General features: G+C 32.7%; 8 protein-coding genes, 1 long non-coding RNA gene and 1 pseudogene across 9 annotated transcripts; 2 read left to right on the forward strand and 8 right to left on the reverse strand.

The window, feature by feature from the left end:
- Nucleotides 1-20491: 20491 nt before the first annotated feature.
- LOC133200545 (perlucin-like protein) lies at nucleotides 20492-25492 on the reverse strand. Its single transcript, XM_061336328.1, has 4 exons — nucleotides 25456-25492; nucleotides 24275-24375; nucleotides 22291-22381; nucleotides 20492-20745 (listed from the first exon to the last, which is right to left on the reverse strand). Exons 1-4 carry the CDS (start codon nucleotides 25490-25492, stop codon nucleotides 20492-20494), a joined length of 483 nt encoding a protein of 160 aa, XP_061192312.1.
- Nucleotides 25493-46397: 20905 nt separating this feature from the next.
- Nucleotides 46398-49254, forward strand: LOC133200585 (uncharacterized). The gene is made up of 3 exons (XR_009722963.1): nucleotides 46398-46502; nucleotides 48293-48375; nucleotides 49030-49254. It is a non-coding gene; the product is annotated as an uncharacterized LOC133200585 (long non-coding RNA).
- Nucleotides 49255-72464: 23210 nt separating this feature from the next.
- LOC133200582 (sushi, von Willebrand factor type A, EGF and pentraxin domain-containing protein 1-like) lies at nucleotides 72465-79686 on the forward strand. The gene is made up of 7 exons (XM_061336372.1): nucleotides 72465-72560; nucleotides 73899-74148; nucleotides 74389-74460; nucleotides 74809-74976; nucleotides 77405-77563; nucleotides 78900-79058; nucleotides 79288-79686. Exons 1-7 carry the CDS (start codon nucleotides 72465-72467, stop codon nucleotides 79572-79574), a joined length of 1191 nt encoding a protein of 396 aa, XP_061192356.1. The 3' UTR covers nucleotides 79575-79686.
- Nucleotides 79687-81200: 1514 nt separating this feature from the next.
- On the reverse strand, nucleotides 81201-84395 carry LOC133200584 (hepatic lectin-like). Its single transcript, XM_061336373.1, has 4 exons — nucleotides 84291-84395; nucleotides 83563-83653; nucleotides 82995-83223; nucleotides 81201-81269 (listed from the first exon to the last, which is right to left on the reverse strand). The coding sequence occupies exons 2-4, from the start codon at nucleotides 83636-83638 to the stop codon at nucleotides 81215-81217; spliced, it is 360 nt and encodes a 119-aa protein (XP_061192357.1). The 5' UTR covers nucleotides 83639-83653; nucleotides 84291-84395; the 3' UTR covers nucleotides 81201-81214.
- A 2787-nt stretch (nucleotides 84396-87182) lies between these two features.
- LOC133200546 (perlucin-like protein) lies at nucleotides 87183-90146 on the reverse strand. The gene is made up of 4 exons (XM_061336329.1): nucleotides 90116-90146; nucleotides 89229-89329; nucleotides 87950-88040; nucleotides 87183-87415 (listed from the first exon to the last, which is right to left on the reverse strand). The coding sequence occupies exons 1-4, from the start codon at nucleotides 90144-90146 to the stop codon at nucleotides 87183-87185; spliced, it is 456 nt and encodes a 151-aa protein (XP_061192313.1).
- A 1101-nt stretch (nucleotides 90147-91247) lies between these two features.
- On the reverse strand, nucleotides 91248-92570 carry LOC133200654 (perlucin-like protein). The gene is made up of 5 exons (XM_061336429.1): nucleotides 92519-92570; nucleotides 92217-92317; nucleotides 91894-91984; nucleotides 91478-91730; nucleotides 91248-91314 (listed from the first exon to the last, which is right to left on the reverse strand). Exons 1-5 carry the CDS (start codon nucleotides 92556-92558, stop codon nucleotides 91281-91283), a joined length of 519 nt encoding a protein of 172 aa, XP_061192413.1. The 5' UTR covers nucleotides 92559-92570; the 3' UTR covers nucleotides 91248-91280.
- Nucleotides 92571-95662: 3092 nt separating this feature from the next.
- Nucleotides 95663-96448, reverse strand: LOC133200547 (uncharacterized). The gene is made up of 2 exons (XM_061336331.1): nucleotides 96343-96448; nucleotides 95663-95968 (listed from the first exon to the last, which is right to left on the reverse strand). Exons 1-2 carry the CDS (start codon nucleotides 96403-96405, stop codon nucleotides 95663-95665), a joined length of 369 nt encoding a protein of 122 aa, XP_061192315.1. The 5' UTR covers nucleotides 96406-96448.
- An 8476-nt stretch (nucleotides 96449-104924) lies between these two features.
- Nucleotides 104925-107064, reverse strand: LOC133200655 (uncharacterized). Its single transcript, XM_061336430.1, has 3 exons — nucleotides 106959-107064; nucleotides 105791-106160; nucleotides 104925-105384 (listed from the first exon to the last, which is right to left on the reverse strand). The coding sequence occupies exons 1-3, from the start codon at nucleotides 107038-107040 to the stop codon at nucleotides 104934-104936; spliced, it is 903 nt and encodes a 300-aa protein (XP_061192414.1). The 5' UTR covers nucleotides 107041-107064; the 3' UTR covers nucleotides 104925-104933.
- Nucleotides 107065-110849: 3785 nt separating this feature from the next.
- LOC133200548 (uncharacterized) lies at nucleotides 110850-113120 on the reverse strand. Its single transcript, XM_061336332.1, has 3 exons — nucleotides 113039-113120; nucleotides 111880-112249; nucleotides 110850-111315 (listed from the first exon to the last, which is right to left on the reverse strand). The coding sequence occupies exons 1-3, from the start codon at nucleotides 113118-113120 to the stop codon at nucleotides 110850-110852; spliced, it is 918 nt and encodes a 305-aa protein (XP_061192316.1).
- A 5381-nt stretch (nucleotides 113121-118501) lies between these two features.
- Nucleotides 118502-120847, reverse strand: LOC133200549 (uncharacterized; annotated as a pseudogene).
- Nucleotides 120848-121244: the final 397 nt, after the last annotated feature.

A 121244-nucleotide genomic window follows, 5' to 3' on the forward strand; every position in this document is an offset into this window, starting at 1 on the left:
AAGTGATATGAAGAAAAAGGGGCTGGCCCCTCAAAATAGGGACTAAGGGCCGGAAGTCTTTGAACAATAATTCTTTAACGATCAATATTTTGTAATGCATTACAGAAGCAAAAAATGTTTATCTCAACAATTTACAACTATATATTATGATATTCACATCATATGTTACATCATTAGGGGCCATAAGGGGCCAGAATGCTAAATCTTTGACGCTTTATATCTCAAAATACTTCTTTTGCGAATATCTCAGAAACGAAAAAGAATTTCTGACTAGATGTTGAACAAAAAGTGTAAAAAATCATGAGTGTTTTAAGGTGATATCAAGGAAAAGGGTCTGACCCATTAAATAAGGGGCCGAGAGGGGCCGAAAGTATACAATCAATAACTCTTTAATGATCAATATTTTGTAATATATTACTGAAGCGAAATAGTTCTTCTTCACACACTTTATCTAAATAACACGATGTTGATATCATATGTTACGCAATGAAGGGTCTTTAGAGGGCCAGATTGCATAATCTTTGGCGCAATATGTCTCGAAAAGGAAGAATATTTTGATAAACAGTATTGAACAAAAGACGTTCAAAATAATATTCTGAACAATATGCACTCTTTGAATTTTTGCTAGACGTCCCCATTTAGGACTTGAAGGGCCGGCCCTTAATATTTCTTTTGCATATATCCCGAAAACAAAAAAGAATTTCTGAATAGTTGTTGAACAAAACGTGTTCAAAATCATGCGAGCTTTAAGATGATATTAAGAAAAAGGGGCTGACCTCTCACATTAGGGACCAAGAAGGGCCAAAAGTCTTTAATCTATAACCCTTTCATGATCAACATTTTGTTAAACATTATTAAAGCAAAATTGTTCGTCTTAACAATTTATTTATATCATTATATTTGAACGAAAATCTCAGTCAAATTCTAATCTCATCTTATCAAAAATCGGACGGAAGACCCACTCGTTGCTCGCAACGAGATCTCATCTAGTTATTATTATTATTCTTTTTTATTCTTATTTCTTCTCCGGTACTTTTTGTTCCGCGAGTGTTCTCGGAAACTGCTCATCCAATTGAGTTAAAACCTTTTTAGGGTTAATAGGTATGTTGTGTAGATGTGCGGAACGAAGGTCATTTTGCGCGCACATGCATGCACGTGCGGGCGCGTGCAATGAGTGAAATGACTGACATAATTTATATAGCCGTAACTTTTACATTTTTTTATGAAATGCTTTGAAACTCATAACATAAGTATATATTAGTAGAGTAAACAAGATGAAATGGTTGAATTAGCATGAACTCACGCGCATGCACGTGCGCTTCGCTCTGATTGGCTGAACCAAAAGTCTCAATATCTTCCTTGTTTTTGGACAAAATACTTTGAAATTTAAAACATAGTCATACATTAGAAGGTTCTACAATAAAGTATATAAGAATTATCATGAAAACACGCGCATGCGCGTGTGCTGCAATCTGATTGGCTTAAACTTTAAATGGCTATATCTCTCTTGGTTCTCAACAAAACAGGATGAAATTTAGAATATAAATAGGTATAATGGAATCCTATATTATGCTACTATCAAAATTGAATGCAAGACCATGCATGCGCGTGCGCGCACGTGCAATGCGAAAAATGACCAATATAATTGATATAGCCGTAACTTCTATACTTTTTTATGAAATGCTTTGATACTTACACTATAGAGAGATACTAAGAGTGTAGAAAAGATGATATGGTCAACATGCACATGCATGCACGTGCGCGCGAGTGCAATGCTAAAATGACCTATAAATTTGATATAGCTGCAACTTTTATACTTTTGATGAAATGCTTCAATACTTATAATATAAAGAGATATTAATGGTGTAGACACGATAGTTTGGTCACATGTACATGCATGCACGTGCGCGCGCGTGCAATGCTAAAATAACCTATACACTTATATAACCGTAACTATGATACTTTTCGATGAAGTGATTTAATATTCATTATATAGAAATATATTAATAGTGTAGACAAGATGATATGATCAACACGCACATGCATGCACGCGCGTGCATGCAATGCTAAAATGAGCTATATACTTGATTTAGCTGTAACAGTTATAATATTTTATGAAATGCTTTGATACTCATTATATTAAGATATATTGATAATATAGACAAAATGGCGTGGTCATCCTGCACTTGCATGCACTTGCGCACGCATGAAATTCTAAAATGACTCATATACCTGATATAGCCATAACTTAAAACATTTTTTGATGAAATGTTTTGACACTCAGAATATAAAGATGTATTAATAGTATAGACAAGATGACATGGTCAGCATGCACAAACATGCACGTGCGCGCTCGTGTAATGCGTAAAACAACCAATGTACTTGATTGCCTTATTTAATGAAACTTACTGGAAATAAGACACCAAAAGGAGGTTGGGGAGCGTTTGGGGAACATCTGTAACGGTCCCCGTTACAATTATAACTAGTTATTATTAGGTCTTCCGTTTTCAACGGAAGACCTATAGTGATTCTACTGTTTCTTATTATTATTAGTATTATTATTATTCATTTTTATTTTTCTGACCTTTTCAAATCGCGATATCTCAAAAACTACTCATTCATTTTCAGCCAAATTTTCAGGAGTGATTTGTTATCTCATGCCATTTTGAAATATTGAAAAAGTTTGGAAAAATTTACTTCCGGTCGGGAATTATTACGATTTTTCACTTTTTACACTAAAAATCTAGTCCATGAATGTTCTCAGAAACTGTTAAAGGTAGGAGTCTGAAACTTTCAGGTATGATAGAATTTGGTTTGTAGATGTGTGATGGAAACATTTCGTGTGTCGTCGTAACTTCCGGTCGTCACAGGAAGTGATTTAAAAAGGGTAATTTTTTGAACTTTTTTGTTTTTCAATATTTTTTTATGATGTTGATAGGCTTAATAAAGAGTCTTACAAGAATGCTAAATATGTAGTTTGTTTAAAAATTGATTAACCCATACTCTGAATATTTACCATTTTTCAATTTTAAGAGACGGTGTTTGATAGTGTAATGGTTAGCATGTTGAATTTTCTAGTGGGCGATCTGGATTCAATCCAAAGAATTTCCGAATTTTTTCTCACTTTTTGGGGCTCAAATATAAGATTTTATCTTAAGGGGGGGGGGGGGGGGCTATGTCTTTAGACGTCAGAGCAGCAGTGTTTGACGGCACAATATCAGCGTGTCTTTTTACTCCCTCATAAAGAGTTTGCAGTTTAATTTTGCACTAATTAATGTGCATAGATGCAATTGTGATATGACAAAATGAGGAAAACATGTTGGTGCAAATGTATATGTAGCTAGATACCTATGCAATTGTATCATAAATTGGAGAGTTGCCGAATTGTATTTTGAAAGTAGAATTTGTTACTTTCTCATGTTGATTGAATAACATATATAGCAATTTCAAATGAGAGAAAAATAAACTTCAATGATATTTTTCTTTGATTTTAGTAGGGCAATATTCCTTTATAGATGCAAGTTACAGAACATAATAGGTATCAGATTCCTTGAGCGTCATATGGCGAGACGTGTTTTGTTGCGAAACATTCCAGTCTTTTCATTAATGTGTTACTAATTGGAATAATCCACTTTGGGGGTAAAGAGGAAAATAAAATGTGTAAGAAAACTTAGTGCTGCCTTTATGTTACTTGCCCGTATACGATATGTAATATGTACAGTGTGATAAATATACATTCTTAGACTCGAAAATCAGGCTACAGCAACATATTTTTAAAAATTTCATTGAAGCTATCACGTACTCTTATTCAATTGAAGACACATTCCAAAGAAAAGGCGCGATGATTTACTCGTGACGTTTGGCGCGAAATAATGTATCTTGACCCGCCTTTCACAAATGGTCTGATGCAGTAGTGTAGAAGTACAGAAAAAGATTACACGGACATGTCTGAATTTGGAATTGCATAGAATAGAAAGTTGAATGCATAAAGAATAAAGGAAGTAAACACAATAGTTTTTTTTTTAGTTTTTATCAGTAACAGATTATTTTCTCTGCTATCAGTTATTGTTAAAACTCAAGTAACAAATCCGATGTAAATCTACTAGTACTTGCACAAAATTTAGCTGGCAAGTTTTCATCCTATAATTCCACACTATAAGAAATAAAGATTAACCTGCCTGACACTCGTTACTTCAGGGAATGAGTGCAAGGTAAACATTGATGATGGCTGGTACATTGCACTAGTGTAGTGGTATCAATATTAAAGAACAAGGTCCACTTAGGGCCTTTTTTGGCCCTGTGAATTTCAGAAAAACTGAAACTTCTTTGACAATGCATTAAATATCATTTAGACCTTTGATGACTGCGTATCTATCAAAATGACGTAATTTTCTGGCTAGCCAATGCATTATGACGTCATGAAATGCGACATTTTCCTCATATCGTGAAAAATTCTACAAAACAAACCAATTTTTAAAGCTAATTTTTCGATATTTAATATAGAGCGTAACCTCTGATCTTAAATATGCAACTATAAAATGATAGAACTTTTTCTGAGGATTACAAAACCTGTTTTATTATTTAGATCAGAGGATGCAATCATATTATTTCTCTTCTTTCTTTTTTAAGCTAAAACTTGCATCACTTGATTGCATCTCTTTCGCTGTTTTGAAATATGTTAGATTCCACCGGAAATAAAACGTCAACTTCCGGTCTATTGCTCGGCAACAGTAAACGATTGAAGTCTGAAACTTTCAGGACTGATAGTCAGTGATCAGTTTATTTGAATCGTGACAAAATCTTGTATCGCCGTTACTTCCGGTCGTGACAGAAAGTAATGCAAATAAGGGAATGGTTAATGGTTAGCACGTTGGATTTTCAGGCTGACGACCAGGGTTAAATCTCCAGAGTGTCTGAATTTCTTTTATCACTTCTTCAGTTTGAGTTTTCTTTTTTTCAGAATCGGACGGAAGACCTCTCATTGCTCGCAATGAGTTTCTAGTTAGGGTCTTCCGTCTCCAACGGAAGACCCTTCTATTATTCTATTGTTTCTTTTTCACTATTATTATTATTATTTTTTTCTGTCCAAATTTTGTGCAGACGATTTCTCAGAGATGGTTGGATGGATTCACTTGAAATTTTCAGAGATGATGTATCATGATGTAAACCTAATACATTTTTTTTAATTTTTGGAAATTCACTTCCGGTCGGAAGTTATCGCCCTTTAATCGAATTTTTAGTGATCATTTTGTCTACACAAAAACTCAAAAATGACAAAAGCTAGAGTGCTGAAATTTTCAGTGATAATAGAGGACATGTTCTAGTTGTGTACCTCAGTTTTCAAATTTTCTGGAAGTGCCTAGTATGGAAGCTCGGTAGGGGTCAAAATTTAGGACATGAATCAGGAGTGAATTTTCGAGACATTTTTTATCATATCTTCACAACTATGAATATTTTCTTAAAACATATTGAACAGAAATTGTGTAGAATAATAAGATCTTTTTTATGATATCAAGAAAAAAGGGCTGACTCATCACATTAGGGGCCAAGAGGGGTCAAAAGTCTTAAATCCATAACTCTTAAACGATCAATATTTTGATATACATTACTAAAGCAAAAATGTTTACCTGAACAATCTATAACTATATATTATGATAAAAATCTCATATGTTACATAATTAGGGGCCATAAGGGGCCAGAATGCTAAATCTTTGACGCTTTGTATCTCGAAAGTGGGAAATATTTTGATAAGCAATATTAAACAAAAGATGTTCAAAATAAAGTGCTTAACAATATGCAACCTTTCAATATTTGCTAAGCGTCCCCATTAAGGAGTTGAAGGGCCGGCCCCTAAATATTTCTTTTGCATATATCTCGGAAACGAAAAAAAAAAATTCTGAATAGTTGCTGAACAAAATGTGTTCAAAATCAAAATAGCTTTAATGTGATATCAAGAAAAAGGGGCTGGCCCCTCAAAATCATGGACGATTGGGGCCGAAAGTCTTTCATCAATAACTCTTTAACGATCAATATTTTGTAAAATATTGCTGCAGCAAAAATGTTTATCTGAGGAAACTACAACTATATATATTATAATATTCACATCATATGTTACATAGTTAGGGGTCGTGAGGGGCCGAAATACTAAATCTTTGACGCTTTTTATTTCGAAAGTGGGAAATATTTTGATAAGCAATATTGAATAAAAGATGTTCACAATAATGTTCTGAACAATATGTAACCTTTCAATATTTGCTAAACGTCTCCATTAAGGAGTTGAAGGGCCGGCCCCTAAATATTTCTTTTGCATATATCTCGGAAACGAAAAAGAATTTCTCAATAGTTGTTGAACAAAAAGTGTTCAGAATCATGAGAGCTTTAAGGTGATATCAAGAAAAAGGGGCTGGTCCCTCAAAATAAGGACCGATAGGGGCCAAACGTCTCTCATCAATAACTCTTAAACGATCAATATTTTGTAATACATTACTAAGGAAAAATAGATCATCTTCACACTCCTTAACTATGTAACATGTTGTTGGCATCATATGTTATGTTATAAGGGGATATTAGGGGCCAGAATGCTAAATCTTTGACGCTTTATATCTCGAAAGTGGGAAATATTTTGATAAGCAATATTGAATGAAAGATGTTCACAATAATGTTCTGAACAATATGTTACCTTTCAATTTTTGCTAAACGTTCCCATTAAGGAGTTAAAGGGCCGGCCCCTATTATTTCTTTTGCAGATATCTCGGAAACGAAAAAGAATTTCTGAATAGTTGTTGACCAAAAAGTGTAGTGGGGGCCAAGACGGGCCGAAAGTCTTTAATCTATAATCTATAATGATGAATATTTTGTTATAGATTACTGAAGCAAAATTGGTCGTCTTAACAATTTATTTATATCATTATATTTGAAGGAAAGTCTCAGTCAAATTCTTATCACATCTTATCAAAATCGGACGGAAGACCCACTCGTTGCTCGCAACGAGATCGCATCTAGTTATTATTATTATTCTTTTTTTTCTACTTTCTTCTCCGGTACTTTTTTGTCCGGGAGTGTTCTCATAGAACCACTCATCCGATTGACATGAAACCTTTTTAGGGTTAATAGGCATGTTGTGTAGGTGTTCGGAACGAAGGTCATTTTGCGCGCACATGCATGCACGTGCGCGCGCGTGCGATGAGTGAAATGACTGATATACTTGATGAAGCCGTAACTTTTATATTTCTTGATGAATTGCTTTGAAACTCAAAGTATAAAGATATATTAGTAGTCTGGAGAAGATAACATGGTCAAATTAGCGTGAACTCACGCGAATGCACGTGCGCTCTTCTGTGATTGGCTGATACAAAAATCTCAATAATTTCCTTGTTTTTTGACAAAATACTTTGAAATTTAGAATATAAGTATATATTATAAGATGCTACAACATGTTATATATGAATTTTCTTGAAAACACGCGCATGCAGGTGTGCTGCAATCTGATTGGTTGAAACTTTAAATGTCTATAACTCCCTTGGTTTTCAACAAAACAGAATGAAATTTACGACATGGATAGGCACATAGAGCTCCCACATTATGATCCTATCAAAATTGAATGCAAAGCCATACATACGCGTATGCTGAATTCTGATTGGCTAATACTTAAAGGGTTACATCTCTCTTATTTTTCAATGAGATTCTTTAATATTTAACACAAATGTATGTATTGTGAGACACTATAAGAAAATTAATGTGAAAAATGTAGAAAACATGTGCAAGCACATGCGCCGAAATTTGATTGGCTAATACCCATATGGCTATATCGGAGAAGTTTCCAATGAGATACCCTTAAAAATAAAGTGTCCATCTATATTACTAAAGTATTGTCTAATTTATTGAAGCTTGTAGGGAATGGGGCATCATAAGGGATTGGGGGGCCGTTTGGGGAACATCTGTAACGGTTCCCGTTACAATTAGCACTAGTTACATTCTGCGTTGATCTCGATGCAAAATGTAATAACGCTAAATGTTATATCCCAGTTTATTACATTTTGCGTTGTTATTACATATGGCGTTGTAACAGTGCGCCTCTTTATTTGAGCAAATTGGAATTGCTATCACCCCAGTTTTTATTTTAGCAGTTTTGGCTGAATTGTAGGCATATATAAGTTCGGTGGACTGTTTTACAATGTGAATTATGAAAGTGTCTATAAAAAACACAACCACCGGCATGTTATTGCCTTAATTATGGTATAGTTATATAATAAAGCTTAATCGTATTTAATTTAAAATTAAGTTACTTAAAGTATTTTTTTAGAAATGAACCAGTGTTTTTATTGTTCATTTAAAAATCATTTTCAATGTCTGTTTTCGGAACATCAATTGTTTATTCTTTTCTGGAAATTGACAATTTTAAGAATGAAAGTTTTTAAAAAAAAAAGTAAAGCACATTATTTTTTTACACATTGAACTGTAATAACTACTCAAAAATGATTACATAGAAAGTTCAAATTCATAAAAGATCAATTTCTGATATGCCCCCATCTGACACCTGTGATACCCTAAAACCCCATTCCGATGGCTGCAAATGGGTGTATTAAACCTATATAAGAATGCTTTATTACTCTAAATATAGAGCTTTGGTCTGGGGAAGGCATAACAGTATGTTGTATATGTACTTGTCTATTGTCCGTTTAAAATACAGCCCCAGGATGCTGCATAACATGTATTTATATATATAAATAAATTTATGCGATCTAAATGCCTTGAAGATTGTGTTATTTTATTTATCACAATGTTGTGTGAATTCATGGGTCTTGTGGGTTTTTTTTCGGGTTTTATATCTAAGCGTTAATTTTGTGTTGATTGCAGTCCGGAGGACAGCACTGCTCTAAAAATATGTTAAAATTTTGGTGTATGGGATTGAGGTTGGAGGAATTATTTAGAATTAAAGGTTAACTATACATTAAAAACAGTTATACATTAGAATGTTTTTTTCCTTTATAAATTACGAGATACACAATATATGTACTTTTATGAAGTACATCTTTAAACATGTATATGTTTTTCATATGTAATGTACAAATTTGCTTATCATTTACTATTGACAAAACGACATGTCCCTGTCTAAGAACATTAAATTTTACTTGTCGCATGAAAACGTACGTTACACAGTTTGTGTTTTGTATTAATTATGTCAAATATATTTTTGATAATAGGTGATACATGTGTCTGATTCTAATGAATATTTTATGCAGCCAATAGGTACTTGACGAAATGATAAGGCAAAATAAAAAAATATGTGTGGTTCCGGTTACCCGACCGTCCCTATTTTATACCCTCGAATTTAAACTTTTTTTTTGGCAATTTTCATATTTTTTCCAGAATTTTCCCCAATTTCCATCAATGGCTCCGGTTTAAGTTTTAGTTTCAGCAATGATGGCCCCCTTGCACAACATAGTGCAAGTGTTTATTAGTGTTGAATCCAAAGCAAGCTAGCATGTAGGTGTCCCCTACCAATATTGACTAGTATATTATCACACCACATCTAAATGTCATTTGCAAAGTAGTGATAAGTATTATTTAGAAAAATTAAGAAAATCGTTTTGTTAAAAAAAAAAAAATCCCTACCTACCTACCCTAATTTTTTTGGAGGTGTAACCGGAACCACACATATTTTTTTGTTTGGCCTAAGTTTAAAACGGTATCGTTTTTGTTCGATTTTCATCTGATTAGAAGCTTTCCGTATATCTTCAATATAGTCTCGATCATTCAGACGCATGCCTTTGTCCAGAATTCGAAGAGGTTTGAAGATCAAGACTTCTTTCCATTGTTATCGAAAGAATTTGGCCCCACTTATATTTAGTACATCTTGCATAAATATTTGGTCGGTCATTTTCCACACTTAACTCATGAGTGATTTTGAAGTCTAAAGGTTAAGTGATTGTCTATGGATGTATAAAGTAGTAATAGTAATTTCTTAGTTATACATTTAAAGTTGCATAATGAGTCAAAACCATGTGTTTCTTTTAAGAAAATTGTATCACAAAACAAAAGATTTCTGTGAAATATAAATATAACGAAGTTTTGACAACTCACTTGCACTGTAAAGCAAGAAAAAAAAAGCGAAATATAAGTGCCGGAAAAACAAATGTTGTATCTATCGCTTTGTTTTTGTCGTCAATGTCAACAATGTCAAGGTCACGCGTCCTTTATTTTTAGCGTGAAACTTGTAAACAACATTGAATTGGGGCAAGTAGAAGTAAGGAATAAGTTATGATAATCTTTTTTGAAGATTGTATCAAAATTCTCAGTCATCCGACATTTATATCTATGGAATTGAAACCCATGGTAAATTCTTCAACTTTTCAGCGCATGCGTACAATAAAGAGGAAGAAGTGAAGCAATATTTTTGTGATGGGTTATACAAAGATTTTTTTACTTTTATTTTTCTCCATTAAATTAGATTTTTTAGGTTCTGAAACCTGTAATTTTCTGAAACCTAATATCTTCAAGAACTGAACAGAATTTGCGTGTGTCATGCAAAAATTCTACTGTTGTCAATTTTCCCGTTTGTCCGTCACAGTGTCACTTTAAATACAGGACTATGAAATCAATAGCATTCAATCTGGGAAATCAATTCGCTTGCTTAATGGGTGTTGATAGATTAAACTCTAGGACTATATATGAAAAAAAAGACAATTCATTTAAGATTTATTTTCAAAAAAAAATTAAAAAAAAATGATGGCGTTGGTACCTTGCATAAAGACTTAACTTAAGAATATGGGAATTACAGGCACGTCTAAGTAAACCAAAATCATTTTACTTTATTTATTCCCCAGGCGACAATTAATGGCAACTTCAATGTTTTCTTGCTTTATATTGATATATATATATATACCAAACACGCAACGAACGAACGTATCTCGAAGATATAAACCGTATAGCTAGTATATGAATAATATCAGTCGCTTAATATTTATTTTGATATTATAAATGAACAAATAACATTGTTCAGACAGTTTAATCACTAGTACTTATGCATTACTTTATTAATTTACTTCCAAGTTAGAAATGAACGACCAATCTACATAACTGCTGTTGTACAAGTGCGTGCGCTCACAGACACGCATGGATGTTTCTGAATTCTTGTATACCATTACATGAACATATAATGGAAAACAAAGATTAAGGAGTAAAAAAAATTTTATTCTGCATATTTTCCTTTAAATTAGATGTTACATATTGAGGAATTTGTCAATGCATAAGAGCATTTTCTTGTCTAATTCAGCATTTTGGGGAAGCCTTTCTAGATAGTTTTCATAGCACATCCTAGCTAGTTCAGATAAGGACCTTTGGTGGCAGAGGATAGTTTTTTTAATGCCAGACATGTGCCGAAGGGGTACACATATACATGCTATCCATAAAAACATGTACATGGGAACAGTTTTCCAGGGGCTAATTAATTACACTTCATATGCCCATGGCTCACAAATCATGTCAACAAATTACATGACTTGTAATCTGTTTATTAGAGTGCACATGTACCAAAAATGCACCTTGGGACTCCCCAAATTTTGGCTTGTTTTTCCAAGATTTGGGCCTCAGTCGCACCCATAAAACCCACGCCAAGGTCCGAGCGAGCAGGATAAAACACCCAGTAGTTTGTAAATCAATGCATGTCCTAATGAAAATTCACCAATTGATATGGGGCCATTCACCTTCCCTCTGAGATACACACCTTCTTCTAAGACCTACTGCTTTTCAGCTGAATTTCCTCTGCAACCGACCACCTGTCTTAGTTTCGCATTTACAACCTTTACAACTCAGTATATGATAAGCGTCATATTGACACCTACATGTTGCGCATCATTTTTCTTTCAGCAAGCACTCTGCTACACTGCAAATGTGTTCCATTATTATTTTAAACATTTTTATACATAAAATATCACATCAAACAGGCGATATCTCAGTTTTTAAAAAGAAATTTGAACGGGTCTTTAGTACGAAACTATCCCCTGCCAACCTTTTCTTCTTCAGATGTTGTTGCTCGATCTCGGGATCTGCATCTGCGTCAGATACTGGTATTGCTCGTTTTCTATCTGGTTGATAGCTTGTTGATGCGGGATTTTCGGTTGAAGTTGCGGTATCCTTAGCAGATGTACTTATTTTAAGTATTTTAAGAATTATAAATAGTATTTATTTTAGGTTTGAGAACTGGTTGGGGTGGGATTGTGCAGGTTCTGTAGAATATACGTCAGTTGGATACGGAAAGGGGGGGGGGGGGGCTTTAATTCAGGCGCTTGTTCTCTAGAGTATTTGTTCAATGAATTATTATATCCATGTATTTTATTCTCAGCTGATATTATCTATACTAATTTTTGAATTTTATAGCCCCTTTTATAGTTTTAATCTGTATTAGTTTAAAAGATCGTCACAGCTATCGTCTGTACCTTCTTCTATCTGTCAGAGAGTGACAAATTTTCGTTAAAGCGCTTTTCTGATGCTCTCAATGTCCACAATGCACATTAATTCTGGATTTTCAATTTTGACGCTGCTGACCTTCATCAGTTTATAAACAGTCGGACTTGATCCGTCATTCTTCTCTTCAGTTTTTCGAATGGTCCATCCATGTATAAATTCCTTGTATTTTCCGGCAGAAAATTAATGTTACTTCTAATATCCGCAAGGATTAGAAATCAGTTGCACTTATGAATAAGAAAACTCCTAAATATCATAAGCACTCCTCGACGGAAAAATTCTACGTGGCTGCATTTACTCATATTTTAAAACTCTTCGTGAAAATGGCTATCTCGATGCTAAGGTGTTCGATTTATATTAATGAAAAATCACTGGAGCTAACCGTGAGTGTAACAAATAGGGCCAGATGAAGAGGAAAAAATATATGCTCGTGAGTAATGTTTTTTTTTTTTTATTAATTTAGTCACACATGGGTTTTTAAAGAATAAAAAACCCAATGAATTTATTAATTGAAAAGTTGTACGTAAAGGGAATGTTCTTTTAATAATTAAGGAGTAAACAAAGGATGCATCAAATATATTTATGGGATTTCAGAAAACTGATAAAATTTTTAATTCTAGTCAATATGAAGTTTTCTATTACAAAAATATTCTCTTTTATACATGTGATTCGTCGGTACGTTTCGTCAGTTACACAGGTAACCACAAAGTAAATAAGTTTACCGTTCGTGAAACAAAGATCCGTTCGTTAAGTGTTTGGTGTTCTCTAATAGTTGAATATATTGTTGCTTATCGTTTTGTTGCATAAGCTGTTCATTTCTCCGTAACTTTTCTATTCTTATTCATTTCAGTATAAAGTTTTTATTATTATTATTTTTTATTCCTGTAATACAAACTTTAAAAAATAAATAAATAAAAAAATAAAATAAAAATAACAATTGTGTCATGTTTTTAGAAGAAAAATACATGAATTTAACGGAGAGTAAATTTCAAGATTCAACAATAACGTCCTATAAAGAGACCAAAAAAATTGTATAGATGAGGTTGATTGCAAAAGTGTAGAATTTCGAACATAGAATTTTTACAATTTTTAAATGTTTCAGTGGTTGTATATTGTCATCACTTACAACCAAAATAAATAGAAATAATATATATCAATCCATGCAACCATTTTTTTGTATTATCTATATTTAAATAATTGTGCATTTATATATAACTTTATTATATTATATAATGTACACGGTTATAAGTATTTAGGAAATTATGTTACATTATTGGCATGTATGTTATATCGCTGGATGCATCCACATTTTACATGAACGGGAGATATCTCTAGTTGCGCCATGTTTTCCTATCTCAATCTGTGTTAATAGTTACTTTCCTTTGTTTACATTTTTCTCGGCAATTTTACTTATGATTACTGCAGTGGCTATTATTTTTTACCACTTGTAATACATCATGATAAATTTGGTATGATGTGTTTTCGTGTTTTATTAAGAGTATCTTGTATTTACATTATTATTTCCCATTTTATGTTCTTTTAGTACATCGTCACGGCAATGTTGTTCGTTGGTCATCAACCTTTTTCTCTGGTTGTCATTTATCGCCATGTCATTGCGTGTAACACCCTCAACATTAATTGATCATCATTTTGACCCATTTAAGAGTTGTTTTCTACTTGACCAGAACAAACTCAAAGACGTGTTTTTATATATATGTACTGAATAAGAATTTTGTTGACAAATCACATATTGTTTTAGATTTAATTTCTTTATAAAGAAATATGTGTTCAAATGAAGTGAAAGTTAAATGACTTTTACTTATAATCATACATATATTGTGTCAATCTATATCTAACGTACCTGTGAAATTATTTTCAGATTACTTTGTATTTTGGTTAAAATCCATACACACATACTGTGGTGCCGGGACCGAAGATCAAACGCCTGTAGTGCTGATTGTAGCCACCCATTGGGAAAACGAGATTAAACAATATAAGGTGAATCAAGACACTTGCTTTCATAAAATGTGAAATAGATAAGAAGATCACATTTGTCTGTGTATTATATTTCGCCCCTCCGCAAAAATCAGCATCCGCTTAATCAAGTATAAAGCTAAATGTCTTGTGTATATATACATGATTTCATAAGAAGTACATTCCGAAAGCTCTAAATCAAATCTATACTAATATGGTGAAAAATCAATTTTAAGGAAATATCGTAAACGCCAAATTAAATACATTTACAGTATAAACTACGAAATCCTTTTATCAAGGTTAGAATTCGAATATCCCTGAAAAGTTGCTCAAAGTTTGTAATTCTGAAGTTTTTGCAAGTATAAATGTATTTGTTTAGCAATTCTTGACGCATATAATTTTTCACCGAGAACTTGAATTAAAAAAAAAAGCTTAACAATTACACTTGCTCGAACGTACCTATTATTAGCTTTGTATATTTTTAGAAAAAAAAATACGTCTTTCTTATTAAAAAAAAATTAAAAAGAACAAAGTCATTGAAATATAACAGTTAAAATTTGAGGTGTTAGTCTATGTCTCGTGAACTATGGTTATGGTAATATTCTTCAAATATTGCCATCTGGAGACAACATTGCGTCAGTATATTGTTTACAGAGGATGAAGTCAAGTGTCAGTGTTCAGTCAATGAGAATGAATCATAAGAAACATTCTTAGTTTTTAATGCAAATCCGTGAACAGACACATGTTTCAATGGAAAAAATATGCTTGAAAGCAAAATAAAAGCATGTAGAGAATGCATTTATTTTAAATTTACAGGATAAAACTGACTTTATGGTTCACCTGCAAAGGCAGATTCCTAAAACTTCTCCTCATCTGCCACAATACATCAGAGATGATAACATTTATGTTATCCAGTTTGCTGTCCCTATCGATGAATTAGCAAACCGCATTGCCAAGATTGCTTCCTATTCAAGATGGGAAGAAAAGATTCCGAAAGAATGGGCCATTACTGGAATTCATCTAAGTCAGAAAAAATACAAAAAAGTTCTTTCGACATGGAATATCGATATAAATGCTTCAGAAAAAGATAATAAAATTATACGAATAGAGGATATGCTACGATTTTATCACGATTCTGGCAAAGTTTTGTATTTTAATGAGGCTGGACTAAAAGATTCCGTAATTATCGATGTCCAGTGGTTTGTCGATGCATTCAAAAATATAATCACCGATAAGCTACATTTTAAAGGTATTGCTGCGACTTTAGACGATTGGGGTGAATATTATGAAACTGGGAATTTAAAACACCAACTTCTGGAGGATATCTGGAAAGATTCCGGGAGGAATGATGTACTTCATCATAAAGATACTGTCCTGCATTTTATGGAAAGACTGGGTTTGGTAGCTATTGGGGAGGAATCCCACTACGTTCCATGCATGAATCGAAAAGAAATGAAAAGAGATACTCAGAATATAATCCTACAGTCAGAGAGCAGATCATCAGTAGTTCTTTATCGATTCGATGTTTTGCCTTTTTTCTTCTTTTTCCGTCTTGTTGTTGCATGTATGCAAGAGAGAGGTTGGGATGTTCCCAGAAGTAATGGAATATCACACCTATACAGAAATGTTGCTTTGTTTGCTGTTGAACAGTACAATGTCATCCTTTCTGCAACAGCAGATTCCATACAGCTACAGGTTATTCATGCTCTAGAAGGACAGTCATTGGATGAGGGGGAAACGCGTCAGATCCAAAGTACAGTAGAGAGACATCTTAATGAAATTATAGGAACCTTTCACAAAAAACTGATTTTTGTTCGAGGCATTAGATGTCAGGAAGACAAAACGATGCCTTTTGCAATGGAAATTCAAGGATATTTCTTAGGAGATAAGGATTTGCAATCAGAAGATAAAGATCAGATTTGTCCTCTGCATCGATTTGAAGACCGTCATGAAATCAACCCATATGAATTAAAGAAATATTGGGTATTTTAGAGGTACCACAATATATTATTCGAACGTTTGATTCAAGATAAAACAATAACATACAGAATGGTTTAGGTGTTATTTTTAGCGGCTAGCAATCAGAATATCAGCTCACAAAATTAATATCAACCTATCTCTGTGAATTTCCTTGCATGGAACAATGTCTATACTTGTAAAGGATTCTAAACAAAGTTATTGTAACTCTTTTTTCCTAATATTGTATGCTTGTTCTTGTCTTGGCATCAAAATGTTAAAAATTAATTAGCATTTGAGTGTTCTTGTACTATATTTATTTTACTTCATTGTTGACTTTCCAATGTAAGCATTAAATTTGAACACATCCTTAAGATTATATGGTAAACGTTTTATGATGATTTAATGAAAAATCGTTATCTCCTTAAATAAGTTACGAAACGCCGAGGAGGATTTTTCATATCATATGCTCACCAAAAACGTCATCATTTTTATAGTCTTGTGCATGGATGTGCGAACAAAACGGTCTTTGTTCCGCACATCTCCACAATATACCTGTTTACCCTAAAAAAGATTTATCTCAATTTGGCTGGTATTATCCGAGAACATTCTTAGATGCGTACTCCTCCTAGGCACCTAAACCTACCTCTGGAATTTCCAGGGATGTCTGTGTTTTATGCCCATTTCACATATTTGAATTGTGTATGGGCTTCTTGAGATCGATCAATGTTCGTTATCTTCACCTTTTTTCATAAATATGTTTGGGAGAATAAAAATATACATGTATATTCTAGAACGTTTTTGAGGATCACAATTGGACATCGAAAATTTCAATTCTATCAGAAAAAGACAATATGTGTTCACAAACTCTTTTTGTTATGGTTGAGATGCATTTGTCACAGAAATTTCTGGACTGGAAAGAGAGTGAGCAGATATTAGCATAAAACTAAAACACTTTATGATCCTCTTGTATATACACAAATGTCATGACCAACCTCACATTAGAGGAAATGAAGTCGATAAAGACAAGTTATGATTTATTATTGAAATAATGTAGTGAATATCGTTTGTCTTCTGTTAAGTAAAGACTTACAATTGCAATCAAGCAGAATTCGTTAAATCTGACAGAACAATATGCTTAAGACACTGATTGTGATGTATTTGTCAATGTTATTTTATATAGCAAAATTTGACGCAGTTTGTATAAAGTGAGAGGCGGGTCAAGTTATATTCTCAAAATGAAAAGATGTATTTTATAAATAATTAAAATATTATTTTAAGAAATTTTTGAGGTCATCAACTATTATGCATTGCGTTTTTATGCTTTTATTCATATATTTTACTTTCCTTCTAAAGTGATAATGTATATTTGTATACAGATGCATTGGAGTGTTAGAAGAAAATCTGTGAAAAAAATGGTTTTATTTAGACAAAAGAATTCAAAACTTCTTTTTATACTGAAACAAAAACTAGCTGGAACTCATTTTTTGTATAGCCTAAAATGACACCACTTTCATATCAGACGGGTGTGATTTATCATTGATAAATTGAAGTCCACTGCGTGGGATACTTCTGCACCCTCAAGTGATCAAACCAATCATAGACACAGAGAGAGTTTTGATACCGGTGAGCAGTTAAACATTTTTATTGCTACCCATTTGGACAATAAATGTAACGTTTTCTGCGATTCGGAATTGTGAATATGGAACGGATATCAAATTTAGATCGTTTTAATTGCATTCACACCATCTCCTTGTAAAACATGCAATATGTAGGCCTCTTTATCAAAGTACTTTGGGAACGATTCAGATTTGAATCTCTTGGGTGCATTTAGAAATCTGTTCTTGCAATTTAAAACATAGATAATAGGAAATAATTCTGAAATGTTACTCGATATGTTGGAATATTAATGATTTCATATACTGCACCATAAATATTATCTCCGATGTAAGCAAGCGCACAAAGAGGGTAACAGAGTGGGAATTTTCACATATATTGCCCACACTGTCTTTGTCTTTAATCAACCCTTTGCAACGGAATTATGAAATAAGTAACAATAAAGAGTAATTAAGCTAGACATAGTTCAACTGCAAACAAACTGTTTTTCAAACCGCTCTGTGTTTCAGACTGATTTTGGTCACTTATTGAGGGAAGAAGTGATACATGTATTGTTCAGACAAAAAATTATTGTATTTTCCACCTATAAAGACATTATTTTTTTATTTTTTGTAAACTTTGTAAAATTATGACAAAAATCAGAGCTCATTATGACTATATGTGTGTATTTCAATAAAATGATATAATCTTAATGACAGTTTTGCATTCACTTACTTTGTATGTCATCATATAAGGAGGATGCAATTTTCTGTGCTGAAATAAAAGTGTCTTGTATTTTCGACCTAGGTAAAGTATGGACTTCCAGTCAGTATGGACTGTGAAGATCTATAGGATATTTTACACAAGGAGAATACAACCATTTTTCTTATATTAAACAAGCTCCATATCTAGGTTACAGACAATTTTATTCATATGCTGAAATTCCCCTCAGTGGAGTTGCACTTTGACAAAAGTTCAATGGAATAAAGTGGCATCTTAAATGAAATTTTGAAAGATAAGGTCATATGAAAGAAAAAAATAATTTGATTCACAATTTTAATACAATATTTAAGCGTCTTCTTTTTTTCAAAGATCTGCTTTTTCTTTTGGAAAAATTCAAAAATCTGTTGTATAAATTGATTACGGGTTAGATTGATGAACAGCCAAAAAGGGCTTTAATAAAAAAAAAATCACGTCAACAATCTTTTAAATCATTTAATTTTAGTTATCTTTGCAACATTTGCATTTTTTGTACATTTTTCTAAGTTTAGCAGCCGAAAAATCTGTCCGTGCAAAAATTATCTGCATATTCTGAAATACAATAAGGTCGAAAACAGGATACAATACGATAAATATAAACACTTCTAAACATTTCTTATTCTTTTTGACCCCACACAGAGGCAATGTTAAATTTAATCCGTCAATAGTATTGGTTAAAGTTTCCTTACACCGGAAGCAATTAATAATTTTATTGATATTAACTTTACTTATTTTGAAATATAGAGTAACCATAGATTTTTAGTTCATATTTCAAATGTTTCTTTTGTTCCATGACAAGACAATATTGATTAACCTGAAATTAATTAGAACCTAAATTTTTACTTCATAAAGGTAAATTTGTTAAAATGCAATAATCATTTGCGTCTCTCAAAAAACATTCGGATGGCATTTTAATATCTAATTGATAGCCTTTTAATTAGCCTTTAAAATATATCAAGCTTTTCTATTTCAAAATACTCACGCATTTACCTTTTATTATACTTTTTTGATAAATTTCAAGGATTTTTACAAAATGGCTGTTTGGGCTCTGAAAGAAAAAGAAGTAAATAATACATTATTGAAAGTAAAGGAATCCATACAAATAGGGCGACTTTTCCCTTTAAAGAAAACCTCACCATACACTGTGTATGTGCGAGTTCAAGGAAATAAACAGTATCAACAATATCAACGCAGAGGGAAATAATATTACATTATGTAGTTGAAAAGGTCAAAACTTTGAAATGTACATGATTAAAAGATTGTTTATTTTGATCTTAATATAGAAGAAATTTGGAGATTGCTACATGTATCAACGGAACTAGATACCATACAATGTTGACATTAATGGCGATGGGTTCCGCAAGGCTCAAAATACAAGTTTAATGAAAATTCAATCACAATTATGGTCTAAAAAGGGTTTTCTCCAAAATCGATCAAGAATTAAGCTGATAATGCATTTTACATTTTAGAATTGAAGACCTTAATTTGCGACTCACGAAGATAAATCGTTTTCTGGTGTCAATAATTAAACTATAGCATAAAGATACCCCACATCCCCCAAAAAATATAGACAAATAAATTCAATACAGTCACTTAATACAACATACTATATTATATAACCTATATAGATTATAATATATATTTTCCATTTATAGCCCTTTCCACTTTTAATGGTGTATTAAAGTGACCAATTAAAAGCATTAAGTTCGTTTGAAGAACTGATTCCTCGAATTATGCAATTTTACTTTCTGGTATGATATACGTACGGTTTTTCACAAATGAAATACGTTGTCCGATCGTTACAATTGTAATCCTCCCATTTAAACTGGTCCCCCTGGTAAAACATGCGCACGCAGTTATTTGTGATATTCCTGGTAGGTTTACCAGCGCCCCACGCTGAGAAGTTCCCTATTGGAAACCCCGTCTCCAACCAACGGAACGACCCCTCTATTGTATAATCGCTGGCACCGATCCAAAAGGCGCTCTGTCGTAAAGCTGTAAAAAGTAATAACATTAGAATGCTCTGTAATTTGTAACTGTAAGCAATCATATGTAAAACAAATAAGAAAAATATATGCAATTACTCATCTTTACGTTTATGTAAATTGCAGTAATTTCAATTTCTTTTAAAAAAAAATTGCATTGTTTATAGACTTTCTGAGCTTATATTCAAATTTAAATATGTAGAATTGTACTGAATACTAAAACGTGTACCAGTAATATGCGTAAGCCTTTAAACAGGCCATTCTATCATATAGACTTTTGCGCATCCGTGTCCGTTTGTCGTTTCGTATGTCTGTCCGTCTGCTAGCTTTTTTCGTGCCACGATCATTTCTTGCAGACTTTTAAACCTATGAGTATCAAACATTAAAAGATGATGCATCATTGGGAAGAAGTTGTGTCCTTTAAAATGAGTATGCTGAGGTTTTCCAGTCATCGGCACAAAGACTTAAAACATGTATAAAAGGTAATAGAGAATACTGTGGGAGACTGAAACTATTCAGAATATGTACTAGTACTATGTACCTTTCTTATTTTTAGGCGACCTTTTGCATTATTTATTGAAGGACCCTCGTAAACTCATTTTAGAATTTTATGGGTAAAAGTATTCAAGTCATATATGGTGTGAAGAACCAAAATGTAGGTACCGATTATATTTATTTTAATATAATTTAATTTTGTTTATATTCTAGCCTCTGATTGGTTAATATCCAAAAAGGAACACAAATTATTTCTGTATAACCTGGTTTGGTATGGGGACACCCCCCCCCCCTGACAACCAGCTGAATCATCTGTATCCATACAACCCTCTCATTTCCAGTCCTCGGGATTCATGGAAAATTCCAGATTTAATAAATGTACCTTTAACTTCAAACAATAATTCGATCTTACCACATGTAAACAAACAACAAGGCTGCTAGGCCTATGTATCAGTTTTTACCTCCCCTTGCTTCCCATCACTTTCGTTACTTCCGTTACTACGGTTGTATTATTGAGCGGCAAATTTAAACTAATAAAAAGCAACGAAATTTTACACCCATAGTTATTTAAAGATTTTAAAATTAAATTATAAGTAATGACTCTAATTCTTGGCCAAATTATTCGAGTATAACCTGGTTTGGGTCAGTTTACGCTGTTTTATAATCCGCTTCGCGGATTATAAAGCGTAAGCTGACCCAAACCAGGTTATACTCGAATAATTTGGCCAAGAATTAGAGTCATTCCTAAAATAATAACAGAAGATAGGGGCACTTTTTGTGATAATCAATGTGCCTAAAATAAACATAACCTTGTAGATATGCAATGGTGTACTTCCAAACATGCATGGGAATAGCATGAATCCCAGCAGTGCACTTTATTATTATGTCTTTGTCAGTGTACACATGTTACAGATAGTTATTCAGTTGTTTTAGCATACCAGGATGTAAGACCTAAGACAGCAATTTATGTTTATCTGATCTCGCATGCAGGCTGAGGTTTTCTATCATTTTCTATTATAAGTGTAGTTTGTTTTGTAAGTTATTCTTTATGGCTACGTACAATGGAGAACACTTGTGATTTTGGAAATAAAGGTGTGCTTCTCGGCATTATCATCCGTCACCAAATATGCCCCTAATGTTCGACACTGATTCTGAAAAAAATTAAAATAAAAATTGTTCAAAGAAATAAAATTAAGAACTAAATAAGATGTTTGTGGATATTTTGTCGACTTAAAAAAAAAGAATCAAATATAAATACTTTTCCCTTCAAATATCGTATGTGACAAACAGTTAAGCCTTACGTCTACCGGTTAAATACATAGAGCCTACGGTCGGTGGGACGCAATGACAAACGATATTTACACCACCTGGGCACCTGAACCCACTTTTAAAATTTCCGGCGGTCCGTACGCGTGTTGAATGCCGTGTTGTATGTTGTATGCCTTCTTCGCAGATTTGTATAGTTTGAAGACTTCTTTTTAATCGATCACTGTCACTTATCATCAACTTTTTCATTTGGCAAATTGCATATTGGACCACAATGTAAATAGTATAAAATGTGAACATAAAATTAAACAAAGTTTTTCTTATATTTGTAATTTTGATTTAGACAATAGTCAATAAAATATGTCCATTACGTCATATCTCTTGTACATGTACTTATTACTGAAATTCCATAGCCATGAGTCTCATTTTTATACTAAAATATCAATAATTGCTCGGGATATGCGGCCACAGGTTTCATTTCTTTATCTTTTTTGTTTTAAATTGCAAGCACATTAAACACATACAAAACAACTTCAAAAGTACTACTCTTCTGCTTTTGAGAACCATTCAAGCGATTTAAAACCACAAATTCAAATTTTACAAATAAAATCTATTACCATTTCTCATTCTAATTATTCGACGTGATGTACAAATAATCATTATCATGATGGGGTATGTGCAAGCATTTGATCCATGCTGGAATGTTTTATGTTCTGTTTTTAGCCCCTATATCAATCCTGTAAGCACACAACATTTTGTTACTGTTTAAATTACTCTATGTTTTCATAATGTTATGTCCATTCTCTTGAAATATGAAAGACTTCTTTGTAATTCTACAGATACCCTAAATATATGCTTATGTAAAGGTCAAACCTCGTTATCTCGAACACAATATGACCGAAAAGAAACTTCGAGTTATTCAAGATATCCAGGGTAAAATACGTAAGGAATAAGGGTAGGGATTTCCAAATCACTTTGACATATCCATGGTATTCGAGATATCGGTGTTCAAGGAGATGCATATACAGTGGAACTTCGGTATCTCGAACACGGATATCTCGAATACCATGGATATGTCAGTGATTTTGAAGTCCCTATCCCTTATTCCTGAAGTATTTTACCCCGGATATCTCGAATCCTCGGATATCTCGAACTTTTTTCTCTGTCCCATGGAGTTCGAGATAACGAGGTTTGACTGTATTTAACTGTAGTTGGACTTGTTTGAAAAGATTTATCAGTTACACATTTTAGAAGTTTTTTGGCAAAAAATGACGTGTAGTTTGCTTATATACAGATTTCACCGAGTCACTTGCTGGATGATTACACATATACCGACAATGTCCTAATTTAAGTTCTTAAAAGGAAAATAGGATTTCTCAAAATGTTTGATGAATTTAGATTATAAAGTTATATTTACATTTGCTAAGTTTTCTCTGCTAGGCCATCTGTGAAATTGAATTAAATGCCATTTTTGTATACACACACGCTAGAGAAACTCGCGCAAAAGTTACGTGACAATGAGGCTACAGAGTTGATATAGGGCAGTATGAACTTCAAACATTGAATATATTTCGGGTGCTTTTAAACATGTAAATATAAGCGCTTCATGAAATTTGCAGACGTGACAAGTCTGTATGATATACATAGCAATAGCTCACACAAAACTTAAAAACATTCCTTAAATATCTAAAGTTGTTATTGGTAATGTATTTTACATTACACACAAGGATGATTGAAATTACATGTACATCATTTTAAACTGGAGATATGATTCTGACCTCAGCATCAACCCATGATCTCCTGTCATGACCGAAGTATAAACATTCTCCTTTGAACTCTGCCCAGTCTATAGGACAGACTGCAAACACTGCTGAGAACCCTGGAATTAATAACGAAAAACAATATTGCAATTAGTATACAAGGTAATACAGATAATTGGTTGGCGCCAATAAACAATGCATTTATCAATGCTGCAATTTAACAAAAAAGATCCACAATTCAATATCAATTAAAAATAAACAATCCGAAACGTTTAGAAAATACCAGTTTCAATGTTTATCTTTTTATAAACATTCAGATGTTATATTATGAATGAACAATATATTGAATTTAATGGAAACAAAATTCGTTAATTTGTTCGACAAATAATGATTACAAGAACTGTTTATTTAATTTTTTTGTGCACCAATCTATACAACAAGGAATAGGAATCTTTTTAATGATGTTCACGAATCTAATGCAGCCATAATTTTGAAATAAAAACAACAGTAAGAACAATAGTCTATGAGCACTAATCAATTACTTCAATGATTTCTTAAACAATTAACGAAGCAAATATTTCCCAACATCTTATGAAAGACCGAATGTAGCAAAAACAGATCAGAATGATCCAGAATAATTTGTCAAAGTTTAAATATCATTTGTACGGAAGCCGGTAGGTGCCAGGTAGAAAAATATTTTATCTGGCGGCCGCCAAATAATTATCTGGCGGCCGCCAGAAAGTTATTTGGCGGCCGCCAGATAAGTTATCTGGCGGCCGCCACATAATTTCTGGCGGCCGCCAGAAAATTATTTGGCGGCCGCCAGTTATTTATGTGGCAGCCGCCAGATAATTATTTGACGGCCGCCAGAAAGTTATCTGGCGGCCGCCAGATAAAATATTTTTTCTACCTGGCACCAACCGACCTCCGTACATTTGTATATTGACATTTAGTACATTTCTACAAGCACGCTGATACTGCATTCAGTTACGACATAAATGTTTTAACTTAACACTACATGTAATAGTATTTAGGGTTTAAAGGCTTAAACACAAGACCGGTGATTGAAGAAACCACCAAATTGCAAAACACACTGCGTATGATTTTTTTGACAACACATGCATTTAGAAATGGTGAAATATATATCAGTGCCTTAAATGAATCACAGTAAATTTAGAAAGTTAACATGATTTTTTTACCTGAAAGGGCGAAGACGGCAGCATATAGAAAGTTCATTTTGATAGATGGGTTATCAAGATTTAAGCCATGTACGTAGATAAGGCATCTCAATTTCACCGGAATCTAATATTGGTGTACTTTTAAACTTGCCGAGTCCAGTTTTTCACATTGTCCTAAAGGGGAAAATCTAGCGTTAAGGGCACGTGTTTTATCTTTAGATCAATTGTGGGGTAATAATTTAATAAGCTTTCGAACCTTCCGACGACACCACATTTAAATAGGAAAAAACTTACACAGTACCTATGGGTTTTTTTTTGTCCCAAAAAAAAAATCTTAATACCCATAACGTCAATCTCATTTCAAAAAAAAAAAGAATTTTATCAGCAACTAGATTTGTTAAAGATATAAAAGAAAGGATATTTCATTTGTCAATTTACAAATTGTGCAGATATATATTGACAATTATCTTCTTTTTTAGGCCTTACGTCAAGTTGACACTTTAACTTTCATTTCCCTCATAATAAAACACAGAGACGATATGAAACCCTTTATAAGCGGTTTCAATTTCAAATCAAAACTACAATTAATCAAAATCTCAATATTTTTCTAAAAAAAAAAAAAAAAAAAAACAAAAAAAAAAAAACAATGCAAGTCTCACTTATATTTCTTTTAATTACACATATTAATGATTTTATGATTGTTAATTCTGATTTCCTTTTTAAAAAAAATGTTCTCATTTGTTTCATCCAATTTAACGAAAATTACTATCAAATTTCAATTCATTTGAACGATTGGTTACTCTCAAAATGATTTTTTTATTCACAAAAAAAGAAATAACGTCTGAAATTTTTACATTCTCAATCAAGCCTGAATAAATGGGAATGTTTATGATTTGATTTTACGACATGAAAATACTATTTCAAATTTTCTTTAAAAAAATTAAATTAAATTGATAAGATCTGTGTGTTTGATTAGCCACTTAAGGTAGCTAAGGACACCTGACCCCAAAAAAACCTCCCAATAGATTTTGCTGAAATTTTCACATGGTGCAAAGGAATGTATAATGAACCTTTAGTGGAAATATGAACATGGCATTGAGGGTAAATTACGGAACCAGGGGGGGTAATGAGTTACCTCCCCTTTCCAGTCACTCCAAAAATCATAATACAACATATAAATTACCCATAAAAAATTTATTATGCAATATGCATTCAATATTTAAAATTATTTTAAAACAATTTTGATACTGTAAACTTATTTTAACAATGGATTGTCTGAACAGAGATAAATTAAGAGAATAGTGCTTATAAAACGTTTTAAATTCAACAAATTTAACTATTTTCATGCACACAAATTTGACGCTTTTTAAATTCTAAAAAAAATTCTGTCCAATAGAATTTTTATTTTTTATCATTATATGAAAGATTTTTCCAATACCATTCTTCACTCAAAAATTCTTGGTCACATTGAGGGCTAATAAAGGTACCAAATGGTCCACAACTACCCCCCCCCCCCCTTTGTTTTCCCATCTAGAAAATAAGAATAATGATTGAAGTGCTATTAAAAAAATTGCAACGTAAATTAGAAAAAAAAGCAATTGAAGAAATAAATAAGAAGTACAAAACAATTACTAATAAATGATTAATGAAAATATTTATATGACATTAGGAGAAATCATAGAGTAATTACATGATGAGTTACCTCCCCTCTCCCCTCATTATAAAACTCATAATTTATCCAATATTGAAATAATCCATAAAAAATTAATTGTTAGATATGTGCTTTATTTTTAAAATAATTCCTAAACAAAATTAAAAATGAATTTATATTTCAACAATAGAGTACTTGAATGGAAATGTAATTTTAAAAGAAAACACATACAAAAACTCTAAAACCTTAACAATTTTCATTACTTTCATGCAAACAAATTCTATATTTTCTTATGTAAAATCTTTAAATTAATCGCTCAAATAGATTTTTTTGATAATATTATTATGTGAAAAATTTGTCCAATACTATTCCCCACTCAAAAATATTGGCACAGGGCTAATTAATTAGAGGTACCAAATGGTCCAAATCCAACCCCTCCCATTTTCCAGAATTGAAAATAAGAATCATATTTGGTGTGCTTCTAAAAAAATGCAAACCAAGAATGTGACTCAGTAAGATATTTAATTGGTTGTACAAAAACCTTATTTTTACATGTATGTCAATTTTAAATTATATTCCACTTGAATAGAAGTAGGGATTGAATAAAAGTATTTCACTTCTCCCAATCAAACAAATATGACCATTATACTGAACTTAAAACACCCATATTATATGCATTTAATTTTTGTTTCATTGCATTGTCAAAAACACCCTAATTGCATGCATTAACATGTCAAATATATGCACCTTTGTTGGGAAGAAAACATCTTGGCCATGCATACTGAGACAAAAAAAATACATTTGACATGGCACAATACACATAATTCTTTTGCATAGAATAAAAAAAGTATCATTGAAAAAATATGATCAGCAATAAAAAGTAATTTCATTCAATCAAACATAGACAAGCAGGTAGAATACTAACATTAGTCTAAGGAAAATATATTGTAACAGGGACCTTGACCTGAGACATACATAAATCATATACAAAAATTAAAAACAAAATGACAACATAAGAACAGCCCATTACTGCACTTGACTTAAAACTTCATGCAGGACATTTTATATGTTAAATGAAAATGAAGAGTCTACATGAATATGTGGAGCAGCTGATTAACGAACATGACACTCACTCACATAGTAGATTATGCATAATAAAGAATAGTCTATTGTTGAGCGGCCTATTACTGAACCCAACATGACACTTGCACAGTAGATTATGCATAAATTTTTTTGAAAAAGAATAGTCTGCAGCAGCCTATTACCACATCTGACATACATGTAACACTCACATAGTACATTATATATGAAAAATTTTTAAAAAAGTGGAGCAGTCTATTACCACACCAGCCATAATACTCACAGAGTAGATTATACATGAACAAGAGGCCCATGGGCCACATCGCTCACCTGAGTACAATTGCTAGGCAAAAGCACAAATCAGTTCAGAATTGAAAAGATTAAGGGGGGGGGGGGGCTTGAATTTTAAACTACCTGATGATGCTTCCATATCAATATAACAAATGGCTCTGTTTTACATGAGAAGATTTTTTTAAAAAAAATTGCCATATATTCCTTTGTAAAAATTTGATCCCTCATTGTGGCTCTTCCCTATTCCAGGGGTCATCATTTGAACAAACTTGAATCTACACTACCCGAGGATGCTTCCATATAAATATGACTCATCATGGCTTTGCTGTTCTTGAGAAGAAAATTTTTAAATATTTTTCCTATATATTTCTATGTAAAACTTTTATTCTCCATTGTGGTCCCTCCCTACCCCCGGGGGTCATGATTTGAACATACTTGAATCTACACTACCTGAGAATGCTTCCATATAAATATGACTTATCATGGGTTTGCTTTTCTTGAGAAGAAGATTTTTCCTATATGTTTCTATGTATAACTTTGATCCTCCATTGTGGCCCCGCCGTACCCCGGGGGTCATGATTTGAACAAACTTGAATCTACACTACCTGAGGATGTTTCCACATGAGTTTCATCTTTCCTGGCCCTGTGGTTCTTGAGAAGAAGATTTTTTAAAGATGCTATCCATTTCACTAATTCTTAATTATCTCCCCTTGAAAGAGAGTGTGGCCCTTCATTTGAACAAACTTGAACCCCCTTCACCCAAGGATGCTTTGTGACAAGTTTGGTTGAAATTGGTCCAGTGGTGCTTGAGAAGAAGTTGAAAATGTGAAAAGTTTACAGATGGACAGACAGACGGACGCCAGACAAAATGTGATCAGAAAAGCTCACTTGAGCCTTCGGCTCAGGTGAGCTAATAAAAGTCTATATGTGGAGTGTCTGTTACCACTTCAGATGTAACACTCAAACAAGAGATAATATGAAATTGACAAGAAAAGTAGTATATGTTAGTTCAGTTTCATCAAGTGATTCTTGTCCTGCTTTTTTGGAAGAGATGGAAAGTCATTCTTGAGTAGAGCTGCAGAAGTTGAATCATTATCAGCATGAATGGTCTGGACCTCACATTCACATATCTTATACACCTTACTTGTTAAAATTATCTGAAATATAAAATTTAACATTATTATCTGAAGTCCACATCAAAATATATTCCCCAAAATGTCTATATCCTATATATAGCATTTCAGTGAACATGTATATATACATGTATAACTTGCAGAAGTTTACACCCCATAAATTGCAAATTTTCTACACTTATCAAATTTGGCATAACATAATTCAAATGATGACTTTACCAGTATCACTTTTATACTAACAGCAAGACCCCTTGGTCTGCTATCCAGCATCAAAACTACATTCCAACTGGTCCGGTTTAGCATTCTTCGTCTCTATCTATCCAACAAAATTCCTTGGCCTGGTTCCACAATAGAGGTCGACATCTCTTTTTCTTCAATGTGGTGACACCATGTGGTGTTAAAGGTACTGAGGAAATTTACTACATGGGATGGTCCCATACCAGAATGTACCATCAAGTTGGCTGAAAAAAAAATAGATCAAATAAATATATATAGGCATAAACAAAATTTAATTATGGTTGATTGGAAAATAAGTTTTTAACCGGAAAATCTTACACGGAAACCGGACTTATCAAGAGAAATGCCCATGCTGCCTGACAAATATTCTAACTATACAGCACTAGTAAAATAAAGGATTGAATTTTATCAGACCAGCAAACAACATGCAAACAATTTCAATATGTACCACCTTCTCAAACTTTTTTTCCAGTGAAGTAAAACAAATCTGTCCCCAATCATCTTGGAAATAAAAATAAAAAATCTGTCCTTCACTGAAATGTTAATAAATAATCTGACACCCATAAAATCCCCCCCTTCCCAAATCAAATGGCAGTTCCTTACATGCACTGAGTTTACTAAGGAGAAGTTTTATATTCATGCTGAATTACAATTCTGACAGAAGTTTGAAATGGAATGTACATCATGTTAATATTAATTTGACTTACCAAGAGCTACTTTTGAGTTGATATCAAAGGCCTCTCTCTCGTATTCCTTTCCCGTGGAAAAGGTGTTGGTAAATCCACAAACAGTACAGCACCATCAGTCCCAATCATTTAGGCCCAATTAATGTATTGATACAATAAAGTACCGAGTCAACAACGTTTTTAAAGTTGTAAAAAATGCAAATGAATGCCTTCTTCTTGTGGCTGTAAGCATACAAACTGGACTGCCAAGTTCTTCGTCCTTCGTTCCATTTTGATGTCATTATATGATCTACATCAGCCGTGTCGTCTGCTTGGAATAGGGCCATTAGGGGTTTAAGTCGTTTGCGACATGTGTATATACGAATATTCCATTTCATAAAAAAAGATTTATAATTGTTGTCCTGTTTGTTGACATGTTATATCTCTCATTCGCTCTAATTAACTTGATCTACCTTTACTGCTGAGCTTTCCTGTAACTATACCCACGAACTTTTTCTCGGAGCACATTGTTTACAACTGCAGTCGGCCATATTGAAATAGGCGCATTTCCGGAATAAGCGGACCGAAAAATTCTTAATTTAGAATTCACATGTAATGTCACGTGATCGCTATCCGTAGCTACGTTAAATATTTATTTCTTTGCCTCTGATACTATATACGCAAATATCTCAAACATATACATGTACGATAGAGCGCAATTACTTTATAAATGTAAACACGTGAAGACATTTCTACATTCCCATAGATATATACATTATTACATGTAGTTAAGGGTAACATTGAAAAATTTCACCCCCGAAAGCAATTGTCAACTTCGGCTGCGCCTAAGTTATAAATTGTTTATCTTGGGTAAAAATTTTCTCTATTTTTATTGATATTCACAGATATCGATATATCAAACAGAGGTTGTAGTTCAAACCTCATTTACCCTCAATATATCGAAACCTCAGATATCTGGAATTTTATTATTAGTCCTATTGACTTGGAGATTACGAAATACATTCAGGATTTAACATATACTTTATATCATTTTGCTTTCTCCAGAGAACCGATTTGTAGAACAATAATTTTTGTTTCAATTTACAAAATTAAGATTTGCTTAATATTTATTTCCCCTAGTTTATTGTGAACAATTTAAAACGTACTCTAGTCAACAGGAAAAAATAGTGCCGTATTTGAGTCCATGTAATGCGCAGAGATTTTATCATCAGCCATGATATGAATATTTACATTTCCAACTTTTTTTCTCGTGGATAACGCTTTGAAATTCAGCATGTTAATTTCTCGATAGTTACATGTACAAATGCTCTAATGTAATTTTTAGATTTGAGAGGTCTAGTGCTATATTTACATATCAATTTACCGGGCTTTTATTGTGTATGACGTCAGTATGTAGTGGACTATTGAAATTAACATGAAATGTTTCGTGCATTTCAATTCTATAGCAAGCATTTTTTTTTTATGTTTACGTGTTTCTTTATCACATAAATAAATATATCAGGAATCTCTCTCTAGTTTGTTTGGTACACCAGGCCCCAGGATCATGAAAGAAACTTAGACTTAAGTCAAATTTTCAATTGATTGTAAAATGTTTATTATTATTGAATTAATCTCTAAATTTGGAGATAACAGCAATATTCTAAAGCAATATTGAAAAATATTTTAATTTTGCTCTGCTTGACTTCTACAAAAATTTAATACAACATGAAAATTTCGACTTAAGCTTAAGATGTTTCATGATCCCGGGGCCAGGTACATTAACGACAGTTGGAAATGTATGATAATTGACTATTCAGCTCGATATACAACCATCCCCGACGATAAATTAAAGTCCAGATTTTTCTGACATCGGTGACAGCTGCTTTTACAATAAAAATGGAACGTGTCAGTGGTCATTTGAATTTTTTTAGAAACATTCTGATTGTACACACAAGTACTCTGAGGTTAATATTAAAAAGATGTTTGAGTTTCTGATTAACAATATCTATGTGGTTTTAGAAAACCAGGTCTTCCAATAATCTGTTGGAATTTTCATGGGTATCAATTGCGCTCCGTTATTAGCAGACCTATTTTTTCATTCATATGAAGCAGATTTTTCTTTTTCAAAACAGTATACATGAGGAGAAGAAAACACTTGCTGTGGCCTTCAACTCGACATTTAGATATATCGATGACGTATTATTTATTAACAATAGTTAAGGTCTTCCGTTCCAACGGAAGACCTTCTACTGATTCTGATGGTTAAGATTATTATTCTTTTTTTTTTTCTTCTTTTTCCTAGACGCCAACTTTGAGACCTCATATCTCGCTCATTTCTCAACGGATTTTGCCCAAATTTGCAGAGTTTATAGACGTTACAAAACTCTATCAGAATGCTGTCAAACAGTTCAAAAAGTCACTTCCGCTTTTGAGTTATTGCCCTTTAAATGAAAATTTATTAGGCTTCATTTCCAGACAAAGGCTCCGAGACTACAAAAGCTGGAGCAGAAATTCTACCGAATTTCGATAATAGAAGGATTGAAGTTGTGCACATCGGTTTTTGTTTTTCGATTTCCGTATTCAAAATGGCGCTAATTAGGGGTCAAAATTTAGAACGCCTAAAAGAGCGAAAATTGAGACATATTTTCCTTTGTATCTTTAAAACTAAACATATTTTGATAAGACATGTAGAATAAAAGTTGTGCACAATTTCAAGGCCTTTCATTTGACACCACTAAAACGGGGCTGGTCCCTCAAATTAGGGATCTGGAGCCCTTTAAAGTTTTTGCTTTATAACTCAAAAACGGTAAATATTTCGAAATGGCTGTCGTTAAAGAAGTTTTTCTTTAACATCTTATTGATTTCATGAAAACGTTATTTTGTTCGAGTCTTGTGTCTTAAATGCGCCAGAAGCTTGACCCATATACAGGTAACTGTTTTCATTCAGCAAGTAAACGAGAGCTCTTCATGCGTGTAACTAAAATAAACTTACTATAAATAATAAATCTGGCTACATTAGATGCTTATATTCTTTAGAATAAGGTTCTTGAAGTGTTTTGTGCTTTATTTCCAAGTTATTTTTTGACAACTTTTCGTTTTATTTCATTTTTTTTCAAAGTCGAATAAACCAGTCTACTTAAACAAGAGGCCCATGGGCCACATCGCTCACCTGAGTAACTTTGGCCATGCTGTTCTTTACCAGATTTCCCCCCTTTTAATATACCTATTGTGGCCCCGCCCTACCCCCGGGGGTCAAAATTCGAACAATTTAGAATCTACACTACCCCAGGATGCTTCCAAATATGTTTCAGCTTTATTGGTCCAGTGGTTCTTGAAAGAAGATTTTTAAAGATTTTTCTTATGTATTTCAATGTAAAAATTGGATTCCCTATTATGGCCCCGCCCTACCCCCGGGGGTCATGATTTAAACAATTTATAATCTACACTACCCAAGGTTGCTTCCATATAAGTTTCAGCTTTTCTGGCCCTGTGGTTCTTGAGAAGAAGATTTGTAAAGATTTTTCTTATATATTTCAATGTAAAACTTGGATTCCCTATTGTGGCCCTGCCCTACCCCAGGGGGTCATGATTTGAACAGTTTATAATCTACACTACCCCAGGATGCTTCCATATAAGTTTCAGCTTTTCTGGCCCTGTGGTTCTTGAGAAGAAGATTTGTAAAGATTTTTCTTATATATTTCAATGTAAAACTTGGATTCCCTACTGTGGCCCTGCCCTACCCCAGGGGGTCATGATTTGAACAGTTTATAATCTACACTACCCCAGGATGCTTCCATATAAGTTTCAGCTTTTCTGGCCCTGTGGTTCTTGAGAAGAAGATTTGTTAAGATTTTTCCTATATATTTCAATGTAAAACTTGGATTCCCTACTGTGGCCCTGCCCTACCCCAGGGGGTCATGATTTGAACAGTTTATAATCTACACTACCCCAGGATGCTTCCATATAAGTTTCAGCTTTTCTGGCCCTGTGGTTCTTGAGAAGAAGATTTGTTAAGATTTTTCCTATATATTTCAATGTAAAACTTGGATTCCCTATTGTGGCCCCTCCCTACCCCCGGGGGTCATGATTTGAACAATTAAGATTCTTCACTACCCCAGGATGCTTCCATATAAGTTTCAGCTTTTCTGGCCCAGTGGTTCTTGAGAAGAAGATTTTTTAAAGAGTTTTCCTATATATATCAATGTAATACTTGGATTCCCTATTGTGGCCCCGCCCTACCCACAGGGGTCATGATTTGAACAATTTATAATCTACACTACCCCAGGATGCTTCCATATAAGTTTCAGCTTTTCTGGCCCTGTGGTTCTTGAGAAGAAGATTTTTTAAGATTTTTCCTATATATTTCAATGTAAAACTTGGATTCCCTATTGTGGCCCTGCCCTACCCCGGGGGTCATGATTTGAACAATTTAGATTCTACACTACCCCAGGATGCTTCCATATAAGTTTCAGCTTTTCTGGCCCTGTGGTTCTTGAGAAGAAGATTTGTAAAGATTTTTCTTATATATTTCAATGTAAAACTTGGATTCCCTATTGTGGCCCTGCCCTACCCCCGGGGGTCATGATTTGAAAAATTTATAATCTACACTACCCCAGGATGCTTCCATATAAGTTTCAGCTTTTCTGGCCCTGTGGTTCTTGAGAAGAAGATTTGTAAAGATTTTTCTTATGTATTTCAATGTAAAACTTGGATTCCCTATTGTGGCCCCGCCCTACCCCCGGGGGTCATGATTTGAACAATTTATAATCTACACTACCCCAGGATGCTTCCATATAAGTTTCAGCTTTTCTGGTCCTTTGGTTCTTAAGAAAAAGATTTTTAAAGATTTTTCTTATGTATTTCAATGTAAAACTTGGATTCCCTATTGTGGCCCCTCCCTACCCCCGGGGGTCATGCTTTTCACAATTTAGAATTTACACTATCCCAGGATGCTTCCACGTAAGTTTCAGCTTTTCTGGCCCAGTGGTTCTTGAGAAGAAGATTTTTTAATGACCCCACCCTATTTTTGTCTTTTCTTGATTATCTCCCCTTGTAAGGGGACTTGGCCCTTTATTTTAAGAATTTACACTCCCCTTTACCCAAGGATACTTTGTACCAAGTTTGGTTAAAATTGGCCCAGTGGTTCTTGAGAAGAAGTTGAAAATGTGAAAAGTTTACAGACGGACGGACAGACGGACGGACGGACGGACAGACGGACAGACGGACGGACGACGGACAACGGGTGATCAGAAAAGCTCACTTGAGCTTTCAGCTCAGGTGAGCTAAAAAGGGGAAAAAAGATAACCTTTTCTTCTATCATATAAAAACAAACAATATACTGAGAAAATAAAACATAACTTTGAAGCATAGACTATTTACAGCCATTAAGTGTGCGCCTTTTACATTCACCTTGTGTGTTTACAATTATGTAACACCTCCCTCGATAGCGCGTGGCAAAGGAGGTCACCGGGGATCAATCGGCGTGTGTGACCCAGCGACCTAGTCATACACAAAACAAATCATAGAATGGCTATTCCAAATTCATTTTGTAAACTAAGTCATGAGTGGATAAATATGTTGAATTTTTCAGATTATTTCATAATATCTTTGATTAAATCGCTAGGGTATTTTATTTAATATTTTATTCGCTGAATTACAGGAAAGTTGCATAGTTATTTTTATAAACAATTTATTTCTCGATATCGAGTTAATTGTCTGTTTTATTCATAATAAAATTCAAAATATGTAACCTTAATTAATTCCTACTAGTAATGGAACTTTTGAAACTTAAATGTACATGTATGTAATCTAATATACGTTCTTTTGTCGACGCCCTTAAAATGTACAACTGTATATATACAAAGCGCCCCAAATATATGCATATCGAGCGTATGGAAATACAAAATCCCACATTCACACGCGCCTCCAAAATATGTAGAATGAGACATACATGCGTAACTGTATTTGAATATTACAAATTTATTAGACACCTAACCTTGAACAAATTATTTTTTTCTACTAAACTTGTTATTGTATGCGAACAAAATGATAAACATGTAATTATTTATAGGTTCCCATTATTTTTTCTGAAAATCAGAACACATTTATCAGCTCTCTTAAGGTTTTACGGATGTATACAATGTACACGCATGCAAGTACAGAACATGCACGTTTTATAAGTGCATATGCAAGAGCGCCCCAAATATAAGCATATCAAGCGTTTGAAATTCAGAAAAATCCTAAATCCCAAGTCTTTTTTTCCCATTATCTTTGCAATAAAATATCGGTTAAACTGAAATGATTTTATTGATTTACAGCATATATTAAAGTCAATTATAGGTCCGCTGAGTTGATCATGAGTTGTTTTCATAACGGGTAGTCCTCCTGGCCAGTCATCGTCACGGTTTGTAACATCGTAATTACACAGGTAAATACTAAGATGTCAATCCATATATTTTCCATAAGAAATGAATTACCGGGAGATGTCTTGTTTTCTCTGATCATATATTAATTGACAGCGTTTATGAACAGCTGTTAAAACACAGGCCTTTGTAAACCGGTAAATCACAAAAAAGAAAAATCCGAGACAAAAAACAGAAAATATAAATGTCTCTGGAAATAACATTGCCTTTAGATAACTAAATTAAATTAATGTCCGTCGAGTTTTGAATTAATCTGAACATTCATTGATGTGTACCTGTACAAGCAGTGTGTATATTTTTATGAAGCCTTCGTCCAAACGAACAATATAATAAATCTTGAATGAATTAACTAACCCATCAGTACACACACATTCGCCTACACCTGAAATCTAATCAAAATCAGATCTTTTTTACGGCCCGAAATTCTGATAGTCGCTGTATTTCTAATCTGATTGACTATACATGTACAGTACAGGCAACGCGGATCTCGTATTTCCCGCGCCCCGTCGCGGTATAAACACAACGCGGGATTTGGCCAGGTGAGACAGGTAAACCGCGTTCCCTCCGCGGGAAATTCATCACCTACATGTACCTGTCCGCGCCGCGGTTAAATCATCGACCAACTAGTATCGTAAACAAACGGGAGTTATCTCCACGAACAGGAATTTTGCGAAATTCCCTCTTAAAAAAAAAACAAATTAAAATCCCGCAGTGTATGTATATTTATGAAAGTATTTTCTTTTATTTCGCAAAAGGTGAAAATAATGAATGAACAAAAAAAAATTGTGAAGCAGAATATATTTAATCGTTTTTTTTTGGGGGGGGGGGGGGTTTTATTTAGTATTATTAATTTTGTTAAGTTAAAAATCATTACTAAAGCGACATCTTTTTTTAAATAGTATCAAGAAAACTATTTATAAGCTGAGTCATTTGAGAGTTTAACGTGACAAATTTCAATGTCGGAAATATAAGTTCTAATAACTTCTCTTTTCAAATTATATGCGAACTGCAATGTTACATACACGTGCTAAACAATAGTCAATGCGGGTTCCGATTAACAGTTTTCAGCATTCCTATGAGGAAAAAAATATATCTATATACTGTTTCTGGTTTTTTTTTTTTTTTTTTTGTTTTTTTTTTTTTTTTTTTAACCAAATTTAGAACAATATAATTCATTTAAATAATTTCACTTTACTGTATTAATGTGCAAGCATTTCCCTGAAATTGTCGAATGACCGGAAAGCTGTAATATTCGATGGTGAGCGTTTGCAGTGAGTGGGCTCGTGAACGTTATAAAAGATATCAATAAAATATAACAATTTTTTTCCCTCGATATTTACTTCTTTTGTAAACAGTGGTTTGTTTTTAATTTAAACATTTCTCCAATTACAGAAGATGGAATGTGCATGGTGATGAACTTCACAAAACAATTAAAACGGGGGGGGGGGGGGGGTATATCACTAAAACTTATTATTCTCAATTATACTCAAGAAAAAAATCAATGCCAAGTTTACTTGAATATATTCTGTTTCTTTGTGTATTAAGTATTAGTCGCGATCATTTCCTGTGTATAGGGATTAGCAGAGCAAGAGCAGGAAACGGCATGCCCTAGGGGTTTCACACCTGTCCTAGAGTACCTGTGGTAAATTTCTCTGCATGTGCAAGGCGTTGTCTAGCCATACAACACACCAGTCCCTTCAACGTTTCATTATTTCATTATTTCTTCATTTTCAAATGTAACTACAACCATGAAAGTTACGCGAGTCAATATATACTTTTTTTTTTACCCTGAGTGTATATTAAAAGGAAAAAGATCAATCATACTTTTAAAACAAATTAATAGAGTTTAAATGAAATAAAATAGATCAAATCAAATTATGTTTTATTACTTTTTTTTAAATGCCGACGGGCTTGGTATTTATGTTTCTGTTTAATATATATGTACATGTATATGTGCATGTATTATGCAAGTAGAATGTAAAATTAAAAAAAAAAACCGTACAGAATGTTACGGCACGTGCAACGTTTTTCCTTCGGTCAGTTTATTGATTTATCGAGTCCATCGATTAAAACAAAATAAACAGTGCGACATTTAACTCCGGACACGACATTTGTCCGGACTTTCGCCAACCACTTTTCCAAAGATACATGGAAACCATTTATGTCATCTGGTGGGATTTTTTTAATTGCACAACATGGACTAACCTTTACACCTGAATATCTTCTAGATTAAAAGATATTACACCTGCAATCAAGAAATCCCATGGGATTATGGTGGGATTTTCTCTCCTAACCAATATCCCACCATTATTCTGTGGGAGAAAAATGAGTTCTGTGGGATTTTTTCTCCTATAGAAGCAAAACTCCCATTTTTAACCTTACATGGGATTTTTTATCCCATAATTTGTGAAATGGGACAAGAAGTTCTATAATTGTCACTAATAGGATTAAAAGTTCTCTATCAAAATGATTTATAGAATATTTTATCCTACAGGAGAATGGAAATTGTTTTTATCTCTTTAATGTACAGGGAAAAACAGTCCATCTTCTTTTAATCTAATACAGTCAAGGGTCAAAATTATTTTTGAAAGCTTTTTGCCATATAATTCATTGCAAACTTAACATTTTAAAATCATTACTTTAATATTTCTACTCTAGCTTTATATCACTATAAAAAAAACTTTACTGTCATATTATATACATGCTGTGGTCTAGATATAAAATTGTTATTCTTTACTTTTATCAGCGTTTATCATAAACCTTAAATACACTTCTGCATGGATCTATCTTGAAATGATTTCATAATGAATGGTAACTAAAATATTTTTGTAAATATCATTGAAATAGGTTTGTAATGGGTTATAAATATAAGTGCTGAAATTGCGCTGAGGTGATTGTGGACTAATTCAAGCATTACGTATTAAACCAATATCTCAATAAAATGAATATAAATGAGACTAAATTGATTTAAAAGTACGTGAATTAATCCTTTCAGCAGACTGCATCTTTCCTTGTTCTTGCATCACAGTTGCAACAAAGCATTTACAGAATGTGTAATTTTACTACGAATACAAAGCGCAGTGGAGATCTTGATCGGTATTGGGTGGATTCGTCTCGACTATGTGGATTCACTCCGGGCATTTCGTTTCATTCTAAATAAAGTATTCAATGTGTTCTATAACGACTATATTTTTCTATTTTAAATGAATTTGAATGAAATAAAAGGAGAAAACTTGTAGTCCACTCAGGTTTCACAGATGAATTTAGGGGTCAAATAAATTCATATGTTATACGCATGCAGGTATCTGACTTTAAAAACTTTATTTCTATTTTTGAATAGTAATTATGACTGTATTTATAAGGCAGATAAAGCTCTCTCTTTTCAAATAATTTATTTAAATTTTAGAACCTGGTCTTGAGTAGAAAAAAAGTCTCCCATTGGTCATTTTCTTAATGTTTCAAAAAATATACACAAATTCATTTATTAGGTTTGATTTACTAAGTGAATGCTATGACAAAAAAATCTATTCCAAACTGGCTAAATTTCATTGAAAAGTACAAAAAGTTATGGTAATTTAATTAAGTGAACACACCAGTACGATTGACGGAGTATAATATGATGATGGATTCTCCCTATGAAAATTTCAGTCCTTTAACAATTTATCATTTTACATTTAGAAAGTACATGCTATTGCAAGCAAAATAATATCAAATTGGCAAAATTTCATTGAGAAATAAAAAAGTTATGGCCATTCAAGAGAACACACCAGACTAGTACAATTAACGAGTAATATGACATGATGATGGATTCTCCCTATGAAAATTTCAGTCCTCTTACAATTTATCACTTTACATGTAGAAAGTACATGCTATTGCAAGCAAAAAAATTCCAAATTGGCAAAATTTCATTGAGAAATAAAAAAGTTATGGCCATTCAAGAGAACACACCAGTACGATTGACAGAGTATAATATGATGATGGATTCTCCCTATGAAAATTTCAGTCCTTTTACAATTTATCACTTTACATTTAGAAAGTACATGCTATTGCAAGCAAAATAATACCAAATTGGCAAAATTTCATTCAGAAATAAAAAAGTTATGGCCATTCAAGAGAACACACCAGTACAATTGACAGAGTATAACATGATGATGGATTCTCCCTATGAAAATTTCAGTCCTTTTACAATTTATCATTTTACATTTAGAAAGTACATGCTATTGCAAGCAAAATAATATCAAATTGGCAAAATTTCATTGAGAAATAAAAAAGTTATGGCCATTCAAGAGAACACATCAGACTAGTACGATTAACGAGTAATATGACATGATGATGGATTCTCCCTATGAAAATTTCAGTTCTCTTACAATTTATCACTATACATGTAGAAAGTACATGCTATTGCAAGCTAAATAGTTCCAAATTGGCAAAATTTCATTGAATAAAAAAGTTATGGCCATTCAAGAGAACACACAATTAAGTATGATTGACAGCTAGAGTATAATATGATGATGGATTCTCCCTATGAAAATTTCAGTCCTCTTACAATTTATCAATTGACATTTAGAAAGTACATGCTATTGCAAGCAAAATAATATCAAATTGGCAAAATTTCTTTGAGAAATAAAAAAGTTATGGCCATTCAAGAGAACACACCAGTACGATTGACAGAGTATAATATGATGATGGATTCTCCCTATGAAAATTTCAGTCCTTTTACAATTTATGATTTTACATTTAGAAAGTACATGCTATTGCAAGCAAAATAATATCAAATTGGCAAAATTTCATTGAGAAATAAAAAAGTTATGGCCATTCAAGAGAACACACCAGTACGATTGACAGAGTATAATATGATGATGGATTCTCCCTATGAAAATTTCAGTCCTCTTACAATTTATCATTTTACATGTAGAAAGTACATGCTATTGCAAGCAAAATAATATCAAATTGGCAAAATTTCATTGAGAAATAAAAAAGTTATGGCCATTCAAGAGAACACACAATTAAGTATGATTGACAGCTAGAGTATAATATGATGATGGATTCTCCCTATGAAAATTTCAGTCCTCTTACAATTTATCAATTGACATTTAGAAAGTACATGCTATTGCAAGCAAAATAATATCAAATTGGCAAAATTTCATTGAGAAATAGAAAAGTTATGGCCATTCAAGAGAACACACCAGTACGATTGACAGAGTATAATATGATGATGGATTCTCCCTATGAAAATTTCAGTCCTTTTACAATTCATCATTTTACATTTAGAAAGTACATGCTATTGCAAGCAAAATAATATCAAATTGGCAAAATTTCATTCAGAAATAAAAAAGTTATGGCCATTCAAGAGAACACACCAGTACGTTTGACAGAGTATAATATGATGATGGATTCTCCCTATGAAAATTTCAGTCCTTTTACAATTTATCATTTTACATTTAGAAAGTACATGCTATTGCAAGCAAAATAATACCAAATTGGCAAAATTTCATTGAGAAATAAAAAAGTTATGGCCATTCAAGAGAACACACAATTACTAGTATGGTTAACGACTAATATATGACATGATGATGGATTCTCCGTATGAAAATTTTAGTCCTCTTACAATTTATCACTACATGTAGAAAGTACATGCTATTGCAAGCAAAATAATTCCAAATTGGCAAAATTTCATTGAGAAATAAAAAAGTTATGGCCATTCATTAGAACACACCAGACTAGTACGATTAACGGAGTAATATGACATGATGATGGATTCTCCCTATGAAAATTTCAGTCCTTTTACAATTTATCATTTTACATTTAGAAAGTACATGCTATTGCAAGCAAAATAATATCAAATTGGCAAAATTTTATTGAGAAATAAAAAAAGTTATATGTAGCCATATAAGAGAACACACCAGTATGATTAGGTGAGTTTAATTAACATGGCAAATGTTCCCTATGAAAATCGAAGTCTTAATTTTTACAATATCAGAATTTCTACTCTTTTCTATATCAGTATAACTTTAAATTTCTGGTCATTTTTAAATTTAAAGGATTGTAATTATATTGATAATTTTTTCAAGGAATGAATCAAAGAGCTCAGATGTATACCTATATAGTTTTTCTTCATACATAAACTTACGATGAAATATGGCACAGTTAGATATTCTTCATTTAATTTATACACTTATTATTATCATTAAATTTCCCAAACAATTAGTTATGAAATGAAAAATACAATTTCTGGTAAATTGAGTCTAAATTCTGTAAGTGATTGTAATCTGCACCATAAAAGACAGTACTGAATGCATTGTAATAGGAAAGGTCATATTATATGTATGCATATATATAAATTGGTAAAATTAAATTGAAATGTTAGAAAAGTATATTTTATGAATATATATTTTTAATATGTTAAATAAGAAAAAAATAAAATGTTGAATAATGATGGTTTTTTAATTATGAAAATGAGTTGCAACAGATCTTTGAATGCATGAGCAAACCATGAAGCCTCATGTGTACATTCAAATACATGTATTTTGAAATTTTTTTTTTTGAAAGAGATACCAATAACTGTTTTCATGTGATAATAGCACTAACAATATAATTAGTCCACATTTTGTTACCTAAACTTAATTAACAAGGTTAACTATATTTACTAATTATTAGCCATTGTCATCTTCATTGTTTTGCAGTAAAAAAAAACTATAACTATTATACATATTTTTGTATGTCCATTAATCAACACATTAAAATGTTGTTGTTTTTTCTTGGAAAATGTTTTAAAATAATTTTTAGAGTAGGTACTCCAAAACAAAGTATATACACAAATTGATAATAAACAGGAAATGGCTCGAGTCATCATCAGTCAGTGTGGAGATGTGTGTATATCACTGTTTACATTGAAGTTCTGGAAAAAAAAAAGGTGTGAGAATATTCCTTCAGGCTAAATTTTACAATATATTTTCAAAGGTGTGAAATCGGAATCCATTCAATGATTTCAATCTGATCACTCTTTTACAACATTATATAAGATTTTCCAAAATCAATAAATTACTCTAGATCTCTTGAAAATTCTTCAGCAAATCAAAGATACTGAAATACAATCAAGCCTTTGGAAGCAATTTCAGTACTCTTTTGAGATGGGGTGGGGTACATGTAAGGAGGTGGGCTCAACTGATGAAGAATTTATAGAAGCATACAACTTTTATAATTTTGTTGCATAATATTCGTAGCGTAAAAGAGACGTCTGCATATGGGGGCAACATTTCTTCTGCTTGATTTTTTAAAATTGTTTTAATTTTATTTTTTGTTTTACTGAATAACGATAAAATGTATGAATCTTTAGCTTTCCACTCTTACTCTGTATTTGGTCTTGATGTGCAGTGCTAAGTTTGTACAATCTCGTAAGATTTCAATACATGTATATGAAAAAAACCCTGAAATAGACTTGAAATTAAACAACAGTGGCCTTATCGGTAGACATATGGCTGCAATTATCCCTTTGTTTTATTTCACAAGTCCTGCATCTAGTATCTGAAATGTACTGTTTGTACACTTTGAATACAAGATTATTGATAGGAAAGTTAATTATATGTGTATACTTTTCACACGGAATTTACATTTGGTACATCATTAACTTTCAAATATCAAATATATATATATTTTTTTCATTTCTTCTATTTACAATTTGTTTGCTCTTCCACGAAAGATATTTTTAAATGAGAATGTGATCAACAGGATAACATTAAAACAAGGTTATTGAAGTTATATAATTGAATTTCATATTATCTTCTTTATATACCAACAGTTCTAAGGGGACCGCTTTGATTATTTACTATAATTTAAATCAAGGATCTATAAATTGTCATTTTTTTCTACTAAACTTTAGTAAGAATTCCTTTTCGTCCAAAGTTTCTTAAAATAAAAGTTACATTGGCTATTATTGTTTAGATGAAAAAAATAAATCACGTAAACGTAAAGACCATAAGTATTTAAAATCTATAACTTACATTCTAGAAAGGGACATAACTCTGTAAAGAGTATCGTATTAGTCTATAGTGTCCTAGATCGGACATAGATATTCTTTAAGCTAGAGCTAAAGCTATAATTTTATAAATGATTTATTTTTATTTTATCGATAAAAAACAATAATAGGACATATTCATAAACGCGTCACAAGACCCACTTCGAGATATTGACTCTGTTGACTTCTAAACGCTTTAGCTTTGGACGGGACTATATTTTTGGACGGGGGTGTCGATCCTAAGTTAAGCTCAATCTGATTTTTTTTTTTTTTTTTTTTATTTGTCATCTGAGTTTGATTTCACAGAAAAATAATCAACTTCTGTAGTATTACCTGTTTTTCTTAATCTTGCAGTAAATGTTTGAATACTAATAAAGCAACTTAAGTCTGCTGTTAAACCTACCCCCCCCCCCCCCTTGCTAACTTCCAAGAAACCAATATCTTCACCCCAGATCTCGATAGGGTATGATACATGTATGTATATACCTAGAGGCATTTAAGAGTCTTTTGTTTTCCCCAGGTAGCAAAACTGTCACAATTTGCTTGGAACTAACAAAACATACACAAGGGATATTACCACACAGCAAGTCGATTTAACAAATAAATCTACAATAGAAATTCATGAAAAACAAACTCCATGCTTTTACTAAACCTTCGGATTAAGTCATAATTTTTTTTCAGTTTCAATTTAAAAATTAAATCCAAACAATTTTACATCGTTCATAATTGATAGCAAACAATTAATATAAAATTGCATATTTCCCCCCTTAAGGACAGATAATACAAACAAACGTTTGTCAAAAAATTCGAAAATATAAACTTGAATCATGTTTATGAAAGTAAAATGAATGCTCGTATAGCTTTTGATTTTTCATTCTACGTTTCACAAAAATGGGATTTGAAGTGACAAAAATTTATAGGTTACTATTGATTATCACATGAAGGATGGTTGGTGAATGATACAATTTTGAACATCATAGAAGGTTAACAATATATCAAAATGTCGTGAATTAAAAGAAGAAGAAGGGGCTTTATTGAGGCTATGTACTGACTGGACTTTTAAACTTGTACTGAATATCCCACTGACCATGCAAATAAAATTTTCTTGACTTTTCAAGGGAAACAATTTTTATTTTAGAGATACAGAGAGACTACCCACCCGTCCACTACCCCTCCTCCTTCTTATAATGTTCTCAATGATCATGATATAAAATGTTAATATTTTTGGTATTGGGCATTTTAATTACCATTATTACCCATGGCAGTATTTACAACAACAACAAAAAAAATCTGAAAAAAAATAGGCCTGATAATTTATTTCATTTCTTTGTTTTCTCGTGAACTATGCATTGTTTAAATTAAAAAAAGATAAACCAATAAATAAAAAGAAGCAGTAATATTCTAGGCCTATCTATGGATTCCCTTCTTAAAAATTCTGTGCAGAAGGATGCATTATATTCCTAGAATTACCCAATACCAACCAAAGAAAAAAAAACGGCGACAAGATTATGAGGATATTGGAATTTCCACATGATGTTTGTAAACAAAATTATGACGAAGACCTGCTCTATTTTTGTAATTCGATCTAGAATTATTGAATTTGTTATTTATTTCATTTAAAGCATGTTAATACATGGCTCATAGATTCTTTTTTTTTTTTTTTTTTTGAAGTCTAAAGATCTATAGATCATCCTGATTCCTCGTTAACTGATGAAACAATCTTATGAATTTCTGTCACTGTAAAGTGTTTGCAGAGCTAGCAGTCGATGGGGTTATTCAGTAGTACATTATACAAGTTAACAAAGTAAATAATCGTCAGAAAATTATACACATCGGAATATTATTCTTTCGTTCGAATTTCCTCAATGACAACGTTGTAGTATTCGTTCGTTCGAATATTCTCAATGTGTACACTAGCTGATGATTGTACTTAAAAAATTATACTGTCATGTCTAAATTTGTCTGTAATTTGCAAGTTACAATTCATAAGTATCTTGATCACAGTCATCAGCATTACTGATTAGAAAATTAATTATCTTCTCTCAGACATGGTTAAAAGTTACTGATTAGAAAATTTTAAAATTATCTTCTCTCAGACATGGTTAAAAGTATCCTACTACTGTAGTGTACTAGGGATTAACAAACATTGCATGTGTTGCAAGTACTATTTTTTTTTTTTTTTTTTTTTTTTGTTTTGCTGTCAAGATAAATTTTGAGATATGGGGGGTCAGTGCTTATAGTACATGTTATGATGGACATAATTAATAACCCCCAAAACTCCTACTTATATTGTTTGGAAGTATCCAAATATCAAATTACTAATTCTCTGTTAGAAAATTGGTTGATCCTCTGAAGTTTACATAGGACATGTACCCACATGATTATTGATATAATCAATGTTTTTTTTTTTAATCTCTGAAAAACAGTCTTAAAAATTTGAGTGAAAAATCAATCTTTATACTGCTAAACTCATTTTTTATACCATGAATACATACTTAGGAATATCATTATTAAGTTATGTTCATGTTCTTTTGAGGGGAAAAAATATACATCATGAAGATGCTTATGTGTAAGTAAATTATAAAAGACAAAAATGCTAGGACTTTTTTATTTTACATATTTATTTGTAAAAATATTTTTTCTATTAATTGGAAATGAAATAAAAAAAAAGTTCTAGCTTTATTACTAATAATATGATTTTTTATTAGAATTGATAGGATATTGGATGTTTAAGAAATAAAGACCGCATTCTCGTGAATGTTGCAGGATAACCTGCAATGTTAATGTAGACATAGATTTAAATTACACAAGGACTCCCATGCCAATTTCAATAGTCCTCGCCCACTGACGTCAAACACAAAGGTAGTCGCACGAGATTTACATGCATATTTAGCCTCCTTAGCGTCAGACACAGAGACAGGTGCGCACGAGATTTTCATGCATATTAGGCCTTCTTAGCTCCTGACCTATCGACCTGCCTAATTTACATTCCGATAGAATTATCAAGAAATCAACTCCGCTAACTTTCAGAGTTACCACAGAGAAAAAAAAACAGACATGGAAATATTATGGCATGACATCATGAAAAATTCTCAAGGACATAAAACTACTATAATACAGATACCGGTACATGTATGCAGAACATGCACAAAGTTTCATTTATGGTATATTGATAGATAAAAATAATTTATACTTTTATACTTCGACCTCTGTAGGGGTAAATTTTAGTGTCAGTCATTTTGGCTGGATCGAGAAATTTGAGTGATCGATATTCAATTCATTTTCTAATTTTAGTGAAAAATTTAATCCATGCTTTGTTATTATACATGTAATTGGTATTGTATGATTTATTCTATTTTTTTCAGAAAATGAAGGTATAGTAGCTGACATATAGTGTACATGTACCACTTGAAGATTTGTCCCCCTTGTAGATACAAGAAATGCAAAGGTAATTCTTTGTGAAAATAGAGAGAATGAATTATAAAATTTTTCAAACCATACAACAAAAACTACTTTGAATAATTAGTACGCAACCAACCATTTACAATTTAATTTTGCAGTTTTATTTCTTTAACATTGAAAAAAAATCAAATTTGATATTTTTTTAGCTCTACTGGTCAGAGACCAGAAGAGCTTATGGGATAGGAAGGTGTCCCTCGTCCGTCTGTCTAGCTCTCCGTCTGTCTGTCTGTCTGTCCATGGCGTCTAGTTGTCTGTCTGTCTAGCTGTCCATCTGTCTGTAATTTTTCAAAACGTTACTCCTCCTACAGTTTTATTCTGATTTCAATATAACTTGCCACACAAGTAGACTGCACTAAGGTACATTTCAATGAACGGTGCTGCCATGGTTACTAAAAATAGAAATTTCTGTAAAATTCCTTTAAAACGCTACTCCACCTACAATTTTGGTATGATTTCAATATAATGTGGCACACAAGTAGACTACACTTAGATACATAATTCTATTTATTGCTGTCTGTTGCAAAGTTTCAAATCCAAGTGTTACTTTTTCTTTGTTATACATATAGACCAGTAGAGCTACAGTCTCATCAGAGACTTCTGGTTTATCCTTTTCATCACACAGCGACTTTCTTTTTTTCAGTGTACACAGATACATACACATAAAAGGAGACATCACCTCATGATCTGTGGATCCATTGAAAACTTTAAGGACAAAACTTTTGATAATTCATTCATGTATAGAGTGTTGACTCGAATATTGAATATCTAATGAATGGAACCAAGAGAATTAATTTAAGAAGTATTATATTGTATATTACTCTTTTTATTCATCTGTCAAATTTCTTAATTAAAAATTAAACTTAAAGGCTTAAATAAGGATTTTTTTTTTCATTATTTTAATTAGAACAAGTTCTTTAATTTATTTTTCTCTTATATAAACAGGCATTTAAGGTCATACGCAACGTAGTTTGCACTTTATTGGGTTCTTCCCTGGAGTTGAAGAGTTCCACTAAATGAAGGACCTGTGTGCAATATTTTTATTGTCTATATATGGATTTGTAAATCTCTTCTAAAACAATTTTGATAAAAAAAAATCTGGAATTTATGTTTTGTAATTTTTGTACATTTTTCTTTGAATAATGCAAAATTTTTCAAACTTTAATATCTTTTCAAAATCCCTGGAAATGCATGCTAATTTTTTGTCTAAAAATATGTTATATGGTACATGTATTATAAGTTTAAATTTAGAATATCTTGAAAAATTATCAGTAGGTAAGGTATCTTGTGTATGTCCTTAAATGTAAAATGAAGGTATGTGTACCTTTATTCAATGAACTAGGGAACTCATGAAGTGTGCATATTTATATAATAGTGTTGTATTTTGCATGCACTATTCTTAAAAAGTAGTCAGGGTTTGACACATGGTGCACAAGCCGGAGGCGAGTGCACTATGTGTCAAACCCTGACTACTATAATAGGCATAATAGTGCATGCAAAATACAACTCTATTGTTTAATATTATTATGCTGACAGTTGTTACTGTATAAAAACAACAATATTTTCTCAATTCCCAAGGTTTTATCACCTCTTACATTTGTCTTCCCTATTATAACGTCACCTTGTGCAACATGTGCATCATAATCTTTTTCTTTAATGTTGAACGTTCCATGCTTTAGGTATAATGTACAGATAGTTTTAGAGAATAGTAGTTGAGTGAAGGGGGCAATTGCAAGAAACTATTTTAGAAGAATTATTTTGTTTATTTTTCATCTTAAGTGTTAGCTGCAGAACTGTAGCTCTCTGAAAAAATATATATTGACAGACGGGAGAGCTACAGTGCCACCCATAGAAAAAACTGTATATTTATATAACGGCGTCTGTGTTGTAATCGGTAGCGCGTCGGACTGACAATCTCGGGGTCGTGAGTTCGCTCCCAGGCGTGGGCGCAGTCAGTTTTTCTTCAGAAAATGAAGTCATGCACTATTTCGGCATAGTATGCTTATGCTATTTAAATCCTTAGAACACTATGCAAGAATAGTAGGGTATGGGTTCCTTAGAGACAAACTGACAGGAAGCATAATAATTGACAATATGTATTTATGACAAGAAAATTGAAAATCTTCCTGAAAGAAGTTGAATAAATTTAAGCCACTTAAGTACCAATCTAGTTAAAATTAGATGTTAGATCCGCTCACATAGTCACTACGGTCAGTTTAGCAAGTATGCGTGCGGATCTAACATCTTATTTAAATTACACGTAGATTGCTGAGGTAAAAGTTTAATACATGTACCCAATGTCATTCTGCTATATTTGCATCCGCGTGGGTATTAACAGTGAGCATTAACTAACTCTTGCCTTCACCTCTTATTTTATGTGTTATGGGGTGTCCAAAACAAGGTGCATGCTGACGTTTAACAAAGAAGAAACTTGCAATGGCCTAAGGTGACTTGGCTATTATCAGTTGAATACATGTCAATGGTGCATGGTTATTATATGTACCAAAAAATAACAAATAAAAGATCAGCAGAGTGCTTTTATTAAAGAACTAACAGAACTAAGGAAAACTTGTTTTCTACTGGATGATATGAAACAATGAGTAGAGTACCACCGCAAATATTTCTGGATCCATGCCCTTTCATCATGTTTATTTTTGAACGGGTTCAATGAACTGTCAAAAAATTCTTGATATGTTTCTAAGGTGTAGGTAGAAAGTTTTGAAATTAGTGAAAAGGTTGTTAAATATTTTTAATGCAAACTACCAGTAAATGTGCATAATGAAGATGGTTGAATTTTTTTTCAACATTATTTTCTGTTCATTTGTCAGATCGGGTTCGTTATGTGTAAAATAATTTCCAGCTGTCATTGGAACAAAACAAGGCATGATCAGGATCATACAAAGAAAATTAAAAGTAAACATTAGGTAAATTATTACAGTTTGTGCATCTAAATAAGTTTTAAAACTCTCTTAAGAATCTCAGAGTGACTGATACGACCCAATTTCATGTGATTTTTTAATTGGAAACCTATCAGTTTAGTGCAGCAAACAGGCAAAGATCTAACAACGTGCATGGATCTGATCATGTTGTAAAGCTTGACAAATGGCACTTATGCAATAAATTAACCTAAATGATTAGGAGGAAAATAAACAAAAAAAGATTTGTTCTTTCTTAATTGCATTTTTTATTTTTCCCATTCAAAATTTACATACAAGGAATAAAAGAAGGTAATCTACATACAAGGGAAATTGCCTTTTTACTTAAAAAAAAAAAAAACAAGGAAAACTGAAAGTTATAGAGATAAAACCACTTTTGATTTTTTGATCTTTAATCATTGAAAAAATTAAACATTACCCCAAAATTGGTTAATTTTAAGAAATTAAAAAAAAATGGTTTAGGAAACACATAACTTAAATGAAAATAAATAATTAATAGTAGTTAAACTGTTCAATAGTTTCTTTATTTGGTTTAAAACTGTTGTTTCTTTATCCCATGGGAGAATTTTTTTCTATTTTGTAATGAATATGGGATAAATCCCACATTTATAAAGAGATGGGAGATTATCTTCTATATACAAGTATATGGGAGATTTTGTCCCATTATAAAGCATTCATGGGATTTTCAAACTTCTATGGGAGAAAAAATCCCACAGAATACCTTTTTCTCCCACAGAATAATGGTGGGATATTGGTTAGGAGAAAAAATCCCACCATTATCCCATGGGATTTCTTGGTTTCAGGTGTAATATCTTTTTACCTAGAAGATAATCAGGTGTAAATTTTGGTTCATGTGTTAAGTTTTAAAAAATCCCATCAGATGACATAAATGGTTTCCACATATCTTTGGAAAAGTGGTTGGCGAAAGTCCGGACAAATGTCGTGTCCGGAGTTAAATGTCGCACTGTTAATATTCCTGATAGAATTTCAATGAAATGAATTGCTTCTGGATTATTTTTTTTTTTCAGTTTCAATATGTCGTTTCTGTGAACAGATAATATACCGTAGCCGATTTATCAGTTTATTGTCCAGTTGTGGACTTTGACTAATTCTACGATAAAGTTTCTGAAAAACACCGAAATTGTGACAACCACAGACACTATTTAAGGTCTTCCGTTTAAATAGCACGATTAAAGACAAAAATATCTACCGAAACAAGATCATCGTCGCAAGCCACGTGTTTTGTGTCCATTCTATTTCCACAAACCCGTGTCTGCCTCCTACCAAATTCTCTCGTTCTCGCGACTGAATCATTGAATATTTATTAAGTGACGCCAGATTTACCCTGACCAATGAAATCACTCTGTAGCAATTTTTGGTACGCTTAAATGGCGGCGCCCATAATGAAATCATGTTTGCTATGCGTGGCAGATTTATTGAAAAAAATACGATAGATCCTGAAAAACAGATGTGAGTAACGTATATTCTAAAATACTTACAAGGTTTTACATTAAAATACAGGGTTTCAAATGTAGACGTTGTGTGAGAACGCTGAATAGCGTTACTCGTTAAGAAAGGAAATTCGAACCGAAGTTGATGTACAGCTCGTGGTTATGGTTACATCCAAATACAAGATAGACATCATTTTCATTGGTTCTGACTTGAAGCGTCAGATGTTATTCAATTGGTTGAATGTATGTTATTAATATTCATGAGAACGAGAGAAATTTGAAGGAGGCAGCCACGGGTTTGTGGAAATAGAATGGACACAAAACCCGTGGCTTGCGACGATGAAACAAGATATAATAACATATTTTGGTGACATGTGGTAGGTACATGTATATGATATTTTAGGCCCGATATCCAAGAGGGGTCCAGTGTTAACAAATGGAAGTGACTTACCTTCTCTATTTCATAATACCGCGGGTATGATTTTTTTAATAAAACGTTAATTCTACGTTATTTTTATGGATTTTTCATATGAAATACATTGTAAATGTGTACTAGAAGATTAATTTATGGAAAAAGACGAATAAAAATATTCTTGGACCCCGGGATGTATATTGGGGGGGGGGGGGGCTCCTGTCCACAAGCACCGGTCTCATCCAAAGGATCGATCTCCACGTTTTACTACTTATCCAAACTGGGCATAAAACATTCTCAATGAATTTTTAAATCATTATGTTGAACCTAACAAATTATTCCGACTCGCTGTATGATCTGAAAAAACATGGCTGAACTTATCCGTTCAGAAACTCACAGACTGGGATTGCTTTTAACCAGTGTGTGTTATGGCCTTGATGCATGGTCATTTGGTCGAGTCAAGGTCACTGACAGAGAAACTGTAATTTCGCTACCGTATTTGTACTAGTGAAACACTGCTGGTATCATGCAGAGTGTGACATGGCCTTGACTCAAGTTCAAGGTCACTAATGATAAGATGTTTTGACTGTATGTATGGACTAAAAGAACATGACGTGTCGCTGTGAACTTTTCAAGTCGGTAACACACAGATTGGGTTTTATGACGAGAGTGTGTCATGGTTTGACGCAAGGCATTTGGAATGTTCAAGGTCACGTACATTCCTTTACAGTTTTTCCTAGCGAAATATTGTAAGTTGCTTCCCCTTACAAGATTGCTTACATGTATAACTTTAGAATGTGGCATGACCTTGACTCAAGGTCACTTCTTCCTTCCGCAGCTCCGACGGAAGACCTATTCGTTGCTTTGCAACGAGCTCGCTCTAGTTATTTCCATTCTTATGTTGACACGATATATCCCAGTGAGCTTGAAATAAAAGATACCACATACATGTAGTCTGACACATCTTTTTCATATTTTAATATCTTACTAGCAAAAGACGTTAATGGTTACATAATAACTAAGCTTTATGATAAACGTGATGACTTTAACTTCCCTTACTTATGAAGCAATATACCATTATCACCTGCATTTTGTTAGAAAAAAAAGTAAAGATGATCTTCGAATGAAAATAAAGGGTTAACATAATGGTTATAGTAGGAGAAAACGAAACCCTTGATAAGGACGTTTTTTGTATATCTGTTGAGCAAAGGTTTTGATGCACCTCTTTGATACATTATACTTCATTTTATTGATTTTTTGGAAACACAAAACCGATATTAATAATGTGCAGGAGCATTGCTATTGTTTTCAAACAAAGATTTCTTCAGATGTAAGTACAATACATACCGTACATGTAAATACAAATAATACAACATTGATGGTAAAAGAAAATTTTCTATATTTTCACTAAGTAAGCTTTATCAATTGAAATTTAAATAGATACTCCTACAAGGTACATGTATTATAGAATCTTCTCAGACTGAAACCTTATTTTGCCAGCCCTGGTCTTCGGGAAACGGGTGCAATTTTAACGAAGGTCATTTCCCATAGAAATACTTTGGTCCAAATGACATTCAAGATATATACCTGTTATGTAAAATATAACGTAACGGATGATTAAATTCATGACAGGTTTCCTTAAATATATATATTTTTAATTTAAATCCATAATAAAATCTCTGATTCAGAAGAATCAATATTCAAAATTCTCGCAGTTTTTCTTTTCTCTTTTAAATCTATAAATATCTTTCATTACTTTTTGAGACATAAGTAAGAAAACTTGTTTTAAAAAATTACACTTTAAATGGTTAAACTTTTTTTATTTACCCATATTAATATAAATGTCACATCTATTTTCATGCTGTGAGTTATTGTAATCGTGTTTCAAACAAACAGATGTTACATCATAACATTGATAAAATGGATGTATGTTTACTTAAATATTTTTTCAAATGTTTAATTACCTTTTTTCTAGTTTGTGGGGGAAAAACTCTGTTGCGTTTAAAACTGAACACTATCATGATGACACCTATATAATCAAGACTTGGACAAATGTTTGTCACTTTAAATCCGTATAGAACTTAAAACAATAAAAAAAAAAAAAAAAAAAAACCTTTACAATTCTCTCCATTAAGTCTGTGTGCTGAGCATCGAAATCTATGTAAACAATCAAACGGGATCAATGATTGTTAATTTCCTATCTTCTTTTTCTACATTTCAGACACCATTTAAACTGTGAAAATGTCCAAATACTTTCTTTTTAAAGAAGTTGAAATATTTATAAAAGCTATTTTGAGGCTATCAAACTATCAAATTAAACTTATCTATTATTTACATCTGGATCATCTGCCAACGTTATACGTATATTTAATTAGGATGGATTCATTCTACGATTTTTTTTTTAAAAATTGTTTTAAATATTAATTTTTAATACTGCAAATGAACCATAGAAATACAAAATTTTCTTTGAGAGATTGTAAATCGCCACATTGAATAAAAAATTCAGCAAAATTGATTTCTTACATGATTCAATGATAAATGATACGACTTGTTAAACAGTCCTTGCCATCCTTTTTGATTTTTAACATTTTGTAGAAATTCTAACAGAAAGACGTTATCTAGAGAAGAGGAAGAATCAAAATAATCATAATCAGTTGTAAAAATTTCGGATCTATTTTAGGCAGGATTTAAAAGAAATGTTATGTTTGTTTTGTTTTTTTTAGAAGGTCTCATGAAGCTGAACAAAACTTAGTGTAATTTCTACAATGTTGGATTCTGTGAATAAGATAGATTCTAATTATTCAAGCATATAACAAAATATTTTGATTGTAATTATTTTGATTATGTATATCATTGAATAAAAGGATTTTTTCCTCATTACAAGAACATGCAAGAAAACCAGTAATACTTTTGATTTGTTATGCCGCCATAGACCGAAGGTCCAGAGCATAATGTTTGGTTGATTTGAATATATTTTATTGCAATAAATATATATAATGGACTTTGGCACAAGTTCTAAATACTTAATTCGCCCTGAATGTTTTTTTTTTTCTATCTGTCTGTCAGATAGCTTTTAATTTTGGCCTTTACTTTTTGATGTTGAGGATTTATGTCTCACTTTAAGCACATGAAATTAGTAGAGATTGCAATTTGTAATGTTTTAAACTGGTTTCGGAAGGATGGTAATTGGTTGGAAAATCTGTATTCGGTTAGTCATTAAAAACAACGAAATCTTTTAAATTTAAACGAACTTTCCCTGAAATTCTATTAAAAAAACAAACTCTAAACTTTGGTTAAATAGTGAATTCAGATGTCTATTTAATTAATGCTCTCTGTTTTGAGATCGTAGGGTTAATTGGTCAGTTTGTGAAGTGTTAATTAATATTTATACCCTGTCGTTTCAAAGCCAGTCCATCGTTTCTTTCATTAATATCAAATCCTTTACAGTTATTGATCAAATAATATTATAAAAAATATTATAAACTTAATTACTATTATGGTGACAAGGCAGTATGAGCTGTTTGACATTATAATTAGTGTCTCTGCATGCTATCTCGGGCATACCAAGTAAACAGAGATTACTCACATTTTCTCTCCTTATTAAAATTTAAATGTAATATAGAACGTGTGTTGATAATAAATCAACCAAAATATTATTAACATGAAGAGAACATCACTGAAAAATATGTCAAAAATGTGTGCGAGTCACTATTTTAATTTGAAACGATAAACCGATTCATCGCTTGGAATGTCTTTTAGTAGACATACATGTAGTTATCGGCAGTTTTATATTCGAATGCCATCTTTTATTCCAAAATATGAAATCACCTGTAAATTGGAGAGTAACTATCTGTTCTTTTGTTATTTGCGACCGTGAATGCTGATTTGACGGTCGCAAAATGAGATTTACGCGCAAGCGGAACCAGTAAAACGGATGTTTGCGACCGTTAAATCAGCATTTACGGTGGCAAATAAGATGCGAGAAAATAGTTATTCCCATTCAAATGCAATTCATTCATTTTGTTTAATGTCTGCGCTTTATTTTGTTGAGATTTGTAATATGAAATAAATTATGTTCTTGCGCCGTTCTATTATGATGTCACAATCAAAAGGTTTCACTCTCGTTAGTACTTGTTTAACTGCCTCAAACATCAGTGAGTTCATCAATCAAAATGCATTTTACAAAACAGTTGCCATTAGAAAGCCATTTTAAATGTACTCCAAATAAAGCTCTTAATGTCTATCTAAATAAATACTGATCACACAACATATTTAGTCGGGATCATCCCAACGTTTGTGTATCATGTGAACAGAAACATCGGGATGATCGAGACTGAGGGATTGGGGTTGTATTTAACAAACAACTTGTATATATTTCTTTTGTTTTCAAATTCTTCTTAAAGGAGTAACATGTCCTATCTTTAGGGGTTGCTTAATTCGATATCAATAGTACATCGCATTGCATTTCCTTAAGTGATTAGTGATATCTTAAATGAATGTCGAAGAATATGTGAAACAGTGTTGCTTATTTACTTTAATTTTTTCATATTCTTCTTAATTATTCATTTATAGATTGGAAATCCATAAATAGCTAGAAAGTCTTTGTTATGTTTGTTGATATTCATAGCTTAGCTGTTATTCACATTTCGAACAATCAATAATGAAAATAAGCATATCATAATGGTTCTGTGAAGTATATATCTAGCTAGGCTTACTATTATGTCCTCTTCGAATCTACCTGAAACTGTGCAGATGTGAATGAGAACAGAATTTTTTCTGTTAATTGGATCTTTACAATGAAAGGAGATTGGTTGAGTGGATTTTCTTTTTTAATAACAGGTGTGGTTGTATTATTCATTTTTATAGCACTCTTCAATTTTTGATAAGTGGTTTACACGTATTTTTTGAAATGATTTTGGTTAAAAATCAAGTTTTTTTTTAAATTATGGCTATGACAATTCAATAGTTCTTTTATTCATCTCTGCATAATTATATTATTGACAATTTTTCAGTTCTATATGTGATTTGAATGGCATTTTTAATAAGAAAATTTCGTCAGTAAAAATTATGAAAATAAAATATCTATGTTAATATAAACTAGCTACTTTATTGAACCTAATTTAAAATAAAACAATCGTGCATGTACTTGTAGGAATATTTATCAAAACACACAAGACGCAGTGTCCTTTTTATTTAAGGGATGTTTTTAACACAAAGATAAAGCTAGGCTACAAATAATTTCAATCTTAACAACAGTACTGGTATATTTTCTTAATTCTATTTACGCAGCTTCATAATGCATTTCATGTTTGATAAATTGACGTATTTACTTCCTTAAGTATTTGGAAACTTCGTAGACACAGCATTCATCAGTAGCTGGTTTCTTATTGAAGCACAGAAATCAAGCCCAGTTGTGATCCCACATCCACTTGGCCAGATTCCCTCAAAGGTGGAGGTACAAGTAAAGGTTCAAGAGAACGGAAATGACATCATTTTCCCAGCTTTGGGATCGGCACACAGAGATGATGATAGTGACAATGTATATGGTGGTGTTGTTTATTTGTACAACGAGTTGCATGTTAAAATATTCGTTCCTCTAAGAGACGAAAATTCCTTTAAAGGAGTGATTATATACACAGGTAAATTGTATTCTATTAGCAGACATTATGATTAACATATCGTCTATACATTTCATTCATAGGTTTTTGAAACAAAAAATATATATCTATCATTGCGAGAAACAATACTATCAGATTTTGTATTTTGAGATTTTAAACTAAAATATATATATATATATATATATATATATATATATATATATATATATATATATATATATATATAAACGAAAAAGCTTTTTTCTGGAATATATTATACTTTAGTGATACATGTTCGAGTATATTAAAAATTGTTTAAATATCAATAAACTGATGCAGATTTCCAAATTTACCTCAGATGCATGAAAGATCTGCATTATGAGGGTTAATTGTCATGTCGACTGCGTGACGCAGTGGTTAGGGCGTTTGCTTTAGAATCGCGGAGTTGATCATTAGATCGCGGGTTTGAGTACACTGTGTCAGGTGGAGATGGAGACCGCTCCCTCGAATGGGACTGTATAAACAGAGGTCCCGAGTCGTAGAAAGTGCTGGTAAGAAAAAAGATCCCTTACTGCTCAAAAACTCTAAGTGTCGAGTACATGTCAAAATTTGCAGCCATCCACTGGTAAGTGGTGGCTTCTCAATATGAATGAAAAATTCTCAAAGGGCCATTTAACAAACAAACAAGCAAGCAAAAAAAAAAAAAGAGGGATGTCTTTTAATTCATTCCGTAGATATTCGTAGTTTTGTAGGAATCCAGTGTCATTAATTAATACAACTATGTACACAGATAAATAATATTTAATATATTTATGGACAAACACTTAGCAACTACACATATGAATCTCATTTTAATACAATTTAACATTGTCTGGTATAAGAAGGCGGTGCATTACCCGAATAATACAAATAATTGGCGGTACATGTATATGATATTTGAATCTTAAGAGAAAGCATTTGTTACTTAGGAATATGAAACTAAAATTGAAAATTTTGAATAATGCATTGTTATGTTTCTTTCCTCCAATTCATTAATATATGCTTTGATTAGTAATATTTTAAACAGGTTTATATGCTCCGATTTGAAATACATGTATGACTTCTTGAAAAATGGCGGCTGTCTTGATACAGGCGGCTCACTGGACATTGATCTAATGTTGTGAACCTCAATTCACTCATACAGAAGAATTCACTCCTACAGAAACGAAGAAGTCCTGTAATACCGGGAAAACATGAAAATACACTTCGATCCTTAATATATTAAAAATGACAGATGACGGTTTTTCTATATAAATTATGTGAAATAGAGACCGCTCTAGGAATCGGGCAAGAATCATTTTCAAGGTGACTTTGTGCAACTCCTTCGAGAAGAAAATTGAAAACCCATTAGAGATAAAGAGTTCTTAAATTATTATTATTGGATATATATTCATACTTTGTTCCTATAGCTTTATGTGAAATCATATAGTAATTAAGATATTTCACATTTTCTATCATCTTTATCATGAATTAAAGAATCTTATTCTGGTAATAAGTGTACTCTCGCACCCATCCAACCCTACTCAAACCCCAGCCCCTCTCCCCCCAAAAAATCAAATTGGTGTATCTTATCTGATGTCGGAGAATGCTACGTGTGTTAGTGGACAGTAACACTCCCATTCTAATTACTATAATTGGTTTCACGTACACCTGTATTCATGTTAAAATTTGTTTTTATCAACTAACAACACACTTTATCAACATAGAAAATTTTATAGAGATACGTTAATTTTTGTTAAAGATATGACGTCAGTCTTCGAAATGCTGGGAAAACCACTTTAACAGACATTTACATTCGAGATTTACTTTTTTTAAACCGCTCTTTTTCTACCGAATGTGAATGTATTGATTTGTAAATATTGTTTAAAACAAAAGAAATTGAAAACAGCACATTGATTAATCTTTCAATGCCATGCCAGTTGAAAGAGTTCAATTTAGATGTCATTCAAATGTAATAATTAAGTTCTTTGGTTCTATTCTGAGGTCTTACAAATGAAGTATGAGAAAAATTTCAACAGATTCAATTTGAATGAACAATGTCTTAAACGTATCGATATCGTAGTCTAAGGTCCATATCCTCAGGGGAAAAGATTTACGTCAAAGGTTCTTGAGCGCAGGGTTCGGTAACATTTTTTCATAGTTGCAATAATCTTTTGTCATTCCTAGTATCTATTTAAACAATACACAAATCTCACCATATCATTCCAAAAGTATACTCGACAATTTCTTTCCTTATGAGCCTTTTTACTTTTTAACGTTTTATTTTTAACCTTTAGGAGGTACTTCATTCTCTGGACCATTCCAAGCCAATTATGTACAAGGAGAAGTTAGAGTCATTGTTTGGGGACTGTGTGATTTACCACCAGCAAACTTTACCCTGTCTGGGAGTACCAGCATTTCAGGGAGTAAGGATGTTTCTTTTAGAAATAACACCGTAATATAAAATATGACTTGAAAGGTTCATAAGTACACAAATGCACACAGACAAATATGTCGTACTTTCAATTTCATGTATAAATGAATACAATGTTTGATTTTAAGTGATAATGAAAGTCAGTATTTTAAAATTCAATAGATAAGTTTTCAAAGTACTGAATCTTCATTTTTATAAGTCATTATACAGAACATTAGAGCAATCCGCAGTGAAGCAAATACATTGACAAAGAATGGTGTTAAATATTCGTTAATATTAATCGTGATCAACTAAAACTTGTCTACGATTAAAAAAGAGGCTTTTGTAAACAGATATTTTTGTAAGTTAGCACATTTACAGTTTGACAAAAATCAATCATTATCAGTCCAAACTCTTATTTCTTTGAGGTATCATAAAATATAATTATAGGCCCATACAAAGAATTCAAGCAGTGGGTATCATCGATCGGAAACGTTTTCATTTGTCCTCAGACTAGTACTGTTTTTACTATACTTTTCTATTTGCTTTTAATTACTTAATAATCAATGATGTACTCACATATTGAATGAACTAATCCTGCTTTCCAAATATTTTTGACCTATTTGACTTCGCATTTGTTAATGAAAGATGATTACACGCTACATAATTATGCTGTATCACATAACTGTTTACTTTTACAGTAATGTTGTATTTGTCTTCGATCTTTCTTTCAAAAACAGACTAGGTATTTATTGACCTTCGAAAATCAAGACACTGATCTATGCTCAGAAGTTTACTTTAATGTATGTTTAAGCATTAATATGCCTAGGGATTCATTTCAAGAGACTGCGTTATATCTGGATTTTTACCCGTTACTGTAGCCTAGTAGTAGGGCGTTCGCTTCGTGATCTCGGGGCCCGGGTTCATTGCTAGTGACTGTTCCTTCGCCAAGTTGACAAATGGATGAGACCTTAAAAACGGAGGTCCCGTGTCACAGAAGGCGTTGGCTGGATAAACACCCTCACTGATCAATGGCCCTGAGTGCAGAAAATTAGGTCTAAATTTGAATTCCTTCACGGGATACGGTGACGTCTCTGTATAAGTGAAATATTCTCGAATGAGACGTTAAACAACACACAATCAATCAATAAATGATATAGATTTTAATTTATTAACGACATTTGCAGACAATACAGGGAAAAAACACAGTAATAAAATAATCCATTCCTAAAAAATAGAAATTTACATCAGATAACTAAGCCATTAAGGCGTCGACAACACGAGATAACTTATTAAAAACACAAATTAAAGACAAAAATAATTTCCATAACCTTAACTCTTCATAATGGGGAAACTTCTGTTAACAATATAATTAATGTTCTCAATAATTAAAAAAGCTTTTTCACATTATACATATACTCCTGAGCCACAAAACAATCTACACAAAACAAGAAAAAATTCTCATACAAGCATTCTCTTTTCTAAGGCAATGGCTTTTAGGGGGAAAATTTAAATTTCCTCGCCAAATGATTACATTTTCTTAGATATATATCATACTCCAGCATGCTAGAGGTTCTTAGCGAGATACTTTTGACTTGGCGCCGCGTAACCTCTAGCATCCATTGTAAAAATTCTCGCCGCTGAAATCCAAAGTGGAAATAAATTATTCAATTAAAAATTCAGGCTTTAAACATTAACGAATGACACGAAACAATAAAATATTCACTATTTGCGATAAAACTTACACATAAAACAATGTTAATATCTCTTATTAGCGATAAATCCATTATTTTTAAAATCGAAGCAGAAATGAAAACAAGTCGTCTGTTTGAAATTCCGGAATGGAATTCAGAATATCTGACGAAACGAAACTAGATTTCCGCTATGAAATCATTGAAATTTTCGTTTTCTGACTAGCAATCCGCAAAATTAGCATGAAGTCAAATCGAAAGTAATTCTGGTGACAAGTTGAAATAATGACGATTTTGATTAATGAAGAATGGTGCATACATGTACTGAATAAAGTGGATTTTAGGATTTTTTGTGACTTTTGTAAGCCTCAGTTATCGTTATTTTCGCTCTAGGTATTCAAACAACTGCTTACAAACAAGTAAATGTAATAAGAATTTATCGAAGAGAACAATTCATAAATAGATGAAAGGAAAATATAATGAAGTCACAAGGTATGGGAAGAAATAAAATAAGAAGTGTGAATTTGTAACGGTACTGTAAAAAATCGTAAATATCAACATCCCTTTTGAATGGGTGGATAATTATTGAGAAAATATTTATTCAAAATGTAAGCAAGATCGTAGTTAAATCTTTAAATTGATATATTTGTTCGACTTTACCATGCCTGGACAAACACAAAATTACAGTATTATGTTGACGGTGCGACCGTTAAGGCGAGCGCAGAAACCTATATTCACATGAATCAGTTTTAATTTAGATCGGGCTCTTCAAACCGCACGTGACATTTAGTACGTCTCGACTCTGACGTCACATGACGTCGCTTGTAAGTTGCATTACCAAAACAAAGTCTGAACAGTGCTAATTTTAACAAAGAAGGTTTAATCTACAATTTATCTGCTATATATCCATCAAATCAAGGTGAGTTTATATTTTTCTTGGACCTTCTTGTTACCCCGAGAACGTTGTTTGCGGCGAGATGCAATTTGCAAAGCATTATGGGACCACAGGTTACTGTGGAAAGAATGTGCGAAGTCCGAATTTTCTCTTCGCCCTTGCGTTGCTTTAAGAGCTCGCAGTGACGAGCGGCGCTTCGCGCCGCTGGCAGTGCTCGTTATTAATGAAAACTCAAAACAACGCATGTTTTATTCTAATATCAACTTCCTTGGTTGCATGTAAAGGTTTCAGTCATCATTTCCTTTTATAAACTATCTGAAATGCACTTCTATCGCTTTTGAAATATAAAACATCAAAGTAAGTCCATTAGGATGACACGCAAACAGTGGGGTTAGCTTCATGATATAAATGAAAAATAAATCTTGTGTGTGCTGAAGGTAGCTTGGTCTATTTATCTATTTTTATTTATTTTTATTGTTTTTTTTATGGAGGGGGTAGATTGGGGGGGGGGGGGGGGGGGGGTCGGCGGTTTGGGTTGGTTGGAGTATTTCAGAGGAATCTAGGGTTAACAAACCACAAGTTGACGTTGTCTGCTCTTTGTGTATCCTTGGAACTTATATTATTTCTTGTTGCAACGATAATCTTTTAAGAAACAGCGATGCTCTTCCTTACATTTTTTGCAGGAACAAGTTTTTTTTGCATTCAAAGTCTTTAAAATTTGAAATCCATATGTTGCATCTTGATATTTATAATTAAATGTTTGACTTTTTTTTATTTAGCTGACAATCATAAAACCATCGCACATGGCCTTGGTAAATACCCGGATCTTGTTGTTGTCCAGTTGAAGATGACCAATGGATACATCTCCGAGGCTGGAGGTGAACTTTTTTTTTTTTTACAATTTTTATACTTTTTATGAAATAAAATAACAACACAATTATCTACTTTTTTCTAAGTAGTATTTTGGCATTTTTATGAGAATCAATTTAGAAGATATTTATTTCGAAGACTAACTACGTGTAACAACATCGGTACATATTTGTTATCCCTCTGCCGATGTTTCCCTAGTTGAACTGAAAACTTGTTTGGATTGTGAATCAATAAAAGGACATTCAACCCCACAAGACAAAATTAAGCTAATTAAAAAAGTACACTTTGGGAATCCCAAATATTGTTCATATTCTAATCGTCTCTGAATTCGGCGATGTATGGGGACAAATAGTATTTTACAATTTCTAGCATTTTCATTTCATATTAGAATATGTCTACTACGTACAAGTTACGCGATCACAATTAGGAATTATCTTTATCCCTTTTTAGGAAGTATGAATACTTCCTGTTTAATTCTTAGTTTTTGGATACTTTACACCTTTAGTCTGACATTGAAAAAGTCAATTTATAAAAGGATTGAATGTTGAAGAAAAAATCGAATGCTGTTCATAGCTTGAGTTAATTTAGCATTATAATGCTATAAGGACATTTTCGTTATTAATTTATAAAATAAATTTTCTTTAAGCACTGCAACTACGTATTGTGTCTTTGATTGTGGATTTTCTTGAAAATTCATAAAAAGTAGGAATTCATCACTCAAACTTCAGTTTGCCTAAATGTAACTGTTTGTAGAATCAGTTTTCATAATGGCTAATTATTTTCATGTCCTTAATTGTCATGGCCTGTTATACAGTTATACAAGAGAAACTATGTTTTTGATGTTACTTCAAGCTACAATTGCAACAATTAAAAACAATAAATTTAGCCAATGTTAAAATTGTTTCACAGTCAAAATTTTTTTGCGCAAAACGGCCTGATTATTTGACTGCAACGGTAACTTTTTTTTTCTAAAGCAAATGGCTTAGAAGTGGAGAAAATATTTTTTCAACTAATATGAATTATTTTGGTGTATTTCAACAGAGTACGTGTATAAAATAATAAATGACAGCATTTTTTTGGATTGAAAAATAACTTTGGATACATTGATACAAGAGAAAATCGTGAGAAGAATTCAAGTGATATGTATAAAGAGTGAATTTGAGTTGTGAATATAACGAACAGTTATCATTCTCGAAAGTCCATGTAAACAAAAACAAATTATGAGCAGAGTCCAATAGCACCTCTGAAAACAGGGTAAAGTTCAGGTGCCAGAAAGAATCTCCTACCCACCGGTCACTCCCGCTGTTTGTTCCTTGTCATGGTAGAGAAACGGGAAAAAATCCGTACACAATTCAAAAGGAGAATATTGGCCTAATAACAGTGTAACAAAATACGTCTGTCAGCATTCGACTTAACGATAGATTGTATTTGGAAAAAAAAGTCATTGTATCCACCAGAGAATTTGCAAAATGTTGACTTCAAAGGAGATTATTGATATCCTTGTATTTTCAATTTTATTGTCAAGAGTCTTCTAGGAAAAATATTTGTATATAGAACACGTTATTGTGTATCGAATCAACGGAGAGATATTAACTCTATATGCAGGTGATACTGGTATTTTGCGAAATTAATAAGAGAAGCCGATGATAGAAATGTTAAAGACTATACGTTTAACGAAGTCTAATAGTGATGACTTTTCTCCATTCAAATACGAAACAGAAATGTCAGATTCCGTGATGTCGTTTGAGTTCTTAGTATCCATGGGAATTCTAACAGATTGTTTCATTAAAGACCATAGTTCAAAAATGCTGTAATCGTGCAATAGATTTTAACTTAAATTTGTCAAAAGCTTTTTCCAAATATGAGATCCGTACGCGTACGTATCCATTTATATATACATATAACATTCTAAATTTCAAAATACATTTTTGAAAGAAAGATTTATAAAAAGAGGTTTTGGGGAAATATGTGATCATGCTTTCAAACCCCTATTGTAAAGAAATATGAGTATTTACAGAGAACGACCCACTAACATTTAAAATTAGGTAAATGAAAACACTAAGTATGAGGTAGCAATAGTGCGTATGATTTGCCAACGTAAGTATGAAATAATTTCAGTCCTTAAAAAGTAACTAATGAAAGCTTACTTTACATTTTTTGAGTAGGGATTACTTTCAAGTTAACTTTGTGGGATCAATGATGGTTTGGCTCACCTTCAAACGTTTCTTCTAAAACGTACAACATACTGTAAATGCATGATATTTGGCAGATTTTGATTTCCAACAAATTAGCGAAGATTTCATTCAACGCATTTTTAAATGAATCCGTCCATATGCATATACAAATGAAATTTAATACGTTTTAAGTATTGTTTTTTTAATGAATTAAACTAAATAATTCAACGCACCTGATATCTTTGCTGATGAACTCAAATGGTTATTTATCACTTTTTTTTAAGGATACATAACACAAACAAAAATTTGATGCCTAGCTGGATTGATGTATATTTTTGGACTGATTTTGAATAGAAATGACATAAATTATAAATCCCTAAAATATAAAGAAATCGTAAGTTTTCTTTGGTGCTAAAATATGCGACTTTTGTTTTGGTTCCTATATAATTCTATACAAAATTTTGCACTTAGTTTTAACATTGTGACAAAATCTTACAAAATTCTCCAACTTTACACGGCGAACATTATTAGGTTACATATTTGAATATAAATCCATGAGAAATATTGCTGAATTCCGAAAAGAGTTTGTTTGTGTTATTTATCCTTAATTAAACATTTAACGCAATAAAAATAAAACTAATTTTTTCTTATATCGTAGAACATTTTTAAGAGGTAAAAATAAAGATTGATAAGCAGTAACTAGATTTTTATCATAATTCAATTTTATTGACAATGTTTTGTGTGTTAATTAAAGTGTATTACTTTCAACGCCTTAGGTGTGACATTCAATTCAAATTCTGAGGTTTATCAGTCAATTTGTGGGACGGTTTTTGCATTCAACGACCAAAACATTCGTCTCTGGTCAATATCTGGATCAGGTTTGGTGATTTTTTCTTTATTCTATATTCTATTAAACATGTAATTAATTTTTTTTTTGATAATATAATATCTTTTCATTAACTTGAGTAAAAGAAATTCATTTTTTGCATTTTATATCATCCCATTGTCTTCATTTTTCTCCCCCTTCTGAGAATGAAATATCTGTATTTTATTTGATTATCATATTGTTGTGAAATTAAGTTTATTTAATTTTTCATTTACCACTTATCCTCATTCTGTAGGGAATATTACAGTTAGAATTAATAGACAGCTACCATCGCTTTTATATATGTAAATTTTATTCACCCTGTGTGCTTTAAACAGTCATGTACAGAGCGAAAAATCTTCTTCTTTTTTTATAAGCATGTTTTTCCCTGTACATGTAAGACTGGTTTTACTACATTTATTGCGCAAATGCTCTGTATTGTTTAAATATATAGTAACTCATCTACCTGTATATTTTTTTAACTTAAAGGTATATTCATTACTTTCAAAGACTTGAAAATATTCATTTAAACGTATTCCTTCAGTTTTTTAATAATATATATTATATTACCGGTATTTACTTCTTTATAATTATATTATTTAATAATATATATTATATTATTTATTTATTTATAATAAATAATAATTTATTTTTTACGTATTGGAGCGTATTTACAAGAAACCTAATTTTTCACATGAAAACAATTAACAAAAGTTCTTTATGTCAACACCAGAAATTCAAGAGGACGATCTCGATACTCAATCAAAATTAAGATCCGACACTTTAATTTGTACAATGAAATCAACAATTTAAAGCAAAAAAAAAAAAAAAAACGAATTTCGAAAAGGATTATATTTTTTAGAGAAATTTAAAGCCATGGAGTTGCACAATGAAAGCATACCATATCATTTTGTCTTAATAGAAAATCAGCTTAGCTATACTTTTGAACGATAAACATGTAAATTATTTATGTAACAATGACGGCAAAAATGACAACCAACACTTTTTCTTTGATCTTTTAGTCTAACAATGTATATATGTACATCCCTAAATGCAACATCAATGCAAGTTTGGTTCAGATAAGTCTTTAATTCTCGGTAATGGAAAATTTTCAAACATTAACCCGTAATAGGTTTTTAAAATATATGCTAGATGTAACATACTTCACATGACTGTTAGAAAGCATCCCCAAGACTTTTGTATACGTTCTTGGTGTAAAGAGGCATTATCTCTTGCATATCCTTTATTCTGTTATTCAAAGTTTTCTTTACATGTATAGAAGCATTCCACTTCTGAAACTGAAGCCCCTCTTTTTCCAAAACGAACTTGTTTTATTTGTGTTTGTAGTAAAATACCTCAAACTATTTTATGTGCTAAGGGAGAACAATGTCTTGTTCTTGAAGGTGTCAACAGATCTTACATTCGATATACTATTTTTCAAACAAATTGTCCGATTACTTCTTTATAAAAAATTGTACTGGGGCAGTTAATTTTCTTTTCACTTTAGCAAATAGTGCTACTATTTTTTTTATTAGGAGAAGCGTAGAAAGAACAAATTAAGAAAGGATACTTTCATAGGAAGGGGACAAACACACTGTTTTGGGTATATCATTCTATTTTGTTTTTGTTTTTATCAGTTTTTTTTTTTTTTTGGGGGGGGGGGTAATTCTTCCTTTTTATAGGTCATCACCAATATATTGGAGAAGGGCAATCATTCACTGCATATAGGAAAAAAGCACCTTCCTATTCTTGATTAAAGCTCAAGGCTTGATGATGTGTTAAACTTTACTTCTATCTTTTATAAATATTGACTTCTATCCATTCTTGTAATAAGTATGCTTGGCAAAAGTTGGTATCATTTACCTTTAGAAGACAAAAAAGACAAAATAATGTATTATTAATTAAGTTCTCTAAATTTTCAATACATGCGTTTCAAATTTTATAGAGCGTAGAATGAAGTAAAAACAGAATAGAAGTGATGCTGGTAGTGGATGGCATTCCTACTGAATATTTTATTTTCGTTATTTTCCATGCTGGTAACACAAAATTGAATGTATTATGAATAATGAATTCAAAACTTTCCCATGATAAAGATTTTTTTTGGTTAAAAAACTGCAAATATCGTTTTAAATAACGTTTATATGTACCTGTAATTAAACAAAATAAGTGTACGTATCAGACAATTATCTATAATAACCTTTGAAGAAAAGTTCTGTTTGTATTCTTTTTTATTTTCTTTATAGAAATTTACAACATGCTTTGGGTTTTTACACAAATGACACATCACAATAACTATACATACTAAATTCAAATGTACACATTCAACGAGAACAAGACATTGAAAATATTACCTAATTGACGTAATTGTCAAGCAGGAATGAATGATATGGATATGCATTCTTAAGCCCATTTCCTCATTATTCTCTTACCAGAGGTGGTCTTCTATTTACTTTAAATTAACTTAACATCTGCTCCGAAGTGCGTCACAAAAGACTCTCTCATTCCTTATTTATCAATTTGCTTTCCAAAGCAAAATGAAAAACACTAAAATTGATGAAACATTCATTAACATTTTTTTATGTGAGGGTGGAATTGTAATTATCCATTTTGATTAACACATTCAAAAGGTTCTTGAATTTTGAATTATGCTTATTTAAAATACCTTTTTATAAGCTGTTGAGTTGTGATCTAGACCTATATTCAGAGAATCTCTCTCTCTCTCTCTCTCTCTCTCTCTCTCTCTCTCTCTCTCTCTCTTAGCACTTGACTTAATTAGCAATAAAATTTAAGTTTAAAATTGTATTATTACCTTGCAGTTTCAATTTTAAACTTCCAATGAACATCAAAAAACACAAACATCATAGTTTCCTTACAAAAAAATGCTGAGAAAAACAAAAAAAAAGTAATCGAATACATGCATTTTTTTTTACAGGGGGCCTTTTCAAACATTTTTTGCAATAAATTACTATATTCTATTAAAGGCTAGCAAATTGAAAACGTTAAGACATCAAATTACTTTTACAAGTTTTTAGATAACAATGTATTAAATATTTTGGTGGCATATTTCTGTCCCCTATAAGCAAATTACCTTTCGATAGATTATGTTAACATGTAAAATAATTATGTCAACATGCAACATAAATATATCAACAGATAGGTGGTCCAGAATTTCAAAAATACAATAAAGATATACTTGATTATTACATTTTTTTCTGTTTGGCTTCTAGATGCCCAAAAGCTGAAAAAATCATTGTCATAAGGCATTTTCACTAAGATTCAGCACAACCCTGCCCTAATACCCAGGGTCATGAAATTCACAAATTTGATAGAATTACCCCTGCTTATTTTCACTTCAACATTTAGTTGAAAAGACTCCCATCAAATTAATTTATTTTCACAATAAATATTCGAAAGAGTCCAATCCTAAGACCCTAAATATCCTTTCCCATGGGCCATAAAACTCACAATTTTGTGAGAACCCTTGCTAATTAATATGCACTTAGTTTCTTTGCTTTATAACCATGACCAGGGTTTATGCTACAGTATGTGTGCATTATGATATTGTAGGACAACATATATAAGTTGCATGTTAAGATACATGATTTGCATGTCAAAATAAATAAGTTGCATATCGATAGAAATAAGTTGCAGGACAACATGAAATATATAGAGATATATTAATCTTATCATATTAATCTAGCATGCCGACATAAATAAGTTGCATGCCGACATAAATAAGTTGCATGCCGACATAAATAAGTTGTATATCGATACCAATAAGTTTTATATCGATATGAATATGCTGTATATCAATATACTAAATGAATTTTGCATGTAAATGTAAGTAATTTGCATGTCAACATAAATAAGTTGCATGTCAACATGAAATATGGGGATAACGAACAGTACAAAGCTCATAGTCCATTTAAACGGTACAGGTCGGGAGCAGAGCAAACACGGGCCTCCAAGAACATCAGAGGTGGGATCAGGTGCTATGGGGGAGTAAGCATCCCCGGTTGACCGGTCACCTCCGCCGAGTGATCATTGTCATGATCGGGTAAACGGAAGAATCCTTAGAAATTTCAGTGTGTAAATAATGGCCCAACAATTTATATATGAAAAACGTCAGTCAGCATTTGACCTTGTGATAGATTGGATATGCTGATCAGGTTATAGAAAAAACTAGTAGCTACATGTAGGGTGTTGGAAGTCACATTTGGGCGATGTTTGATAATTGGGAATATTTTCCAAATTGTTAATTGATAACATTTCTCTTGCATGTCAAGATAGTAATGTTACTTGTTGATATATGAAATATATGGAGATAACGAACAGTATTCAAGCTCAAAAGTCCATTATACAATACAAAATAGGAGCAGAGCAAACACGGACCTCCAAACATCAGAGGTGGGATCAGGTGCCATGGAGGAGTGAGCATCCCCTGCCGACCGGTCACACCCGCCGTGTGCTCCTTGTCATGATCGGGAAATAACGGAAAAATCCGTCGACAATTCAGTGTTTATGTTCCATATTGGCATTATTATTTTGCATGATGACATAATCAATAGAAAAATAACTTGCATAAAGGAACAGTATGCCACCATAAAATGTAGATGAATTGCTCATTTCAGAAAACTATGTGGCATGTGCACGTGATGGGTGGGGGACAGAAGAATTACAGAGTTCCTCTGCTGACCTCTTTATACAGGCCTGGATACTGGACTCCTGTAATAAACATTTCTCTAACTCTTTCGTCATGGATAAAAACAACGCAGATCCTTCGTCACCGACAGTGGACCGCGTGACACTAGATTCAGTTTATAGCTTAGACACAACGTTAGTTTCTGTTCAGGTCAGTTGATGAGACTATTTGAAGATTCAACATTTTAGCACTCACTGCCCTCTTTGAAATTTGATGTTTTTTTTTTAAAGACGAAAACCTACAGGCTGGACAAATTTAAAAAAAAAGGACGGAGTATACTTTGTCAAAGTCTGTCAAAGTCAAAAACTTTGACGACATCAGATAAGGTTTATTTAGTACTCACTTTAAAAATGAAACTCCATTTACTTAAACCACAATTGACGAAAGTTTACTAAGAATAACTATAGTTTACTTTGATTATAATAAAGTTGTCAGGTTAGTTCATCCAAATACCAAAGTTATACTACTGTAAATCAAAGTAATTACTGTATACATGTATAATGATCTTTTTTTTTTCAAAAGTAAATAAATGTTTTTTTTCTATGAATTGGAAAATAAATTGTTTTAATTCGTCTTATTTTTAAATACATCATATAGTTATTAGACTGAAATATTACTTTAATTGATATTCAAAAGTCGTTTCTAAAATGTCACTGATAAAAATACTTTAATTCTCCTAAAAGTAAAAGTATCATAGTCAGCAGGGGTGTGCAATTACAAAAATTAGTTACTAGCCCGTCGGGCTAGTGGCAGTAGGCAAGTTACTAGCCCGAGGTTGCCAGTCACTAGCCCATTAACTACCGAAAACAATACATGTATAAGTATTACAAAAAGGTAAAAAAAAAAAACATTTAAGTTGAAATGAATAAAACAAATATTGGTTTGCGCTTGTTATTGTCAGGTACTTCTCCCTATTTTTATCGACTATATTTGTCACTGAAACAACTGGCGATAGCAACACACAATACATATAGGTTAAAACGAATTTAAGATTATGATTTTACAATAAAGTTAATTCGTACATCAATTCAGTCGACGTAAATATACTCATACTTTCGTTTTAAATTTACTAGCCCGACGGGCTAACACAGTATAGATTTATGATAGCCCGACCTCTAAAATTGGTAGCCCCGGGCGTCGGGCGATGGTAATTGCACACCCCTGAATAGTCAATCAAGATTTTATATCACAGTTTCAATGTATCATATTATATCAAAGTAATGTATTGATCAAAGAATCAGAGCATACACTATGGAGACCATAAGAACTTAATTTTACCATATTTAATTTTAATACTTTTTAGTTAGTGTGTACATTTCATGTTGTAGGATATATACTATTCTTAGTCAAGGGTACCTTCCTTAAAGTATATATACATGTTTGATGAAAACATTGTAGATTTTGAACAGTTACTAGCTATTTCCGCTATACTGAACCGCACATCTGTTCAAAAATCCTCGTGACATATCTTCAATAAATTTCATTCAGATGAAAGTTTTTACATCAAACAACGCTGGGTACGTGTTTTATGCTGGGGGTAGCGCTATGATTGACAATTCTGCAGACCCATATGGCGCCATCATATACGGATACACTGAAACGGAAGTGTTGCTATGGAGACCAGGCATAGCAACGTCTAATGGATACCTTGTTTATGTTGGTGGACAATGGGGTGGCGGAAATAATAATCAACAAGATACAAGTGTTGAAGTGACGGTGAAAGTAGCCGAATTAACTGGTATGTTCTTTTTTTTATAGAAGTTTTAAATATAAAAATTCAAAAAGATATACAGAATGTTTTTAGTGTGTATAATTATCAGATTTGGTTTTAAAGATATTTATCTTTCGTTATGTGTCATAACAATTACTTGGGGGAGGAGGTACTGTGTGGCGAAAGTTCAATACTTTTTGCGTCTCTATTCCATTCCCAGTAGCTCAATGATCTATAATTCTCTTTATGATTTCATTTTCTTTGAAGGATCCCCTTGCACCGGAACTAATCAATGTTCAGCGGACTGGACGACTTTAAAAACTACGTGTACACCTACTGGTATTATAATTGATTTCCTTTTGAAAAGAAAATTGCTTATTAAATATTTACTTGTAAAATGATCATTCGGCAATAAGAAATAACAAATGATTTGAAAATTGCATTTTGAACATTGCCAGGCTCTTCTGTTTGCAAGGTTTAAATAATAGACTTTGGGAATGGGTTTAAAAGTTTAGTTCCTAGGCAGAATTAAAGGCTTGTGCCTTATTTATCACTTCGAGACATTAGAAGTTACTAAAAAGGAAAAAAATAACGTAATATCTTCCTTCGTCCTGTTGAAATCTTTATTTCATTTTGTATACAATATTCTATATAAATCTACATAAATTTAATCATTTCTTCTTTTAGATTGTCCGGATCCACCAGATTTAGCCAACGCCTATAAAATCAATAAGGGAGTAAGTAATGGGAGTGCTGCGATGTACTCATGCATGCCTGGCTACTATCAAAGCTCATATGACGTCATCATAACCTGTATTGACGGGTCCTGGACGTCAAGCACAATGTTTTGTGAAGGTATACCAACTATTAGACAATGAAGTCAATATTTTTCCTAATTCTTTTTTTTTTTTTTTTTTTTTTTTTTTTTTGGTTTCTTATAATTCCTTGCTTAAAACTTTAGTAATAGAATTGATACATGTACATGTACTATCAGTGATTCTATAAGGTATGCCAGTTCAAGCCCTGGTTGAGACTTTCAATTAATTTTTCACCACCTAATATCTTTTTAATTTAAATTATTCTCTACAACAATTTTTCCAATTCTTAAAGAATAGAATTATAAGCTTTTTAGCTCACCTGAGCTGAAAGCTCAAGTGAGCTTTTCTGATCACATTTTGTCTGTAGTCCGTCTGTCCGTCTGTCTGTAAACTTTTCACATTTTCGATTTCTTCTCCAGAACCACTGGGCCAATTTCAACCAAACTTGCCACAAAGCATCCTTGGGTGAAGGGGATTCAAGTTTGTTCAAATGAAGGGCCACGCCCTCTTTCAAGGGGAGATAATTAAGAATTAGTGAAAAATGAATAGCATCTTTAAAAAATCTTCTTCTCAAGAACCACAGGGCCAGGAAAGATGAAACTCATATGGAAGCATCCCCAGGTAGTGTAGATTCAAGTTTGTTCAAATCATGACCCCCGGGGGTAGGGCGGGGCCACAATGGAGGATCAAAGTTTTACATAGAAATATATAGGAAAAATCTTTAAAAATCTTCTTCTCAAGAACAGTAAAGCCATGAAGAGTCATATTTATATGGATGCATCCTCAGGATGTGTAGATTCAAGTTTGTTCAAATCATGACCCCGGGGGTAGGGCAGGGCCACAATGGAGGATCAAAGTTTTACATAGAAATATATAGGAAAAATCTTTAAAAATCTTCTTTTCAAGAACAGTAAAGCCATGAAGAGCCATATTTATATGGAAGCATCCTCAGGAAGTGTAGATTCAATTTTGTTCAAATCATGACCCCCGGGGGTAGGGCGGGGCCACAATGGAGGATCAAAGTTTTACATAGAAATATATAGGAAAAATCTTTAAAAATCTTCTTCTTAAGAACAGTAAAGCCATGAAGAGTCATATTTTTATGGAAGCATTCTCAGGTAGTGTAGATTCAAGTTTGTTCAAATCATGACCCCCGGGGGTAGGGCGGGGCCACAATGGAGGATCAAAGTTTTACATAGAAATATATAGGAAAAATCTTTAAAAATCTTCTTTTCAAGAACAGTAAAGCCATGAAGAACCATATATATATGGAAGCATCCTCAGGAAGTGTAGATTCAATTTTGTTCAAATCATGACCCCCGGGGGTAGAGCGGGGCCACAATGGAGGATCAAAATTTTACATAGAAATATATAGGAAAATCTTTAAAAATCTTCTTCTCAAGAACAGTAAAGCCATGAAGAGTCATATTTATATGGAAGCATCCTCAGGTAGTGTAGATTCAAGTTTGTTCAAATCATGACCCCCCGGGGTAGGGCGGGGCCACAATGGAGGATCCAAATTTTACTTAGAAATATATAGGAAAAATCTTTAAAAATCTTCTTTTCAAGAACAGTAAAGCCATGAAGAGTCATATTTATATGGAAGCATCCTCAGGAAGTGTAGATTCAATTTTGTTCAAATCATGGCTCCCGGGGGAAAGGGCGGGGCCACAATGGAGGATCAAAGTTTTACATAGAAATATATAGGAAAAATCTTCTTCTCAAGAACAGCAAAGCCATGATGAGTCAAATTTATATGGAAGCATCCTCAGGTAGTGTAGATTCAATTTTGTTCAAATGATGACCCCCGGGGGTAGGGTGGGGTCCAATGGGGGATCGAAAGTTTTACATAAGAACATATAGAAAAAAAAAATTTCTTCTCAAGAACAGAAAAGCTATGTTAGTCTTATTGATATGGAAGCATCCTCGGGTAATGTAGATTCAAGTTTGTTCAAATGATGACCCCTGAGATAGGGAGGCGCTACAATGGGGGATCAAATTTTTACAAAGGAATAAATGGGAAAATTCTTTTAAAATCTTCTCAAGTACAACAAATTCATTTGTTATATTGACATGAAAGCATCATCATCAGGTAGTTTAAAATTCAAGCCCCCCCCCCCCTTTCATTACTGAACTGATTTGTGCCTTAGTCTAGCCAGTGTGCTCAGGTGAGCGATGTGGCCCATGGGCCTCTTGTTTAATAATATAAAGAGGAAATTATTTGCTTAGACATGTTCTGGTGCAGTTGTAAGTTCTTTTGTAGAACTGGGCCCTGATCTTAAGTAACTCAAGTCAATCTTAGATATCTTTACTAAGAAGATACTAAAGGCATAGTTTACCAAATAATGGACTGCGAACAAATGAGATTATAGATGTTTAAACAACAAAAATATGATACACATTTATTTTCAATGACAATTTTTTGCCTGTGTTGAGAACTAAATAATGATGTTCATTTAATTTAGAGATATGTGCATCACCGCCTTCCATTCCAAATGCTGATTTGATGGTTTTGAATAATATTGCTATATATTCCTGTCAAGGTGGTTATATTCCACAAAGCGGAAGTAGTTTAATCAACTGTTCGCAATCTGTGTGGCAAACAACGACGTTTTCCTGCCTTGGTAAGAAGATCAGAATCTATGTTTGACTTTTTTTTTTTTTTGATTTTTCGATCTATTTTTTTTTCTTTTTAACTATAATACAGCTTTTTTTCAACCGGGAACTATGCTATAAAATGATAAATATAGCCTTTTTTAATAATATACATTTTGCTTTTAAATCCAGATAAGACGAACTAACCTTGACCTTTAAGATTGACCTTCTATTAAAAGAACTTAACCCTTAGCTATAACATTTGAAAAGTCAGTGCAAGGGCTTTAATTTACATCGCACTTTCCTTGTGACAATATGTTCCTTTGTTGCCAATATTTTTTTTTAATTGTGACCTTGTCTTTGGAAAATAACCGCATTTTGAAAACCATTTACCCTTGCCATATCGCCGACTTTCATATTTCACGAGTGTTCCTTGTGACAAGACCCTTATTTCGATGAAAACATTTTGTACACTTGACCTTTGATTTTGACCAGTTTTTAGAATACATTTACCTTAGCCATATTTTCTGAATGGTTAGAACCAGGGCTTTCATATTTCACGTGTTTATGTCTTGGGTACCAACATTTTTGAACTCTTGACCTTGACCTGAAAGCTGGACCAGCATTTGTAAAACTTTACCTTTGACCCCTTCGGGGGCATCGATGTTTCACAAACATATTTTGTTTATTTACATGTAACAAGAGTTACTGAAACATTCAACCTCTGATAAAACTTGCATCACAGAATAAAGATATGCCATTAATTTACCTGAAATGTGACTGACAATTTACTGAAAGGTAACTGACTGGAGGATCTGTCATTCGACCAACTTCCTAAACCTGACATTGACATCAGAAATCCCATAATTTGACCTCCATCTTAATTCAGAGGAAGGAACTTTAATTGACTAGTTGACCGTCAAAAGGAATTACTATCCGATTGAGTGAAAGACGCAGTTTCTTCCTGGAAATGCTCAATAAATTTCGCCACTATAAGTTTCTACATTATTAACATTGGTGTTATCCCCTTTTTTTCTCCATTTACGATTTAAAAATATATTAATTAAAAAACTAGCTCTTAAAATCGACCCATTATGAATGAAAGTTGAAACAGTACTTAAGTAGATGTAAGAAATGGAAAATGCAGAAAAAGGATTCCAAAGCGTTGTATTAAGGAATCTCTTAAAAAATTAAGTCAAACTGCATAAATGTATTTAAAATAAACTAAGAGGATGCTTATTCATCATAGGTATCTAATCAAAATTGTGGTGTTTTCAGACATCCAAGCTTTTACCCTGTTCACGAATTACTGCTTATAGAATATTTGAGACTGGTCAACGTTGATTCGCCTATTTATACTTTAAGCATCCTGTGGGCCAGCACCAAACATCACTAGTGCTGATGTCCTGGTGAATGATAACGTGGCTATATACGCTTGTCACTATGGCTTTAGTGCAACAAGTTCTGATAATGAAATTAAATGTACGTCTGGGACGTGGTCTCCCACGACTTTCCAGTGTGCAGGTACATGTAACGCTATACTTATCTTTTACAAATATTTCTATATTGGCAATTTTCTGTAATATATACAAATAATAAATGATAAAAAATACCGCAAAAGTATCAGTAATCCAACCTATATTAGTACTGGAGTATCTCTATATATTGTTGCACTTGTTGCATCAAAATCAGAACACTTTTGTATATGAAAAAAAAGGTTTTGTTTGCATTGTCTATTGTTTATCGTCTCCAGATTCGACAAACAACGGAGGGAGTAGCATCAACAACCAAACTCTTAACGGATGGATTGCTAGAATCAAGAAAGAATTAATCATTAGTAGAAAAAGAACAAATGCATATCTGAGAAGTTTGATCAGTGTGCACGATCCGCGCCCGAGCGCAATTGCGATAGGAAGTTCCGGTGTATTCATATTTAGTTTCGTATTTCTATTGATAATGATTCCAGATATTATAAATGTTGTCAGGTACTTACATAAAGAAATGTCTGATAACTTTGTTAATCGAAAAAGTGATGATTAATTGAAGTCAATCATATTTTATGGACATATTTGATGAAACTTGAGCGCTTTTTATATTTCGTAGGACATGACTACAGCTACCATTGAATTTATCTTGTCTTCAAACTAAAACAAATGGTAAAAGTAAAACAGAAAACATAAATTAATTGCCAATTGAATATAAATATATGAGTAAATGGTTTTTTTTTCTTCTTAAAAAAGGCAACCAAATATTTTATAGAATGTTCAATCTTAGCGTTGTTCAAGGGAACATCGATTTGTCGAGTCGTATATCATTTGTTAAAAATGATTTGAACAAAAATCGATGTCTCTATCTTCCATCATCTTGCCTTGAAATCACTATTTGACCTCAACGAAAAGGATATTATTGAATTAATGGTTTGAAGACATCTTGACGAATTGCAATCACAACATACAGAATTTTTTTTTTTTTTTTTTTTTTTTTTTTTTTTTTTTTTGATTTTTCAGCATTATTAAATGCTGGGTAATTGAATAATTGTTTGATCAATTCAACATTTCCTTTACGTATACCTTTAACTTATTCCGTTTCAATTAATTGTTTTATCAAGGTCAGAAACTTGCTTTTTGGCATCTTCTTGGCGATAAAGAAAGTTCGAGCTTAACATAAATCATTGTACACCCCTTCAGTGTTTATAATGGATAACATTATCGTACGCAAAGTTGAATTCATGGCAATAACATTATTTTTGAATTAGAAATCTAGATAGTATTTTCTTTTCTTAAAAATGAATTCTATAAAAATAATGTGTAGAACAATAATTTGTTCAGGCTAGGATGTTATTAGACTGTACCGTATACATTTTCTCATAGGAAGCCTTTCTTATTTCTTTTCCATAAAAATCGTATGCGATTTGCGTTCCAACTTCAAAGGAAAATGTGGTCGTTTAGAGATTTGAATTTGATGAAGCATTGATGAAAGCTTTTATGGAACTGATGAAATGTACCTATAAATTTAAAACGATTTTTAGGGATAATATGTTGCGACACGATATGGGGAAAAATATTTCTCAGGTGTGTAGCTTATTCTTTCAACTATACAGGTAAATTTTAATTGGAAATTCGAAATTTTACCTTCAAAAATTCTCTAGGAAGTGTTAGTAATGAGCAACTTTCCTTTAATCTATTTAAATGTTTAAAAAATGAGTTGATATTAGATCACTTCATTACATGTAATTATAAGTTATTTATGGACACTTCAGGCATCAAATGGAATATGAAAATATTATCAGGTTCATCATTCGTCTTTTTTATTTTTTATTTTCATTTTATTAAATGATGCATGCAACCTGCATGAATTTTTCACAAAAGCTGCGTTTTGTTTTATGAAGCAGACGTACGATTTTTTGCTTTATACCCAAGTACGAGTAACAAGTAGGCAAACAAACAACTTAGGGTGAATAATGTATACATAGATTTCACTTTCATTTTTCTTTTTAAATTCATTGTAATATCACCAACTATCAAACTTGTACTAATTATCAAATACTTTATTTTATAACTATGAAATAAAAGAACTGGTATTTAACATCATTCTATACCTGAAAATATCAAGTAATAATTAGTTGAGTTTAAAATTGAACACGCATATTTTTTTTTTCTTTTTTCCCTTTTATTTCCTTCTCATTTTCCAATAACAAGAGTTTTTTCAGTTGTGGCAGAACCTCCACCTTCCGCTCTAAATAAAAAAGAAAACACACTAAAATTAATTTTCAAAAACAATGAAAGCTACAGATGGATCAAAAAGAAAATACCAGTTTTAATTTTTGAGTACAATGCAGGGTTTGTTAATTGAAAAATAACCTACATAGAAGAACCTCTTTTTACAATACACTGTACATTGTATTTCAAAACCTAACAAGAGGCCATTGGGCCACATCGCTCACCTGAGCACTGTGGCTAGGAAAAAAAAGTAGAAATCAGTTCAGTATTGAAAAGCTTTAATGCATAAGTGGTCCCGACCTACTCCTGAAAAGGGGGGGGGGGTGTGATTTGAACAAAATTGAATCTACACTAACTAAAGATGCTTACATATTTCTCCTGACTAACTGTGACTTTTTTCCCTACAAGTTTAAACTTTCATTATGGTCCCACCATACCCCCGGGGGTTATGATTTGAACAAATCTGAATCTACACAATCTGAGGATGCTTCTTCTATGCTCTTCTTGAGAACAAGATTTTTTTAAAGAAAAGGTCCTATGTATTCCTATGCATAACTTTAATCATCAATTGTGACCCCACCCTATACCCAAGGGGGGGGGGGGGGGAGGGGGGTTTCATGATTTTTATCAAATATGAATCTACACTACCTTAGGATGCTTCCGAATAGTTAATGGCTTTGCTGTTCTTGAGAAGATTTTTCATATATATTTCTATGTAAAACTTTGATCGTTTATTTCCGCCCACCCCATTGTCCACCCTACCCTTGGGGGTCATAATTTGAACAACCTTGAATCTACACCACCTGAGGATGCTTCCATATAAATATGACTAATTATGGCTTTGCTGTTCTTAAGAAGAACATTTTTAATTTTTTTTCCTATATACTCCTATGTAAAACTTTGATAGTCCATTGTTGCCCCACCCTACCCCCTGGGGTCATGATTTTAATAAACTTGAATCTACACTACCTGAGGATGATTCCATATACGTTTCATCTTTCCTGGCCTAGTGGTTCTTGAGTAGAAGATTTTTAAAAGATGCCATTAATTTTTCACTAATTTGTAATTATCTCCCCTTTGAAGAGGGCATGGCCCTTCGTTTAAACAAACTTGAATTCCCTTTACCCAAGGATACTCTGTGCCAAGTTTGGTTCAAATTAGTCCAGTAGTTCTGGAGAAGAAGATGAAATTGTGAAAAGTTTACAACGACAACGCCGACAGACAACGGACAAATTGTCTTTCAGAAAAGCTCACTAGAGCCTTCGGCTCAGGTGAGCTAAAAAGGGATTGATCGAATGGCGGAAGTAAATCTCAGCATTCTGAACTGCGTAATGATGAAACAAATTAATTATTTCTTTACGATATATAGCATTCGTTGTTCGTTTGTTTGTATGTTGTTCAACGTCCCTCTCGAGAATTTTTCACTCATATGGAGACGCCACCACTTGCCGGTGGAGAGCTGCAAATTTTGTCCTATACTCAGCACTTACGGCCATTGAGCAGTGAGGGATCTTTTTCGTGCCAACACCTATTGCACACGGTTTATACGGCCTCAACCGAAGGACCGGTCTCCACGTCCCACAGTGGGAATCGAACCCGCGACGTAAGGATCAACTCCTTACGCCGCGACTCTAGAGCAGACGCTCTAACCACTGCGCCACGCGGGCGATTATAGCACTCGTTGAATACAATCTTAATTATTCAATATTTTGTTTCCAGCCGTGTATGTTTAAATACTCACGGTTTTTCGCAAATGAAGTACGTGTATCTATCATTACAGTTGTAATCCTCCCATTTGAACGTGTCCCCATTGTAAAACATGCGCACGCAGTTGTTCGTGTCATTTCTTGTGGGTTTACCAGCGCCCCACGCTGAGAAGTTCCCGATTGGGTATCCCGTCTCCAACCAACGGAACGACCCTTCAACTGCGTAGTCGCTAGCGCCGATCCAGAAGGCGCTTTGGCGCAGTGCTATTAAAATGATAAAAGTAGTGTTAAAGAAATAGTACATCACCCGTATAGCAAAGTAAGCATTGTCTTGATACAAGCATGGAGTAAAAAGCTTTATTTCAATCAAAAGAAAAAACTGTTTAAATCATTATCAAAGACTGCTTATCTTAACAACGGTTTTGAAATATATACTTCATGAATGTTGAAAAGACATAACGATTTCAACTTTTTTAAAGGCTTAATTTTTAGTTCACAGTGAAGTTTGAAATGTCTGTAAATTACAGTATAGCAGCATCCTTGTAGGTGTGTTTTAGTCACAAAATACAGAGCTTATATAATAAAGTATGGTAGACGACATACAATGAAGAACACTCGTTATTTTGGAGATGAAATCGTGTTTGTCTGCATTATCATCGGACACCAAATACGCATGCATTTGTCGACAGTGGCTCTGTAATAAATTTATGCAATAAACGCAAATAAATTGTTTGTCAAGCATGCCAAAATTGAACAACCGTTCTCTTGAATCTCATAAAAAGATCTCGTTAATATTTGATGGCTTGTTTGAAAATTTTCATAATTTTTACCTAAAAGAGACAATGGCAATTGATCAAATTTATAAATTCTACATTTAATCAAGCCCAAACAATGTAAACAATCGAACTTTTAATGCACATCCGAAAGTTGCTACCCTCTTAAAATACTGCTAATATATCGCTTGATAAAATACCTAAGTTTTTTTTTTTTTTTTTTTTTTTTTTTTTTTTTTTTGAATACCCAGTATACCAGGTAAATGAAATTGTCTGTTGAAGGTAAAAATATTCAAATAATAATAATAAAAAGATAATGATTATATATATAATTATATATATATATATATATATATATATATATATATATATATATATATATATATATATATATATATATATATATATAGTAGTGAGGGGTAGGGAGGCAAAGCAAATTTACTTCTCTATACTACATGTATAAGAAAGACTATCAGTGAACCAGGCTTGCTGACTGTTAAACGAAAGATATAGAGCTAAAACAGACAATTAAAATATAGTTTATTTATAAAAACATACCTCTGCATCTAACCATGATCGTCTGTCATGACCAAAAAATAAACACTCTCCTCTGAATTCAGCCCAGTCTACAGGGCAAACCGAGAGTACTGCTGAAATCACTGTAATAAACAAAAATAAACACTCTCCTCTGAATTCAGCCCTGTCTACAGGGCAAACCGAGAGTACTGCTGAAATCACTGTAATAAACAAAAATAAACACTCTTCTCTGAATTCAGCCCAATCTACAGGGCAAACCGGTTCACACAAATTTACATATTTCATAAATTCAGTATAAACACATAAAACAATTTTTTTTCTCCTTCGCCATAGTTACAAAAATCAAATTGATGTTTCAATTATGTAGCATTACCTTTGAGGTTTTCATGATTATGAAAAATAAATGAGTATATAAAACCAACTGACTAAAAAAATGATTGTTACTGAAGTTAGTTTTAGCTTCATGTAACAAAATATCATAACATGTATTTAAATCAAGACAAAGAAAAGGAAACAGATACACACATTTTGTACATGTATTACATATATTTCATTTGAACTGAAGGCTACTCATGAACATGCAATTGAAAAGAAGTAGTTTGATTAAAAAAAGTACTCTCAACTTAAAAATTCTTATGAATCATGAAGATGATCAAACCTGCTATGATCAGAAAGACAAAGCACAAGGATTTCATCTTGTTGGTAATGTTATCAACCGCTTGACCCCGTTGATAGAGAATTCACATTTGACAGACATAATATTGTAATGTACAACATAACCTCCACAAACAGGTCAGTATACTTTACAATGCTCTTAGACTTGTACAGATAAGAACTAGATCGCAATAAATCGCTTGACAAGAATTTAGATGTAATATCAAAAGTACTTTATCGCCAAAAAATATTGTTTCATCTATATTAAACTACATTCTACTTTTGTCTTTCGAGGAACAAAACATTACTGTTCGTCTGTACTACTTTATAATAATAATGGACTTTTTTGTGTATTAATACCAGTAAATCGGAAGAGAACTGTACTTTGCTTTATTTATAATGAAAATTGTCCTTGATGGAAGTTTTCTTTATCTTTTAGTGTTTTAATTAATTAATTAACATCGGGAATTACTTAGAAATCTAAAAAACAAAATACAGATATGAATATGGGGGGGGGGGGGGGGTGGGGGGGGGTAGATAACGAAATACAATAATTCCTATTTATTACTATTAGGATGTAAGGGTTGGATGTGTCCTAATTTATGACCTTGCATTTTGGTAAGAGTTATCTCCCTCTGATTTTAATTAATAAAAAAAATAATTTTAAACAATTTTAGAATTTAAAAAAAATTATATGGTAAAACAATTCTATTTCTTATGTCTTAATGCATCATTCCACCACATTATTAATTGATATTCTTATTGTTTGTATTTTTATTTTTTTTAAAAAATCGCTTGTCCCCATAGACTTCAATGTAATCTTTGTTAATACATGTAGCTAATTAATTACTGCTTAGTTATCTAAACTTTCGCTTGGTAAATCCTTTTCTACAGTAAAATACTTCCAATTAATATTATAGTATATTGTACGTGATGGACATTTAAGGATAGAAAATTTTGTCTTATTAGGGATGGAAAACCTTAAGAGTATGAGCAAAATAAAAGTATAAAAGATATAAACACAAGTGGCATGTATCCTATGGAATTGATAATATAGGTTCTGGGTGTAGTAAATCTGCAGAAGAATGAGTCTATCAATGGGAACCTAGGGGAGAAACACGGTGCAAGTAGTACCTTACCCATTAACGTCTCTTGATGAGAGAAAATTTAAGTACTGTGTGATATACCCTCAGACAGTGGTGTTTTAGTAATCATTCCATTCATTACCTCAGACAGAGTAAAAGGAAAACCTATATATCCCTTGTAAGAACCTGATCATACACGTTACATAGGAAATATCTTTAAAATCTTCTCAAGAATAACTAAGCCATTATCAGTCATATTTATACAGAAGCAACCTTAGGTATTGTAGAATCTAGCTTGTTCAAATTATGACCCCCAGGGAGTTGGAGGGCACAACAGAGGGTCAAAGTTTTGCATAAGATTATATAGGAATCATCTTGAAAAAATCTTCTGCTCAAGAACAGCAAAGTCGTGATTAGTCATGTTAATATAGAAGCATTCTGAGGTAGTGTAGATTCAAATTTGTTCAAGTTTAGGGTGGGTAGGGTGGGTCACAATGAGAAATCAGAGTTCAAAGGAAAACATAGGGAAAATGATCTTTAAAATTCTGTGTTTAAGAACAGCAAAGCCATGAGAAGTAATATTGATAAAGAATCATCCTGAGGCAGTGTAAGTTAAAGTTTGCCCCCCCCCCCCCTCCCCTGCCCCCGGCGTTCAATTTTAATACTGAACTGATTTCTGCGTCTTCCTAGTCAATGTGCTCAGGTGAGAGATGTGGCCCATTGGCCTCGTGTTAACTACATGTACAAATAAGTATAAAAACTTAAGTTGCAACTACGCAGACACTACCATCTGGAAAGTGAAGTGTTAATATATATTTTTCACATGAAGCTATGTAATGGAAACTCGGGTGGAAATGAATGTCATTTTTTTATTCCCCTCAAGTAGTATAAAAACATCCAATTCATTCAAGGACTGCTCATTCTGAAAAAAAAGATTATAGTTGATATCAGATAAAATTAAATCTCGGTAGATACATGTAATAAGGTTTCGACTGTCGAGTCACTTCAGAATTATCCTCATATTAGATATATGCATGGCTCTACAATTTTACTTAGTATAAGACATATTCCTGGTCACAATTAATTTAAAGGGATTTCGAGATGCCGAAGCAAAACGGTATCAATGAAAAAATTTGTCTTTAAAGAAAAAATAATGTATGAGTATAGTCAAAGCTTACTGCTTTTCACATATGTAGGTCACGTCTCTATGGTTACACTCCACATCTACCCACTTGAGATCGTCTCCCACCCATTCCATCATCATACAGTTGAATGTCCCGTTATTGGTTGGTCGTCCGTCAGCCCAATTAGTGTAGGGGCCTACCGCCGCTCCGGTTTCCAGCCATCTCCATGAGCCCTCAATAGCAAAATCTGAGGCCCCAGTCCAATAACGATACAAACGGTTACCTTATTAGTAGGAATAAATAAAGGTGTAAAGCTAAAAAGGTAAATAATTGTTTACTCTATTGAAATCTTCTTCCTGAAGTAAACTTGAGTAGCTAAATCATCTGCCGAACTTCAACTCGTACATACACATGTAGAAAAGAAATGTGTTTATATAATGTTGTATCGTCCCAAAAAAAACAGGACTTCGTAGAGCGTACGCACACAAATGATCTGTGAGAGGATGGAATCAAACGAATAACCTTGATTTTACGATGTGCCATTGAATTGGCTATGAAATTCAGGTAGGTTGACAACAATGACTCAGGAAAAAATTAGCTTTTTACAACGGCTGTATCGTTGTTGTTGACAAGATATACACGCACGATCAAATAACACGAAGGATTCCGTGCGATTAACGCCGATTAAAACCTATACATGAACGATTCTTCACGCACGCGAATCTAGACGTTGCATGTAAATCCGATCAAAATCTAAAACGCATGATTCTACACCGGAACACACGCTAATCAAAATAATCGTTCTGTAAATACTTACTGTGCATTACACTGACCACTTGTCGTACAAAGGTGGCTTTTGCAGCATTGTCAATTGTTGCTAGATATGATTGCTTGGATTTACAATCTCTCTGCACAATATAGAAATAATAAAGTATAGTCAGTATTGTAGTTAATCACTAATGACACAAAATCAACAAAAAATAATTCTTATATATATATATATATATATATATATATATATATATATATATATATATATATATATATATATATATACATATATATATATATATATATATATATATTTAGCGTGTAGGATATTTTGCGGAAACTGATTTTACAATAAATAAGGAAAGATTTCATTTAGCTCTCTCTGATCATGATAGATGAAATAATGAGATAAGGAACAGTATTCAATCTCATATTTAAACAAAAGAATTCGGGAGCATAGCAAACACGGGCCTTCAAAAACATCGGAGGCGGGATCAGGTGTCATGGAGGAGTGAGCATCCTCCGGCGACCGGCACACCCTCCGTGTGCTCCTTGTCCTGATAGGGAAAACAGAAAAATCTGTAGACAACTCAGTGTGTAAATGATGGCCTAACAATTAGTATGAAAAAAGTCAGTCAGCATTTGACTTAATGATACATTGAGAAGGTCATTAATTTGCTATATATGACTTTAACTGAAACTGTTGATATCCTTGTTTTATCAACTTGTTTATCAGTAGCTTGCCTCGTCTTAGAAATTGTTCGTACGTAGAGCATGTTCTTACGCCTCGAATCAGCTGAGAGTCGTAAACCCCATATGCAAGTGATAAGTGTATATTGCTGCATAAGTAAGGGAAGTTGACGATAGAAAATTTGAAGTCATCACCTTTATCATAAAGTTTTGTTTTTAGGTTACCATTAATGTATATCCAAATATAAAACAGATGTATCTAGCTTGACAACTATTCCAGAGAAAAATAACTGAAACATGGATATTTTTTTCATGCAATAAATGTCCATTATACATTCCTCTCGTATGAATGATTTGAATATATTTACATGTACCAATGCGTTTCCTTAAATGACAATACTAACGAAATTGACAGTCAATTTTCAATATGAAGTTGATCATGGGATCAGACTTTCCTGCGCGTCTGGAAAGCAAAACCCCACAAAACATTTGAAGATTTCTGGATTGTGACGTCATGTAAAACATATAAATGTAAGAATTAAAATATCATTTATTAGAGTTTCATTGGGATATCACATGAAGTTGGTACTTGTTCAAATCTCCTATACTATACCAATTGTTTTTACGCTAAGTACCTGAGCACCGAGATAGTCCCTCCTATCATGACCAAAAAACATACATTCTCCATCATAATCTGCCCAGTCGAGGGGGCAGTTACAAAGTGTGCAGGCAACAGCTGAAAAAGAGGAAAAACTTTTCTGAGACTAAGATAATAATCTGATTAAGGTTACTATTGCAGAAAGAGTTATTTTCGCCCCGTGTTAATTTCACCCTTTAATTTTGCGAACAATTTTGCTCCGTGTTGAATTCTCCCAGACACATATGGAAAGCAAACGTGTTAAAAATTCCAACTCTGTTATTCTTACAATATATACATGTAAACCTTGCATAATTTACAAATCACGAAAGTACAATTTACATTTCGCCAGTAGACAAATCGCAAAGTCTTCGAATCACACATGAACATTGACATATTTAACTTGCATTTACGTTTCACATTAGTCATGTTGTATTGGATAGTTACAATGAACACATTGTGATAGAACAATTGACAAATTCTGAAATTATGATTTACAATTTACAAATTAAGATTGAATTGTGTACATTTTAAGAAATACAGTTGGAATTTTGAGCCCTTTGGCGTTCCATAGCAACATTCGTGTTAATGAGATAATGATAACTTTCCTGAATTCGTTCCGTTTAAAAGTCGCCCACTTGCGTGCTGTGAGGGTGAAAGGTGGCGAAAATAAAACCCCGGGGAAAAATTTCCCTGTATCGGTATCTGCTCACATATATTTTGGTGAACTTGTTCTTCAAATTTTGACACTAGATGATTTCGTACCACCTGGTGTACACAGTCTTTGCATTTATTTTTATTTATTTTTGCTTGGAACAAATATAAAAGATATGCAAAATTTCTTATTTTGCTAATTAAATTATCAAACATGTAAAAACTAAATACCTGCTGAAATGAGAATAAGATGTCGAATCATGTCCTGTCCTCTATGGCACGAAATATTATCATATAATGACCTATATCTCAATCACTCATGTTAAGATCTGTCTATACAGTACAAATGACCCAGAGCCTGGAACTGTCCAGCTTTCTATAACCTGTCCGACTTACATGGTTTCTGTGATCTATGTTTACGTTACTTATGAAATAATTCGGCCCTTTCAAACCTAGTATGTGAACCCTCCATGCGTTGTTATATTTCCTCAGATGTATATTTAATTATATTTATACATATATTGACTTTATTGACGCCCAGTTCTGCTATGATCTTCGGTTTTTGTTAAAACTGTTCTGATGTTTCTTCATTTCTAAATTCAAAGAATTCAAAGAAAATTCTAAAGTCAAAGAAGTCAATAATGAGAGAGAGAGAGAGAGAGAGTCAGTTCAAATTTTATCTTCAGCGTTCTGGTAGACGAACAGCAGAACTTCTCACAGATTTTACCATCAGACAATTTTTTTCAATGCAATGCAACAAAGCATCCTTATTTATCTTGCAAAAACAAAGCAGTCAAAATTAATCTCAAAATTGACAATCTATTTTTGTCCCAAACACAATATTTATTTTTCATTTGTTAAAGCATTTGTCTACTAAACTAAAACTTTGCTTTCAGGCTATCATTCTGTTCTCTCGTCTGTTTGTTATTTCAAGATGGTAGATTCCCTGTCCTTCTGTCCAAATAAATACAGACAGACATTATAAATCTGAACGCAACATGTCAAGACATCGAAAGAGTCTGGTCATTAATCAAAATAATTCAACAAGAACAAGCTAAGTCCTTTGCTTACTTGTAGATGTTGATATTCAAAATGACACAATCGCCGGCCATCTTTGTCCCTACAACATTTAAAATGCAATTGCAGTATTTGGGTGGCCCATTTTAAGTGATGTTTCGTTGAGACAAGAAAATACATATTATGCCTATTATTTTGATTATCGTATTTTCACAAATGACTAAATTCTGAATGTTTAGCAATATTCTTATGCTTTTTCTAAAGAATTTTCATTGAATAGATCTGTGTCTTGAGTTTCAAAAAGTTAAAATGGCTGAACAGGTATTTTTTTTTATTAATCATTTTAGCTCAGTATAATTGAATAATATAGAGTTATCTCTCAGCCAATGACGCTTGATCCACCAGAGTCGGATCTGAAAGCAAAATCAAAAACAATTCATTATAAATTAAAAATCTCTGAGTTTTCTTAACCATGAAATCATATTTTTTGTAGTCCAAATAATGTACCCCTTGCATACTTGTGTATTTTGAACTATGCAGATACGTCATATGAACAAAGAACTATAAAGTACTCACGGTTTTTCACACACGTAATAATGGTTTCCACCATATTCTTTGCCGTGGTGGTATGGGGTACAGTTATCGTCCATCCAAAACAGGTCGGTTCCTACAAACTTCATAACGAGGCAGTTTGTAGTTTCGTTTTTAGATGGATACCCGGCAGCCCATTTTGTATATGGCCCTATAGCGGTTCCGGTTTCCATCCAGCGCCACTGACCTTCAAAAATGTAATCATCGGCGCCTGCCCAAAATGCTGTCTCCCGAAATTCTGAAATTAGGAAGTCAATCTCAATGCTTATTACTGATATGCAGGATTCAAAGAACTAATGAATAACATTTCGAAAAATCCCTATCTTTCGTTGTAAAATCAGGTATAATCGTACACTAAGAGCTCCTCCCCAACCCCCTTTTTAATACTACTAGATACTGACCGTGTAAAACTGTGAGGACCTGGGTAACAAAATTATGTTTATCTTCATTGTCATCTGTCAATAAGTAGGCTCCCATTTTCCTGCAGTCTTTCTACGGAGAATAAAAAATACAAGGGTACAATGTACGGAAGTTTTTCAGATCTGGAATTTTCATGAGGAAAAAGATGTGGTTGTGGTTAATCGCATACATCCGATCATCTAAACATATGCGTTTCTAAACTCTTTTTTATCTTTAAAATACTAAATGCTTTACTCAAGATACTTAAGTTTGGATTTTCACACGGGAGCCCTCATGATAATTAAAAGCTTATACATGTACTCACTGCCGCGTCAACCCAGCCTCTAGCAGATCTGCTGAAATGCAAGCACTCGCCTTGAAATTCAGACCATTCTAAGGGACAGGCACCAAACACGACAAGTGCACCTGATAAAAAAAAAATATTATGAAGCCGTTTAGAAGACTAGAAGTCTTTCTCTAGATTTTTCAGAATAAACATTTTTATTTCTTTTTTATTTAAAACTGAAACATCAAAAAATCGAATTTAGTTTGTTGATTTCATGGCATTTTAAGGTACATTTAAAAATATCTAATTGTCAAAAGACAAAAATAATAAAAAATACTCACAACAGGTAAACACCACGACTGTTCCTAAAAGCTTCGCCATTTTGATCACAAATGCCTTATCAGTATAGCCGGTCAGTTAAGTCATCTATCACACAAGAAGGACAATATTAATTTGAAACAAACTTATAAATTGCCTTTTAAGAAGTTTTTTTGTGGATCAGAGTTACTTAAGATCTTTTTAAAAAATTATAAATTTGAAATACTTTTTAAACAGAACTACTTAATTATTGTATTAATGCAAAATGAATGTAATACGGAAAGATTATAAAATCTTGTTTTTTTTTACCCCCCCCCCCCAAAAAAAAAAAAAATTAAAAAAAAAAAACAACAACAACAACAACAAATGTTGGAACTACAACAAAAAATTTGTTATTGGAGATACTTCAATGCTGGCTATGTATTGTACAATTTAAGCCTTTCTAGCATAAATTTGTAAATCTAATTTTGCCGACTGCATTTTTTTATTCTTGAAAGATAATATCATTCTTCATTAAAGTTTTATATTTTTTAAAACTATTCCAGTCCTGATTTGATACAAATACTTTGAAACAAACTCGCATGACACACTTTTCAAATTATCTCCGCATTGCTTGAGTTATTTGAAAAAAAAATTCCTCTATTTCATTGAATAGTGTCACGCTGCTGGCAAACTATGGCACCTTCCAAATATACAATACGCCTATATTATCAATTAGCAAAAATTTAATTGACACATTGTATGTTTTATTTTTTTTCTTTTCTTCGGGGGAGGGGGGTAGAAATCGAGATAAAATACAAATTATTTTCTTTGTTTGTAAGTGGTCGACATTTCCAAACACGCGTTGAATGTGGCCTCTTAATCGACTCTGATGTTACGTTTTGTACATAATTAAGCCAATGTCGGCAAACTAGAAAAATGAATGTAATAAAAAATGATAGATCCTCTCCCAAAGTGGCTGCTATTTTCGAAATATTAATCCCGAAGACTTTGAAATTTCTGCTGCATTAATACACTAGTTGGTTGTTTCGAGACAGAGACAGAGATTTTAGGGAAAAGACAAGACATAACATTCAGAAGAGGAAAAGAAGAGGTCATTTATTTAGTAAAATTAATGACAGAATAATCAAAAAAGTCATGTATATGTAAACACAAATAAGACAATTAAAGCAAAACATACTAAACATAGTTCTCAAACAAATATGCAATATTATTCATCGCTTACACCTCCATTGCACCTGATCCAACCTCTGTTTTCAGAGGTCTATGTTGTTTTGCTCACAATTTGTATTGCTTAATTGAATTTTTGAGCATACCATCACATTTCATCACGTAGAATAAAACTGTTCTTGGTGAGACAACACGTGAATCTGATCTTGATTTGAGGAAACCTGAATCTGATTTTGATTTCACATCACATGATACTGATCTTGATTTGACATCACGTGATACTGATCTTGATTTGACATCACGTGATACTGATCTTGATTTGACATCACGTGATACTGATCTTGATTTGACATCACATGATACTGATCTTGATTTGACATCATTTGAATCAGAACTTTCAATCACTTGAATCTAATCTTACTATCGTGAACTTGACATCACGTGAATCTGACCTTGACTTGAACATTACTTGAATCTTATTTTGATTCCACCTACGTTATTGTGGTCTGAATATGACATTGTCTGAATATGATTTTGTACAGTGTATCTGATCGATTGAAACCTATTTTGACTTGACACCAAAAATCATGATCAATGTCATAAAACACCCTTAGGACATAGACGACATGAACATAATTTTCTGTACATATGAAGAATACACATGATTTATAAATTTAGGCTTTAACATTCATTAAAAATTACATTTCTTAACGACTTTCAGTTATAACAACACTTTAAGTTATATATAACAAGAAAGATCCTCTGATATCGCAATCAAAAATATGCTCAGAATTAATTTTATTTAAGAAGTTCAAGTCAAGACACAATTTAAACACCTTAGTGCTAATCACCTGGCTTCACATTTAGCAATTAGTTTCAACTAAACGATACCATTAGTAGAAAAAGTAATATATAAATGTACTTAGAGACTTTATTCAAATTTTTAGTCAAATTTCAATGAAGGTGTGGAATTTTGATGCATTGTTTACTAAAACTATTGTTGTCTTGGATACAAAATTCAAGCTTATTTCATTACATTCATACTATCGATCACCATTTGCTCTTCTTTATTTAAAAATACATGTGAATTATCTGAAAGATTCAAATTCAAAACCAATTAAGTGGCTAACGATATCAGCAGTCATTATTCTTTGATTTAAGTGGATTTAAAGTGTTTCTCAACAATCTTAGACACAACGTCCTCGCAGAGCGAAAGTTACTCAAGCCAACTTGCAACTAAATGATATAACAAACCAGATGATTTCAACTTTCTATTGTCAACTTTCCTTATTTGTGTAGTAACTTTCCACGATCAGTTTTTAAACCGAGACAGGGCTACTCACAAATAAGTTAATGTTACAGGGATTTCAACAAACTTGTTTACAGTCAACATTTTCGTAAATTCTATGGTCCTTATAATGACCTTATAAGCAAATATAGCCTATCATTGAGTCGTATTTTGGCTGACTTTGTTTCCTACCAATTGTTAGACCATTGTTTTTATATACTTATTTTGACTACGGAATGTTCCGTCTACTTGATCAATACATAGGGCTAAAAGCGGATATGACCGGTCAACAGGGGGTGCATACTCCTCCTAGGCACCTGATTCCACCTATGGAATTTCCAAGGGTTCGTGTTTATGCTCTGTTCACAGATTAGTATTGTTTGAAGGTTTATTATGAGATCACGATCACTGTTCGTTTTCTACATCCTTTTCATTATCCTGGAGTTATATTCTTAGAGCATTTCTTCTGCTTTCGAAATTTGTTTGAAATGGTCATATTTTTGCAAAACATTGTTTCAGAGTTTTTATTTCGCCTTTTAATATGTAAAACTTGTGTAGGGTTATGTTTCTTTCAACTAAGTAGTTAGAAAGAAAAAAAAAATTAAACTCTGAGTGAAATTAAAGCACAGAAACATCTTTGTTCATGCAAATTTACTCATACAAATTTCTTATTCACAAACAAAACCAATCTCCTGGTGCAGGCATTTTATTAGCGGTGACTTTTCGTGGGTTTATGAATAGCGTCTGTCGGCATCGTAGAATCTGGTATGTCTGTGCTGGAATCTCCTTGACATTTGCCATAAACGGAAGTAAATGTTGGTAGATTAATGTTTGGTACGCATGTTAAGTTACTTGAACATGCGCATTCTGACTCAGACACCACGGTCATGCAGTGGTGTGTGTTTGTTGGAATACGTTTGCAGTAGACGTACGAAGCAAGGAACTGGTCTCGAACACAGCAAAACCCGGAATCACATGATCCGTAACGGTCACTCATATCACAGCGTATGTTGTCCTAAAAACAAAGAAAAGAGAAAAAAAGAAGTCAACGCCTTAGTGACGTTTGTATCTCTTTGTGGAGGTATACAACATTACAGCTGGTTAATTATCTTTATGAAGTTACAAGAGTTTTTTTTTTTTTTTTTTTGGGGGGGGGGGGGGGTCGGTGGATATTAATTTCTAATACAATAGTAGCAAAATAAAAAAAACCTCATTAGATGAGCATGAGATTTTGATTTACTGCTAAAGAAACACTTTGCAACTTTTTAAATTAAATTGTAATCATCTGTTTACTCATGAGATGATATAGTTTTAAATTTAAAAATTACATCTGTTTCTTAATAGGAACAAAGGTCCAAAAAGGTATTTTCTAATTGATTTAAATCTTACCTGCGCATCAAGACGGGTAACAAGCACAGAAACGACAAAGAGAATTATTGTTTTGGCGGCCATTGTTCATGTACTAGATCTGTAAGGGAGCGCCACCTGTTCTTTCACAGATTATACTGTCCAGCTTAATTTCTTTATCTTGTATGACATGTACTACATGTATATACATGATATATTATTATGCTGAAACTGTATTGTCGATCTTGGTTCATTATAATGTACTTCAAGATTGAATGAATGAATGAATGTCGTAAATGTACAAGACTATGAATCATTTGCTATTTTTTAAAGATGATCGTTAACCTGTATCGGTAAATCAAAAAGATATTAAATTTCAAAATTTTCTAATGTTTTCAAACCATATATAGAGGTTATGCAAGTTTACTGCGAATCAAATTACAATATTTTAGAGAATATTGACACTTTAGCGATGATTACCCATGCCTCATTCGATTCAGTAAGAAGTGTACTTAAACGAATGCAGAGGAAGGAAACTAAAACATGGCGGTAATAGCATGGTATTAACATAACAATCAAAAATTATTTGCTTGTTTCAAATTTTAATAAAAATAAAAATAGAAGATGTATTTAGAAGAAATTGATCATTACTTCATTAATGAACCAATTGCCAAAAAAAAAAAAAAAAAAAAAAAAAAAAAATTAAAAAAAAAAAAAAAAAAAAAAAAAAAAAACGCGATCTCTTGAGTGTCGGTTGCATATCTGCAATTTAAAACTGAAAAAAAAAACTCGTTGAAGATGGCCCTGTAAAATTTGATAGAAATCCAGAATCATTTACTTCCATTCATAAGATGAAATTATACAATTCAGTAAACTGTAAAGTGAATGACCGTTTAATGAATATTGACTGAAGAGCAGGACTCAGCCATTCAGCCGAATTTTCAGACCTTCAAGTTTGAATGAATGGCAGGGTTCATCTTGAGATCATTATATAATCAAAGATTTTTTTTCTTAAAACTTGGTCATTATCTCATATCCTAGATTTCTTTTCCCCCAAAAATGTACTATTATAAACGCAGTCAATTAACGAAACATAATCCTCGGTAGTGAAATGGCCGAATTATTTTCTTAATCATCTTATTCATGCTATTAGGGGAGCTTAGTTTTAATTTGCTTGCATTTGCAGATGTGATATACGAGATGGTATCTGAAAGCATTTTCGTCCTATCATACTCATCATGCAACATTTAACATTTATTGACTTTAAATTTTTTTTAAAAATATTTAGCAGATAAGTCTACTTGGGTTAAAGTAGGCATCTACGGTAAACTATTAAACTATAAAATTTCTGTATCTTGATCATGAATTGATGTAATGTAGTCAATAGGCTATTGTGTGATTTTTTTTTATTTTTTCTTATTAATATCTTAAGCAACTTATTTATATTTTTTTTCCAACTGCTTAGGTACACATGTATGTATTTTTTTCCTGTAAATCACCCATTTCTGTACTATATTTGCCTTAAAGTTTACAATTGTTGTATATACAAATAAGATACAAAGTTCAAGGAATGTGAAATGTAACTGATTTACATATGTTCGTAAATTAATTATAGTTAGTATCCAGTAGGCCTTGTTTGTGTTTAATTTTTTCTATATTTTTGAATCTGATAAAAACATTGTGATCATTATTTAGTGTATTTTTGAAGCAACGGAGAAAATTTAAATATATATATATATATTCAGGTGCGCTAAGAATTTCATGCAAAGGAGAAAAACTGAAAAAGTCCATTTGTGACTAGACATTTCTTTACTCTAAAGCATGTGTCAACAATGTAGATTGATTAGGTCCTAATGATTGACTGTTCCTTGTTTTAACCCGAGTCGACTGTATTTCAGCCACATTTCGGCATCATTGAACAGAACATTTTACTAAAACAAGATATTTAAGTTGAGGCATGGGCGAAAAAAAAAGAAAATAGGAAAAATAGTAATAAATTTGCAAACTAAATGAGATAACTGGAAATTGGAAAGACAAACATTCCCTCTTCTATAGTTTAGTTTTACCCGGTATTCCTTATTGCGTGGACCCTGAGGTCCACGCAGAAAATATATTAGCGGTGTTAAACCGGATGCCATGGGCTTACGTCAGGCTACGCATGCGCGATGATGCTAGAGAGTTCGCCTCTAAGCGGCTTGAACATGTTGAATTAAAACCACTAGGTGTTAAAAGATAGTCTTTGCCATGTTTACCAGCATTAGTTTTGTGCATCAAGGTTTGCAAAATAATTTGATAGACAGCAATCCAAATATAGCTTGATAAAGGCTTGTAGCAATGTTTTTCCATGTGGGGGAGAGGGAGAAACATCCAAAAAAAAAAAATTCTGCGTACTACATATCTGTGCTACACGTGTACCATCTATCTTTCCAATGATAGGATACTTCCGTATAAATCTAGTACAGATGTCATGTCCCAGCCGTTAAGCATTACATGTATCGAAATAGCCCGATTTTTTTCAGTTAAATGACAAAACTATAGGCCAATCGGGAATAAAATTTAACAACTTTGCTATGAAAGTACAATCACTCAAAGTAGGCAGATCATTGTAGAAAATGTTAACGAAAGGTAAACCTGTGTCACCTTTCAGAGTAACCAATGAACTCGTCCATGGATGCATTGACGGTCGTTGTTACAAGAATAGATATGGGTTACCCCATATCCAAAATATTCGACTTTTAATTTACTCCAGTTTTCACAAGAAAAAAAACTGTACATGTTATGAAACTGGTGTATAGTCCTTCATGTCTGTAGCAAATACCGTCACCAGCCTAAGCGTCACTAGCAAACAGTACACACACCTGTGCTTGCAAGACCAAATAGCCTAGGTCTACACACTTGCGATAAGATTGTCAATCGCATCTTCTCAGACCTTTTGCCGAGAAGTTAAGTACGATTGCAGGTGTTGTATATTAACCATTCCGTTATTTAAAAGAGACAGAGAGAGAAAAACACACAAAAATTAATCTTTTTTGTGTGTTTTTGAATTGATCGAGTTAATCGATAACTTAGCATAGCCGTTGTTTAAGATAACTCGAGACCCTTTAGTAAAGGGGGGGGGGGTTCTAAGTCACACCACAGGCACTTACATTCAAGCCCGTAGCAACAGTTTTCAAAGGGGGCAACCTCCAAAAAGAGTTGACAAGCAGAAATAAATAAATAAATTAACAACCTGTGCACCACCCTGTAAAATCCTATTGGGGGGGGGGGGGGGGGGGGCTTCGTCTAACTTTTCGGTACATTTTGATTTCTTTTAAATGTTTGATTTTCTGTATTTTGAACGTTTCCGCAACAAAAAGTGCGGGGGAGCTTCCAATGCAAATTAAAGAAAAAGTGAGCCCTCCCCCCTCCCCCACATACTACGGGACATTTTGAACCTTTCTCTTCATTGATTAAAATATCCCCATAATATAAGGAGATAAATAATAAATATTGTCCTTTATAAAAATTTTGATATTTTTTAGACAAAACTTGTACATGACAATTAATTGTCAGGTACAAATTTTGCATAAGAAATATCAATATTTTTGTAAAGGACAATATTCTCTTATGGATACTCCCTTTCATGACTTTTTATGCATACTTCTTAAAGTTAGTTACTTTAGAAGATGGTCCAAAAATGGCATAGCCGTACGTTCGTTCGCTGGAATCTTCCGACGATATCAAAGTGAACTATTTCATGTTACATGTGGGTGGTCGAGGCCCGGGACCGGTATTGTGAAGGTACACGGAGGAAGCAATAAGCAAAACTCTTTTTATAGAGAGCAGAAAGGGCAGAGATTGAAGTACTTAATATTTTATTGAAAATACTAGATGTAAAAAAATATATATATATTACAGAATAAACATTCTCTCTCTTCCTCTTTCCGCAAAAATAAAGGGGGTTCCAACGCCCGAACCCCCCCCCCCTCCCTGGATACGCCAATGGAGATTACGATACCTGCACGCTTAAGCCTCTTTTAATTCTGTTGTTAATTTTAAAGGCTAAATTACAATTGTGATAGATACCTAGATCAACATTTCATATTCATATCATTTCAAGGTCACGATTTTTCCTATCATTACAGCCTAATTAAGCAGACTTAAATAACGATGAAAATTAGAAAAAAAATTAAGATTAAACTTAATTACACCTTTGTAAACTCACTAAGTCTAGAAATTTTCTTTAAATTTCTTTTCGAAACGCATGCATATGGTCCACGTATTGCAGTCCTTTTTTAAAGGACAGCAACTTGTTATATTCATCAGAACTGTCCATTCTGATTTAAATTTACCATCCACTAGTGAAGAGAAAGGAGTACTTTTTCCCCAAAAGCAATAAGCAATACAGGTTTAATCTAATATTCTAAGAGTTGTTTTAGCACAACAATAACCAACAGAAAGGACTATGCAAACGAAAGTTCTATATTATAATCATGTTTTAAGGCTGAATCTGACGCAATCTGTTTTTTAAGAGACATGCAATTTTTATGATCATGATTGTAATAAAATAATTAAAAATATCCATTAAAGAAATCTTTTTTTTTTTTTGTAGTACATTTTACAAATATTTCTTACTGGTTACGTCATTATCTCGACATAAATCGAACAGATGTTGTGACTACTGCTTATTAAAGTCAATAAGAGCATACATAGATACAAACAATTTGATTTATCCACTGTATCCACCAGTATCCACTGGTAGGGAACTCGGTGTAATAAACGAAAAGTAACTCAAAGGAGCACTTTGGATTGCATAAGATTTTTTATTAAGATTTTAAAGTATACAGGCCTTTTAAGGACATTGGCAAGGTTCCTGGTTATTGTATAGAATTTTTCAAGAACTTTTGAGTAGGTTTAAATGTACTAAATAGGCTATATTCTGGATCGTTTTACCTACTAATCCAGCATTCTTTTTTAGATTTTGTCAAATTAGTGTTTTTACAATTCTTAATGCATTTCCTATGTAAAATGTTGATAAAAGGGACCTACATAAATTTTCACCATAATATTTCTTCAAAACCCATTTATTTCATACAGTTTTTGTATTGTATACATTATTGTAACTTCATTTCCTATGACTTCTAGATATTTTGGTTGAAAATGTATTTATAGAAAAAAGACATGGATATACCGGCACCGATCATCATTTTTGAGTTGCGTCCCTTAACAGCTAAAATTGGTCAAGTGACTGGTTGATTGTTTTTATCATGTAATTGACTGAATTGATTGAAATACATTGTCATAAAAATATTGACATGGATTTATTTTTAACTTTTATTCGTAATTACTAAGTGCTGATTCCTTCACACGACCTAAGAACTGTTCTCAGTCGGCATGGTCGACCTACCTTTCAGCATATGTCACATCTTTGCCCTTCCCAGCATACCGAGCATAACTATGGTAAATGACGACCTGTTTGCTCTTTGTCCCTGAATACAATGTACAACAAAGCCATTACTACTTTTCGTTCTTGCTGTATAGAAGATTCTACCCGTTGAAGGAAGTACACGTGCTTTTGTTTACCTCTATAACATACGCTTTACTGGTTTTCACCGCTTAGAGAATTCTACACGGGAGATCACTCTCAATCACTATTTTACAAGTGAAAAAACCCATGTATTAAACCTTTTTTCTCCGGAAAGCCCTGACTTGCCAATGTCCTTAAAGTGGGAATTTTTATAATTACCTTGGCTGTATTGTTGACATTGTCAATATAGCAATATTCAATGTCTCTATTATTAAAATTATTTTTTTTTTTCGGAGTTGTCATTTAATTTCTGACATAATTCTGCAAAAATGTAGAATTAGTAACAGAAAATTGTAAGTAGAAGCAATAGAAATTATGTTTTGCATTTCATGCTGTTGTTAATCACACATAATACCTTTATATTGTTTATTTTTCCTTTGTCGGTACTGCGCATTATTCTGATGAGAAAAATGAGATTGGACGAATGTTTGTTTGGACAAATCAAAAGTTCCAATATACATCATAATCTTAACCTCAGCAGCCTATTCCCAGGCATGAGTACATGTAAAATGTCTCTCAATTCTAATCATTTTGATTAACTACATATATATATATATATATATATATAGATAGATAGATAGATAGATAGATAGATAGATATATATATATATATATATATATATATATATATATATATATATATATATATATATATATATATATATATATATATATATATATATATATATATACACATTGTATATATATATAGGCTTACCGAGTATATAGCTGTGACTTTAATGAAGAAAGTGGTCTGGTAAAACTGATTGGCACTTTGCACATATTGTCGTCTTCTACATATTGTCGCCTGTGACAAGATGTGCCAAGACGAGCCTTTTTTCCTTCTGCAGTACGGACGACAAAATGTAGTTACACATCGGTACATTTTGTTGTCAACGAGAATATGTACTGTGAACATTTGCCCATTTTGTCGCCAATATATTGTTTTCAAGAATATTCGCTAAGGTCTTGAAGAGAGAGAGAGAGACTGAAACAAAGAAAGAATAAAACAGAGTCTATGAAAGAGAAAGAAAACAAGCAATAACGAAATTTAAAAAAAAACTAATCAGAAATTGTGTCCAGGATCGGTGTGCACTACTATGATGTGCAAAGATACCGGAATTCGGGATTATTTGATAAATCAACGTAATCTTTTGAGATCGAATGTTAATTTTTGTGTTCAATAGTAATAATTATCTGTGTATGTTTGTGTGATTCTTATATATGCATTGATAGTTGCTTCAGAATCTATAGACTAGATACATTCTTAAGTCATATTGTGAAATAGGTTAGAATATTTAGTCCATGCACATGATATCAGTGAGCCGAAGGTGATGAAAGTTCTTTTTTTAACAGATAGTGGGTGTGTTGTTATAAGTTTCAGAGAGAGAGAGAGAGAGATGTTCCTCGTCTAAAGGGTTCATTGCAGCTGCTTCACTGATTTTGAAAAAAATGAAAAATTAGCGATCTGATGAAAATTGAATGTATAAATGTATCATCATCATTATCCATTCTACTGTAACTCTAACAATTTGCATATGTCGCCAGCGACAATACATGTTATGTACATGTATAATTTTGCATCCTGCAACAATATGAAAGATGGACGACAATCTGTACATGCAGTAAGGATATGTACATTAACAGATTGTCGCCGGCGACATTTTCAGTGGCACGCAATACCACAGGACGAAAATAAGTACCGTCAACACCCTGTATCACTGCATATATTATCGTCCATCGGCACATCTTAACCCCGGCGACAATATGTACCGAGATGAGCCTTTTTTTTCTACTGCAGAATGGACGACAAAATGTACATTCACACATCGGCACATATTGTCGTCAACCATAATATGTTCTATGAAAATCTGCACATTTTGTCGCCAAAATATTGTTTTGAAAAATATTTTCTTGGGTCTTAAAGAGAGAGAGAGAAAAAAAAGCACACACAAACATAAAGACAGACAGACTTTATGATAAGTAAGTTAAGAAATAATGTGGAGAGAAATTTTTGTTCAGAAAATTGTGTCCAGGATAATTATACACAAATATGATATGCCAAGATAACAGAATTCTTGATTAATCTTATAAATTGTCTTATTTTTTCTCTGTACATGTATATACATTTGCAGATTGAATGTGTATTTTTGTTCAATAGAAATAATAATCTTTATTAATTCTCTTTTGTGTGATTCTTATACATGTACAGATATTATTTGATATTGGGGGTCGATATTTTTCAAAAGTCTTCCTAAAATGTCCGCTTATAATTATAAGAAGTTTATATAAATTCTTATAGAATTTATATAAATTCTTAAGTGTTTCTTCAGAAATATTGTGAAATCATTTCGATCTTTTAGTGGACTGGAAATCAGTGAGTCGAAAGTGATGAAATTAACTTTCTTTTTTAACAGAAAGCAGGCTCAGGGGCTATAAAACTTTTATCTCAGTCTCACTTTTCCACTATTAATTCCGTTTGTAGAAGTGAGACTGAGATCAAAAGTGAGCTCGTCCAAGTATTACTTTTACTCATATATATATAGATATATATATATTTAAAAGGTGGTCACTGCATCTGTTTCACTGCAGTTGAAATAATGACAAATCTATATAATAATATAAAACTGTTACTAAGTATTTCTTTAAAATCTTCTATCTTCAACAAAGAATTGTCTCAGTTTTTGGTCGTCTAAGAAGTACACTTAATTTGATTTGAATCTCATTTCTTTCATTTCCCTCTGTAAGAAATAGTCATTATCTTAAAAAGTGTTCTGTGAGAAGATTGTCCGTATCTGTGAAGTCTGACTTCGGGGCTATAAAACCTTATAGATGAGCTCATTTTTGACCTCAGTTTTACTTGATTTCGAAAAAGTGAGACTGAGATCAATAGTGAGCAGGTCTTAGTTTATGACCCCCAGAGCCTGATGTAAGAAAGGTCATACGTGTTGGACTTTAATGAACCAAGAAATGTTAAATTTCAAAGATTTAATACTTTGATCTTTATTTAAAAAAAAAAAAAAATGTACGAAAAAAAACAATCATTGTAAACAGCATTTGACGTATTTTATTTTCCAACTATGCCTGGATTCCCAGCATTAATCCGGGAATATATGTAAAGTGCCGGGTTATGCCCCTCGGGTAGTGTGTAGTAATTCTGACCGTCAGCACTCCAACAAATAGCCTCGCCAAGTCCTACGTTATGGTATGGAACTTCAACAGGTTGTTTAGTTAGTGACTTCATGACGTCACCACCATCAATCTTCCAGTAAAAGATGTTGGATTTTGATTTGATAAGGAGTTCGCTACCATCCATAGAAATATCGCCTGAGACTGGGTCATGGTGGTGGGTATGAATGGGAAGAAACTGGGTCGACTCGATGTTGACTGGGTTAGGGTTTCCCCAGGCGCTGCTTGGAAGATGGGAGATCATTCCACGTCCGCTGTATATTACACCTACGAGGTACACCTCTCCTTGTGGATCCACCATTAGCGTTTGTGATTCGTCCTCTGACCATCTTAAGCAGAGAATTAACTTATAATTACTAGTACTTGACGTGTCATCCGACTTTTATGATTAAATAAATTGTAGAGAAATATGTATTACTGTAATAATTTATCCTTGTATTGAAACAATTTGCTTAAGATGCCTCATTCATCTTGTTTTGTCATTAACTTTTAGGATTGAAATGGCATTTTGAAAAATAACAATGATTAATACTCAAATGCTTTTTATTTTGCATCTTTAATTCAATTTATTTCTTTTATGAATAAAAAAAAATACGTAGCAGAGGCTGTTTTGCTTTTGAATGCATTATCTATGGATAAAATCAAGTCTTAAGATAATTCTGATTGACCGCCCATACTAGCTTCTATAGATTAACTTCATAAAATATACAAGCATCAGTCAAGCTTTGTTCTTACGTGTATCGAGCGGTGGAATCGAGAGGTAGAACTTGATCCATGTTAATGACGTCTGGTTCTAGGACTCTGTAGATTGTGTTGGCCGAGGAAGAATGTCTCTCTCCAGAATCAGCGATGTAAATACAGCTAGAATCTCCACACGGACCAACAGCAATGTCCTCCCAATCATGGTTGGTTGCATTAGCAATCTTTAAGGTAGAGATCAGAGCCCCGGATGTTGCATTTATTGCATAAATGTATGGACCTCCTGCTCCATCGTTATGGGTATATAGGACATTTTTGAATGTTCGGCTGGGTGCTAGCCCGGATGCATCGGTTAGGTTTCGAAAGATAACATGGGCAACAAGTTTTCCAGCAGCAAATGATGGAACTGAGAAAAAATAATATATTTTTTCTATTTATATCATACATTTATATTTTTTCAATATCACTTGGAAAATATCTTAATTAATTGCAATGTACTTTTAACATGCAGTAATTAGTTCAAATGTAAAATATTTCAGGTACTTAAGCACGGATGGGAAATACGAGTTTCAAGAGAGAGACATGTAGATTTAGTTCTTTAATGTTTTTTTTTTATTCGTTTACTTTTGAATTTTTATTTGTTTGTTTATTTTCCAATTAGATGTATCAATATTCATTTTTCCCAAAACTGTTAATTTGTTAATTGTGAAGAATTGATAAGTCATCAATATTGATCCTTTTAGAAACCCTATACAGCACAAACAAGTTCATGAATACAATAAATACAGTGTTTATAAAGAACATAAAAGCCAGTTATTTGAATGAATAAAAACTTTTGAAGACAATCTCTTTTTAAATATAGCTAATGTAGGACAAATTTTCACCCAAGGACTGAATAATTAAGGTATCTACATTTAGCGATACTTTTAGATGAATAACAGAATGTCCTGATTTTAAAATGGCTGTAATTATGAACAAGCTGTGTATCTGTCTAACATAATCTAAATGATTTTAGGTTAGTTTCTTAAAGTTTGCAATGCCGACATTTAAAAATTAAAAAAAAAATCTTAATATCGTTGGAAAAAAGATTGCAATCTTTCATTTGTACCTTAATATTCGGAACACAGGTAAGAAGTTCCAAAGCTTATGAAGATTGTATAAAATTCAAGAAATATTTTAATGATTGAATGATTCAATGATTTACCTTCTAAATTGTCTATTGCCTGGCGTTTCAATGCAAGTGTGGCTGTAATGCTCAGCAGCAGGCAAAGTAACATGCCGTCCATGTTGATTTTAATAGAACTGCGTACAGATAACAAGGACCTTGATCCCTATCAGAGTTTGAATTGATATATTAATAACGGTCACGACAGAATAGTGTGCAGTTATCAACCCATTAACGTAGGAAAGACGTATGCTATGTAACAATATTTTCATTTGCTGTTTTTTTTTTTTACTAAACCAACCATGAAATTGCCATTTTTGCGCATAGTCATGCGTAAAAATAATTTTACACGTAGAAACTTGCGAAAATGTGACGCCATATTGAGACTAGGGCAATGGTAACGAAAATTTGACGAAATAGGGTAGCAAAACACTAAAATCTTCAGTAACTGTTTTGTTGGTTTGAAATATTTTAAATGTAAAATGTAAGGAATTTTATGTAACAGTTGACTCCTTGTTGACCATTTTTAGAAGCCATCACAAAGTATATGAAAATCAATGCAGATTTTCAGCAACATCAAAGTAAAGGGTAAGTATTGCGTCGAACTATTTTTTTTCTCAAAATCTCTCAGTCATATAGAGAAATATATAAATGACCAATGAAAATGGATAGGTCCTCAAAAGAATGAGAAAACAGAGTAAATATCTGATAGTTAAACTTGTATAAACATTACCTAGAATATGAATAAAGTGAAGTGTTAATAAAGTAAAATATTGCAAAGGGTAGGTAAAGCTATGAAAGAAATTTTTAAGAATTAAAGTGATATTTTTATGTCCTCGTATCGAAGATTGGGGGTATATAGTTTTTGCCCTGTCCGTCCGTCTATCTGTCTAGTTGTCTGTCTGCCGGTCTGTCTGTTTGTCCGCAAAAACGTTAACCTTGCCCATAACTTGATTGGTTGGAGCTATGACTTTCGTTCTTCACATGTATTTCACACCTTTCTTTGGGTACCATCATATTTGACCTTTTGACCTTGACTATGGAGTTTGACCCACTTTTGCAAAATTTTATGAGACTTTAACCTTGGCCATAACTTTTGAACAGCTGGAGCTAAGGCTTTCATATTTAAAATTTCTATTTCTTTTCACAAGACCTTCCTTTGAATACCAACCACTTTGACCCTTTGACCTTGACCTAGGAGTTTGACCTACTTTTTGAAAACCTTAACCTTGGCCATAACTTTTGAATGTTTAGTGCCAGGACTATCATACTTCACATATGTAATCCTTGAGACAAGACCTTCCTTTGGATATCAACCACTTTGACCCTTTGACCTTGACCTAGTAGTCTGGCCAACTTTCGAAAAACTTTAACCTTGGCCATAACTTTTGAATGTTTGGTGCTAGGACTATCATACTTCACATATGTAATCCTTGAGACAAGACCTTCCTTTGGATACCAACCACTTTGACCCTTTGACCTACCTAGTTGTTTGATCTACTTTCGAAATACATTAACCTTGGCCATAACTTCTGAATGTTTGGTGCTAAGACTATCATACTTCACATATGTAATCCTTGAGACAAGACCTTCCTTTGGATACCAACCACTTTGACCCTTTGACCTACCTAGTTGTTTGATCTACTTTCGAAATACTTTAACCTTGGCCATAACTTCTGAATGTTTGGTGCTAAGACTATCATACTTCACATATGTAATCCTTGAGACAAGACCTTCCTTTGGATACCAACCACTTTGACCTTTTGACCTTGACCGAGTAGTTTGACCTACTTTTGAAAAACTTTAATCTGCCCATACCTTTTACATATTTGGTGCTACAGCTTTCATACTTCACATGTGCATTCCTTGGGAGACTTTCCTTTGGATACCAACAGTTTTGGCATTGACCTTGTCCTTATTTTAAAGAAAACTTTAACATTGGCCATATCATATGAACGTTTGGTTATAGGGCTTTCACATTTCACAAACATGTGTATCTCATGTGACAAGACCTTCCCTTGAGGCCTCATTTGAATATGACCTTGAGGTTTTAATTACAGTGTACTTTTAAAAAACTTTAATCTTAGCTTTAACATTTGGATAGTTGGAGCTAGGGCTTTCAAATTTCACAGGAATATTTCTTGAGACAAGACCTTTCTTTGGGTACCAACATTTTTTATCTTTTGCCCTGGAGTTTGACTTGCATTTGAGAAACTTTAACCTTCGCCATAAGCTGCCATACGGGGGCATCAGTGTTTTACAAACACACTTTGTTTAATCTATAGTTTTGATGAAAACATCTGGTGGTTATCCTCTATTTTGTACTTAGTTTTCAGTCTATTAAATTTCCCTTCATCAATAACAAGAAACTCCATTCCCTTGACTTACTGTGTCAATTTTATATGAATATTTTTTATGACTTGGCAACTTGAACTTTTAGAAGTTCTTCTTGTATGAAATATTTTGCTTACTGGGTCATCAACAAAATAACTTAAATATATTCATGTCTGCTGGATTGCTACTCGTCTTATTTTCTTTGGAATTTCGGCTTCGCCAAAGAAACAAACTAATTTTGTTTCAGCCTATATCACTTTTCATATTTTTTAAAAATCTGTCTCCTTTCAGGAAATCCTTAAAATGACTCCAGTATTTGAGTTTACTTTATATTTGTTTTTCTTCAGAATTTGATGAATATCTGCAGGAGTATTTTGAAAGGTTCAATCAATTGAAATTTTGGAAAAAAAAAAAAAAAAAACATGATCAACGCAAAAAAATTGAATGTTTCTAATTGGCTACATGTATTTCAGATAATCAAGGAAAATTGTAAGAACGGCTATTGCTCTTAATGTAAAAGAACATAACAAGAGAATGTTTCTGAATATACGAGTGGCAACTTCAATAAAAATGGATTAGTTATTGTCTATTGAAACTTTTATATTCATCCAAATATATTTTAGAGTATGCCATGATACTCATGAAGGCTTTTAGGGGTCTTTTCTCGCACCGCTCTGTGTAATAATTTAGACCACTTGAATCCTCTAACATGCCCTAGTACTAGTTTCTCTTCTTTAGTTGAAAGCGCTCTCTCGATCTCTCTCTTGATTTTATCGTCCATCTTTCAGACGTCAACCAATACTTGGTCATTGTCATAATGGTAAACATGGGGATTAGTATATCAATGTTGATCGCAGTTTCCTCACTGATTTTTCCTTTTCATTCATGACGGGCCACTAAGAGGTGATCTAGCCCAAAAGGCTCCACCAATCAATGAATAACCTGTTGCCAACTGGAAAGTAAAGTACAAGGGGACAATGTACAAGTACTATTCATGTAAATGCATCACATCCCAAAACAAAACATTATGTGTTTTTTAAATAATATTTTAAATTGACTGAGGCACAAGAAGACATTAAGGAGTTTCCACAGGCACTTGGGGCATGAAACCCCCTTTTAAAATCTGGGATTTACACACCTTTTTCCTATTTGTATATTCTGATATGCACTACATGTTATCAAAATTGTATCCCTTTTGCCTCTTTAAGCTGTTTTAAAAGATCTCGTTTTCAGCCGATACATAAAGAGACTTCCTTTCTTCTCTATACACGGACACTTGAGCATGAGCAGTACACCGCTTGTGTCGAAATTAATGGAATTTCTCTTCGACATTATAAATAAATAAATAAATAAATAAATAAATATATATATATATATATATATATATATATATATATATATATATATATATATATATATATATATATATATATATATATATATATATATATATATATATATATATATATATATATATAAACAACATCCTGAGTATAAGTGACACTTTCAAATTCATGACAAGTTAAGGATATCTGTTTAAGGTGTAATGACTAAAAATGAAAGGAAACTTAAAAATTAAAAAATATAATTTAATTACTATCTTTTCCCCACAAGATTTCCAACTAAACCTTGGTTCCCAGTATTGATACGGGAATATATGTAAAGTGCCGGATTGAGCCCTTCAGGTAGTGTGTAGTAGTTCTGACCGTCAGCACTCCAGCAAATAGCTTCACCATCTACCTCATCATGGTAGGGAACTTCAATAGGATGTTTAGTTAGGGACTTCATGACGTCACCACCATCAATCTTCCAGTAAAAGATTTTGGATTTTGATTTGATAAGAAGTTCGCTACCGTCCATAGAAATATCGCCTGAGACTGGGTCGTGGTGGTGGGTATGAAGAGGAAGGAACTGGATGGACTCAATGTTGACTGGGTTAGGGCTTCCCCAGGCGCTGCTTGGAAGATTGGAGACCATTCCACGTCCACTGTGTATTACACCGATGAGGTACACTTCACCGTTTGGATCCACCATTAGGGTTTCTGATTCGTCCTCTGACCATCTACAGAAAATTCTGATTTCTTATCTGAGGTTTGGTTTTAATTCATGAAAATACAGAATAGAAAAATATTCTTAGATTTGATATATTTATTGATATAAAGATTCACTAAAGTTGTCTCCATTCTCATGTGATATCATCTACTTAAGAAGAATTTATTGATCCTCTGCTAAAAAAGATGGCTCTACAATTATTTCAGTACATCATCTTTGGATGAAACCACGTCTTCAATTGATTTCGATTTCAAATACCGTATAAGTGGAATTTTAGCGAGACGCAAATTTAGCGATTTATTCTTAAAAATCTATATAATTTTTAGCAAGAAGTAATTTTTGCCATTTTATATTGCCAACAACAGAAGCTCTTACAATCGATACGCAATTAATTTTTAGCGATATTCAATTTTAGCGATCTCAACACCCTCGCTTTTAAAGTCACAATTGAATCCTCATTAAAAGTTCAGCTTATACGGTAATTGGCGTTAATTTTAAAAATGAGGAGGTGGAGGCTTGTGTAAAAAAAAAAATCAGTCATAAGTTTAGAACAAAAGCATTAAGCTTATTTTACGTGTATCGAGCCGTGGAATCAACAGGTAGCACTTGATCCATACTTATAACGTCTGGTTCCAGTACCCTGTAGATCTTGTTGGCTGATTTTGAATGTCTAGAACCAGAATCAGCGATGTAAATACAGCTAGATTCTCCACACGGACCAACAGCAATGTCCTCCCAATCATGGTTGGTGGCATTAGCAATCTTCAATGTGGAGATCAGAGCCGCAGATGTCGCGTTTATTGCATATATGTATGGACCTCCTGCTCCATCGTTGTGGGTGTAAAGGACATCCTTGAATGTCTGACTGGCTGCTAGCCCGGATGCATCGGTTAGTTTTTGAAAGATAACATGGGCAACAAGTTTTCCAGCAGCAAATGACGGAACTGAGAAATAAAAATTTTTTTCTACTTATATCATACATTAATTTTTTTTCAATATCACTGGGAAAATATCTCAATTAATAGTAATGTACTCTTAACATGCAGTAATTAGTTTAAATGTGAAATATTCAAGGTACATAAGCATGGATGGGAAATACAAGTGTCAAGTGAGAGACATGTAAATTTAGTTCTTTAATTTTTTTTTTTTTTTTATTATTTGTTCGTTTACTTTTGTAGTTTTATTTGTTTGTTTATATTCCAGTTAGATGTGAAAATGTTTATTTTCCCCACACTGCTAATTTTTAATTGTGCAGGATTGATATGTCATCAATATTGAACCTTTCAGAAACCCAACACAGCACATATAAGTTTATGCATACATAATGTTGATAGGGAATATTAAAGCCAGTCATTTTAACGAGTAAAAGCTTTTAAAACAATTCCTTTTTAGATACAACTAATACTGCTCACTCTAAGGACTGCATAATTAGGGTATCTCTACATTTAAGATGTTTTAGATGAATAACAAAATATCCTGATTTTAAAATGGCTGTAACTCTGAACAAGCTGTATATTAGTAACTGTTTAATATAATCTAAATGAATTTAGGTTAGTTTTTTAAAGTTTGAAAAGGAGATATTTTAGGCAAAATCTTAATACCGGTGGAAAAAAGATGGCAACCTCTCATATGTACCTTAACTCTTTGAACACAGGTTAATATTATACAGTTCCAAGGTTTATGAAGATTGTGTAAAATTTAAAAAAAATATTTTTAATGATTTAATGATTTACCTTCTAAATTGTCTATTGCCTGGCGTTTCAACGCAAGTGTGGCCGTAATGCTCAGCAGCAAGCAAAGTAACAAGCCGTCCATGGTGGTTCTACAATATGTAATTGAACTGCGTGCAGATAACAAAGACCTTGATCCCTACCAGAGTTTGAATTGATATAGTTTAACGGTCACGACAGAATAGTAAGTATAGTCATGTAATTATCAACCCATTAACGTTAGAAAGACATATGTTATGCAACAATATTTACATTTGCTGTAATTTTACTAATCCAATTATTGAATTGTCATTTTTGTGCATAGTCATGCGTAGAAATAATTTTACACGAAGGAAATCGCGAAAATGTGACGCCATAGTTAGGATATCGCAATGGTACCGAAAATATAACGAAATAGCGCAGCAAAAATAAAATGTCCAGTAACTGTTTTGTTGGTTAGAAATATTTTAAATGTAAAATGTAAGGAAGGTTTTCTAACAGTTGACTCCTTGTTGACAATTTTAGAAACGATCACAAGGTATACGAAAATCGATGCATATTTTCAGCATCGTCAAAATAAAGGGTAAATATTGTGTCGAACTATTTTTCTTTCTCAAAATCTCTTAGTCATATATGAAAATATATAAATTACCATTGAAAATGGATAGGTCTTCAAAGAAAGAGAAAACGGAATAAATATCTGACGGTTAAATATGTATAAACATTATCTACAATATGAATAACGTGAAGTGTAAGTAAAGTAAAATATTGAGAAAGGGACAGGTAAAGATGATTTATTTTAATCAAACTATCTATTCAGTTTTAAAGTTTTGATTAAAACCTCTGGTGATTATTTTCTATATTTGTACTTATTTTTCATTCTATTAATGTCCCTACATCAAAGGGTTTTTATCACATATCTAAATTTCTTAAAAATGAAACACCATTATACTCTTGAAACATATAATTATTGTTTAATTATGAAATAATGTTGAAAACGGACGTAATTAGACGATAAAACGCCCGGAATATAGGTGTCAATGGTCAATAGAACTCGTAAAGCTTATCGTAAGAAAAAATATATTGAATAGATTTTTACGCTAAATAAATAGAATACACAATATGGCTGGTTGAAATTTTGACATCGACTATATTCCTTTGGTTATGGACGGTCAATCTTTAATGTATGAACGTCTAGCAGAGAGAAATAACCAGAAAATATGCCGACAATTGGAGAGGTCACCGAAGACGAAGCCGTTGACAACTCGGGACTTCGACTAAATAGAACGAATTACTAAAGTTTAACTTCGTAAACATTTATAAATTTGGGAATTTTAAATTCTCCTTCATTATTATTTTAATCAATTATATATGAATAAATCCTGTATATCATGTACTACAAATGAAACTTATATTATTCTTCAATGGCGCCGTACGCAATTACGAAGCTCACAACATTCCTATACGATTCTGTTCGACTTTTAAAAAATGCGTGTTTTCATTTATTATTTTTTAAAGGTATCTTTCCTTAAAATATTATATAGGAGAGAAAAAAATCGTGATCGATAAACGATTGTTCTGAATGGAGATAAACGCCATCGCATTTGCAGAAAAAGGCCCCCTTTCATCTCTCGAAGTCCAGGAAATGTGGAAAAAAATTTCTTTCTGAAACCTTTCTTGTGCACTTTTTTGCATCCTAAAGCCATAAATTATACCTTACTAACTGTCAATTATCCAATTATCTCTTAATTATTTTCTAACAGGTTTAATAGACACAACAAATAAGCCCTTTTGTATACACAATAAGTTCCCTCGCTTGACCAGGATTGACACCTATGACGTCAGAGCAATGGCGCGTAACATCGGCGATCAAAATATGCATATTGAGAAATGCAAACTTTGAACCACTGAAACATCAAAAGTATTAATTTTCTATCAAAGATTTTTAAATATATGATTTTAATAGTATTTAAACTTTGTCATATCCAAAAATTTTGAGACGTGATTAAAAACCCTTTAAAGAAAAATCAACAAAAAAAATGGATGTTTCAAATTGGTCTCATCTATTTCAGATAATTAAAAGAAAATGCAGTATCATTCATTCATTCATTCATTTGAATCTCTTCACCATTTTACAATAGTATACAGAGACTTACAACATATGGGTGATTTAATACATAACAATAGCATGCGTGAATCATAAAGAACAAAATTAGTACGTTGCTATAAATGTGAAGCATGGGAATTCTACGCCGGGGAGCATATTTTATTTATTTTCTTTATAAACGAGCACATTTTTCTCAGAAAACAGTGTTTATTACTACTCATGATGTTTTTAAAACTAATTATATTTTCTTAAATCTTATGTTTTTCTATTAAACATAGCATTCTTTCTTTTTGTAGTGAAGTACACATTAGTATATAATGAAATTCATCTCCGATTTCTTTTAGATTACAATGGGAACAAATTCTGTCATGTCTTGGTATATTAAGCCAGCGTCCGCTTTCAATTGGTAAATGATGGTTACAAGTTCGGAATCTACAAAATATACATGTAGTTAAATCCTTTTATGATAAAACATTAAGATAGTTTTCAAACTTTAATTCGTCTTTGTATATTCTATAATTTAATGCTTTAGGTGAGGTTTGAAGAGTTGATTGCCAACTTTGCTTGAATTGATCAATTAATGTGAGTTTAACTTTCGCCTTGAACCATTTTGTATTATTTGAGCTTTGTTCGAGCCAAATATTAGATAGTCCACAATTATTCAGAATATTTCCAATATTTTAAAAGCAGCTGATTTTCCCTCCTATTTCTTGATTTATAATAAAGCCGTATTTGTAGCATAAATTGGCAATTTTTGTCTCCTTTCCAGTAATTAATTTTGACCAGTAAGATATCATGCGTGTTTTTTTTTTAATTCCCATGGGGTATCGACCAAGCTCACCATATATCATGAAATCTGGGGTTGAATCTTTTAAATGGAGTAAAACTTTACAGAATTATAGGTGAACCCTTTCTATAACTGCATTATTTGAAAACCCCCACACTTCACATCCATATAACAATATAGGTTGAACGATTTTATCAAACAAATCGAGTTGACACTGTATTGATAGATTATGTAATCTTTCTTTCTTTAATACTTCATATAATGCTTTTGTTGCTTTTTCAGCTATTTTCTTTTTTGCTGATTTAAAAGAGCCGGATTTACATAATATAACTCATAAGCAGTAGCAAAAACGGCTTTTGCTCTGAATGTAAAAGAACATAACATGAGAGAGTGTTTCTGAATACGAGTGGCCACTTCAATAAATAAAAAATGGATTAGATATTGTCTTTGACTTTATATTCGTCCAAATATATCTAAGAGTATGCCATGATACTCATGATGGCTTTTAGGGGTCTGATATTGTACCTCTCTGTGTAATAATTTAGAACACCTGAATCCTCCAAAATGGCCTAGTACTAGTTTCTCGTCTTTAGTTAAAAGCGCTCTCTCTCTCTCTCTCTCTTCTGATATTTGCGTCCATCTTTCAGACGTCAACCAATACTCTGTCATTGTCATAATGGTAAACATGAGGATAAGTATATCAATGTAGACCGCAGTTTCCACACTCATACGCCCGAATTTTCCTTTTTATTCATGACGGGCCACTACGATGTGAACTAGCCCGAAGGGCTCCATCCATTAATGAATAACATGTTGCCAAATGGAAAGTAAAGTACAAGGGGACAATGTACAAATACCCCCCACATAACTGCACCACATCCTCCCCCAAAAAACACATGTTTTTATAAAATAATAATTTTTGAAATCGATTGAGGAAAAAGAGGACATTAAGTAGTTTCCACAGGCACTTGGGGCATGAAACCCCCTTTTAAAATCTGGGATTTACACACCTTTTTCCAATTTGTATATGCTAATATGCACTACATGTTATCGAAAATGTATCCCCTTTGCCTCTATGAGCTGTTTTAAAATATCTCCGCAGCGTCATTTTCAACCGATACATAAAGAGACCTCTTGTTTTCTCTATACACGCACACTTGAGCAGTACACCGCTTGCCCACTTTGTGTCGAAAGGAATCAAATTTCTTTTTTGACTTTTTTAATATATATAAACGACAAGCTGAGTATAAGTGACACTTTCAAATATACGTCAAATGAAGGACATCTCTTGAATGTGTAATGACTACAAATGAAAGGTAACTTAAAAATTAGAAAAATATATAATTTAATTACTATCTTTTCCCCACAAGATTTCCAACTAAACCTTGGTTCCCAGTATTGATACGGGAATATATGTAAAGTGCTGGATTAAGCCCTTCAGGTAGTGTGTAGTAATTCTGACCGTCAGCACTCCAGCAAATAGCTTCATTACGTCCTCCGTTATGATAGGGAACTTCAACGGGTCGTCGAGTGAGTGACATCATACATGTAACGTCACCACCGTCAATCTCCCAGAGAAAAACATGGGATTTTGATTTAATAAGGAGTTCGCTACCGTCCGTGGTTATATCGCCTGAAACTGGATCGTGGTGGTGATTCGTATGGATTGGAAGGAACTGGGTGGACTCGATGTTCACTGGGTTAGGGTTTCCCCAGGCGTTGTCTGGGAGATGGGAGATCATTCCATGCCCTTCGTTAGCTGCACTTATCAGGTACACCTCTCCACTAGGATCCACCATCAGTGTCTGTGATTCTTCTTCCGACCACCTAGAGGAAAGAATGTATTAATAATTGCGCACTATAACTTGACATCGTAACAAAAATTTCTATTTATTGGATCAATAGTAAGAATGTATTTAAATTATAATTAACAAAATGAATCCTGTGAAGCCGGAAGGGCTTCTCTGTAGATTTGATCACGTACCAACCTTCTGACATATTGTGGAGATTGTGAATTATTCAAATCATAGACTCCGGAGAAAAATGGCGCGAAAACAAGGGATCAGTTTTACGTGAGAATATAAAATATTATATATTTTTTTTTTAATTTTAAAGGTTTTCTTAGAGTCTTGCAATAGGTGGGGTCAGAATATTGCGTCGCCATACTCATGGGAGTAAAGTTGGATGAAGTCTTTTGAAGGGCTAAAGTGACTCAGGTGAGAGTTGTGGTACATGGACTTCTTTTGACAGTAGTGGACGGTTTACGCTGAATCGATCTACTTTTTTTTTTTATTTTATTTTTTTATTGTTTTTTTTTTTTATTTAGTCAAGGTCAATTCTCTAAACAAAATCAAACCTAAGTAGCTGTGATTGTTTATGAATTGCTGATTTTTTCTGATAGAGAGTTTTAACCTTCACAGTATCTCCGTACCGATAGAGCGCTCGCTCCGTAATCGGAAGGTTATGGACACTCCCATGAAAAAATTCATTATGAAAGTACGGATAGCCCTTACATTAAAAAATGAACAGATGTCTATAAACACCAGCGTCATAACTGATTGATTTAACAAGCATTCGTTTAGCAGTTTTAATATCATCCAAAGATATTCTGAGAGGTAGAGTGTTCGCGATGATATACATAAAGGGGTACCTCTTCGCCCCTTTCTAGTGTGTAATAATTTCGACCAGCTGAGTCCCAAGCAATAGCCTCCGAGTTTCTCTTCTTCAGCGGAAAGCTTTCTCTCCCCTGAGAACTACCCAAAGTCTGCAATATATCTCCATTTATCATGTTCCAATGATACACATGATCCTTCATGAGGATTAGAATTTGATGTCCATCTTTTGAGATGTCCCCCGATACTGGGTCTGCGTCATGATGATAAACATGGCGGGTGGGAACATCTAGCTTAGTATTTGTATTAATGTCGACATTTGTACGACCCCAGTCACTGAGATTAACACGCCCAATTTTCCCTGTCCCTCCATGATGTGCCGCCACGACGTACACTAATCCAAAAGGGTCCACCATTAACGTATTCGAACGATCATGTTGCCAACTGGAAAGGAAGTATAATGTACATTTTCTATTAATCTAACTCACAGCAACTCGTTTCAAATCATTTGTCCTTTCAAAACATTTTTTTTTAAAAAAGGCATAAAGAAATCACGAGCGTCTCAGAAAGTTTGCACTTTCTAGAAATACAATGATGATAAATATATGTTATCAAGTTTTCTACAAAATAAGAAGTTGTCAAGAATTCTAAACTTTGTATTTCACATTTTCATTTTTTTTTATATGTTATTAAAATCAGAAATCTAAAAGTTGTTTTAATTTTTAAGCATATTAATGTTGATTTAATGCTAAGGGATATGTATCGATAACACTATGTTCTCACTAGTTTGTATGAATTCTCTTGATGCATGTACATTGATAAATTTCTAGTAAACTCCAAATTCGATCTATATATTAAGAGTAAATTTACTTGGTCTGGACTTTATCTTTCAGCGGAAGTATCTGATCCGAGTAGATGAAATCCGGTTCCTGCACTCTGTAGACCACGTTTGGATTTTCCCCAATGTAGATACAGCTGGTGTTCCCACACGGCCCCACTGCTATATCCTCCCAGTCATGGTTGGTTGCCGGGTAAATTCTCAGTCTTGCGATAAGGGTGGCAGTGGATGCGTTGATGGCGTAGATGATGGGGCGGTGGTTGTGGTCAGCGCCATTATTGTGAGTGTACAGGACGCCATGATATGCTTACGACTTGCGGCCAAACCTGAGGCCTTGGAAATTTCTCTTGAAACTGTTCCTAGGGATTCACCATTTCTAAATGTCGGTGCTGGAAATATAAAGCTTGTTTGTATGCATAATTATTTAGAAAAAGAAGTTCTTGTAAGCTTGAATGTTTTAAAGTAATACATTCAATTAAATAAGATCCTTTCCAAAGAAACTACATGTAACTTGAAGCGAATTTATTTGTACATGTTTCTGTCTATATATACTGATCGTTAAAGCATGCATACGCTTGGTTTTATTTCATTGTTTTGAAAAATAACAGGAGACTCAAAAAATATATAAATTAATTTTAAAAATTGTAATGGAAGAAATATAAATTGATTAATTTTAAGCTGTTCGGCCTTACTGTTGGCTGTTCAACCTTAGATTTAAATATTCAACAGAATCTAACTTGAGAATTCATGTTGGGGTAGTACTAATTTAATAATTTAACCCCAACTCACATTGTTTCTACGAACAACTAATTTTAAACGGGGTCACTTGAGTGTTCGCCATAACGGAAAGAAGACAATATACTAGTACTGGATAAGTCATGGTTTTCTCTGTATCACAATCCATGTTATTTCCAAATGTGAGTAAGGATTTCGACTCAAGGTCATGACATAGAGGTCAAGGTCACTGGCAACTAAGATTCAGATATTTGATACTGTTCAGAGCAAAGTATAAAATCAATTTAAATCAACAAACGATATATACTGTATAAGAAAAAAAATATTTATATTCCAAAAGATATATATCTGTCAAAATTTAAAAATGAATTACGGCATTTCATGTATGTAATAGTTTAGTCAATTTAGATAGATTTGGGGAAAGGTCAGTTAACCTCAACACAAAGTGCTCAATCACATGTCCCTCAAATCTCACTACAGATGAACAGAAAGCTAGGCGGCGTTTACATTACTTTATACTTGATTTCGCCGTGGCAATTTTCAATCCACACCAAACACATGCCGTTAAGATAATTTAAACAGAAAATATACTCGAAGACTTTAAACTTATTTACTTATTACATGTATGTATATATACAAGCATATATATGTAAATATTGTACACTACAAGAAATATCTTACCTTCTCCAGAAGAAATCTCACAAAGGTGAAATAATTGAATTCCTATCTGAAAGATCGTCAGAGTGAGAGGCATACATGTAGTTGTAAAATAATGAAAACATGTCGATGTATTTGATAAGAAATAATGCAGTAATGACCTTAATCGAGGTCATATTGGTGTAATCAAGGCTATGCATAAAATAATTCAATATGTTTCACCTGATTTTACTTTATAATATCCCATGTTTAATTAAATAAATTAAATCTTTTAAGTATCCATTTTACGATAAAGATTTCGATAGCACTTGTGTTATATGACACATCTTTCACTGATGAATAATTTTTTTTAAAAAACGCATGCTTTTTAAACGGAAGAATCCAGAATGAGTTTTTAGGAAATTCCATATACATTGTGTACGACAGCCAACTGCTTATTGCCAACTGCTCACTGCTTACTGCCAACTGCCAATACTCAAAGTCTAAATGACACT

This window comes from Saccostrea echinata, unplaced genomic scaffold (genome assembly GCF_033153115.1).
Source record: "Saccostrea echinata isolate AGI-Se365-2 ecotype Australia unplaced genomic scaffold, CSIRO_AGI_Sech_v1 ptg000040l, whole genome shotgun sequence".
Lineage (NCBI taxonomy): Eukaryota > Metazoa > Mollusca > Bivalvia > Ostreida > Ostreidae > Saccostrea > Saccostrea echinata.

Excerpts from the sequence above, each read along its gene's own strand:
- LOC133200545 (XM_061336328.1), bottom strand. The coding sequence starts at position 25,492 with ATGAACTTTCTATATGCTGCCGTCTTCGCCCTTTCAG. Across the intron at positions 24,376-25,455 it reads TGCCGTCTTCGCCCTTTCAG|GGTTCTCAGCAGTGTTTGCA; the intron begins GTAAAAAAATCA and ends TATTAATTCCAG. Across the intron at positions 22,382-24,274 it reads GATCATGGGTTGATGCTGAG|AATCAGTGTCGAACATTAGG; the intron begins GTCAGAATCATA and ends AATTTTTTTCAG.
- LOC133200582 (XM_061336372.1), top strand. The coding sequence starts at position 72,465 with ATGGATAAAAACAACGCAGATCCTTCGTCACCGACAGTGGACCGCGTG. Across the intron at positions 72,561-73,898 it reads CAACGTTAGTTTCTGTTCAG|ATGAAAGTTTTTACATCAAA; the intron begins GTCAGTTGATGA and ends AATTTCATTCAG. Across the intron at positions 74,977-77,404 it reads AAGCACAATGTTTTGTGAAG|AGATATGTGCATCACCGCCT; the intron begins GTATACCAACTA and ends CATTTAATTTAG.
- LOC133200584 (XM_061336373.1), bottom strand. The coding sequence starts at position 83,638 with ATGCATGCGTATTTGGTGTCCGATGATAATGCAGACAAACACGATTTC. Across the intron at positions 83,224-83,562 it reads AATAACGAGTGTTCTTCATT|CACTGCGCCAAAGCGCCTTC; the intron begins GTATGTCGTCTA and ends TCATTTTAATAG. Across the intron at positions 81,270-82,994 it reads TACTTCATTTGCGAAAAACC|AGCGGAAGGTGGAGGTTCTG; the intron begins GTGAGTATTTAA and ends TTTTTTATTTAG.
- LOC133200546 (XM_061336329.1), bottom strand. The coding sequence starts at position 90,146 with ATGATTCGACATCTTATTCTCATTTCAGCAG. Across the intron at positions 88,041-89,228 it reads GGGACTATCTCGGTGCTCAG|AGAGATTGTAAATCCAAGCA; the intron begins GTACTTAGCGTA and ends TATATTGTGCAG. Across the intron at positions 87,416-87,949 it reads AGTGGTCAGTGTAATGCACA|GTAACCGTTTGTATCGTTAT; the intron begins GTAAGTATTTAC and ends CCTACTAATAAG.
- LOC133200654 (XM_061336429.1), bottom strand. The coding sequence starts at position 92,558 with ATGGCGAAGCTTTTAGGAACAGTCGTGGTGTTTACCTGTT. Across the intron at positions 91,985-92,216 it reads GAGGCTGGGTTGACGCGGCA|AAAGACTGCAGGAAAATGGG; the intron begins GTGAGTACATGT and ends TATTCTCCGTAG. Across the intron at positions 91,731-91,893 it reads GGTCCTCACAGTTTTACACG|AATTTCGGGAGACAGCATTT; the intron begins GTCAGTATCTAG and ends TCCTAATTTCAG.
- LOC133200547 (XM_061336331.1), bottom strand. The coding sequence starts at position 96,405 with ATGGCCGCCAAAACAATAATTCTCTTTGTCGTTTCTGTGCTTGTTACC. Across the intron at positions 95,969-96,342 it reads TTACCCGTCTTGATGCGCAG|GACAACATACGCTGTGATAT; the intron begins GTAAGATTTAAA and ends CTTTGTTTTTAG.
- LOC133200655 (XM_061336430.1), bottom strand. The coding sequence starts at position 107,040 with ATGGACGGCATGTTACTTTGCCTGCTGCTGAGCATTACAGCCACACTT. Across the intron at positions 106,161-106,958 it reads GGCAATAGACAATTTAGAAG|TTCCATCATTTGCTGCTGGA; the intron begins GTAAATCATTGA and ends ATTTTTTCTCAG. Across the intron at positions 105,385-105,790 it reads GATTCCACCGCTCGATACAC|ATGGTCAGAGGACGAATCAC; the intron begins GTAAGAACAAAG and ends TCTCTGCTTAAG.
- LOC133200548 (XM_061336332.1), bottom strand. The coding sequence starts at position 113,120 with ATGGACGGCTTGTTACTTTGCTTGCTGCTGAGCATTACGGCCACACTT. Across the intron at positions 112,250-113,038 it reads GGCAATAGACAATTTAGAAG|TTCCGTCATTTGCTGCTGGA; the intron begins GTAAATCATTAA and ends TTTATTTCTCAG. Across the intron at positions 111,316-111,879 it reads GATTCCACGGCTCGATACAC|ATGGTCAGAGGACGAATCAG; the intron begins GTAAAATAAGCT and ends AATTTTCTGTAG.